Source organism: Aegilops tauschii, chromosome 2 (genome assembly GCF_002575655.3).
Source record: "Aegilops tauschii subsp. strangulata cultivar AL8/78 chromosome 2, Aet v6.0, whole genome shotgun sequence".
Taxonomy (NCBI): domain Eukaryota; kingdom Viridiplantae; phylum Streptophyta; class Magnoliopsida; order Poales; family Poaceae; genus Aegilops; species Aegilops tauschii.
This window is the reverse complement of record NC_053036.3, coordinates 243,652,981-243,797,159: the sequence shown is the minus strand read 5'-3', so window position 1 is coordinate 243,797,159 and position 144,179 is coordinate 243,652,981.

Genomic DNA, 144,179 nt, shown 5'->3' with positions numbered 1-144,179 from the left:
TGAAGTCCAGCCAACTGTTGATGCTGTAGGGCTTGAGGCTGTTGAGCCATGTGCGCGCCGTGCCTTGCAGCATGAGGGGGACGTACTTCATGGCGGCGCGCCGATTGCCGTTGGCTATGCTGACAGCCATGGAGTAGTCGATGAGCCAATCTTCCAGCTTCACTGAGCCGTTGTACTTGGGCGTGTCTCTGGGGAGCGAGAACCCTTTGGGGAAGGGCTCGTCGCGGATGCGGGGGCCAAAGCATGGCGGGCCGACATCGTCTTCTTGTTCTAACGCCAAGGATCGAGCAAGGCGGTCGATCCGGTGGCGGGCGTTGTTCTCGCCGACTCCTTCTCGGCGGCCGAGTCGGTCGCCAAGAGTCAGGTGTGTGATAGGCGGCGGGGTGAGACGTCTTTCTCTTCGAGGCGGGGGAGGAGGCAGATTTCCTTGGTGCTCCACCGCTCGCGGGCGGCCTTCCGCGTCGTGCTCGATGGTGATGCGAGTCCGGCTGCGGCTAGCAGTCGGCTCCTTGTCTTTCTTCTGGCGGGCACCGCTCGCAGTCGTCGAGCGGGACGTCGCGGCGTGCTCCCGGCGCGGGAGATGACTATCAGCACGGGCGCCGGCTTCATGCCATTCTGCAGCCGCGTCGATCAGCTGCTGGATCCGTCTTGTCATGTAGGGGAGCTCATCGGCTCCCAGCCCATGGAGCTCTTCTGCGGCCGCCTGAGCGGCTCGCAGAGTCTCGAGCGGGGTGGCGTAGACGGGGCGATATGCCCCCAGCATGCTGGCGACGGCCGCGCCGCGCTTCTGGACGAAGCCGGCTCGGCTCGGGCCGTTAGGCGGCGGCGTACCGAAGGCGGCGCAGTCGACTTCGCGCTGGTGGGCCTCGGTGAGGCGTCTCATGGAGGCTATCTTCTGGCCTTCCGCGATGAGGGCGAGGCGGCGTGCCTCCAGGGTCTCGGCATCGGCATCGGCCGGGATGGGGACGGAGAGGTTGTGCATCGCCGCTTGCAGGGCGTCGTGGCCATTCTCGCCCGAGTTGGCGACGTGGCTGATGACCAACACTTCGGTGACAGCGCCGCTGCCGCTGTCAGCTCGAGGGAGAGGATCGTCGAAGACTACCACGTCGGAGGGGTAAGCGTCGAGCGATGTCGTGTCGGAGTCGACGAGCATCGGGTCGGTGGAGCCGACCGACTCCACATCTGCAGCAGGCTCGCTGGAGACGTGAAGCTGGTCTAGGAGGCTGACAAGGCAGCTCTCGGGGTAGTCCGTGCCTGCGTCGGACGCAGGCTCGTCGGAGATGTGAGTCTCGCCGAGAAGATCGGCGAGGCAGCTTACTGCGCAGGCGTCGTCGACGCCTTGCAGCACGTCGAGGCAAACGCAATCGGGGCGCAGCAGGCTGGCTGCGCTCGCGGGGGAGGAAGAGGGTTCCCGTCCAGAACAGGTCTCCGGACGACGGTGCACCTCGCCCCACGGTGATAAGCCACCCGTTGGCATATGTCGCACCTAACACCCGACACCTACCCAGTTGGACAGAGAACCAGCTACACCCCTTCTAACCCCAACCTAGTAGATAGTAACCTAGTTACAGTTGACACAGCACCGTCTCCACCACAAACACCCAAACGTGAGCAGTTAGTAAGGCAACTGTAGTGCCCAAAGCACGAGGACCACCACTCGGAACCCCAAGTCAACACTTAAAGTAGCAGAAGAATTGTTCTCAGGTCAGGTTCCTTAGCTATGGTTCATACTCCTTTGCTCTTGCATCACTGTATTTACTGATACCAACTAATTTCAAATTTGAAGGATGCAACTGAAACTCCAATGGCGCAACAGGTATGTTTTAAACCTATCTGTTTAACGTGTTTGCTGTTGTAACTTGCTCTATGTTGATTTTAGTTTCAATAGAATAGACAATTATGTTCTCATGCCATGCACATTACCAGTGTTGTTATTGTTGTGTAGTTTCCCACACTTATATTCCGTCTATGCTGCTTTGTCTTAAACAGATATGATTTGAACTGTCTCTATCTTGATTTGGCAACATAAACTAGAATGATATAGACCATACAATGACCATACTACATAGATATATGTTTGTTTCATGTTGTTATCCTGTCCACCTTACTATTGAACTGGTTTACCTAAATGAGTTTCATATACAACATGGTAAACCTGTGATCTGCCTGCTTGTTTCTCTTTTAAAATGGGGACAAAATATTGGAGAAGAGTACCCCGTTATCCAATGGTAAAGGAAGTAATGCAGATAAGGTTCAAGATAGTGAGACACCCCTGTTGGTCTCCAAGAAAGCTGATAAAAACTATATTGAAGACACTAAGACAACCCCAAAATCCTGTCTTGATGTAGTATTCGAGTTACTGGCCACTACTGCTGGCACCAGCTCTTCGAACTCGCTGCCTGAATCAGTTCAGCTTCTTGAGTCTCAACTTCAAGTTGAAAGACATCAATCAGATGTGCTGCGACAGGAAGCCGAAGGACTGAGGAAGTTCCTGCAGAATTCAGATGCATACTTTCTAGTGCAACAGCAAGCGTTGGTGGATTTAAGCGCCAAACAAGAGAAAGCTAATAAGCTTGCTAAGCGTCTTGCCAACATAGTGGATAAACAGTATATTGTTTCTTGAGCTCTTGTAAAGTGGTTTCAGTGCTAGACTTGTTTTGCTGCAGCGTTTATTTGCACTGGTCGCCAACTTTGACAACCAGTGTATGTAATATGCTGCTTTGTTCCCCATATTTGCACTAGTAGCGAACTTTGATGCCCAGTGGATGTAATATGTGTAATAGCCGTGATAGCCTAGCGTAAGTTGCTTGCTTATTTATTTCCTTGTTGTCTTGTTTATTTGTTTGCTTGTAGTCAGTGCAGTTCTTTTCGCGGGGTTTGCTAGTGGCTGCAATAACCTATTTTGTAAAACTAGGCCACAATAACCATGTGCTACATATTTACTGTAGTGACCATGGGCCTCCTACGGGCCATAGAAACAATGGGCCTTCTATGGGCCGTTGCATCAATGGGCCTTCTACGGGCCGTATGATCAATTGGCCAAACATGGGCCACTAACGGACCGCATTAGGGCCATAAACGGGCTAGAGTTGGATCATCCGTTCATGGGCCGACCATAACGGGCCGTCGTTAATCGGTCGTATTTGATGATGCTATGAAAATGGCCCAACGGATTAATGAGCCACAAATGGGCCGACTTTAACCACGGGCTGAATTTGGCCCACAACCAGAACAGGCCAGTAACGGACCGTAAGTAACCGAATGCGGCAAATCAGCCCAAGAATAAATGGGCCCTTAGAAGGCCAAAAGATAACACGGGCTGGAAACAGCCCAATGGAATAATGGGCCGTTAATGGGTATAAAGCGATACACTGTTCATTACGGGATAGTTTCACCATGGGCTGTTAATGGGCCAAGAGTTACAAAGGGCCTCATATGGGCCGAAAGACGTCATGGGCCATACATGGGCCGAAAGTTACAATGGGCTAAAATCATATTGGACGACCCAGATGGCGCTACTGGGCCTAATTCGGATAGGCCAAAATGGGCCATGAGTTAGCGGGCTGTAAATGGGCTATATGCATACAGGCCGCTAGCAGGCTTTAAGTGGGTCGGTCGTTACCTTTTGACCAGGTCAAACCGGCCGGCCTTTTGACCTGAATGGGCTACTGTTGGGCTGACCATGTGTCGACATATCATAGGAATGTCCCGTCCATTCGCTGGATGATAACTGTCCCAACGCTGGGCCGACACGTGGATCCGCTGGCGAATGAGAATTTTACACGTGGAAAATCCCCATTGGTTCGGGCTGTTAACGGGTTATTGGATCCAAACCGGAACCCGATAGCTTAACGGCGACCCGTTGCGGTGGATACCACGTGTTGGTTACCCTAGACGAAAGCACTTCCATGACGCACCATTTATCGTCATGGAAGTGGACACTTCCATGATGATAATTTTGGTATTGTCATGGAACACTTCTACGACAACATAGGTATGACTATCTTGATTGTGTCATAAAATCATTATAGATGTACATGCATGATAGAAAACGTGACATACTGTGACAAACACGTATCATCACGGAAGTGTAGTTTTTTTTGTAGTGTTCGCAGGAGGACGCTGCTCACCAACTAACATAAGGTTCCCCCCGACATCCTTTTCACCATCAGCTTGAGGGAGGTCTGTTGGGAAATGTCTGCCAGTGTTCAGTTTCCTTCTCTTTCTGGCCAACGTTGATGGGGAGGCTGATGGTTGAGTCAGGCAGAGTACAAAAGTTCCTAGTTCCACAGGGAGTTTTTAGCGACACATTTGGACAGGTGATCCGCAACACTATTCTCCGCACAGGGTATGTGTTCTGTTTGCAGCCCATCAAAGTATTGTTCCAGCTTTCTCATTTCTTCCACATAGGCCTCCATCAACGGGTTCTGGTAATCTTTATTTAATTGTTTCACAACGAGCTGAGAATCTCCACACATGACAAGCTTCTTTATTCCCAGCTCTATTGCAATTCTGAGGCCGATAAGGAGCCTCTCGTACTCTGTCGTGTTATTGGTACCATCCTTGAGAGGATCGAGAAGAGGGGTCTAGAGGGGGGGGTGATCAGACCCTTAACAAGAAAAAGTAGCAGTTTTTAAATTCTTCAAGTTAATGTTGAGTTTTAACACAAGTTAAAGCATTCAAAATACATTTCAAGCAAGCATGACAAGAGTATATGCAGCGGAAAGAGTAAAGCATGCAAGTTGCAATAAAGTAAAGGGATGGAATTGGAGTTTGCAGACGCAATGGAGGCACGGAGATTTTTGGCATGGTTCCGATAGGTGGTGCTATCGTATGTCCACGTTGATGGAGACTTCAAACCACGAAGGGTAATAGCTGCGTGAGTCCACGGAGGGCTCCACCCATGAAGGGTCCATGAAGAAGCAACCTTGTCTATCCCACCAGGGCCATCGCCCAAGAAGGACTTGCCTCACGTGGGTAGATCTTCATGAAGTAGGCGATCTCCTTGCCCTTAAAAACTTCTTGGTTCAACTCCACATCTTGACAGAGGCTCCCAAGCGACACCTAACCAATCTAGGAGACACCACTCTCCAACAGGTAACAGATGGTATTTTGATGATGAACTTCTTGCTCTTGTGCTTCAAATGATAGTCTCCCCAACACTCAACTCTCTCTCTCTCCCTGTCTCTCTTATTTGGCTATGGTGGAAAGATGATTTGAGTGGAAAGCAACTTGGGGAAGGCTAGAAATCAAGATTCTCGTGGTAGGATTGGAATGTCTTGATCTCCACACATGAGTAGGTGGTTCTCTCTCAGAAAATGTATCGTGGAAGTGTAGGCACGTTCTGATAGCTCTCTCACAAATGGAGAAGGGGTGGAGGGGTATATATAGCCTCCACACAAAATCCAACTATTACACACATTTGACTCATCTCGGTGGGACCGAATAGTTAAACACGGTGGCACCAATATGTTCAAAAATGTGAATATTAGGAATCTCGATGGGACCAACCGGAACAACTCGGTGAGACCGATGTGCTAGGGCTTAGGGCAAACATCATCTCGGTGGCACTGATTGCATCAACTCGGTGAGACCGAAGTGAAGCAATAAGGCAACATAGAATCTAGTAAGCCAACTCGGTGAGACCGATTGCATAACTCGGTGAGACCGAAATAAATGCAATAAGTCATAGAGTGTTGGCAGGGCCATCTCGGTGAGTCCGAGACCCGTATCGGTGAGACTGAACTGTTAGGCTTTTTGGCTGTGGCTACGTCATATGAACTCGGTGGCGTCGGATAGAAAGAATCGATGGGGCCGAGCTGGAGTTTAGGATTTTGACATATTTGAATGGAGAAAGTGCTTGAGGGTTGTGGAGCAATATCACTAAGCATTTGAGCATGGACACAATCTGATCTTGGATCACTAAAATAAAGATGAAGAGTATTGAGCTTTTGCCAATCATTGTCCTTAGCACCTTGAAGGGGTTCCACATCCTCTTGTCCTTCCCACGCCATTGTTGAACTTTTCTGAAATACACTAGATAAAACAATTAGTCCAACAGGGGATATGTTGACATTAATTACCAAAATAATCAGCGAGCACTTGTGCTTTCAATCTCCCCCTTTTTGGTAATTGATGACAACATACATCAAAGCTTTATTCAATGATATGAACAGTAGCAAGTAAAGCTTTGGAGGAACATGTAACATGCATAAGCTCCCCCTACATGTATGCAATCATGTGAAGATAGATTATAAGAGCATGTGAATGCATAACATGAGAGAGTAAGCAATGAGTTACATGTATCTTGGCTATATGCATCAGAGCAAACAATGTGGTTGAGAAATGTACCTTCATGTTTATGAATCCCTCTTGCAAACAATATGTGCAACAACAATAGATCATCATGCGCATGAGTGTGATGCATGTACTTACCTTGTGGTTTATGAGCTGACTAGTGAAGGAGTAGACTTGATAAAACAGGGTTAGATAACACAGGAACACTCCAAACAAGAAGAATTCAAGATCCACAAGAATACCAAGACTAGGATGACATTTAACGGGTGAGTACTGCAAAGTGAGTACTTCATTTAGATATAGACATGTCCCCAAAGATTTAAGGATGTGCAATAAGTTCCAAAGATTTTTCTCCCCTTAGGCATAGACTCATTCTCCCCTAAATCTAATATTGGATGATGGGAGAAGGTAGGGTGAGATAAAGTCAAAGCAATAAAATCAGAACAAAGACAAATAGAGCAAAGATAGGTCAATTAAGAGAGAGCAAAACTAACCAATCATACTAACACGTCTTCCCCTCGTAAGGACATGTGACTTCTCTCCTCTTGTTAACAAGCATCTATATAAGAGCTTAGATGTGCTCTCTGATTTGATGAGCTCATTTGATAAACTTTGATGTGCTCTCTCCCCCCTTTGACATCAATTTCCAAGAAGTGTACTTCTGGAACATGAGTCAAGTAGGTGTGGTCCTTGAGAGTCACTACAAAGTAGCAGGTAGCCTGAGATCCTACTAGAGGAAAAGAATCATTGTGTGGAAGTGAAGAAAATAGGCAATATCAAATCACAAAATGTTTTCTCAACGTTGAAATCGGTGAGGCCGATCTGTTTCCATCTGTGACTCCGAGATAGCAGAGCCACGGAAGGTGCTCATCGGTTAGACCGAGTTAGTCCTTGTCGGTTGTACCGACGAACTATGTACAAGGGAACCTTGTATTTTAGTCTCACCGATGGGCTTGGATCAGTGAGATTGAGTTCAACGCAGAGCAATATTTTTGTCAACTCAGCTCACTTGGCAAATGAAATCTCACAAGGATTTGCAACGAATTGTCGTAAAGATTTGCAATGAATTAACTGTAGAAACACAGACAAATGATAGAAAATAAAATAGGTCTAGATGAAGTTTTTTTAGAATAGTGACACAATGGCAAGAAAACATGCAAATGGACATTCAATTATGCAAGAAGAACACTAGAGAACTTCATCTAGAGATGGTCGGCGACAAAGTCACCTATGTTAGAGTATATTAACTGAGGAGTCAAGTGAGATCACTTGATCGTAGGTCATACTCATTGTTTATGCTCAAAATCGGGTTGCCATTTTTCGTTTAAGCATTTTGATGTATTCACATCTTGTTGAGTTGCTTTAACTCATGACTTGGAGTAAAGCTTCTCTAAGATTGAATGACATAGGTTGTGGTGTTGATCTTGATCATGTAGTTGAACTTATGTTGGATGCTCAAGGTTGATGTAGTCCATCAAGAGTTGGGAGCACCACTAGAAGTTGAAGCTCATCTTCCTACATTGGTTAGTCTTGCAAGGAATAACACTTGTGTATCCATGTTAACAATCATGAAATTTGACATATTAAAATAGTTAAAGGATATGTTGAGTGAGTTCATGCTTCCTTGATATCAACAACCAACTCATAGGAACTTGGTGATGTAGAAATTGCTTCGGATGTGAGTGACTTGCAATTTCCTAGATTGGGGCTCATCCAAATACCTACCACGGGTTAGATAACATGCAAGGTTGCAAAGATACATCCAAGATAATTGCTCATCATCATAAGAGAAATATCAAGGATTAGTCATAGAGAGGCTCATGCCTTGCATGTATCCAGATGGAATTTCTATTCCAAGTTTGAGGCATCAATGATATTCAATTTGCATCTCAAACGACAAAATATCTTTTCATCAAGCGGTTTGGTGAATATATCCGCCAATATCTTATCGGTACGAACATGCTTAAGATTGATGTCTCCTTTAGCAACATGATCTCGAACGAAATCATGACAAACTTCAATATGCTTAGTTCGAGAATGTTGCACGGGATTCTGAGCAATCTTAATAGCACTTTCATTGTCACAAAGCAATGGAACATGTTTCACATGTATCCCATAATCTTTAAGAGTTTGGGTCGTCCAAAGTAATTGAGCACAACATGATCCGGTGGCAATGTATTCCGCTTTGGCGGTGGATAAGGATAGCGAGTTTTATTTCTGGGAGGACCAACACACAAGGGATCTACCAAGAAATTGACAACTACCCGAAGTGAACTTCCTGTCAACCTTGTCACTGGCTTAGTCTGAATCGGAGTAGCCAACAAGATAAAAAGATGACCTCTTAGGATACCAAAGGCCAAAGTTTGGAGTATGAATTAAGTATCTCACTATCCTTTTCGCGGCCTTAAGATGACATTCTGATGTAGGGTGGATACCCTAGGGCCGATCTTTCACAAAATGGAGAGGATCCTATGAAGAACACGAAGAACACGAGGGCAAAACACGAGAGAAAGACACTCAAATTAACGAGAACAATCACACATGTGCTAGATCCATGAACATAAAGAGTGATACAAGATCCAAACACAACAAAGGATGATACAAGAGGCGGTAGTTCTTCTCCGCGAGGAGGTCTTGAAGGGTCTTCCCATGAGGGGTCTTGAATCCACTTGGGGGATCTTCTCCGTATAGGTCATGAACTCCGATGGAGAAGGTATCAAGTGGATGAGTATATATAGTCTAAGGGGACGAAAGGGTACATGGGCCTCAGCCCAACACGCGGTGCATGAACAAGTGTCAGATGTGTGACAACTACCGGACGTCCTGTGGCTTGCGAGGGTTCGGTCTTCTAGTGGGCGTCGGATGTCCAGCGTTTTGGCTCTAATCAGGGGCGTCGGATTTCCGGTCTGGGTCGGACGTCCGCTGCGCCGATCGTCCGGAGGAGCTCAGACTTCTGACATTTTTGCTCTGACCCGCAGGTGTCAGATTTCCGGTGTTGGGTCGGACGTCCGGTCGCTGTAGGTCGTCGGTCGTCCTGTGAGCATCGGATGTCTGGCCGCTGTAGACTTTGCCAGCTCGGACTTGGGCTGGTTGTAGCTTCAGGCTCCGGACGTGCGACAAGTCTCAGTCGTCCGGTGGCTGGAGATTTTTTGGCAGCTCTTCTTCTTGTTCCTTGTACTTGGTGCCCTCGCCGTCTTGTCCGTTGGCTGTAGTTGTTCCATGGCTATCCTCTAAGTACCTGATCATGCATAGGGTTTCCGCTTGAGGTAGTAGCCATGTCTCTTATGAAGAAAGTGGTAGTTTGGAGAGGAGCGACTTCACCTTATCTTCGATAGTCGTTCCTCGAGCTCTTGTCATTGGTCCAAGTGGTGTCGTGGGAGACGTAGGTAGGTCCATGGGGATGACCAAAGGATGTTCCACATCACATTCTTTAGGAGCCGCTTGATATTGTGCACACAGGCTCACACTTAGCATAATATCGGGACGAGAGGTACATAGATATAACAATTAACCAATCATAGAACGGTAAACCTTTTGGTCAACTGGATTGCCATCCTTAGTAAAGTCAAGATGTCCACTAGTAGGCATGGGTGTTTTCATACCCTTGCTTTCTTGCATGTTGAACTTCTTGAAAAGATCCTTGGTATACTTTGTTTGTGAGACAAAGGTACCTTCCCTAGTTTGCTTTATTTGCAATCCAAGGAAAAATTTGAGTTCATTCATCATAGAGATCTCAAACTTCTCCGACATTAGCCTTCCAAACTTTTCACTAAAATGGGGGTTAGTAGAACCAAATATGATATCGTCCACATAAATTTAGCACACAAATAATTCACCATTGAACCTTTTAGTAAAAAGTGTAGAATCAATTTTCCCAATTTCAAAGCTTTTTCAATAAGAAACTTAGTCAAGAATTTATACCAAGCTCTAGGTGCTTTTTTAAGACCATAAAGAGCTTTATGAAGTTTGTAGACATGATTAGATTAGGTTTCTTGGGATTAACAAAGTCGGGAGGTTGTTTAACATAAACTTCCTCCTCAATTTCTCCATTTAGAAAAGCACTTTCAATGTCCATTTGATGTAAAGTGATATCATGGTGATTGGCATAAGCAAGTAAGATGCGAATGGACTCGAGTCTAGCAACGGGGCATATGTCTCACCATAGTCCATACCTTCGACTTGAGTGTATCCTTGAGCGACAAGACGGGCCTTGTTGCATACAACTTGTCCATCTTCATCTTGCTTATTCTGAAACACCCATTTGGTTCCAATGACATTATGATTGTCGTTGGGCTTTTCAACCAATGTCCACACTTGATTCCTCTCGAAGTTGTGTAGCTCTTCGTGCATAGCATTTATCCAATCCGGATCCTCAAGAGCTTCTTCTACCTTCATAGGTTTGACACTAGAAATGAATGAGTAGTGTTCTCAAAATTTAGCCAAAAAAGTTTTAGAGCGAATGATTCTCCCGGTTTGAATGTCATCAAAGATTTGTTCGACGGGATGATCTCTTGAGACTCTTGCGCTAACTCGTGAGAGCTTTTGCTTGGGTTGGGGTGGAACATCCTCATCATCTTATTCTTCTTTGTTGTTGGTGGTGTTGTCGTTCTCTTGCGGAGGTGGAGAAGGTGGTCGAGGTGGTTCATCTTGTTGTACTTCCTCATTTCCTCCGTCTGGACGTGTTCCACTTGTGGATGCCTCCAAGTCAACTTGTGGTTCACCTTGATGTGAAGTTGAGGCTTCCACTTGAATGGATGAAGTACGCTCCTTTACCTCCGTCAGACGAATCTTGCCAATGGACAAATCTTGGATTGCTCCTGATGGATCTTTATCTCCTACATCAATTGGCAATTGCTCTACTTGCGAGCTGTTAGATTTATCAAACTTCACTTCTACAATCTCTTCAAACTTTCGGGTGAAATTGTTGTAGACACGGTAAGTGTGAGAGTTTGAACCGTAACCAAGTAGGAAACCTTCATGAGATATAGGAGCAAATTTCGAGCAATGATGCTTATCAAGAATGTAGCATTTTGAGACAAATACTCAAAAGTATCCAACTTGGGGTGTGTGACCGGTGAGTAGCTCGTATGTCATTTTGCCGAGAAGATTGTGAAGATATAGTTGATTCGCAGCATGACAACATGTCTCAACCGCTTCTGCCCAAAAGTGTCTTGGCATCTCGTATTCATCAAGCATCGTTCTTGCTATCTCGATAAGTGTCCAGTTCTTCCTCTCAACAACTCCATTTTGTTGAGACCTGTACGTAGTCGAGAACTCATGTGAAATCCCTCTTCGTCCAGAAAGGTATCCATGTTAGCATTCTTGAACTCTGTTCCATTATCACTTCGAACCTTCTTGATCTTCACTTCAAATTGGTTTTGGTCCTTCTTGGCGAAGTTCTTGAAGATCTTTTGGACCTGTGATTTGTCATTGAGAAAGAACACCCATGTAAATCTTGAAAAGTCGTCAACGAGCATAACATTTTGGATAGAGCTATCATTGGAAATGATCACCTTACCAAGGCCAAGTATCTTACCCTTGGAGTTATCTCCAAAAGTTACATACCTCCATGGGCCATCGTTTTTAGCAAGCTCATGGAATATGTCCTTATCTCCGGTCATATGATCAGTACATCCACTATTGAGAATCCATTCTTTCCCTCCGGCCATATAGCCATAAAAGTTGGCCATGAGACTAAGATTTCTCATAGTCTCTTCAAAGTCAATGTCACTGTCTTCATCTTCATCATAATAGCCATGCTCAATATCATCATGTAAGTGATTATCACCTAGAGCAAGTGATTCATTAGATTTATGACCATGAAAATTGCAAGTTTATGAATTCTAATTGTTTCTGAAATTATGCTACTAATTACTCCAACATTTCCTTTAGCACGCATAAGATCACAAACCTCAAATAGACACTCATCAAACTTGGGATCACTAGACTTCATTTTATGGAAAGCAATAGACTTTTGAAGAATCTCATCTAGATTTTTCAAGGAAAAATTCGGAAAGCGTTCCTCAAGATATTTCCATATAGTGTATGCGCATTCAAAAGTAGGCAAGCACACATGCAAATTTCTAGGCAAACCTCTAATGATAAGATCAATAGTTCTAAGATTGCACACCATGTCAAGATACTCATCGGGGGTAGGATGCAAAGGATCAATAGGAGGAACATAAGGGCTAGTAATATACTTGTTAAAATCATATTCATTGAAAATCTCAAGCATCTCATTCTTCCAAGAACAATAGAGCTCCCCGTCAAGCATAGGCACTCTACGTCTAATACTCCCGATCGTACACTCATCCATCTTCCTCCAATGGTGATTAAACCAAAGCAATGGAGACCAAAGCTCTGATATCAATTGAGAGGATCGAGAAGATGGGTCTAGGCGGGGTGATTAGACCCTTAACAAGCAAAAGTAACAGTTTTTAAATTCTTCAAGTTAAGGTTGAGTTTTAGCACAAGTTAAAGCATTCACAATAGATTTCAAGCAAGCATGGCAAGAGTATATGCAGAGGAAAGAGTAAATCATGCAAGTTGCAAGAAAATAAAGGGATGGGATTGGAGTTTGCAAACGCAATGGAGACATGGAGATTTTTGGCGTGGTTCCGATAGGTCGTGCTATCGTATGTCCACGTTGATGGAGACTTCAACCCAGGAAGGGTAATAGCTGCGTGAGTCCACGGAGGGCTCCACCCAAAAAGGGTCCACGAAGAAGCAACCTTGTTTATCCCACCAGGGCCATCGCCCAAGAAGGACTTGCCTCACTCGGGTAGATCTTCATGAAGTAGGCGATCTCCTTGCCCTTAAAAACTTCTTAGTTCAACTCTACATCGTGACGGAGGCTCCCAAGCGACACCTAACCAATCTAGGAGACACCACTCTTGATAGAGGCTAAGGTGTCCCGTCTTTCGATGAGATGGTGATTATCGTTTCAGAGGAGTAGACTTTGACGATCCGACTACGAACTTGCGAGGACGTCGCGACTTAGCAATCGCTAAACCAACTCCGAGAGGTTATTGACCACGCCGGAGCACGATCAACCTGACCACGAAGGTCAATTTCCTGCAAGCAAACAAAGGACAAGCAAGATACTAAGATTGCAATCTGGATATTGCAAATATAAGATGAAAGCTTTATTGATCAAGGTGGGATTCTGTGACGCCTTGGTCTGTTCGTTGAACACAAACGAAGTACGCGAAATTGCAGCTATGGCGAACTTTTAATCTAAACAAAACCCAAAGTCTAAACGGTGCCCTAAGGGCTGTATATATGGAGGAAGAGAGGGGAATTTTGTGGCCCTTGGAGGAGGGGTCCGAAACCAACCCTAACTCTTGTTTCCCCACACATACGGACTCCAAAAGCAGCCTATACTTAAGTATTTCGAAATTACATGGGCCTGGCCCAATAATAAGGTGACGCAGCACCTAGAATAGCCTCTGGACGAAATTTATGAAGTGGCGTCTTGTATATTTCGTCCAAGGCTTCATGCATCCATTATAGTGGCTTCAAAGTCCTAAAATCATCACTTGTAACTCCGTTCTTGTTCCCCTTGCGCAAGCCATCATCTCCATGCTTGGTCTTGCTCCAGTGTTCATCCCTCTTATCCATGCCAGGCCCATCATTTGTAAGCAAAACAAATGTATCCAATTTAGGCAGCATCATATTCTCATGAACATTAGAATCATTACCAAGAAACGAAAGTACTTGATAATTTAATTGGCGTGCGCGATCTCTAGTAATTGGTCCAGTATATGTAGCAGTAGGGCCTGTGGGTGTAATAATGGTATTGATGTCCTCATCATCCTCCCCTTCTTGAAATGAAGTCGTCCTCGATGGAAGCTCATCTTCCTCGCCCAAATAAGGCTTCAAATCTACAATGTTAAAAGTGGGACTAACCCCAAAATCTCAGGCAGCTCAAGTTTATATGCATTATCATTTATTTTCTCTAACACCTTAAATGGACCATAAGCACGTGGCATTAGCTTTGATTTGCACAAATCAGGAAATCTATCCTTACGCAAATGTAACCAAACAAGATCTCCAGTTGCAAAGACAACACGTTTTCTACCCTTATCTCCAGCAAGTTCATATTTAGCATTCATACGCTCAATGTTCTCCTTAGTTAACTCATGCATTTTTAAGATCAATTCAACACATTGTTTAGCATCAAAATTAACCTTCACCGAAGATGGAAGAGGAAACAAATCAATAGGTGCACGAGGAAGGAAACCATACACAATTTCAAAAGGGCACATCTTAGTAGTAGAATGCAATGAACAATTATAAGCATATTCAATATGAGGCAAGCATTCTTCCCACATTTTCTTGTTATTCTTCAAAACAGCCCTAAGCATAGTAGCAATGTTCTATTGACTACTTCAGTTTGTCTATGAGTCTGGGGGTGACATGTAGTACTAAAAAGCAGTTTATTCCCCAACTTAGCCCATAAACATCTCCAGAAGTGGCTAAGAAATTTAGTATCACGATTTGAAACAATAGTATTTGGCACACCATGCAAGCGAATAATTTCACGAAAGAACAAACCAGCAACATTAACATCATCATCGCTTTTATGACAAGGTATAAACTGTGCCATTTTCGAGAACCTATCCATGACAACAAATATGCTATCCCTCCCCTTCTTTGTTTGAGGTAACCCTAAAACAAAGTCCATAGATATATCCTCCCAAGGAACACTAGGTACAAGCAAAGGCATATATAAACCATGAGGATTGAGTCGTGACTTAGCTTTTTGACATGTAGTGCAGCGAGCAACAAAATGTTCAACATCTCGTCTCATCATTGGCCAAAAGAAATGTGTAGCAAGTATATCCTCCGTCTTCTTCATGCCAAAGTGTCCCGTTAATCCTCCTCCATGCGCCTCCTGCAACAACAAAAGACGAACGAGGCTAGCTGGAATGCATAGCTTGTTAGCACGAAACACAAATCCATCGTGAACGACGAACTTGTTCCATGTTCTCCCTTCCTTACAGTTCTGCAATACATCTTTAAATTCAGCATCATGCACATATTGATCTTTGATGGTCTCCAAACCAAATATTTTTAAGTCAAGTTGTGAAAGCATAGTATAACGATGAGACAATGCATCATCAATAACATTTTATGTACCCTTCTTATGTTTAATGACATAAGGGAAAGTCTCAATGAATTCAACCCATTTAGCATGTCTAAGGTTCAGTTTTGCTTGACTTTTAATATGTTTCAAAGATTCATGATCAGAATGTATAACAAATTCTTTGGGCCATAAATAATGTTGCCATGTTTCTAAGGTCCGAAGAAGAGCATATAATTCTTTATCATAAGTAGAATAGTTCAGACTAGGCCCACTCAATTTTTTAGAAAAGTATGCAACAGGTTTGCCATCTTGTAGTAACAGACCTCCTAATCCAATTCCACTAGCATCACGTTCAAGCTCAAAAGTCTTAGTAAAATCAGGAAGTTGGAGTAAAGGATCATGTGTCAACTTATCTTTCAATACCGTGAAGGCTTCTTCCTGTGCGGTACCCCAAACAAAAGGCACATCCTTCTTTGTAAGCTCATTGAGAGGTGCAGCAATGGTGCTGAAATCTTTCACAAAACGCCTATGGAAACCAGCGAGTCCAAGAAAACTCCTCACTTATGTGACTGTTTTGGGTTGCGGGCAACTCTCAATAGCTTCAATCTTGGCTTTATCAACTTCAATTCCCTGTGGAGTAACAACATAGCCAAGAAAAGATACTCGGTCGGTGCAAAAGGTGCACTTCCCAAGGTTACCAAACAAACGTTCATCATGTAAAGCAATAAAACAACATGTAAATGTCCCAAATGTTCCTCCAATGATCTGCTATAAATCAGTATATCATCAAAATAGACTACCACAAATCGTCCAATGAAAGCACGTAAAACTTCGTTCGTTAATCTCATGAAAGTACTAGGTGCATTAGTTAACCCAAAAGGCATGACTAACCACTCATATAATCCAAACTTAGTTTTAAATGATGTTTTCAATTCATCCCTCAATTTCATACGAATTTGATGGTATCCACTACGCAAATCAATTTTGGAGAATATTGTAGAGCCACTCAATTCATCAAGCATATCATCTAGCCTAGGAATAGGATGACGATAACGAATAGTAATATTGTTAATGCCTCTACAATCAACACACATACGCGATGTACCATCCTTTTTCGGCACTAGAATAATGGGAACAACACAAGGACCAAGGGATTCACGCATATAACCTTTGTCGAGCAGCTCCTGGACTTGACGCATAATCTCCTTCGTCTCCTCTGGATTGGTACGGTCTGGTGCACGGTTGGGTAGCGATGCACCGGGAATTAAGTCAATCTGATGCTTAATCCCTCGAATAGGTGGTAATCCCAGTGGCACGTCTTGTGGAAAGACGTCAGCGAAATCCTGCAAAATCTTAGTAACAGCAAGAGGCAAAGAGGAAGGCACGTCCTCAAATGAAAATAATGCCTCTTTGCACACAAAAGCATAGCAAATAGATTTGCTAAAATCTAGCTCATCAATATCAAATTTGGTGTCAAGTAAACATGCACTTTTCAATTTAATTTCAGAAGCAACACTAGATGGTTTATTATCAGGCTTCATTTGTTGCTCAAATTCTTTTGCCACAATCGAATTTTCACTCTTATTTTTTTTCCTGTTTTGCTTTATTAGCTTTATTAATATTATCTTTCAAAATGGAATTAGGAGACATAGGAAGCAAAGTAATATGTTTATCGTTATGAACAAGAGTATACTGATTGTTACCATGGTGTACAGAATTTTTATCAAATTGCCATGGCCTACCAAGTAACAAGGAACATGCTTGCATGGGTACCACATCACAATCAACATAATCAACATATGTAGAGATACTAAAATGCACACGAACAGAACGTGTTATCTTAACCTTGCCGCTGTTATTGAACCATTGGATATAGTAAGGATCTGGATATGGTCTTGTGGTGAGAGATAGCTTCTCCACCATCTCCCTGCTATCCAAGTTGTTGCAGCTCCCTCCATCTATGATGACGCGAACAGAACGCTCCTTCACAACTCCCTTTGTATGGAACAAATTATGCCTCTGATTTTTCTCAGCTTGTGTGACCTGCACACTCAAACCACATTGAGCAACTAAACATTCATACCTGTCAGCATCTTCAGGAGCCATGTATTACGTCTCATGTTCAGAATCATCTCCACAGCGTTCTTCACTTGTAATAAGAGCCAGAGTCTCCTCATCATAGTCACTAGCGGACTCATACCCACCATCCTCAGTAGCAATCATCACACACTGAGATTTGCAATCTCTCACATAATGACCTCGTCCCTTACAACGACGACAAATAATATCACTTGTGTGCCCTGTTGATGCCAAGAACTCTGTGCAAGCCGGATAGGTGTGTTCTTGGTAGATAGTGGTGGTTCTGCCTGCTTCCTTGTATCACGTCTAGAGGTGGCAGCTGATTGAGGTGTAGGTGCAGTAGAATGTGTGGAAGTAGAGGATGCACGCGGTGTCCATGATGAATGTCAACCTGCAGAAAAGTTAGTCCGTGCCAATGCCTGTCGATCCTGCACTTCATGTTCAGCTTTACAAGCAAGATGGATAAATGAGTGATATTATTATACTCCTTATAATCTAGAATGGTCTAAATCTATCTATTTAATCCACCATAAAACGTGCAAGCATAGCTTCATTATCCTCAACAATATCACATCTAATCATGCCAGTTTGTAATTCCTGATAATATTCTTCTACAGAATTTTTTCCTTGTCTTAAGCGCTGCAATTTTTGAAGTAATTCATGTTGATAATAAGGTGGAACCCAACGAGTATGCATAGCAGTTTTCAAAGTAGCCCAAGTAGCTAGAATGGAATATAATCTACAATGTTCAGACCACCAAATACATGCAAAACTAGTGAAAGCACAAACAACAGCAGGAACACGTCTCTCCTCGGGATATTGTAAACATGTAAAATGTTGTTCAGTTTCTAACTCCCAAGTAAGATATATATCAGTAACATATCTACCCTCAAATGGTGGAATATTCAATTTTAGTTTAGGAAGATGGTCATGATCTCGTACCTCAGGTGGTGGTGCAGCCCTACCGTTGCGATGATATGCATGAGGACGACCTGGTTGTGGTGGTGCTAGTGGTTGCATGTAGTTCTGATTTTGATCAACCTCATCCTCGTAATGGTCCTCCACCTCTGCAGTAGCAGTAGGAGCTACAGAAGCATCAACAATAGGTACAACGGCACCCGAATTTTGACCAGGCTCAAGGGGAACACATTGTGCTCGTCCCACTTGATTTGGAAGGCGATATTGTTGTTGTTGGTGTTGTAGAGGTGCGACAGGTGCAGCGGGCGGTGGTTGTGGAAGACGCGCGAGCAATTCATTAAACTTTTTATCGAGCTTTGTTTCGAACGCCTTCTCACTGCCATCTATCTTCTCCATGGTCTCTTCAAATCTGTTTAGCACATCTTCCACCTGTCCACTCATCATTTGCTGAAACTTATCATGTAACTCTTTGTTCGTCATGTTCTCCCAGTCAGTCTCATCAGCTTGTGATCCTGCCATGGTTGGCAGCACTAGAAACACACAAGAATATAATCCTATAGACTACTAGGAAGTGGCATTGGTCTGTCACAAATCCGTCAAGCGAATCACAAATTCTTACCAGCTCTTACCAAGCAGCAGGTGGTGATTGGCAACCGTTGTAGTCAAAAACTCTCAAAGCTTGGATAGAGCGATTACTAGGGAGAGTCAAACGCACGACGTAGATGTATGTGGAGTTGGGAAGGCTTATAATATGGTAGCAAAAAGTGTGAGCAATAATCAATTCCGAGGTGCAAAATTGAATAAACGCTCAACGACGGTACTGTGCTGGTCCTAGGCTAGACCATACTAGAGACGCGAGCCTAGAACACTAACAAAATCACGGCGCGGCACAGAAACAAGGGAAAAGCCCACTCTGGAATTTTTTTTGCTCAGTTTTTTTGCGCTCTTTTTTTACGAAACCTACTCAGGCAAGGAAACATGAATCAAAAATTAGATGGATCTCGAAAACAAACCTAATATGAAAGGAACTCGGATTGGTGGTGGATATATGGTAGTAGGATATGGCAGCGGTGGTTGTAGCGGTGGTGGTATATGGATACGGATCGGTGGAGGTATATGGATACCGATTCAGGGCGGTGGCGGGTAAGTGGTGGTGGTAGATGGCAGGGGCGATGATAATGGTGCGGTGGCGGCTTGACAACTTATGACCAGAACTCGAAACTCTAAAGGACTAGACGCTAAGACCAGCAACTTGACACGACGATGCAACCACAAATTCAACAAAGCAAAATACTGAAAAGACTATGCAAAGTTATGCGGAGCATCCTATGGTCATCCCCATGGACCTACCATCGTCTCACCAAGAGCCAAGAGGACCTATTACACGAGCATGAGCTAGAGCTCTCGAGAACGAGGTGACTTCCTTCCTTACTGATATCACATATGATCCACTCGAGACATGGCTACTACCTAAGTCCGATATGCTATGCATGATTAGGTGTCAGGAGGACCCTCCCGGAGATGCTCATGAAGACGGACAAGCCGCCAAGTTCATGGATGAGGAGAACCAAAGGAAAGAGTCAAGCGCAACTAAAAGGACCCGGACATCCGGCCAGGACCCCGGACATCCGGCCCCTGGAAGCGTCACCAGCGTCATGGAGCCATCGGCCAAGCCTACAGGCCCCGGACATCCGGCCTTAGCCCGGACATCCGCCCCCCGCCCGGAAATCCGGTGCCCATCAGAGAATCGTCCAGAAGCTGAACCTCGTCAGCCCAGACATCCGGCCAAAGGCCCGGACATCTGGCCAGTCCCGAGCTCCCGGACATCCGGCCCCTCGCCCGGACATCCGGACCCCGTCTATCCAGAGAGAGTCAAGGTCAGCCACGCAAGCCCGGACATCTGGCCCCGCCAGCCCGGACATCCGGCACCTCGCGAAGGTCCGGACATCCGGCCCGACGCCCGGACATCCGCCCTCCCCTGTCTATGTACAATGTAAGGGCTGAAGCCCATGTACCCTTTCGCCCCCTAGACTATATATACTCCTCCTCCTCCCTCTTTCTAGGGTTAGCATTGGTTTAGCTCTTATGTGAGATAGAGCTTGATACGTCTCCGTCGTATCTACTTTTCCAAACACTTTTGCCCTTGTTTTGGACTCTAACTTGCATGATTTGAATGGAACTAACCCGGACTGACGCTGGTTTCAGCAGAATTGCCATGGTGTTATTTATGTGCAGAAACAAAAGTTCTCGGAATGACCTGAAACTCCACGGAACGTCTATTTGGAAATAATAAAAAACCTTGCAAAAGATGAAGACCAGGGGGCCCACACCCTAGCCACGAGGGTGGGGGGCGCGCCCCCTACCTCGTGGGCCCCGTGACGCTCCACCGACCTCAACTCCAACTCCATATATTCACTTTCCGGGAGAAAACAATCAGAGAGAAGGATTCATCGCGTTTTACGATACGGAGCCGCCGCCAAGCCCTAAAACCTCTCGGGAGGGCTGATCTGGAGTCCGTTCGGGGCTCCGGAGAGGGGAATCCATCGTCGTCGTCGTCATCAACCATCCTCCATCACCAATTTCATGATGCTCACCGCCGTGCGTGAGTAATTCCATCGTAGGCTTGGTGGACGGTGATGGGTTGGATGAGATCTATCATGTAATCGAGTTAGTTTTGTTAGGGTTTGATCCCTAGTATCCACTATGTTCTGAGATTAATGTTGCTATGACTTTGCTATGCTTAATGCTTGTCACTAGGGACCGAGTGCCATGATTTCAGATCTGAACCTATTATGTTTTCATGAATATATGTGAGTTCTTGATCCTATCTTGCAAGTCTATAGTCACCTACTATGTGTTATGATCCGGCAACCCGGAAGTGACAATAATCGGGACCACTCCCAGTGATGACCATAGTTTGAGGAGTTCATGTATTCCCTATGTGCTAACGCTTTGTTCCGGTACTCTATTAAAAGGAGGCCTTAATATCCCTTAGTTTCCATTAGGACCCCGCTGCCACGGGAGGGTAGGACAAAAGATGTCATGCAAGTTCTTTTCCATAAGCACGTATGACTATATTCGGAATACATGCCTACATTACATTGATGAATTGGAGCTAGTTCTGTGTCACCCTATGTTATGACTGTTAAATGATGAATCGCATCCGGCATAATTCTCCATCACCGATCCAATGCCTACGAGCTTTTCACATATTGTTCTTCGCTTATTTACTTTTCCGTTGCTACTGTTACAATCACTACAAAAACCCAAAAATATTACTTTTGCTACTGTTACCTTTGTTACCGTTAGCACTACTATCATATTACTTTGCTACTAAATACCTTGCCGCAGATATTAAGTTATCCAGGTGTGGTTGAATTGACAACTCAATTGCTAATACTTGAGAATACTCTTTGGCTCCCCTTGTGTCGAATCAATAAATTTGGGTTGAATACTCTATCCTCGAAAACTGTTGCGATCCCCTATACTTGTGGTTTATCAAGACTATTTTCTGGCGCCGTTGCCGGGGAGCATAGCTCTATTCTTTGAGTCACTTGGGATTTATATCTGCTGGTCACTATGAAGAACTTGAAAGATGCTAAGACAACAATTTATCCCTCAACTACGAGAGGAGGTAAGGAACTGCCATCTAGCTCTGCACTTGATTCACCTTCTGTTTTGAGTAAGCTTGCGACACCTAAACCTGCTTCTGCTATTCGTTCTGATGTGTCGCATGTTATTAATGATGCCACTTCTGCTATGCATGATACTTATGATGAAACTACTTCTATGCTTGATACTACTGTGCCACTTGGTGAATTTCTTGATGAACAAATTGCTAGGGCTAGAGAGAAAGAAAATATTGAAACTGATAATATTGATGAAAGTGATGATGAAGACTTGCCTGTTATTCCTGAGGGTTATGTTTTTGATAAAAAAGCTACTTTAGCTATTTTAGCTTGCAAAGATAGATATGAACTCAAGAGGTTATTAGCTAAATGGAATCAGCAATCTCTTAATGCTAGAATGAAACCTGACCCTGCTTTTGCTACTTCACCTATCTGTGTTGCTGATAAGGATTATGAATTCTCTGTAGATCCTGATATAATTACTTTGGTTGAATCTGATCCTTTTCATGGCTATGAATCTGAAACTGTTGTGGCACATCTTACTAAATTAAATGATATAGCCACCATGTTCACTAATGATGAGAGATCTCGCTATCTTTATATCCTTAAAATATTTCCGTTCTCATTAAAGGGTGATGCTAAGATATGGTTTAATTCTCTTGATCCTGGTTGTGTGCGTAGTCCCCAGGATATGATTTATTACTTCTCTGCTAAATATTTCCCTGCTCATAAGAAACAAGCTGCTTTGAGGGAAATATATAATTTTGGGCAAATTGAAGAAGAGAGTCTCCCACAAGCTTGGGGGAGGCTTCTCAAGTTACTTAATGCTTTGCCTGATCATCCTCTCAAGAAAAATGAAATACTTGATATCTTTTATAATGGACTAACCGATGCTTCCAGAGATTACCTGGATAGTTGTGCTGGTTCTGTTTTCAGGGAAAGAACACCGGATGAAGCTGAAATTCTCTTGAATAATATGTTGACAAATGAAAACAATTGGACACTTCCTGAGCCAATTCCTGAGCCTATTCCTAAACCAACTCCGAAAAAGAGAGGTGTTCTATTTCTCAGTCCTGAAGATATGCAAGAGGCAAAGAAATCTATGAAAGAAAAAGGTATTAAAGCTGAAGATGTTAAGAATTTACCTCCTATTGAAGAAATACACGGTCTTAATTGACCGCCAGTTAAAGAAACATATGATCTTAATCCATTACCTACTGAAGAAACTCATGGTCTTGATAACCCGACACAGGTAGTAAAGGTAAATTCTCTCTATAGATTTGATGAAGGTGATATCCCTCACTATAAGTCTGCTAGACAATGCTTAGAAGAGTTTGATAATTTTATTGTCAAACAAGAAAACTTCAATGCTTATTTTGGTAGACAATTTAAATACAATTCCGATACGCTTGAGCACTTGAGTAATTACATGGCTAATGTTAAAGGTGAACTTAAACTCATTACTAAACAGGCTTCTATGGTTACCACTCAAGTAGAACAAGTACATAAAGCTCAAAATGATTTGCTCAATGAAATGAATAGTAAGAAAAATGATTATGCTGTTAGAGTGGCTACTAGAACTGGTAAAATGACCCAGGAACCTCTGTATCCTGAAGGCCACCCCAAGAGAATTGAGCAAGATTCTCAGAGAAATAATATTGATGCACCTAGTTCTTCTAAAAAGAAGAAAAAGAGAAATGATAGGACTTTGCATGCTTCTAGTGAACCTATTGCTGAACCACCTGAGAATCCAAATGATATATCTATTTCTGATGCTGAGACACAATCTGGTAATGAACATGAACCTAATGAAAATGTTAATGATGATGTTCATGATGATGCTCAACCTAGTAATGATAATGATGTAGAAATTGAACCTGCTGTTGATCTTGATAACCCACAATCAGAGAATCAACGTTATGATAAGAGAGACTTTGTTGCTAGGAAACACGGTAAAGAAAGGGAACCATGGGTTCAGAAACCCATGCCTTTCCCTCCCAAACCATCCAAGAAAAAGGATGATGAGGATTTTGAGTGCTTTGCTGAAATGATTAGACCTATCTTTTTGTGTATGCGATTAACTGATATGCTCAAAATGAATCCTTATGCTAAGTACATGAAAGAAATTGTCACTAATAAAAGAAAGATACCGGAAGCTGAAATTTCCACCATGCTATTTAATTATACTTTTAAAGGTCGAATGCCAAAGAAACTTGGAGATCCAGGAGTACCCACTATACCATGCTCCATTAAAAAGAAACTATGTTAAAACTGCTTTATGTGATCTTGGAGCCGATGTTAGTGTTATGCCTCTCTCTTTATATCGTAGACTTGATTTGAATAAGTTGACACCTACTAAAATATCTTTGCAAATGGCTGATAAATCAACTGCTATACCTGTCGGTATTTGTGAGGATGTGCCTGTTGTGGTTGCAAACGTTACTATTTTAACAGACTTTGTTATTCTTGATATTCCCGAGGACGATAGTATGTCTATTATTGTTGGAAGACCTTTTTTGAATACTGCAGGGGCTGTTATTGATTGCAACAAAGGCAATGTCACTTTTCATGTTAATGGTAATGAGCATACGGTACACTTTCCGAGTAAACAACCGCAAATCCACAGTATCAATTCTATTGGAAAAATTCCATCGATTATTTATGGAGGTTTTGAATTTCCTCTTCCTACTGTCAAAAAGAAATATGATATTCTTATTATAGGGGATGTGCATATCCCTGTTGAGGTAGCATAGTGTTATTCGAAATTTCTCCGGTTCCATGTTATTCGGAATGAGATTGTTAACAAGACTTGATCAACCTTGTTAGTGGATTCCTTTTGATGAGCATGAGATGGATGAAATTAGAAAGTACAACCTTCTGTACCCTTTCTCTACTTTCTATTATTTAGTTGAATAATGTAAAAATAGTATTTTTCTGTCTGTTTTTGTATTTATCCGTGCAATATAAAAATACCCCAAAAATAAAAGTTCTCCAAATGCCCTGAAAATGGAATATGATTTTTTCTGGAATATTTGAGAATATCTGGCACTGAGAACACAACAGGAGGGGCAAGCACCTGGCCACGAGGGTGGAGGGCGCGCCCCCTGCCTCGTGGGCCCACGGTGGCTCCCCTCCACTTATTCCTGCACCCATACACTCCTTCTTCCTCCCACAAACACCAATATCCAGCTCAAGCACGAGTTCTAGCTCATTTTGCTGCGATTTTTGATCTCCTTGCTCAAAGCACCTCTCACAAAACTGCTTGGGGGGATTGTTCCTTGGTATGTGACTCCTCCATTGGTCCAATTAGTTTTTGTTCTAGTGCTCTATTCATTGCAAATTTGTGCTGCCTAGGTGACCATGTTCTTGAGCTTGCATGTCAAATTTATATGGTTCCAAGTAGTTCTAATGCATGATATAGTCTCTAGGCACTTGTAGGAGTAGTTGCTATCAATTTTGTTGAGCTTGGTTCACTTTTATTTGAAGTTATTAAAATTTCAGAAATTTTTCAGAGAAAGGATTATGCTTAGGAAAATGTACCAAGGTGGTTCTTCAAGGAAGCAAGGACCCAGGCTTGCAATGCATGATGCTGACGATGAGCCACCAAGGGACACTCCAGTGCGGCCTTGTGAATGGCCTTCAGAAAATTTTATGGATCGAGCGGGAATCAAGGAAGAATTTAACGCATATTTGCGTAACGATGATCTTGTGAGCTTTGAGGCAGACAAATGCCGCCAGTACCACTATCTCACTAGTACATTTGTGAGGAGGTTTGAATTTTCATCTTCCCGTAATTCTCCAACTGTCCTGTTTGATCTTTATGAAAAATCTTATACTATGGACTTAGAGGATTTTACTACTGCTTGCAAACTTCCACAATGGGGTAGTGCTAGTGAACCTCGTAAATCTGAATTTAGAAATTTTCTTGCTAGTATAACTGTGGGGGAATCTAGAGATATAGCACAAGCTACCATAGGGAGCATTCATTTTCCAGCTATACATTATTTTGCTCTCTTCATAGGTAGGTGCATAAATGGTAAAGATGAAGCATGCCATATGTGTGTCCCTGACCTTAGTATTCTTAGGAGTGCTGTGTTAGGAGACAAAACTTATAACTTGGGAGCCATTGTTGCACGTAGGTTCCATCATAATAGATTTAATGGAGATTTCTTTGGAGGAATTTATGCAACCCGCTTAGCTGATTTTCTTGGTGTGGACATTCGTGAGGATGATATTGAGTTGCCTCCTACTTATTTAGACTATAATGCTATGGTCCACCACCAGTTTGTCAAGAGGAATGAATCACCTCTATGACATCGCTTAATCTTTGACAAACGTTGTGCTGTCCGTATTACTCTCCCTGCTCCTGCCTTCATTGATTATCAGGCAAAAGGAAGATATGTTATTACCAGAGAGGAGGCAGATGAGTACGAGAGGAGGGCGGAGGCAGCTCGCCGCCACGCTGCAGCTCAGGAGGCAATAACTGCCACAGCTCAGTACGACCCCAGCTACAACTATGGATATCCGCCAGGCCATCCGTGGCAATAAACCAACTTAGGCCAAAAGCCTAAGCTTGGGGGAGTACGTATTTCCCACCGACATTACATTTATGTTCACACACTCATTGCTAGATGTCGGTGCTCATACTCTTTCACTGTAATATCCATGCTAGTTCATTATCTTTTTCTTGCCTTCTTCTTGTGTGTTTGATAAACCTTAAGAAAAACCAAAAAAATTAGTGTAGCTTTTAGTTTGTTTATTTTTCTTGCTGTAGCAATAATAATTAAAAAGAAAACCCAAAAAAGATTTCCCGTTCTTCTTTTGTTTGTTGGGAGCTTTCCCGTGTAAATAGTTTTATTTCTTTTCTTTTCTTTGGGGGTCGATAGGAGAAGACCATGATTAAATTGTTGAAGTGGCTCTTATATGCATTATTGTTGATTTAACCAAGAGCCCACATTGCCTTGTCTTCTCCTGTTTATTGAATGCTCGCAGATTCCAGCTTAGTCGAATGCACGTGCACTCTTATTATTTTTACATCATTCGGTCGTGCAAGTGAAAGGAAATTATGACGATATATGATGGACTGATTGAGATGAGAGAAGCTGGTATGAACTCGACCTCTCTTGTTTTTGTAAATATGATGAGTTCATCGTTCCTGATTCAGCCTATTATGAATAAACATGTTTGCAATGACAATTAGAGATCATAGTTGCTTGTGCCATGCTTGATTAGCTATGAGTAGTAATGGTTTACCTTGCGTGCCAACATGCTATTAAAATGGTTGTGATGTGGTATAGTGGGGTGGTATCCTCCTTTGAATGATTTAAGTGACTCGACTTGGCACATGTTCACGCATGTAGTTGAAACAAAATCAACATAGCCTTCACGATATTTATGTTCATGGTGGATTATATCCTACTCATGCTCGTACTCAATGTTTATTAATTTTAATGCATGTTCATGACTGTTGTCGCTTCCCAGTCTTTTGCTAGCCTTCACTTGTACTAAGCGGGAATACTGCTTGCGCATCCAATCCCTTAAACCCCAAAGTTATTCCATATGAGTCCACTATACCTTCCTATATACGGTATCTACCTGCCGTTCCAAGTAAATTTGTATGTGCCAAACTCTAAACCTTCAAATAAGCATTCTTTTTTGTATGCTCGAATAGCTCATGTATCAACTAGGGCTGTCCGTATCTTCCATGCTAGGCGGGTTATTCTCAAGAGGAGTGGACTCCGCTCCTCATTCACGAGAAAATGGCTGGTCACCGGGATGCCCAGTCCCATGCTTTATGCAAACTAAATAAAAATAATTGCAAACAAAACTCCCCCTGGGACTGTTGCTAGTTGGAGACACTCGTTGTTTCGAGCAAGTCATGGATTGATGCTTGTTGGTGGATGGGTAGTATAAACTTTACCATTCTGTTTGGGAACCGCCTATAATGTGTGTAGCATGGAAGATATAGCCATCTCTTGGTTGTTATGTTGACAATGAAAGTATGCCGCTCCAAATATTATTTATCTCTATTTCAAAACCGAGCTCTGGCACCTCTACAAATCCCTGCTTCCCTCGGCGAAGGGCCTATCTATTTACTTTTATGTTGAGTCATCACCCTCTCATTAAAAAGCACTAGCTGGAGAGCGCAGCTGTCATTTGCATTCACTACTATTAGTTTATATTGGGTATGACTATGATTGGATCTCTTTTACCATGAATTACAATGTCTAGTCAGTCCTTGATCTTTAAAGGTGCTCTGCATTTATGTTTTGCGGTCTCAGAAAGGGCTAGCGAGATACCATCTTGTTATATCATATCATGATTGTTTTAAGAAAGTGTTGTCATCCGAGATTTATTATTATCGCTCGCTAGTTGATTATGCCATTGATATGAGTAAATATAAGACCTAAGAGTTATTGTGAATGTGGTTAGTCATAATCTTTGCTGAAAACTTGAATGTTGGCTTTACATATTTGCAACAACAAGAGCAAACAGAGTTTGTAAAAGTTTTTCTTTATCACTTTCAGTCTATCAACTGAATTGCTTGAGGACAAGCAAAGGTTTAAGCTTGGGGGAGTTGATACGTCTCCGTCGTATCTACTTTTCCAAACACTTTTGCCCTTGTTTTGGACTCTAACTTGCATGATTTGAATTGAACTAACCCGGACTGACGCTGTTTTCAGCAGAATTGCCATGGTGTTATTTATGTGCAGAAACAAAAGTTCTCGGAATGACCTGAAACTCCACGGAACATCTATTTGGAAATAATAAAAAATCCTTGCAAAAGATGAAGACCAGGGGGCCCACACCCTAGCCACGAGGGTGGGGGGCGCGCCTACCCCCCTAGGGTGCGCCCCCTACCTCGTGGGCCCCCTGACGCTCCACTGACCTCAACTCCAACTCCATATATTCACTTTCCGGGAGAAAACAATCAGAGAGAAGGATTCATCGCGCTTTACGATACGGAGCCGCCGCCAAGCCCTAAAACCTCTTGGGAGGGCTGATCTGGAGTCCGTTCGGGGCTCCGGAGAGGGGAATCCGTCGCCGTCGTCATCATCAACCATCCTCCATCACCAATTTCATGATGCTCACCGCCGTGCGTGAGTAATTCCATCGTAGGCTTGGTGGACGGTGATGGGTTGGATGAGATCTATCATGTAATCGAGTTAGTTTTGTTAGGGTTTGATCCCTAGTATCCACTATGTTCCGAGATTGATGTTGCTATGACTTTGCTATGCTTAATGCTTGTCACTAGGGCCCGAGTGCCATGATTTCAGATGTGAACCTATTATGTTTTCGTGAATATATGTGAGTTCTTGATCCTATCTTGCAAGTCTATAGTCACCTACTATGTGTTATGATCCGGCAACCCCGAAGTGACAATAATCAGGACCACTCCCGGTGATGACCATAGTTTGAGGAGTTCATGTATTCACTATGTGCTAATGCTTTGTTCCGGTACTCTATTAAAAGGAGGCCTTAATATCCCTTAGTTTTCATTAGGACCCCGCTGCCACGGGACGGTAGGACAAAAGATGTCATGCAAGTTCTTTCCATAAGCACGTATGACTATATTCAGAATACGTGCCTACATTACATTGATGAATTGGAGCTAGTTCTGTGTCACCCTATGTTATGACTGTTAAATGAGGAACCGCATCCGGCATAATTCTCCATCACCGATCCAATGTACGAGCTTTTCACATATTGTTCTTCGCTTATTTACTTTTCCGTTACTACTGTTACAATCACTACAAAACACCAAAAATATTACTTTTGCTACTGTTACCTTTGTTACCGTTAGCACTACTATCATATTACTTTGCTACTAAATACCTTGCTGCAGATATTAAGTTATCCAGGTGTGGTTGAATTGACAACTCAACTGCTAATACTTGAGAATACTCTTTGGCTCCCCTTGTGTCGAATCAATAAATTTGGGTTGAATACTCTACCCTCGAAAACTGTTGCGATCCCCTATACTTGTGCGTTATCAGAGCTTTGCTCATCCATTACGGATCTACTCCACGAGAGAGACCGTGTCCCCTCTATGGAGAAGATCACCTTGGATTCAAGACCCCCTCTTGGGTGGCCCCATGAAGACCTCCTCTAGGAGAAGAACCGGTTACCTTTGTATCGTCCTTTGTTGGATTTGGATCTTGTACCTCCTCTCGTGTTTTGATGATCTAGCACATGTGTGACTATATCTTGTTGGTTTTAGGGATCCTCTCATTATTTCCCTCGTGTTTCCCCTTGTGTTCTTCGTGTTCTTAGTCGGGATCCGCTCCTTTCGTGAAAGAACATCCATATAGGGTTCCACCCCACACCATCTTGGTACCATGAGCCACGTTGATCACGATTTCGGAGCCCCATCTCTTTGTTTTCTAGCCTAGTTTTTTTGATTTTGTTCGTAATTCGAAAATTGCCCCAATTTTTTTTGTGATTTGTTGGTGTGATGAAGTTTTGTTGGATTTGATCCGCGGATTTCGTGTGTTGCAGGTAGAACTAGCTTTCCCCCATATTTTCCCCAATTTCCATCCACAAAATCTCCCGAATTTTGCCTCGGATTTGACCCCTCCACGCGAAGTTCATCGAGTTTGTCCACGGATCCAGAGGCCCGTCAGCCCGGGCATCCGGCCACCCCGGACATCCAGCCATCCAGCTCGGACATCCGGCCCCTGACAACATCACTTCCATCCACCACTCCATTTCCTACCTAATTCTCGTCAAATTTTGACCCGGTGCCCATTTCGACTTCCGCATAGCACCACCACTTCCGCATAGCACCACCATAGACTTCCCGCTACCACCACCGACAATTTTCTCATGTTTTGCTTTGAGAATTTGAGTTGCGGTTCCTGTGTCCTATTGTGTTTTGGCTATTTAGCTACAGTCCGACATCGACATCACCGCCGCTCATCTTCGCAATGGTTCGTCATCAACAATGGTAGCCTCATCTTGGTATCGTGATATCATTCTACATTCTTGCCATTGCATTGATAACCCCATAGCCTTACTTTTGGGTAGCTTACCCATCGAGACTAGCCTTTGAGTATTGCCGCCAACGTGACTTGTGCACATTAGTGATCATACTTCCCATAGCATACATACAATATCATCGTGTTGCATATCTTGGTATCAGCTCTTGTCTCACAAAGTTGTCATCGCATATACTCAATTGCTATCTTGGTTCCTGAAGCATTGCATGAGAAAAGAGCTCAAACAACAAAGAGCCAAACAAGCTTTTAAGCAAAAGGGAAAGATAAGCAAAGAGCTTATAAGCAAGAACCATAGCATCATACCACATTAAGATTGTCATACTCGATCATCTTGGATCATATCATCGGAATACCATACATATAGAATACTTGGGATAGAAGTCATTGCATTTTTGCTTAGTAGGTTGTGCACAAGTTCGTATCCGCCTCTTGTGCAATCGTGCTAGCGTCTCTCGAGTGTTGTGCAACAAGAGCATTTTCGTGGTTTCACATTTTGGCTCATTCCTTGGTTGCACGAGCGCACTTATCTATTTGCGTGTGTGTTTCCGTGTACCCTATCTTGCTATTGGTATACTTGTTGCATTTCCAAATTTGCGAATCTTTTCCAACATTATTGAGTCTCACTTACAATTGCATCAAATTTTGTGCCACCATCCTAACCGAGCTCCACTATAAGCTTTTACTTGTGTAGGTATGAGAAACCGACAAGAAATGGTACCAATTGTGCTATTTCCTTGTTACACATTGGAGTGATCATTGATCCATCTTCAACATCGGTCAAGGAACATTTGGTACAGGTTCTTCTCTTTCTCCCACTCACATATTTTTTGTTTGGAATGATGGATAGGCCAAGTACTTCTAACAACCCACTCTTCCTTGAGCAAGACGACGACCCAAACAACTACGTCACCAAGCTACACCTATTTGGTACACAACGAGCTTTGCAAGAAGAGCAACTAGTAATGAGCGACCGCATCGACAACCTCGCCACCGACTTGCGACTCTCCGAGCAACATACACGAGACTACTTCGACAACAAGCTCGATGAACACAAGCACGAGAATGACGCAAGAATGGACAAGATTCATGCCTTGTTGATCAACCGCTCTTCTACCACTTCGTCCGACTGAAGACGGAGCCGCTCGAGTCGACACTCCGACGACACTATCTCCGGCTCAAGTACCCCGACATCGAACACTCTTCGTCATGCCGCGCGTCAAGATCGTCAAGCAAACCGCAATCCTCTACACAACACCGACTCTCAAGAGCATCGACACCGTCAAAACCAAGCTACATTCACGCAAGCACAAGAACGGCAACGCCAACAACAACAAGAACAAGAGGAGCATGCGCGACAACATCAAGATGCACAAGATGCCGAGGCACAACGACAAGACCAACAACTACGTGAAGCTCAAGCACTTGAGGCGCAATATGCCCTTCGTGATTCAAGTCGAGCCGTAGCCAACCGAGGCCGACAAGCTCATGAGCATTAAGAAGCGCTTCGCGATGAAGTCCAAGAAATGATTTATCAATCATGTGTCCATCGTAAAGTTCCTCAAGTTCCTCGTCAAGCTCGACAAGCTCCTCCATAAGCTCGCCAAGAACATCAAGTTCAACAAGAGCAACACGACAATGGAAATCCTCCAAGACAAGAACAACATGAGGTCAACAACAATCCTCGCCAAGAGCAACATGAGATTGTCATTCCTCAACGACATGGGCGTCATCATCCACGACCCCAACACAATGAAGAGCAACGATACGGAAAGCTAAAGTTCACCATGCCCAAGTTCACCGGAAGCAATGACCCCAAAGAGTACATATCATGGGCATTGAAGGTTGAAAAAATCTTCCGCTTGCACAACTATGAAGAAGAGAAGAAGATAGCAATGTCATCCCTTGAATTTCAAGACTACGTCCTCATTTGGTGGGAACAAGTCATTGAGCGCCGAGAGGCAAGAGGTGAACCACCCATCACTACTTGGGTGCAAATGAAGGATGTCATGAGAGCATGCTTCATGCCTAACTACTACAACCGCAACCTCTTCAAGAAACTCCAACTACTCAAGCAAGGAACCAAGAGCGTTGAAGAGTACTACAAGGAAATGGAGATTGCCATGATACGAGCCAATGTCACGGAAGATGATGCGCAAACTATGGCACGTTTCTTGAATGGACTCAATAATCCTATCAAGAAGATTGCCGACTTCCAACCATACTCGAACCTCATCGAGCTAGTGCATCAAGCTACCAAAGTGGAACGGCAAGTGCAAGATGACTTCAAGTATGCCAAGTTCTCATCCAAGTCCTATGGCTTCTCCAACACCTAAGCTTCAATGACTCCAACACCTTCTACCTCAACCAAGCCATCTACAAGCAACGGCGGCAAGTCAAGTCACAAGAAAACTTCGACAACCTCAAGTCGTCCTCCTACTTCAAGCACCTTCAAGTCGAAAGCTTCATCATCATCTACCCCAACCGATGAGACCATCAAGACAAGTTCCTTCAAATGCTTCACATGCGGCGGCTGAGGCCACAAGTCCTTTGAGTGTACAAACAAGCGCACCATGATCCCCAACGACGACAGAACCTATGACTCCATGAGTGAAGAGGAGATGGAAGCCCTTGAGCAAGTGGCCATGCACCGGCGCGTGAACGAAGATGAAGATGATCAAGTCTTTTGTGACGAAGATTCAAGCCCCGCTCTCGTTGTCTCCAAGGTCTTGACTCTTCAATATCAACAAGACGAAGACCAAAGATGTCATATCTTCCACACCAAGGAAGACATCAATGGAAGGTCTGTCAAGGTCATCATCGATGGAGGGAGTTGCCATAACTTAGCAAGTGAAGAACTATGCTCCAAGCTCCAATTGGTCAAGATGAAGCACCTGCACCCCTACAAGGTTCAATGGCTAAGCGACACCGGCACTTTGCAAATCGAGCATAGGGTACAAGTTTCTTTCAAGATCGGAGCTTATGAAGATACTTTGGAGTGTGATGTCATCCCGATGACCGTTTGCCACCTCCTTCTTGGACGGCCATGGCAATTTGATCGTGGTGTCATCCACAATGGGCGTACAAACCACTATAGCTTCAAGATGAAAGGAAAAGAGTATGTGCTACGACCTATGTCTCCAAGCCAAGTGATCACCGACAAGAAAGCAACCCATCGTGGAGAGAATAGTGAGAGAGCGAACCACCAAAAAGAGAGTGAGCTCCACAAGCCAAAATTGAGTGCCTCCACGATGAGCGACAAGAAGAACTTAGTCCTATTTGCCACCAAACGTGAGATGAGAGAAGTGTGTGAGAACCCATCAAGTGTTATGCACTATATCCTTTTGTGCAGGGACGAGGCACCAAAAGCTAACACCTCTCACGATCTACCTTTAGTGTTATCTTCTCTATTGCAGGAATTCCAAGATGTTTTCCCCGACGAGCTACCTCCGGGTCTACCTCCACTACGAGGCATCGAGCACCGCATCGACCTCATCCCTGGAGCGCCACTTCCAAACAAGGCTCCCTACCGAGTCAACCCCGAAGAAACCAAAGAAATACAAAGGCAAGTAAAGCATCTCATAGATCATGGACATGTGCGTTAAAGTTTGAGCCCTTGCGCCGTACAGGTCATCCTTGTGCCAAAATGAGACGGTAGCTTTCGCATGTGTTCCGATTGTAGACCTATCAATGCTATCACCGTTCGCTATACGTACCCCATTCCACGCCTTGATGATATGTTTGATGAGCTTAGCAGTGCCACAATTTTTTCAAAATCGATCTCAAAAGTGGTTACTATCAAATCTGCATACAAGAGGGTGATGAATGGAAAATCGCTTTCAAAACTAAGTTTGGTTTGTATGAGTGGTTAGTCATGCCTATGGGTTTATCCGAAGCACCCGGTACTTTCATGCGTCTTATGCATTATGTGTTTCACCCTTACATTGGTGAGTTTGTTGTGGTCTACTTCGACGATATCCTTGTTTTTAGCAAATCTCTCAAAGAGCATGTCACCCACCTTCGCACCATGCTCCAAACTCTTCGAAAAGAGTGTCTTTATGCTACTATGGAAAATGCCTTTTTGGCGTGGATAAGCTTGTTTTCTTGGGTTTTGTAGTATCTTCTAAGGGTGTTCATGTTGATGAATCTAAGATCAATGCTATTAAAACTTGGCCCCAACCAACCAATTTGCAACAAGTGCGTAGTTTCCTTGGTTTAGCCGGTTTCTACCGTAGATTTATGAAGGATTTTAGCACTATTGCATCTCCTTTACATGCTTTGAGCAAGAAGAATGCACCCTTTGTTTGGGGACCATCGCAAGATAGCGCATTCAATGAGCTTAAGAATTTGCCTACTCATGCTCCCATGCTTGCATTACCCAACTTTGACAAACCCTTTGAAATTCACCGCGATGCTAGTGGTAATGGCATAGGAGGTGTGTTAATGCAAGAGAAGCGCCCCATAGCATATTTTAGTGAGAAACTCTCCGGAGCGCAACTCAATTACCCCATCTATGACAAAGAGCTATATGCTTTAGTGCGAGTTTTGCATGATTAGGAACATTACCTTCGCCCTCATGAATTTATCATCCATACCGATCATGAAACGCTTAAATACCTTAAGGGTCAAACTAAGTTGAACAAGCGTCATGCTAAATGGAGTGAGTTCATTGAGTCATTTCCTTATCTCATCAAGTATATCAAAGGAAAGGAAAATGTTGTGGCGGATGCACTTTCCCGTATATGCATGCGTGTTACTCAACTTGAATTGAATGTCTTTGGCTGTGAGCAAATAAAAGACTTTTATGAGCATGATCCTATGTCTGCTTTTCCTTATGCCAAGTGTTTGACGCATACATCTTGGGAACGCTATTACATCAAATGGTTATCTTATGAAAGCTAACAGGCTATGCATCCCCGAGTCTACTCTTCATTTGTTGCTTTTGCAAGAATCTCATGGCGGAGGACTCATGGGACACTTTGGACGCGGTAAGAAATTTGCTACGCTCTCCAAGAATTATTTTTGGCCCAAGATGTTTCGCGACGTCAACCGCTTCACCAACCGATGCACTACATGTCGCAAAGCTAAGTCTAAAGCTCAATCTCATGGTCTATATATGCCTCTTCCAATTCCGTACCAACCATTGGAAGATATTAGCTTGGATTTTGTGCTTGGTTTTCCTAGAACTGGAAATGGCAAGGATCCCATTTTTGTTGACGATGCTTCACATGTTGCCAATCTCTTTTATAGGAAAATCTTGCGCCTACATGGAGTGCCAAAGACGATTGTCTCGGACCGTGATGTCAAGTTCTTGAGTTACTTTTGGAAGACCTTATGCGCCAAGCTTGGAATCCAGCTCCTATTCTCCACGGCATACCATCCACAAACCGACGGCCAAACGGAGGTGACGAACCGTACGCTCTCCACTCTACTACGCGTGTTGATAAAGAAGAACATCAAGGAGTGGGAGGAGTGCCTACCTATCGCCGAGTACGCGTACAACCGTGCAAGACATTCCACTACCGGCAAGTCCCCCTTTGAGGTCGTCTATGGCTTCAACCCATTGTCACCATTGGACATTCTTCCTCTACCGCTACAAGAGTGCACAAACATGGACGCGAGTGCCGAGTCAACTACCTCAAGAAGATGCATGAAGATACAAGGCACACCATCGAGTGCCAAGTACAACGACTTGCGACCAAGCTCAACATCAACAAGCAACCCATGATATTCAACATTGGAGATCTTGTGTGGCTACACCTTCGCAAGGACCGCTTCCCCGACGAACGCAAGTCCAAACTTCTACCACGAGCCGATGGACCTTTCAAGGTGCTTTCACGCTACAACAACAACGCCTACAAGATCGACATCCCACACGACAAGTACTCCATGAGCGACATCTTCAACGTCAAAGATCTCTCCCCGTACCATGGTGATGAGGATTTCGATCCGAGGTCGGATCTTTCCCAAGGGAGGGGAGATGATGCGGAGCATCCTATGGTCATCCCCATGGACCTACCATCGTCTCACCAAGAGAGAGGACCTATGACACGAGCACAAGCATGATCAACCTGACCACGAAGGTCTATTTCCTGCAAGCAAACGAAGAACAAGCAAGAAACTAAGATTTTAATCTGGATATTGCGAATATAAGATGAAAGCTTTATTGATCAAGGTGGGGTTCTGTGACGCCTTGGTCTGGTCGTTGAACACAAACGAAGTACGCGAAGTTGCAGCTATGGCGAACTTTTAATCTAAACAAAACACAAAGTCTAAACGATGGCCTAAGGGCTGTATATATAGAGGAAGAGGGGGCGGCGATTTTGTGGCCCTTGGAGGAGGGGTGCGAGGCCTAAAGTTGCAAAGACCTTCAACATGAATGAAGGCTCAATATTCGCCTTCCGCTTCAGCGGTTTTCCAGATGAGATGCATCTGTCTATATACCGTCTATGATGCTAATTTCGAAAGGTTCTACATGTTGCATGTGAAACTTGGTGCTGGTGTAGTTGTGTAATGGGGTAGCTGAGTGCTGAAGCTATATCATGTTGTACTCTGATGTATTTCAATTATGAAATTCTGCTTCCTTAATATGGAAATGAAATATATTATGTGCTTAATATGAATGTCAATTAGATTGATAAATGGATTATTAATAATATGACAATTAGCCTGCTAATGGTGAATTAGCCTGCTAATTGGGTTTTGCTATTGCAAACGATTATTGAATAAATACCATGGGCGATGACCTCAGGCAACGCGCACAGTTTCTAGGAATAAACCGTGTTGGGTCAATGAACAATCACACATGACTTTCTCTTGAAAACTGTTTGCGTTAGGCCACCTTGCGCAAACGTTTACCACATAAAAACTGTGTGTGATGGACAGCCTTTGCCACACAGTTTCTTCTACGGACCGTGTGTGATGCATTCAATAACGCAAACGATTTAACGAGAAAAATTGTGTGTTATGTACCTGTGAACGGAAACATTTTCCTTGTAGCGACTATGTGGGATGTACATACGAATGGAAACGTTTAGCGGGGACTGACTATGTGGGATGTACTTATGACTGGAAACAATTTTGCGTGTATAATTGTATTTTTTTAGCTCTACTGTACGTATTTTCGTATTTGAGCGCTCGCCGATCGCACACGGCCTCATTTTGCCGAGCGTGTGTGCCAGGAGGGCATATCCCCGATGGTTTCTCGGTCGTGTGGGAATGACCCCCCTATCGCCCACACTCACTAGGAGACGGTTCCAAATGTCGTCGCGAAAAGGGGTTAAAAACCGTTTGTATAGCACCAACGCGTACTAGTGAAAACTTAGTTGAAATTCATGAAACTAATTGTGTTGTCATATGGACACCAATAGACAATGGTATTGTACTTTTTAGTCAAATTAGAGACAAGTTTCGATGTAATTTTCATCTTATTACAAACGGGAGATTATTAATAATTGGGAACCAATATCGGAAACAGATTATTTATTCGAACCGTGGGCGTTAGACCAACAATGGATACGTGCCATGCTTCGGTTAAGCAATAAAGCGACATCATTAATCATCAAAATAGAAAAACAATATACGTGCCGCCAGGCGTCCTGTGTGCCATGCGAGCAGGAGTGAGTTGACGGGACGCATGCGAGAAATCCGCCATGCAGGCAGACCGAGAGGCGTGCCCGCAGGTGTGTGAATTGAGGGGAGGCATGCTTGTTGTGCAGTGTCACCGAGACGCATGCGAGTAGCTCTGTGAAAGGACGGTAGGCATGGCAGCAGCCTGCTGCGTAGGCTCCTCGGGAGGCAAGCCAGTGGTTTGACCACCCCCCGCCTCTCTCCCACTACTCCATATTAATTGCGCGCGTGAGCTGCTGGTCATAATAGGCGGCCGCATCGCCCATCCTCGCCACACACACAATCCTCTATCTCCTCCTGCATCCTCAACGCCACTCTTAGTCCAGACTGCAGTTAGTGTATGAGGATGCCGCCGAAGCACCCCATCGGAGGGAGTGGCGACGCCCGGGCTGCTGAAGACAGAGGTTGTCGTTGCCACCGCCGAGGTCTTGCTGGACCTTAACGTCGTCGAAGACGTCATGCTTCCACAGCCGGAGCCGGAGGTCCACACCGACTCCGGCGATGACTCCAACGACCACTCCGGCGATGACTCCGACGATGACGGAGAACCGGTTAGTAATCTGTACCCATTTACGTGTCAAGTATATCCTAGAGTTTCTCTGGTTACTCCTGCCTCCCCCCTTTTGGAATAGAAATCCTATGGTTATGTTCTCTCAATCCATGAAATGAGTAAGTTTCATTAGATCCGTGCAGTGTATTGATTGTTTGAATGGTAAATATGATAAGTGATTAGTTTTTTCACCTATACAAATGATTTCTGCTAATAATCTGACTAGGGTTAGTGTTTGTGCTAATAATTCCTAGCCATGTCTTTACAATTGATTTTGAAGTCCTACATATATGTTTGTGGCATTTATTTCAAGATTGGTCTTTACATAGATGATTGTGCTTAAAAATTGAACCATAATCTTTGGATTTGTCTTAAAAAATAGCCATAAATTCCTAATCCTACTTTATGGCATGTAAAATTTATTTGATGCCAAATTTTCGCAATTGCCAAATGTTAGCTAGAGATTAGTTTGTATTCCAAATTTGATGCCACATTTTTTTCACTATATGTATAGGTGCTATCTAACGATGTCCACAGTGAGGATGACGATGGCCAGAGGAGGTACAAGAGACAAATCTTCAGGGACCTTTATGCGGGAATTCATAACAATTATATTAGGACCTAGAACTAGAGCTTTCGATGCCCATTTCCTACCAAAAGCTTCATCACACGTATGAAAGTGTTCTGGCGGATGCAAGAGGACAAGCCGTTGGCTCCTTCAGGCAGAAGTATTCTCTTAGGGTGGCACACGCCACGTACGCTGAGTACCTGGAGAAGCTTCACGATCATGCTGGTAGATGAGATGTGGGATTGAACTATGTATGGCTATGTAGTGTCTTAATTATAAATGTGCTTGAGTATGCTTAATGACGGTTGAAATATATATGGTTGGACCATGCTTGTGTACGCTTATTATCTATGCATGAGTATGTTTAATCTATGTTTACTTATGTCTAAATGTGGGATATGGATGCGATCAGTTTGGTTGATGGAATTTTGTGCATATTAGGGTGACTATTTAACTTGGGTAAAAATTTCAGATTCAACCGATGAAGGAAAAGTGGAACCGCCCTGAAACATAGTTATTTTCCCAAATTGGAACCATGCGCAATGACTTTGATTTTCCTAGTTATGTTAATCACAAACGGTTGGCCCTAGCAAACCGTTTCCTCCGAAACTCTTTGTGGGACAGAAATCCCTCACCACCCAATTCAAAAAGGAAATAATAAAACCCTCACCATCCACACGTCACAAAACCCTCACCCCGCCCGCCACTCCCTCTGATCCTCATTCCCACCTGCACAAGCTACTACGCAACTCTGCATGGCACCTCCTATCGCCGCGGCAACCACTTAGCTCAAGACTTGTCACCGCCAGGCTGCCGGTAAACCCCACCGCATTTCGCCACTTCCGCTTGCCACCACCTATCGCCATCGACTTTCTCGACGCTGCTCGCCATCGACCCATCTCCGCGTGATTGGGGAATCCGCGGTATTGAGGGTTTTTCTCATGGACAACAAGGTAACTAATTTACTAAGATATTCTCTCATCTCTTATCCCAGTTCATTTGCCTCCTTTAATCACCCGGCCAAAATCGCCATGAATTCATTTTTCTTTGAGCTGATTTGAGGGCTTTCTTTCATTCATAGAGTATACAGTGCGCAAACACATCAGGACTTTGCGGCCTCGGCCGGACATCCGTGGAGTTCCATCTCACTGTACCAGATGACTTCAGGATGCGCATGGTATGTTGAATCTCGCCCTACCTCAGTTGGCATGGCCTACTTTCCTGAACATATACTACATATTGCTACATTTGGATAAAAGGTGCCACATGCAGCATATACATCAAAGGGGATTTTTTCTCTTCTTTCTATATTAGGCAAATTAATGATGTATTGTTCTTTCGGTTACTCTCATATTTCCATGACATCATGGTTACACTATCTGTGTAATTATAATTTTTTGTCCTTTGATTTCAACTGCTGTAACATTCTTTCAATTTCGCCCATATTTGCATGTTACCATATTCTTTAACAATCTTACCATTTTCTGCAGCACATCCCTTGCTATGCAACAATATTTGTAGTACACAATCTTGCCCTTTACATAACTCAAGACTATAGGGATGTCATACTGAACACAAACCATGGATTTACAATCGTTGCTTCTGTAAGACTTGATGAACGTGGTCACTCCTATTTTGGCACGGGCCTTTGGACAGAAGTTTCTAAGTTTACGTACTGAAAGCTGGCACTAAAGTTACACTCCACATAAAAGAGCCTGGTCATGAAATATATGCTAACTTCCCCAACGATATCATCCGTCCGTACTTTGTTCAAAGTACGTGTTCTTTTCAAATATCTGCATGTTGAATTAGCCGGCAATATCAAAGGAATCGTGTATTATTTAAGCAACCAATTGCTATTCCGTTTTATTACTCTATTCCTACCTACTAACTTCTAGTTACCAATACACTTTTCTGTTGCCCTGTTTTAACTAAATATTCCATGTACCCCTACTTCTATCAGAAAGCGCCGCTAGCGAGGAGACTCTGGAGGTGGAGAGCGAGGCTACCAGAAAGAGCATGCGGGTCGAGCAAGAACTGCAAGTGACTCCAGCAGGCCTAGACTTCATCAGCAGCCTCCCCAATGATATGTTGATAGTCATCAGCTTCCTCCTCCCAATCAAATATGGGGCGCGGACAACTATCCTTTCCGGCAGTGGCGTCCCCTATGGCACTCCACTCATCTCGACCTAATCGACGCCCACAAGCTCTGCCATGGCTATCCCAAAAGCTTGGACGCATTGTCCCAGATCCTCGATAGTCACCACGGCCCAATCAGAGGCCTTAGCATGAGCAAGTTCCGTTCCAACAATAAGGACCAAGCCAAGATTGACGAGTGGTTCTGATCGCCCACCCTAGATCAGCTCGAGGAGCTCAGTTTTAGTGATGGACATATGCGCTCGCTGCCAACGTCTGCGCTCCACCTCACGCCCACGCTGCGCCTCACCAGGTTCATGAACTGCCATCCCCACCTGAATGACGCGCCAGCTCTTTTTCTACCATGACTGAAGCATCTTGAGCTCGTCGTCGTCTGCATCCCAAAGAATGACATGGAGCGCCTGCTCCGCGGTTGTACTACACTCGAGTACCTTTGTCTTCATGCGATCGATGGGTTGAGTAGCTTCCACATCATCTCCAAGACTCTCCGGACTATTTATGTGTGTTGCTGGTGTTGCAACAAGAGATGAGAAAAGGTGTACCACAGTATGGTCATTCAGGACACACCTTCACTTGAGAGATTACCTGTAGTTGATCAACAAGGTCCAACAAGAATCAATGTCATTTTTGCGCCGAAATTGACAGTAGTGGGCTCTCGTCTGTCAAATACTCAGAACTTGTTACTGGATCCACACCCATTCAAGTACAACAGTCGCCTTCTACCTGTCGTTCTTGAAATTAACATTATTTCTAATTTTGAAGTTCTATGTTCGTCTGTCATCCCGAAAATGATTCCGACAAGCTTGACGCCGAATCTGCACAGCGAAGGTCTTGGCACTAGAATCTATCGGCCTCAACTGGACCAACTTGTCAGTTTATTGAGATGCTTTAGGTGCCTCGAGAAGCTATATATCAAGGTTATGTTCCTTTCTGTTAAATGTTAACCATAAGGTAGTTCAATTTTTGGCACCTTTACCCAAGCTTAAAATGAAAATGTACTATGATTTCTGAAGGAATTTTGGAGGATTTCAGTACATACATGTTTTCCCCCATATTGGTTGCTTGATTCATATGGTTACAATCCATAAGCATTTCTTCTTTGGATTCATATGTACTAGTTTTCTTAAGGAATTTATCATCCACTCCTACCTCTTGTGAAGAAGGCTACATTTTTCTAGGTTGCAATCAAATGCCCATGTTAATCATGTTGGATCGGAGATGGCACGTTAGTGTATATTACAAATCCTGCAAACCAAATAGGCATGTAGTAGTGCTCAAAAACTACATGTAGGTCATACGTCTCCACCATATCTACTTTTCCTAACGCTTTTCCTCCTGTTTTGGACTCTAACTTGCATGATTTGAATGAAACTAACCCGAACTGACGTTGTTTTCAGCAGAACTACCACGGTGTTGTTTTTGTGCAGAAATAAAATTTCCCAGACTTGGACGAAACTTTTTGGAGAATTATTTTGGAATAAATAAAAAAATACTGGAACCAAGACCTAGTAGAGGGGGGCCCTGGCTGCCCACAAGACACCATGGCGCGCCACCCCCCTCTGGCGCTCCTTGGTGGTGGTGGGGCCCTCGAGTTTCCGCTGACCCTAATCCCGACGCTATAAAATCCTATTTTGCCAGAAAAACATAGGAGAGGAAGTTTCATCACGTTTTACGATACAGAGCTGCTGCCACCTCCTCTTCTTCATTGGGAGGCTAGATCTGGAGCCCGTTCGGGGCTCCGGAGAGGGGAATCTTTGGCCTTCATCATCACCAACTAGCCTCCATCACCAATTTCATGATGCTCACCGCCGGGAGTGAGTAATTCCTTCATAGGCTCGCTGCTCAGTGAGGAGTTGGATGAGATTCATCATGTAATCGAGTTAGTTTTGTTAGGGCTTGATCCCTAGTATCCATTATGTTTTGAGATTGACGTTGTTATGAGTTTGCTACGCCTAATGCTTGTCACTAGGCCCGAGTGCCATGATTTCATATCTGAACCATTTATGTTATCACCATTATATCTATGTTTGTGATCCCATCTTGCAAGTCATATTCACGTATTACGTGTTATGATCCGCAAAACCAAAGGTGATAACAATTGTTATACTTTCTGGTGATGACAGTAGTTTGAGGAGTTCATGTATTCGCTGTGTGTTAATGCGTTGCTCCAGTTCTCTATTAAAAGGAGGCCTTAATATCCCTTAGTTTCCTTATGGAGCCCGCTGCCACGGGAGGGTAGGAGAAAGGATGTCATGCAAGTTCTTTTCCATAAGCACGTATGACTATTTACGGAATACATGCCTACTTTATAATTATGAACTGGAGCTAGTTCTGTGTCGCCCTAGGTTATGACTGTTATATGATGAATATTATCCAACGTAATCACCGATCCAATGCCTATGAGTTTTTTACTATTGCTATTGCTACTGTTACAACTTCCACAAAACTGTTACTGTCGTTACTGTTACCACTGCTACCGTTACTATTACTATCAAACTATCATATTACTGTTGTACTGATCACTTTGTTGCAGATATTTAATCTCCAATTGTGGTTGAATTGACAACATAATTGCTAATACTTACAAATATTCTTTAGCTCGCCTTGTGTCAAATCTATAAATTTGGGTTGAATACTCTACCCTCGAGAACTGTTGCGATCCCCTATACTTGTGGGTTATCAAGACCTTTTTCGCCATTGCCGGGGAGCATTGCTATATTTTTTGAGTCACTTGGGATTTATATCTATTTATCACTATGAAGAAACTGAAAGATACAAGAACCAAGATTTTTCCCTCTAAGAGAAGGGGAGGTAAGGAACTGCCATCTAGCTATGTACTTGATTCACCTTCTGTTTTGAATAGACTTGCTACACCAGCACCTGCTATTAATTCTTCTATGAGTTATCGATGATGCTACTTTTTCTATGAATGATGCTTATGATGATGCTAGTACCTTGCTTGATGATAATGTGCCAATAGGTCAATTTCTCGATGAACAAATTGCTAGAGCAAAAGAAAATGAAATTATTGAAACTCATGAAATCTTTAAACTAAATTTTTTGAAACATCTATTAGACCTAGCTCTCCTAGATTTGAACTGCCCAAGATACCTGAGGGTCATGTTATGGATGAGAGATAGCTACGGACTTTCTTGCTTGCAAGAATACAGATGATCTAAAGAAACTACTAGTCAAGCTGAAAGAAAAATCTTTGAATACTAGAATGAAATGTGATCCTGAGTTTGCTACTTCACCTATATTTGTTACTGATAAGGATTAAGAATTCTTTGTCGGCTCAGACTTAATTACTTTGCTTGAATCTGATCCTTTCCATGGCTATGAAACAGAAACTATTATGGCACATCTTACTAAGTTAAATGATATAGCCACCCTTTTTGCTCATGATGAGAAAATTCGCTAATACTATATTCTCAAGTTATTTCTGTTCTCATTAAAGGGTGATGCGAAGTTATGGTACAATACTCTTGCCACTGGTTGTGTGCGTAGCCCCTAGGATATGATCTATTACTTCTCTGAAAAATATTTTCCTGCTCATAAGAAACAAGCTGCCTTACAGTAAATATTTAACTTTGTGCAAATTGAAGATGAGAGTCTCCCATAAGCTTGGGGGAGGCTTCTCCAATTACTTAATGCTTTGCCTAATCATCCTCTTAAGAAAAATGAAATACTTGATATCTTCTATAATGGACTAACTGATGCTTCTAGGGACTTCCTAGATACTTGTGTTGGTTGTGTTTTCAGGCAACGAACTATTGAACAAGCTGAGGAATTATTGAATAATATATTGAAGAATTATGATGATTGGACACTTCGTGAACCACCGCCTAAACCCACTCCAAAGAAGAGGGGTATCTTATTTCTCAGTCCTGAAGATATGCAAGAACCAAATGAATGTATGAAGGACAAAGGTATTAAAGCTGAGGATGTTAAGAATTTACCACCTATTGAAGAGATACATGGACTTGACACACCGCCACCACATGTGGTAGAGGTAAATTCTCTTTTAAAGTTTGATGAAGGTGATATCCCTCATAATAAACATCCTAGTCAATGCTTGTATGAATTTGATAACTACACTAGAAAATAAGATCACTTCAATGCAAATGTTATGAAATAGTTGAAACAAAATTCTGATATGATTGCTCACTTGAGTGACTTGTTATTTAGAATCACTAATGATGTTAGAGGTGTAGGAAAACATGCTTCTATGGTCCAAACTCAGTTTGAAAAAGTTGGTAAATCTCAAAGAGAATTGCTTAGTGAAATGAACAATAACATAACTGATTATGTTGTTAGAGTAGCAACTAGAGGAGGTAAAATGACTCAGGAACCACTTTATCCTAAGGGACACCCTAAAAGAATTGAAAAAGACTCTCAAAGAATTAATACTGATGCACCTTGTCCTTCTAAAAGGAAGAAGAAAAAGAAAAAGGATAGGACTTTGCATACCTCTAGTGAACCTGAAATAGAAAAACCCGCTGAAGATAAAAGGGTGCCTCTATCTCCGATGCTGAAACTCAATCTGGTAATGAACATTCACTTAGTGATAATGAAAATGATAATGATGGTGTTCATGAAGATACTCAACCAAACAATGATAAAGAACCAGATAATGATGTTGAGATAGAACCTGCTATTGATCTTGATAACCCACAACCTAAAAATAAACTATGATAAGAGATACTTTGTTGCTAGAAAACATGGTAAAGAAAGAGAACCGTGGGTTCAAAAACCCATGCCCTTTCCACCTAAACCATCTAAGAAAATAGATGATGAAGAATTTGAACGCTTTGCTAAAATGCTTAGGCCAGTCTTATTACGTACCTCTCTAACTGATATTTTAAAGATGACCCCTTATGCTAAATACATGAAAGAAATTGTTACTAATAAAAGAAAAATACATGAAGCTGAAATCTCCACCATGCTTGCTAATTATTCTTTTAAGGATGGAGTACCTAAAAAACTTGGAGATCCAGGAATACCAACTATACCATGCTCTATTAAAAGAAATTATGTCAAAAATGGTTTATGTGATTTAGGAGCTGGTGTTAGTGTTATGCCTTTGTCTTTATATAAAAGACTTGATTTGAATAAACTCACACCTACTGAGATATCATTGCAAATGGCTGACAAATCAACTGCCATACCAACGGTATTTGTGAGTATGTGCCCGTTGTTGTTGCAAATGTTACTATCTTAACAGACTTTGTTATACTTGAGATGCCCGAGGATGACAACATGTTGATTATCCTTGGTAGACCCTTTTTGAATACTGCAGTGGCTATTATTGATTGCAATAAAAGCAAAGTCATTTTCATATCAATGGTAATGAGCATACGGTGCACTTTTTGAAGAAACAATTTCAAGTGAACGGTATTAATGTTATTGAAAAGTCTCCTACAATTACTATTGGAAGTTTTCAACTCCCTTTACCTACTGCCAAAAAGAAATATGAAACACTTATTGTTGGGGATATGCATATCCCCGTTGAGGTAACTTAGTGCTTTATGAAGATTCTTCGGGTTCATGCTAATCGGAAGTGGTTGTTAATAAGACTTGATCAACCTTATTAATGTATTATTTTTGAAAGGCATCTCGTCGATCAATTTAGTTGGCACAACCTTCCGTCTCTACTTTTAGTTTTCTGTTTTTCTTAGTTAATAAAAATTAAATGCCATGTTTACCATGTTTTTTGATTTTCCCGTGCAATAAAAAGTGGTCAAAAATAAAGTGCTCAGAATGACCTAAATTTTAATATGATTTTTTCTGAATATCTAAGAATTTCTGGTACAAATAACCACACGAGGGGGTGCACCTGGTGTCCACATGACACCAGGGCACGCCACCCACCCCAGGCGCGCCCTGGTGGGTGGTAGGCCCCATGTGCCCCCTCACTTATCTCTTTACCCCATGTCATCTCCTACTTCGAGAGAAAAAACACTCTTGCTCTCTCTCTCTCTCTCTCTCTCTCTCTCGTGTTCTTACTCTCAAACCCGTGGATTTCGATCCCTTTGCTCGAAGCTCCGTTTCCGAAACTGTTTCAAGGGATTGCTTGTTGGTATGTGACTCCGCCATTGCTCCAATTATTTTTTGTTCTAGTGGTTTAATTTTTGAGTATTTAGCTACTCCAGGAGCTACTGTAAATGAGCTTGATTTGGCCTCTAGGCATCGATATGAGTAGTTGCTATCAATCTTGTGAAGTTCTATTAACAAAATTTGGTGACCCAAATTTCAGAAAATTGTTCGCGAATAAAATGCACCTCTTTAGGAGTTATTCGAGGAGGAGGTCCTCGGAGGCATCATCGAGTGGTAGCTCGATACGACAGTCTTAAGTTGAGCCAAGTGCAAGCTCGACGCTGGACGCCGATACGAAATCATGCCTATGGCCGAGCAACGAGTTCATGGTAGGTGCAGGTATCAAGGAAGAATTTGAGCACTATATCCACAACACCGAGCTCGCTACCTTCGTCGCAAATAAGTGCATCCAACACCTCGACCTCACAGAGACGTTCACTAAGAAATTTAAATATCATCCTCGTGAGTCTAGAGGCTCATTTAGCCTTTATAATAATGGTTTCACCATGCCTCTAGAAACATTCTGTGTTGCCTGTAAAATTCCATATTGGGGTTCGCTAGACGACCCACCAAAATCTGAGTATGAGTTATTTTTGACTAGTTTTTGTTACGGCGAGGATAGAGGAGTGACACAAGGTAGAACAAAAGTATTCGTTTTCCATCAATTCATTACTTTTCACTCTTTAATGGCAAATTCATCATGGGTAGGCAAGATTGCAACACACTATGTGCCCCTGACTTAAGCCTCATACACACTGCTCTGACCAAAATTAAATGTTATAATCTTGGAGCGATCGTTGCACGAAGGTTGCAACACAACACTGATAGTGGTCACTTTTATGGTGGGATTTATGCCTCTTGATTTGCTAAGGAGCTGGGTGTGTCACCTTGGCCTAATGATGCCATTCTACCTGCTCAGTACTTAGACTTTGAGGCCATGAAGCGCCATAAGTTCATTAAGGCCACAAGTAATAACTATAATTCCAACTTGATGTTCAATAAAAATCCCATTGTGCATGTTATTTGCCTGCACCTGCTCTCTTTGATTATCAAAGTAAAGGAAGATATTACATTTTGAGACTGAGGCCCACGAGTACAAGGCGGCGATCGAGGTTGCTCATCAGGCTGAGGAGGTCGCACCAAGAGCTTCCGTGAGTTATCACTCTGACTATTATCCAGGCCACGGATGGTGATTACCAAGCTAGGCCAAAAGCCTAACCTTGGGGGAGTACGTATTTCCGCCGACATTACATTCTTGTTCACACATTTCATTCCAGTTGTCGGTGTCCACACTTTCTCATTGTATCATCCATGCTAGATATATTTTTCTGGCATTCTTCTTGTGTGTTTGAAATAACTTTGAGAAAATCCAAAAATATTTCTTGCTTCTTTTTGGTTTTCTTTCTAGTTTAATTTAGTTGTAGTGTTAAAAGAAAACCCAAAAAGATTTCCCACTTCTTCTTTTGCTTGTTAGGAGCTTTCCCGTGTAAAGAGTTTTTCTTGTTTTTGTTTTTCCTTCTTTAATTTGTTTCCCTTTCAAGAAAAACTAAAAACTCCAAAAATATTTCAGTGTGTTTCTCTGAAATTCTTTTATTTTCTTTGAGTCATACTAAGGGGAAGACCATGATGAAAATGTCGAGTGGCTCTCATATGCATTATTGTTGATCTAATAAAAAGCCTATATCATTTTGTCTTCCCCTCTAAATAAAATGTTGCAAATTCCAGCTTAGTCCACAACACGCTTGCACTATTATTATTTTCATATCATTCGGTCGTGCAAGTGAAAGGCAATAATGACGATATTTGATGAAGTGACTGTTGCAGGGAAAAGCGAGTATGAACTCAACTTATTTTTGTTTTTGAAAATATGTTTAACTCAGTATCCATGATTTAGCCTATTATCATTAAACATGTTCACAATGACAATTAGAGATTATAGTTGCTCATGCCATGCTTAAGTAGCTATGAGTGGATAATGGTTTATCTTGAGAGTCAACATGCATCAAAATGATTATGATGTAGTATGATGATATGGTATCCTCCTCTGAATGTTTCAAGTGGCTTGACTTGCACATGTTCACGCATGTAGTTGAATCAAAACCAACATAGCCTCCACAATATTTATGTTCATGGTGTTTATATCCTACTCATGCTAGTATTCAATGTTGATTACTCATAATGCATGTTCATGACCATTTTCGCTCTCTAGCTGGCCGCTTCCCAACCTATTTGCTAGCCTTTGCCTATACTAAGTGGGAATACTACTTGTGCATCAAAATACTTAACCCAAAGTGATTCCAGATGAGTCCACTATATCTACCTATATGCGGTATTACCCTGCCGTTCCAAGTAGATTTTCATGTGCCACCTCTAAAAGTTCAAATTAACATCTGTTTTGTATGCCTAGACCGCTCATGGAGCGATAGGGGGCGGGGAGTATCTTCCATGCTAAGCGGGTTATTCTCACGATGAGTGTTTATTCACTCATCCTTGCACGAGAGGGGCTGGTAATAGGGATGCCCAGTCTTGAAATCAAAAATTGCAAATAATTAAACAGAACTCCCCCAGGACTGTTGTCGGTATGGAAGGCAACCGTGGATTCGGTTAGCCATGGCTTGTGTTTGTTGGTGGAGGGAGAGTAAACTTTACTTTTATTGTTTGGGAACCGTCACTGATTTGTTGAGCATGGAAGATATTGAAAACTCTTGGTCGTGACGTTGACAGGAAGGGTGTACCTCCCAAAATTATATTTATCTCTGATTTAAGCTTTGAGCTCTGGCACCTCTGCAAATCCCTGCTTCCCTCTACGAAGGGACTACCTATTTACTTTTATGTTGAGTCATCACCTTCTCAAACAAGCGCCAATCCTGAGAACACTATTGTCACCCTCATGCATTGTGTACAGTTAATGTTGAATGCATCATCACTAGATCTCTTCTACCATGAATTACAATGTTTAGTCGCTGCTTGAACTTTGGGGGTGCTCTACATTTATGTTTTGCGGTCTCAGAAAGGGCTAGCAAGATACCACTATTGTCATATTATATCATGATTGTGTTTGACAAAGTGTTGGCATTTGAGATATCTTATTATTGCTTGCTAGTTGTTTATGCCATTGATATGAGTTAGTATAATTTCTAAGAGTTATTGCTTGCATGGTTAGCCACGATCCTTGCTAAAAACCTTGGTGCTATTTAGACACACACACACACACACACACACACACACATATATATATATATATAAGAACAAAAGAGTTCGTAAAAGCTTTTCTTTATCACTTTCAGTTTGTCAACTGAATGCTTGAGGACAAGCAATGGGTTAAGCTTGGGGGAGTTGATACTCTCCATCGTATCTACTTTTCCTAACGCTTTTGCTTTTGTTTTGGACTCTAATTTGCATGATTTGAATGAAACTAACCCGGACTGACGCTGTTTTCAGTAGAACTACCAAGGTGTTGTTTTTGTGCAAAAATAAAAGTTCTTAGATATGGACGAAACTTTTTGGAGAATTATTTTGGAATGAATAAAAAACTGGAACCAAGACCCACTAGAGAGGGGGCCTTGGCTGCCCACAAGACACCAAGGCGTGCCACCCCCCTCTGGCGTGCCCTGGTGGGTGGTGGGGCCCTCGAGCCTCTGCTGACCCTAATCCCGACGCTATAAAATCCTAGTTTTCCAGAAAAAATAGGAGACGAAGTTTCATCGCATTTTATGATACATAGCCGCCGCCACATCCTGTTCTTCATCGGGAGACCAGATATTGAGCCCGTTCCGGGCTCCGGAGAGGGGAATCCTCGGTCTTCGTCATCATCAACCATCCTCCATCACCAATTTCATGATGCTCACCGCCGGGAGTGAGTAATTCCTTCGTAGGCTCGCTGGTCGGTGAGGAGTTGTATGAGATTCATCATGTAATCGAGGTAGTTTTGATAGGGCTTGATCCCTAGTATCCACTATGTTCTGTGATTGATGTTGTTCTGACTTTGCTATGGCTAATGCTTGTCACTAAGGCCCGAGTGCCATGATATTAGATCTAAACCGTTTATGTTATCGCCATTATATCTATGCTCGTGATCCGATCTTGCAAGTCATATTCACCTATTACGTGTTATGATCCATAAACCCCAAGGTGACAACAATTGGGACACTTTCCGATGATGACCGTAGTTTGGCGAGTTCATTTATTCACTATGTGTTAATCCTTTGTTCTGGTTCTCTATTAAAAGGAGGCCTTAATATCCCATAGTTTCCTTTGGACCCCGCTACCACAGGAGGGTAGGACAAAAGATGTCATGCAAGTTCATTTCCATAAGCACGTATTACTATTTATGGTATACATGCCTACATTATATTTATGAACTGGAGCTAGTTCTGTGCCACCCTAGGTTATGACTGTTATATGATGAATATTATCTAACGTAATCACGGATGCAATGCCTATGACTTTTCCACATATTGTTCTTGCTAAGTTACTATTGCTATTGCTACTGTTACAACTGCTATTACTGTTACCATTGCTACCATTACTATTACTATCAAACTATCATATTAGTGTGCTACTGATCACTTTGCTGCAGATATTTAATCTCCAGTTGTGGTTGAATTGACAACTCAACTGCTAATACTTAAAAATATTCTTTGGCTCCTCTTGTGTCAAATTTATACATTTGGGTTGAATACTCTACCCTCGAAAACTGTTGCGATCCCCTATACTTGTGGGTTATTCGTAGGTACTAATACGTTCTATTCTTCTGTAGATAAGATTAGGCCCGATGGTGGATAATGCGATACAGTATAACAATCACATCCAATGCCTAGATCTACATCTCTCGGAAATTACTTTGAACTCCTACAGAGGGACCTTACCGGAGATTATATCGCCAGGTTCTTTGTTGTCAGAGCAAGGCTGCTAAAGGTAATGAGGTTTGCCCTACATTTATTTCACAAAAATGAATGGTTTGTTGATCAGCGTCGGCGGCTGCGGCAGAATGGAGAAGGCTATGAAGAAGCTGAATTTCATTTTGGAACTTCAGATGACAGAGTAACCGGAAGTCATTATGTCAAGCCCATATATGACTTGTTAGTGGCTAATCTCTTTGCAGAAATGATGAGGTTTCGAAACAAGCCTTACAAGTGGTAATATCAGTTTGAACCTCTCTTATATCCATGTTTAGCTGATCAGCGCCGGCGTTGGCAGCTGCATGAGCTGAATTTCATTTCTAATATCAGTTTGAACCTTGTAATCTTCGAATTTGATCCATATAACTCTGGAATTTGAACCTTGTAATATTTCGGGCTTTTGTGCTACAATCGTTGAAATGGCATCGTATGAGACTCGTATATTGGTAGTACTATTTTGACCTGAATATGCAATGGACTTAGATATTATTAATGTAACATCCCAAATTTTCAATTTGGAATGTTATACATAGGTCATACATGCATATCATATTTTGTTGCATTTCGTTTCGCGATCCTAGAAATTCTATGCAACTCAAGGACCCTCGGAGAGAGTTGGGGATTTCACCGTTTTCATATTTGAATTTTATCAAATGTTGAAACAAGGGTCATTTGTTTTAATTATTTTTCTCTCCGAAAATATTTCATATCAAAATATATGAGAGGGGATAATATGACTTCCCCAAAATAATGAAATATTGGAGGAAAAATATTTCAAAACAAACAAACATTTTATTTGGATTTTATTGCTATTTTATTTGAATTAGGAAAAATATGTGTTTTCCAAAATTGCATTAGAGTCATAAATAAATGTTCACCCTGTCCGGTAGATTATTAAAGGACGGGGAAAATTTATTTCAGGATTTTTGGAGTCCGTTTAGTATTTCTTTTCTTTGTTTTTCTGCGCGTCGGAATATTTTTTTTAAAGTAACCGACCTAACCGGGCCGTGTCCGCCTAGGATTCCTGGCCCGTCCGGACTTTATAAGCCGGGAGGCCCGACCCCAGCAGCCCAGCGCCCCGCCCGAAACCCTAAGCCGCCGCCGACCTAGCGCCGCCCCGCCGCCAGCCGCCGCCGCCGCTGCACCGCACCCCGCCGACGCCGGACACCGTCGCCGGCCGACGGCGCCTCGCCGCCCCGCCGCCGGAGTACGCCGCCGCCGCCGTCCCATTCCACGAGGTAGTCACCGGTTTTTTAAAACCGATCGGTTTTTATTTTCGAAACCCTAGATCTATTTTTTAATAGATAGGTTTGGTTTTTTTGCGGTTTAGTTATTTTGCGGATGTTCGTCCATATGTTCGTTTTAACAAACGCCGTTCACCCGTTAGCCGCAGACAGCAAATGTTCATTCGTTAGCCTGTTTGTCAGTTTTTCTTTTTCCAGGGTTTTTCGTGATTATTTTCGATCGTGATTTCTGACCCGATTTTCGTTTTAGTTTATCTTTTCGCTTGTTTATCGGAATTAGGTGATTCAAGCGCCTAGGTGTTTGTCTTGAAGCCCTCTTTCGGTTTAAACAACTTGAACAAGATTTTGGTGCTGCAAAATTCGACTTTAGTCCAGATTAGTAGTCGGATCTTGTTTCTTTCGTAGTTTGAGTTTCGTTGCTCCGTTTGATTTGATTCTTTTTGCAAATCGAATCTCTTCAGTTGAGCCTTCAGATTCGATCTTATTATTTGAGTTTTACCTATGCATATTTACTTGATTGCTTATTTATGCTATTGTTCGTTTGCGATAAAATTCCCGGAGTGTGAAGCGTGCTACTACGAGTCTAGGTTTTCCGGATCGTCAGCAAGGCAAGTAACACATTGATCATACTCTTTTCAAACCCAGTTTTTCTGCATTAGTTCCAAACCTCAAACACTACATGATTAGGATGTGTTTAACTTGTGGTATTGGGAAGTAGTTGATGAGGTAGAACCTATTGCCTTGTTTATTATCAAACCCTTGGGAGTTACTTCTACGTTATGCTTATACTGCTATGCTATGCTCGTAGACGTGTTTTGGGTGAGTGAATCCATGACAGATGTGAGATGATTATTTAATGGTTCAACTTAAGGTGGCAACTTTAATACACATCTGGGTGGATTGCTTGTTTGGGCACCTGGAGAATCCAGTGTTGTCCTAGGATATCCCGGAGTACCCGTGTGATAATCCTACGGTCCGCCACCCAGGCTCAAAGGGATCTGAGATATTTCATGCTAGAAACTTCCGTGTGCAGCCACAAGCTATTATGGGCTCTAGCATAGTTGAGTAAGTTGCATGACCTCTTCCAGTGGTAGGCTAGCAGATGTAGAGGGATGTAGGTTGGTACTATCTACCCGGGGTTAGAGTTAATGCTTCTGAAAGACTGTGTCTCGGTCATCCATTTCTCAAACACCATGAAGTGCAAGAAATCCAATGGAGGAGATCGAGTCTTGTGGGGAAAAGTGCGCAAACCTCTGCATAGTGTACAATCTAATCATGGTTAGCCGTGTCCCCGGTTATGGACATCTTGAGTATCTAGTACTTGGATTATCACATGTATCTCATCACTCTAATTTATTTTGTTGGGTTGATAATTACTTTTAATTGGGATTGAGTTGGAGGTACCTTCTCAATGTTGTTCAACCACCATGATAGTTAAATAAAATATATTCCTTTGTTGTAGGAAAAAAATTGGCTTTTCGCAAATAAACCTTATAACCATAGAGCCTCCACCAGCCATATATGCATGTAGTGATAGCATTTATCTGTTCATTGCTCTACTATGTTATATTGCCAGCATATTCCATGTGCTGACCCGTTTTCGGGCTGCAACATATTATGTTGCAGACTTTTCAGACGACGAGTAAAGGTGCGATAGGTCATTGTTGTGCATCTCAGCTATGCCGTTGGAGTTGATGGACTCACTTATCTTCCAAGTCTCCCGCTGTTATCATCTTAGATGGCCTTAAGCCATATGTATTGTGATAAGTTCTCTTTTGAGACATTCAATGTAATAAGTGTGTGATTGCTACTCTGTGATAAATCCTTCGAGTACTGTGTGTGTCAGCATTACCGATCCATGGATGACTCTGAAGCACAGAGACTTGACCGTTTGAGGTCGGGTTGCTACAAGATAGTATCAGAGCACACATTGCTTTTACAGCGAAAGCACCTGCCAACAAATTGGGTAGGACACGACCACTAAGATAAGCCATAGGTCACTCTTCTCTACTCATTTCTGACTCCTCTCCAGTTTCTACTCCTTAGGATGGCGGATTCGAGGAACAAGTTTGCACAACCGGATGAAGACACACCCTTTGGACGACACTTGAAGGAAGTCACTAGGTACCTGAACATCGGAATTCCAAGCTTCACCGGGACCTACACCGCCACTTTACCAGAAGAGGAGCGCTGGATGATTCGAGTTCAAGTTCTAGGAAGGACATTCACGCCAGTTACGGAGCCCATAGAGTTTTCCTTTGATGCACCCACCTGGAGTCTAGGAAAGAGCATGGCAGCCCACATCGCCATGGGACGCATCGGAGAAGTTTACCACAAGGATCTCAAGGATACTATCTACCATATATGTGGGTGCCGAGATGAGCAATGGGAGATGATCAGCACCAGGAAGGATAGGTCCATTGCAGCTTTCATCCAGGAGTTAAACCAGCACATTCGACGCCAGGAGAATCAGATGTGTGCAGGCATGATGGATTTGAAGAAGGCGATGACCAGGATCACGTAGCTAGAAGAGGAACTCAAGTCTACACGCGATGGCTATGAGGAGTAAATCACAATACTATTGGAGAAGAATGACGACCTAATAAAGAAGATCGGAGTTTTCATGGGAGACCCGCGCCAGGAGGAGAAGACGATGAACCCAAGGAAATTCGTTCTGAAGACTACATCATCATCGATGACACCGACTCCGACCCTGATGGTAGTGAGGATGATTGTGAAGACGAAGCTGGAGCGGATATAATGGAGTCTTCCACCGATCAAAATTTCTAGATGACCACCATATGATTAGTAGTCTTTTCCCATGTATATAGTATAGTCCGAGCACTGTAACGATAGTTCTAGACCATTTGTATGTCCTTGCTTGATTGATTGAGTGATATGATTGTGTTTGTCTCATGTGCATATGGGTAGTGTTTTCTCACTAGACCTCATTTCTATTCTAATCTCTCCCCTCTAAACCCATCAGATGCCTCCGAGACGTGACACTGGATTTGTCTTCCCACTGGAGATCACCCAGTTGATTCAACAGCAGAATGCCTTGATGCAGATACTAGTCCAGAACCAAGGCAACAACAACAAAAACAACCCGCCACCACCACCTCCAGTTGACAACTTAGCCCATTTTCTGAGGTTGCAGCCGCCGGTGTATTCTAGTAGCACTGAGCCAATAGTTGCGGATGACTGGTTACACAAGATTGGAAGGGAGTTGACCACCGCAGGATGCATAGATGCTGAGAAGGTGCGTTTTGCCGCACATCAGTTGGATGGACCAGCAGCTTCATGGTGGGAAAATTACACAGCCACTTTCCCTATAGTCAATATCACTTGGGACCAGTTTCAGCAAGCATTTCGCACAGCCCATGTCTCAACTGGAGCTATGAGCATGTGAAGGAAATATGCCCTAGAGGCAATAATAAAGTATTATATATTTCCTTATATCATGATAAATGTTTATTATTCATGCTAGAATTGTATTAACCGGAAACATAATACATGTGTGAATACATGGACAAACAAAGTGTCACTAGTATGCCTCTACTTGACTAGTTCGTTAATCAAAGATGGTTATGTTTCCTATCCATAGACATGAGTTGTCATTTGATTAACGGGATCACCTCATTAGGAGAATGACGTGATTGACATGACCCATTACATTAGCTTAGCACCCGATCGTTTAGTATGTTGCTATTGCTTTCTTCATGACTTATACATGTTCCTATGACTATGAGATTATGCAACTCCCGTTTACCGGAGGAACACTTTGTGTGCTACCAAACATCACAACATAACTGGGTGATTATATAGGTGCTCTACAGGTGTCTCCAAAGGTACTTGTTGGGTTGGCGTATTTCGAGATTAGGATTTGTCACTCCGATTGTCGGAGAGGTATCTCAGGGCCCACTCGGTAATGCACATCACTATAAGCCTTGCAAGCATTGTGACTAATGAGTTAGTTGCGGGATGATGTATTACGGAACGAGTAAAGAGACTTGCCGGTAACGAGATTGAACTAGGTATCGAGATACCGACGATCGAATCTCGGGCAAGTAACATACCGATGACAAAGGGAACAACGTATGTTGTTATGCGGTCTGACCAATAAAGATCTTCGTAGAATATGTAGGAGCCAATATGGGCATCCAGGTCCCGCTATTGGTTATTGACCGGAGAGGTGTCTCGGTCATGTCTACATAGTTCTCGAACCCAAAGGGTTCGCACGCTTAAAGTTACGATGACAGTTTTATTATGAGTTTATATGATTTGATGTACCGAAGGTTGTTTGAAGTCCCATATGTGATCACGGACATGACGAGGAGTCTCGAAATGGTCGAGACGTAAAGATTGATATATTGGACGACTATATTCGGACACCGGAAGTGTTCCGGAGAAGTTTCGGATTAAACCGGAGTGCCGGAGGGTTACCGGAACCCCCCGGGGAAGTATTGGGCCTTAGTGGGCCTTGAGAGGAGAGAGAGGGCAGCAGCCAGGAGGTGGTGCGCCCCCTCCCAGAGGAGTCCTAGTTGGACTAGGAGAGGGGGGCGCAGCCCCTTTCCCTCTCCCTCTCCCTCTCTTTCCTTCCCCCCTTCTTTTCCTAGTAGGACTAGGAAAGGGGAGTCCTACTCCTACTAGGAGGAGGACTCCCCCCCTCTCCTTGGTGCGCCCCATAGGCAGCCGGCCTCCCCCTTGCTCCTTTATATACGGGGGCAGGGGGCACCTAAGAACACACTTGATATACGATATTTTAGCCGTGTGCGGTGCCCCCCTCCACCAGATTACACCTCGATAATACCGTCGCGAAGCTTAGGCGAAGCCCTGCGTCGGTGGAACATCATCATCGTCACCACGCCGTCGTGCTGACGAAACTCTCCCTCAACACTCGGCTGGATCGGAGTTCGAGGGACGTCATCGAGCTGAACGTGTGTAGAACTTCGGAGGTGCCGTGCGTTCGGTACTTGATCGGTCGGATCGTGAAGACGTTCGACTACATCAACCGCGTTGTGATAACGCTTCCGCTGTCGGTCTACGAGGGTACGTGGACAACACTCTCCCCTCTCGTCGCTATGCATCACCATGATCTTGCGTGTGCGTAGGAAAATTTTGAAATTACTACGTTACCCAACACATGAAGAAGCGCGAGTTTCACAACTTGCGCCAAGGAAATCGTACTGTGGCTCAGTACGTAGAGGAGTTTAGTAAGTTGTCTCGTTATGCCCCGGATGATGTGGCCACCGATGCCGCGAAGCAGGAGAAGTTTATGGAAGGGCTGAATGACGAGGTGAGCATGCAGTTAATGGTGGCAACATTCAACAACTACCAGGAGCTGGTAGACAAGGCTCTTATGATGGAAGGGAAGCAGCAGCAGATTGAGAGCCGCAAGAGGAAGTATGGGCAAGGAAGGTACAACTCAGGAGCTCAGTAGAAGCCTCGTTTAACCCTGAACTCGGGAGGATTTACCCATAACCATGGAGGTCATACCCACAATGGAGGAAGTTCGCATAACCACAATGGTTCCAATAATGGGAATGGGAACGGAGCAGGCAACAATCAGAACCGCTCCAAACCAGCCACACCCGCCAAGAGAGACCTAAGTCACATTACTTGCTTCAAGTGCGGGAAGACTAGACACTATGACATAGAGTGACCTAAAGCGAAGAATGGAAATGGTAATGGGAGCGCTGGGAAGAAGCCCAATCCATTCAACAAAGGACAAGTGAACCACGTTAACGTGGAGGAGGTTGAAGAGCAGCCAGACGCAGTTATCGGTAAGTTTGTGGTTAAGTCTTTTACCGCTCTTGTTCTTTTCGATACCGGTGCATCTCATTCATACATATCAAAGGGAATTCGTGGATAAGTTAAAGTTGCCAACCCAAGCCCTTAGGACACCCATGTTAGTAAGTTCACCTGGAGCAGAGTATATGGCCAGCCGATGGTGCGACCGGATACCCATAACCATTGGTAGCCATTTTTTCCCATCAGACCTAACAATTTTGGAGTCACAAGGATTGGATGTGATAATAGGCATGGACTGGATGTCGAAGTATGGAGGAAGCATTGATTGTGCTAGTAAGTCAATTCTACTCACCACCCCGGAGGGAAAAAGGATCAAGTATGTATCCAGGCATTCGTCAAGGAGAACCCAAGTAAATTCCCTCTCAGGAGTTGTTCAGGAGGAAGTGCTTGTTGTGAAGGATTACCCGAATGTATTTCCAGAGGAATTAATAGGCATGCCGCCAGATCGAGACATCGAGTTCTTGATAGAACTGTTGCCAGGCACCGGACCGATATCAAAGAGACCATACCGAATGCCCGCAAATGATCTGGAGGAGATTAAGAAGCAGATTAAGAAGTTGTTGGAGAAAGGTTACATCCGACGAAGTTCATCACCGTGGGGAGCCCCAGTGCTCTTGGTTGAGAAGAAGGATGGATCGTTAAGAATGGTTGTTGATTATCGTGCGTTGAATGAAGTGACGATCAAGAACAAGTACCCACTGCCGATGATCAATGATTTGTTTGACCAGCTACAAGGAGCTAAAGTGTTTTCGAAGATCGATCTGCGATCAGGATATCACCAGCTGAAGATTCGAGAAAAGAATATACCAAAAACAGCATTCACCACAAGGTACGGGTTATATGAGTATACAGTTATGTCTTTTGGACTGACTAATGCCCCTGCCTATTTCATGAGTATGATGAATAAGGTGTTCATGGAATTGTTGGATAAGTTTGTGGTGGTGTTCATTGATGATATAATGGTATACTCAAAGAATGAAGAGGAGCACAAGGAGCATTTGCGTTTAGTTCTCGAGAAACTCAGGGAACATCAGTTGTATGCCAAGTTCAGCAAATGTGAGTTTTGGTTGAAGGAAGTTGGATTCCTTGGACATTTTATATCAGGAGAAGGTATAGCAGTAGACCCCACCAAGGTTCAGTCAGTCACTGAGTGGTTGGCACCCACCTCAGTTAGCGAGATCCGCAGTTTTCTTGGACTCGCGGGATACTATCGGAGATTTATTGAGAATTTTTCCAAGATTGCGAAACCTATGACGGAGTTATTAAAGAAGGATACCAAATTCCATTGGACTGAAGAATGTGAAGCAAGTTTCCAGGAGTTGAAGAAGCGTTTGACTACAGCCCCAGTGCTGATTCTGCCGGATATACGCAAGGATTTCCAAGTGTATTGTGACGCCTCTCGCTTAGGACTTGGAGGAGTACTTATGCAAGACGGAAGAGCTGTTTCGTATGCATCTCGACAGCTTCGACCGCATGAGTTGAATTATGCTACTCATGATTTGGAGTTAACAGCCGTAGTGCATGCACTCAAGACCTGGAGACATTACCTTATTGGAAACCATTGCGATGTGTACATGGATCACAAGAGTTTGAAGTACATTTTCACCCAAAAGGAGCTAAACCTCAGGCAGAGGAGATGGTTGGAGCTCATAAAGGATTATGATATGAAGTTGCACTATCATCCAGGAAAGGCCAATGTCGTAGTAGACGCTTTGAGCCGGAAAAGTTATGCCAATACCCTCGTAAGCGGAGGGATGCCAAAGGAGTTAGCCGAGGATCTCACGGAACTTCGTTTGGAGATTGTTCCTAGAGGTTTGGTTGCAGCAATGGAAGTTCAGTGTACATTGTTGGGAAAGATTCGAGAAGCTCAGAAGGATGACAAAGAAATTGTAGAGATAAAGGAGAGAATGAGCAAAGGAAAGGCCAAAGGTTTTCGTGAGGATGAGCACGACACCTTATGGTTTGAGGACCGCGTTTATGTGCCCAACAACGCACAGATCAGGAAGTTGATACTTCAGGAGGCCCATGACTCGCCATACTCGATACACCCGGAAACACCATGATGTATTTGGATTTGAAGGAGCATTTCTGGTGGACTGGTATGAAGAAGGATATTGCCGAGTATGTAGCTATATGTGATGTATGTCAGAGAGTAAAGGCAGAACATCAGAAGCCAGCAGGATTACTACAGCCTATGCCGATACCCGAATGGAAGTGGGACAAGCTTGGCATGGATTTCATCACCGGATTGCCCAGGACCCGATCAGGATATGATTCTATTTGGGTAGTACCGGATCGTTTAACCAAAGTGGCCCACTTTATCCCAGTGAAAACTACCTATACAAGTGCGAAGTTGGCCAAGATATATATGACCAGGATCGTATGTCTGCACGGAGTTCCGAGGACCATCGTATCAGATAGAGGAACACAGTTTACTTCAAAGTTTTGGCATCAGCTGCACCAGACTTTGGGGACCAGGCTAGAGTTTAGCACAGCCTTTCATCCGCAGACAGACGGACAGACCGAGAGAGTCAATCAGATTCTTGAGGACATGTTGAGAGCTTGTGCACTAGATTATGGATCTAGTTGGGATGAAAATTTGCCGTACGCGGAGTTTTCATAGAACAACAGCTACCAGGCCAGTTTGAAGATGGCACCTTTCGAAGCCCTGTATGGGAGAAGATGCCGAATGCCATTGATGTGGGATGAAGTAGGAGACCGTCAGTTGTTTCGACCAGATTTGATCAAAGAGTCTGAAGAGAAGGTTAAGCTAATTCGAGACCGACTGAAGGTAGCTCAGTCCAGACAGAAGAGTTATGCAGACTCGAAATGCAAGGAGGTAGTCTATGAGATCGGAGACAGAGCATATCTTCGAGTGTCACCTCTGCGAGGATTTAAGCGTTTTGGAGTTAAGGGAAAGTTAGCCCCAAGATTTGTAGGACCGTACCGTGTCTTGGAACGCATGGGAGAGGTAGCATACAAGTTGGAGTTACCTGAAGGATTGTCAAGAGTTCATGATGTGTTTCATGTATCCCAGTTGAAGAAGTGCCATGCAGAGATGGCCGATATACCGCTCAGAGATACAGTACCCCTAGAAGCAATTCAGTTGGACAGTGATTTGACATATGAGGAGAAACCTATCAAGATCCTCGAGTTTGCCAGCCAAGTTACTCGCAGCAAGGTTATCAAGTTTTGCAAAGTTCAGTGGAGCCACCATACCAAGGATGAAGCCACCTGCGAACAAGAGGATGATCTACGCAAAGACCACCCACACCTATTTTCTAGCCAACCCGAATCTCGAGGGCGAGATTCATCTTAAGGGGGGTAGGTTTGTAACATCCCAAATTTTCAATTTGGAATGTTATACATAGGTCACACACGCATATCATATTTTATTGCATTTCGTTTCATGATCCTCGAAATTCTAAGCAACTCGAGGACCCTCGGAGAGAGTTGGGGATTTCACCGTTTCCATATTTGAATTTTATCAAATGTTGAAACAAGGGTCATTTGTTTTAATTATTTTTCTCTCCGAAAATATTTCATATCAAAATATATGAGAGGGGATAATATGACTTCCCTAAAATAATGAAATAAGGAGGAAAAATATTTAAAAACAAATAAACATTTTTATTTGGATTTTATTGCTATTTTATTTGAATTAGGAAAAATATGCGTTTTTCAAAATTGCACTAGAGTCCTAAATAAATGTTCACCCTGTCTAGTAGATTTTTAGAGGACAGGGAAAATTTATTTCAGGATTTTTGGAGTCCATTTAGTATTTCTTTTCTTCATTTTTCTATGCGCCGGAATATTCTTTTTTTTAAAGTAACCGACCTAACCGGGCCGTGTCCGCCTAGGACTCCTGGCCCGGCCGGCCTTTATAAGCCGGGAGGCCCGACCCCAGAAGCCTAGCACCCTGCCCGAAACCCTAAGCCGCCGCCACCCTAGCGCCGCCCCGCCGCCGCGCCCCGCCGATGCCGGACGCCAACGCCTTGCCGCCGCCGCCGCCGGATGCCGCCGCCTCGCCGGACGCTGCCACCCCAACGCCAGAGTTGCCCCGCCACCGGAGTACGCCGCCGCCGCCGTCCCGTTCCACGAGGTAGCCGCCGTTTTTTTAAAACCGATCGGTTTTTATTTTCGAAACCCCAGATCTATTTTTTTAATAGATCGGTTTGGTTTTTTTCCGGTTTAGTTATTTTGCGGACGTTCGTCCGTATGTTCGTATTAACAAACGCCGTTCACCCGTTAGCCGCAGACAGCGAACGTTCGTTCGTTAGCTTGTTCGTCAGTTTTTCTTTCCAGGATTTTTTGCGATTATTTTCGATCGCGATTTCTGACCCGATTTTCATTTTAGTTTATCTTTTTGCTCGTTTATTGGAATCGGGCGATTCAAGCGCCTAGGTCTTCGTCTCGAAGCCCTCTTTCTATTTAACCAACTTGAACAAGATTTTGGTGCTATAAAATTTGACTTTAATTGGATCTTTTTTCTTCGTAGTATGAGTTTCGTTGCTCCGTTTGATTTGATTCTTTTTGCAAATCGAATCTCTTCAGTTGAGTTTTTAGATTCGATCTTCTTATTTGAGTTTTACCCTTGCATATTTACTTGATTGCTTATGTATGCTATTTTTTGTTTGCGATAGAATTCCCGGAGTGCGAAGCGTGCTACTACGAGTCTCTAGGTTTTGTGGATCGTCGGCAAGGCAAGTAACACATTGATCATACTCTTTTCATACCCAGTTTTTATGCATTAGTTCCAAACCTCAAACACTGCATGATTAGGATGTGTTTAACTTGTGGGTATTGGGAAGTAGTTGATGAGGTAGAACCTATTGCCCTGTTTATTATCAAACCCTTGGGAGTTACTTCTACGTTATGCTTATACTGCTATGCTATGCTCGTAGACGGGGTTTGGGTGAGTGAATCCATGACAGATGTGAGATGATTATTTAATGGTTGAACTTAAGGTGGCAACTTTAATACACATCTGGGTGGATTGCTTGTTTGGGCACCTGGAGAATCCAGTGTTGTCCTAGGATATCCCGGAGTACCCGTGTGATAATCCTACGGTCCGCCACCCAGGCTCAAAGGGATCTGAGATATTTCATGCTAGAAACTTCCGTGTGCAGCCACACGCTATTATGGGCTCTAGCATAGTTGAGTAAGTTGCATGACCTCTTCCAATGGTAGGCTAGCAGATGTAGAGGGATGTAGGTTGGTACTGTCTACCCGGGGTTAGAGTTAATGCTTCTGAAAGACGGTGTCTCGGTCATCCGTTTCTCAAACACCATGAAGTGCGAGAAATCCAACGGAGGAGATCGAGTCTTGTGGGGAAAAGTGCGCAAACCTCTGCAGAGTGTACAATCTAATCATGGTTAGCCGTGTCCCCGGTTATGGACATCTTGAGTATCTAGTACTTGGATTATCATATGTATCTCATCACTCTAATTTAATTTGTTGGGTTGATAATTACTTTTAATCGGGATTGAGTTGGAGGTACCTTCTCAATGTTGTTCAACCACCATGATAGTTAAATAAAATATATTCCTTTGTTGTAGGAAAAAATTGGCTTTTCGCAAAAAAACCTTATAACCATAGAGCCTCCACCAGCCATATATGCATGTAGTGATAGCATTTATCTGTTCATTGCTCTACTGTGTTATATTGCCAGCATATTCCATGTGCTGGCCCGTTTTCGGGCTGCAACATATTATGTTGCAGACTTTTCAGATGACGAGTAAAGGTGCGATAGGTCGTTGTTGTGCATCTCAGCTATGACGTTGGAGTTGATGGACTCACTTATCTTCCAAGTCTTCCGCTGTTATCTTCTTAGATGGCCTTAAGCCATATGTATTGTGATAAGTTCTCTTTTGAGACATTTGATGTAATAAGTGTGTGATTGCTACTTTGTTATAAATCCTTTGAGTACTGTGTGTCAGCATTACCGATCCAGGGATGACACTGAAGCACAGAGACTTGACCGTTTGAGGTCGGGTCGCTACAATTAACCATTCTCGAATGTGTTTCCCCTGTTGATCTCATCGCAAACGATCTGTATAGCTTACTCGACTGCGATCTTCAACATTATTGCACACAATTAATTTATTCAACCGTGTGCCCTGTAGAGCGCAGAATTAATTATCGCACTCGAGTGTCCATCATGAACCTTCTCTATAACTTTGACCTCATCACCCACGAGTATACTTATGGTGAAGTCATTCCACACACTTTATTTTTGCAAAGCTTTTGGCCAATAAACGCCCATCATTTGCCCCTCTTCTAGCCGACACGTGGCGAAATTAGCTGGGTGGGAAGCTTGCGCGGTTGCGCATGGTAAACCACGTGGTTGCACGGGAACAGGCTCACCAACGATACATTTGGCGCCTCTTCGAGCCCACATGTGGTCAAACGAAACACGTGTGGGGTGCTCAAGCATGCATTGGAATCCTCCGCTATGAATGCGGTGACAAGACGTGGCTATTACTGGCCAGTCGGCTCCCATTTATTATAGCGGCCATTTAACCCTTTTGTCTCTTCAACCATTAGATCGTGCCCCAGTATTGCAAGAAGCAAACCCACCACGACAAATTCTTAGAGGGTATACTGCGCGGCTCAAATGGCGCTCCGAGCAGCTGCTGACGACGAGCAGTAGTTCACCTTGCATGCCGTGTGGACACCCACAGAAGGTTCAAGGAGCTCTCAGTGGTGTACAACAATAACCCGGTCTAGGTGCAGCACTCCATCCATACATGGAGATGTTGCTTGTTGAAGACAAGTACAGGGTGGTCGGGTTCGACCTCAAGTACACCCACGCTCGTGTCGGGTCTCGTCCCAAGGTCATCGTCACCCAGATGTGCGTGCACAATCAAGTCCTAGTCTACCACTACTGCCTAGCCACAAGGCCTTGCGAGCATTTCACCAGGTTTGCCCACAGCCCCCACTACATGTTCGCTACGGTGGACATCACCAACGATGTACAGGTGTGTTACTTGTGCTCTGCATTGGTATTTCCTCAAAGAGGAGAGGATGCTGCAGCACAGCGGAGGTAAGTATTTCCCTCAGTTATGAAACCAAGGTTATCAATCCAGTAGGAGAACCAAGCAACACTATGTAAACAACACCTGTACACAAACAACAAATACTTGCAACCCAACGCGTAAAGGGGTTGTCAATCCCTCAACGGTATTGAGATAGATTAAATTGTATATGCTTTGATAAATAGATCTAACAAAAATACAAAATAAAAAGAATAAAAGAAAATTACAGCAAGGTATTTTTGGTTTTAATATATGATAGGAAATAGACCCGGGGCCCATAATTTTCACTAGACGCTTCTCTCGAGAAAATAGCATACGGTCGGTAAACAAATTACTGTTGGGCAATTGGTAGAAAAGCAATGATCATGTATATAGGCATCATGTCCAAGATTAGTAGACCGACTCCTGCCTGCATCTACTACTAATAAGAAGAATTTCTAGAAAAGGCCTAGGATTAACATTACCTCTATAAGCATTATTATTAAAATTGTTTCACAAGACAAAATTCACATCTACGGGACCATTGTTTTGCTCAGTCAAAGTAGACAAAGGCACATCATTAAGATTAATAGGAGCATTTTTACTAGCAACCAATTTCGTGAGTGCATCAACCTTTTCACTCAAAGTACTAATTTCTTCAATAGAATTAACCTTTTTACTATTAGGTGCTCTTTCAGTTTGCCATTGTGAATAATTTGTCATGATATTATCAAGTAATTTAGTGGATTCACCCAAAGTAATCTCCATAAAAGTACCACCCGCAGCGAAATCTAAAAGATTTTTAGAAACAAGATTCAATCCCGCATAAATTTTTTGTATAATCATCCATAGATTTAAACCATGAGTAGGACAATTTCTTAACATTAATTTAATTTTTTCCCAAGATTGCGCAACATGTTCATACTCACGTTGCTTGGAATTCATAATTTGGTTTCTAAGGGAAATAATTTTCGTGGGATGGAAATACTGTAATAAAAGCATCTTTGCACTTATGCCAAGTGTCGGTGTCAAAATCGGCGGATCTCGGGTAGGGGGTCCCGAGCTGTGGATCTTGGACCGATGGGGAACAAGGGATGAAGGACACGATGTTTACCCAAGTTCGGGGCCTCTCGAAGAGGTAAAACCCTACGTCCTTCTTGATTATATTGAAGTGTATACGATGATTACAGAGTCGATCTACCACGAGATCAGATGAACTAAACCCTAGGTGAGTAGGATGATGGTTGTTGTTCTAGCCTCTACGGACTAAACCCTCTGGTTTATATAGACACCAGGGGTACTAGGGTTACACATGGTCAGTTACAAGGAAGGAATAATTATGCCGATTATTCTTATCTTGACTTGGAGGACACACCAAGGCACCAAAGATCTCGGTAACCCACAAGTATAGGGGATCGCAATAGTTTTTGAGGGTAGAGTATTCAACCCAAATTTATAGATTCGACACAAGCGGAGCCAAAGAATATTTGTAAGTATTAGTAGCTGAGTTGTCAATTCAACCACACCTAGAGATTAAATATCTGCAGCAAAGGGATGAGTAGTACAGTAATATGATAGTTTGATAGTAATAGTAACGATAGCAGTGGTAGGAGTAACAGTTGTAAAAAATTTGTAGCAGTTGTAACAGTAGCAATAATAAATAGTAACTTAGCAAGAACAATATGTGGAAAACTCATAGGCATTGGGTCAGTGATTACATTGGATAATATTCATCATATAACAGTCAAAACCTAGGGCAACACAGAACTAGCTCCAGTTCATAAATATAATGTAGGCATGTATTCCGTAAATAGTCATACGTGCTTATGGAAAAGAACTTGCATGACATCTTTTGTCCTACCCTTCCGTGGAAACGAGGTCCATAAGGAAACTAAGGGATATAAAGGCCTCCTTTTAATAGAGAACTGGAACAAAGCATTAACACATAGTGAATACATGAACTCCTCAAACTACGGTCATCACCGGAAAGTATCCCAATTGTTGTCACCTTGGGGTTTATGGATCATAGCACGTAATTGGCGAATATGACTTGCAAGAACAGATCACGGACATAGATATAATGGTGATAACATAAATGGTTCAGATCTAATATCATGGCACTCGGGCCCTAGTGACAAGCATTGCGCATAGCAAAGTCATGACAACCTCAATCTCAGAACATAGTGGATACAAGGGATCAAGCCCTAAGAAAACTAACTCAATTACATGATGAATATCATCCAACTCCTCACCGACCAGTGAGCCTACAAAGGAATTACTCACTCCCGGCGGTAAGCATCATGAAATTTGTAATGGAGGATGGTTGATGATGACGAAGACCGAAGATTCCCCTCTCTGGAGCCCTAAATAGGCTCCAGATATGGCCTCCGATGAACAAAGGAGGTGGCGGCGGCTCCATATCGTAAAATGCGATGAAACTTCCTCTCCTATTTTTTCTACACAAATGGGACTTTATAGCATCAGGATTAGGGTCAGCGGAGGCTCGAAGGCCCCACCACCCTCCAGGGCACCCTAGAGGGGTGGCGCGCCCTGGTGTGTTGTGGGCAGTTAGCCCCCCCCCTCCAGTGGGTCTTGGTTCTAGTATTTTTTATTTATTCCAAAATAGTTCTCCAAAAAGTTTCGTCCAAATCCGACAACTTTTATTTCTGCACAAAAACAACACCATGGTAGTTCTGCTGAAAATAGTGTTACTCCGGGTTACTTTCATTCAAATCATGCAAATTAGAGTCCAAAACAAGGGCAATAGCATTAGGAAAAGTATATACGATGGAGACGTATCGATCTCCTGCCCGGATACGGAGTTGCCTCGTAGTTTGGCCTTCTAGCAGCTGCAGAGCCGCCCACCTGTCAGGCCCATAAGAGATAGGCCGGCAGCTCCAGGACCCCCTAGTCCAGGACTCCCTCACCAAGAATAAATACTTTTTCGTGGCAAAGATGAAAACACAATTTTTGCACGATCCCACAAAGGGAAGGGATATAATTTTAATTTCACAATATCATTGTCCACATCTTTTTTCTTTTGCATATCACACAATTCTATGAAAGTGTTTAGATGGGATGCGGCATCCTCATTAGAATAACCGGGAAATTGCTCTTTCATAACATGATTCAACAAAGCGACCTTAATGTCATAAGACTCTGCACTAGCGGCGGGGGAGCAATACGAGTACAAATAAAATCATTATTATTAGTATTGGAAAAGTCACACAATTTGGTATTTTCTTGAGACATGGTGACTACGCAAATAAGATCACAAGCAAACAAAACATCAAACAAGAAAAAGGCAAACAAAAAATATTTTTGTATTTTTGCAAAAAACTTTTTAGAAGTGGAGGAGATGAAAAGGGAGAGGCAAATGGAAAATAAAGTAATTGCAAGGAGATGAGAGTTTACGCGTAGGTGCTTGATAGATGTTGATGATGTCTCCCCAGCAACGGCGCCAGAAATTCTTCCTCCTACTTGTGATATTGTTGGTATTTCCCCGAAGAGGAGAGGATGATGCAGCACAGCAGAGGTAAGTATTTCCCTCAGTTATGAAACCAAGGTTATCAATCCAGTAGGAGAACCAAGAAACACTATGTAAACGGCACGCGCACACAAAAAACAAATACTTGCAACCCAACACGTAAAGGGGTTGTCAATCCCTCAACGGTATTGAGATAGATTAAATTGTACAGTTTTTGATAAATAGATCTAACAAAAATATATAAGAAAATAAATAAAACAAAATTTCAGCAATATAGTTTTGGTTTTAATATATGATAGGAACTAGACCCGGGGGCCATAGTTTTCACTAGATGCCTCTCTCGAGAAAATAGCATACGGTGTTTAAATATATTACTGTTGGGAAATTGATAGAAAAGCAAATAGTTATGATGATATCCAAGGCAATGATCATGTATATAGGAATCATGTCCAAGATTAGTAGACCGACTCCTGCCTACATCTACTACTATTACTCCCCACATCGATCACTATCCAGCATGCATCTAGTGTATTAAGTTCATGGAAAAACAGTGTAATGCAATAAGAACGATGACATGATGTAGACAAGAAAAACTCACGTATGAGTAAACCCCATCTTGTTACCCTTAATACCAACGATACGTGCGTGTGATGTCTCTTTCTGTTGCTGAGTTTGAGCACCACAAGATCGAATCCATCACGAAGCACCTCTTCTCATGGCAAGATAAATCAATCTAGTTGGCCAAACCAAACCAATAAATCGGAGAAGAAACCCGCTCCCTCCCGCTAGGGTTCCGCCGGCGGCGCCCTAGCCTCCTCCCGCGACCGCCAGGCCGCCGGCTCGCGCGCCCCGGCCCTCCCTGCCCCCTCTTCCCCCTCCCCCTCCCGTTCCCGCCCCTGCGCCGCCTCCCCGGGAGGTGGCCGGGGCGGCGCGCCCCTCCTTTCCCTCGGCCCCCACCCCCGTGAGCTCTCCCCCCCGCCGCCGGCGGGTGCCCCAGCGCTGGCCCGGGTGCTGTCGGCGGCGGCGGGCCCGTCTGTACCCTCGCGTTCGGCTCCCTCCCGGGGCTGGTGACGGCGGCGGTGATGCTCGGCTAGGTGGCGGCCCGGCGACCCGGCGGCGGTCGCCAGTGGTAGGCGTGGTGGCGGTGTTGCCCTTGGCAGCAGGGCGGCGTGGTGGCGTGCGGTGGCCGGCGACGCGTCCCCGGCCCAAATCTGGGCTCTCCCGGCCCCATCTGGGTCCTAGCGGGCTGGTCCCCGGCGTGGCTTCGTCGTCGTCTGTGTGGTGAGGAGGAGGATCGGCTCGGACGGGGAGTGGCGATGCCGAAAGTGTGCCTGATGCAGCGCGATGGCCGGAGCTTTACGGGCATGGAGTTCCCAGCCGGGCCTGTGGGCCCACGGGCCTGGTATGCTCCTGCTATTGTGTCCGGTCGGCTACCATCGTTGACGGTAGAGGTTGTGCCCTCCCGCATGCCGACGGTGCTGCGGCCCCTAGTCCCGGCTCCTATCCCTTGTTGTGCAGACCTCACCTCGTGGTGCCGTGGTGAGACGGTGTGGAGGCTTCTTGACCATGGTGGCGCAAGATGGTGGTCGATTTGGTGGCAGGCTCTGGAGAACCCGAGGTGAAGGTTGGGATCGGGGGAAACCCCTGTCGGCCTGTCCGACACCGACGCGGCGACGCCGGTGGGTGCCGCCGGACCTTCTTGGAGGGCGTCGGGGGCGACCCTTCCTCTCGCCTCGTCTTGTACCGGGGGACACCCTTGGCAGCAGCGTCGTCATCGTCGCGGTCCTTCTTGGAGGTGCTGATTGGTACTGGTGCTTCGGAGCCTTGGAGCTTGGTTGGAGATCTTCGGTGGGCGCAGTGGTCGTGAAGCTTCTTCGTTTCCGTCGATCCGCCGTTGTCGGCATTCTTTTCTCTTGTTGTTTCTCTTCTATTTCTTTTGGGTGTGATTGTGCTGCTTCCGCCCCAGCACCTATCCTTGGATGTATCGGTTGGTTGCTTTGGAATACAAAGCGGGGGGAAACCCTTTTTCTTCAAATCGGAGAAGAAATACGAGGCTATAAAAATCATGCATAAAAGAGTTAGAAGACTCAAATAATATTCATGGAAAGCTCTGATCATAAACTCACAATTCAACGGATCCCAACAAGCACACCACAAAAAAGAGTTACATCAAATAGATCTCCAAGAACATCAAGGAGATCATTGTATTGAAGATCAAAAGGAGAGAAGAAGCCATCTAGCTACTAACTATGGACCCATAGGTCTGTTGTAAACTACACATGCATCATCAGAGGGGTAACAAAGATGATGAAAAACCCCTCCGTGATTGTTGCCCCCTCCGGCAGAGTGCCGGAAAAGGCCTCTAGATTGGATCCCGTGGTTCTGGAACTTGCGGCAGCGGAAAAAGTATTTCGTCAACTCCCCTTGGGTTTTGGGGATTTTAGAGTATTTATACAGGCGACGGTAGGTCAAGGCGGTGCCCGTGGGCTCCACTACTCACCAGGGTGCGCCGGAGGCCCCTGGTACACCCTGGTGCCTAGTGGGCCCCATGGGCCTCCTCTCGTGTACTCCAAAAGCTTCCAGGGTCTCTTACTGCCAGAAAAATCTCCAAAAAGTTTTATGGCATTTGGACTTCGTTTGGTATTGATATTCTGTGAAGTAAAAAACAAGCAAAAAAACAGCAACTGGCACTGGGCACTAAGTTAATAGGTTAGTTCCCAAAAAATGATACAAAGTCCCAAGATTGATAATATAACACCATCGAGCAATAAAAAATTACAGATACGCTGGAGACGTATCACCATCCCCAAGCATAATTCCTAATCGTCCTCGAGTAGGTAAATGATAAAAACATAATTTTTGATGTGGAATGCTGCCTATCATGTTGATCACATATTCTATTATTTTGTAGCATGGACATTTGGAATCTAAATGATTCAAAGCATTAGTATATAATTTGACATGAATACATCAATACTCAAGCATATCAACAAGCAACCATGTCTTTCATAATATCAACGCTAAAGAAAGCTATCCCTAACCCATAATGCTCAATCATTGATCCATTCATAAAACACAATCAAATATTAGCTACATCCAATGCACAAGTATGATAATAGTGTTCCCTAGTTAGTGCCTTATAAGAGAAGATGGAGACTCAATAAAAATAAAAATTGCATAAAAGTAAATAGATAGGCCCTTCTTAGAGGGAAGCGGAGATTTGTAGAGGTGCCAGAGCTCATAGCTTAAATTGAGAGATAAAATTGTTTTGAGAGGCATGCTGTTCCTGTCAACGAAAACGACCGAGAATTCCCAATATGTTCCATGCTAGATAAATCAGAGGCAGTTCCCAAACATAAAATAAAGTTTATTTCCTTTTCACCATTATTTCACAATCCATGGCTAGTCATATCCACGGGTGCCGTCCATACCAACACTTTCCAAGGAATTTATTATTGACAACATATGAATATTTTTTTTCATTTCGGGATTGGGCATCGCTATTACCTGCCACACTCTTGTGCAATGACAAATGAATAAACACTCATCTTGAGAAAAACATACCTAGCATGGAAAATATTGGCCACCCCCTACCACTTCATGAGCGGTACAGGCACACAAAAAGGAAATTTATTTTGAAAATTAGAGTTGGCACATACAAATTTACTTGGAACGACATGGAAATTTTGCATATAGGTAGGTATGGTGGACTCATTTGGCACAACTTTGGCTTTAAGGAGTTGGATGCACAAGCAGTATTCCCGCTTAGTACAAATGAAGGCTAGCAAATAAATTGAGAAGTGACCAACCAAGAAACAAAAACGATCATAAACGAGCATTACACATAACTAACAATGAATAATGCACCACAAGTAGGATGTATCTTCATTGCATAACTATTGACTTTCATGCTTGCATAGGGAATCACAAACCTTAACACCAATATCCTTACTAAAGCATAGTTACTCACCAACATGACTCAGATATTACTATCTCCATATCGTAAAACTATCACAAGGAATCAAGTTTATAATATCCAATGATCTTTATGAAAGTTTTTATTATATCCCTCTTGAATATTTATCACTTTGGGACCAAATTCATATATTACCATTGCTACTAACAAGCTCTCAAATAAATTTAAGTGAAGTACGAGAGCATAAAATTTTTCAAAATAATTTCCTTTTTCTCAACACTCAAAATAATATAAGTGAAGCATGAGAGCATATTTCTTCAAAATGTACCAACTCTCATAATGATATAAGTGAAGCATGAGAACATATTTCTTCAAAATTTACTAACTCTCAAATTAATCTAATTGAAGCATGAGAGCATTTCTTAAAAAAAATCTAACTCTCAAAATAATGTAAGTGAAGCATGACATCATTTGTTAAAAAATTAAACCACCACCATGCTCAAAAGGATATAAGTGAAGTACTAGAGTAATTCCCTAGCTCAAAAAGTTGAAGTGAAGCAAATAAAGCAATTCTAACAAATTATAGCATCATTATGGTTCTCTCAAATAGGTGTGTCCAACAAGGATGATTGTGGAAAACTAAAAAGCAAAACAAGCAAAGACTGATATAATACAAGACGCTCCAAGAAAACTCATGATATGTGACGAATAAAAATATAGCTCCAAGTAAAGTTACCGATGGTCGTTAGAAGAAAGAGGGGATGCCTTTCGGGGAATCCCTAAGCTTAGTTGCTTGGGAGTCCTTGATATTTCCTTGGAGTTCCATGGGCATCCCCAAGCTTAGGCTCTTGCCACTACTTGTTCCTTCATCGATCGTGATCTCACCCAAAACATAAAAAGTTCAATCACACAAAACTTAAGAAAACCTTTGTGAGATCCATAGTATAATAAAGCAAATCACCACTTTAAGTACTGTTGTAAACCCATTCATATTTTATTATTGCATTATACCTACTGTATCATAACTTTACAATGGCTTATACCCCCCCCCCCGATACAATCCATAGATTCATCAAAATAAGCACACAATGCAATGAAAACAAAATGTGTCAAAAGCAAAACAGTCTGTAGTAATCTGAACTTTAACCATACTTCTGTAACTCCAAATATTCTGAAAAATTGGCAAAACATAGGCAATTTGTATATCAATCATGTGTAAAAAATTCAGAATTTTTCGTCGCTCTAGTGATTTTTTTTAAATACTGCTGCTAGACGTAAAAGTTTATGTTAATGCATAGAATCAAATCAACTATCACCCAAACTATCCTAAAGGCTTTACTTGGCACCAACACTAATTAAAACATAAAAAGCACAGTCATAACAGAAGCATATTATGTATTTATTGGAAAACAGAAAAGAAACAAAAATTTAAAGTATAACTACTGGGTTGCCTCCCAACAAGCGCTATTGTTTTATGCCCCTAGCTAGGCATAATGCATAGATTCAAGTCTTGTCTTCTTTAGTTTTTGCTCCATATGTTGCCCTCATGATTGAATCATACGGTGGCTTAATTATACTTCTAGGGAAGTGTTCCATACCCTTTGTTAACGGAAAAAATGAAATTTAATATTCCCTTCTTTCGTATCAATCATGGCACCTATAGTTCGTAAAAACGGTCTACCAAGTATTATGGGACAAGACAGATTGCAATCAAGATCAAGAACAATAATCTATAGGCACATAATTCCTATTTGCAAGAATAAGAACATCATTCATTCTTCCGAAAGGCTTTTTAATAGTACAATCCGCCAAGTGCAAATTAAGAGAACATTCTTCCAACTTGGTAAAACCTAGCACATCACATGGAGATTTCGGAATTGTGGAAACACTAGCACCCAAATCACATAAAGCATTGCACTCATAATTTTTTATCTTCACTTTAATGGTGGGTTCCCATTCATCATATAATTTTCTAGGAATTGAGATATCTAATTCTAGTTTTTTTCTAACAACACAACAAGCACACCCACGACGACACATCCAGAGAGGATACCTAGCGGCGCTCCAATGGAGTTCGGTGAGCATAAAATGGGGACCCACGCGAGGGAGTCGGATCTCTCGATGGTGTAGACCATCGACCCAGCCGCTTTGGAGGATTCCAGTAGTGACTACATCAACACCGTGGAGCAGTTTGTTGCATGAGACAAGTACAAGGTGGTCGACATCGACCTCCAGTACGCCGTCGGTCATCCCAGCAAAGATCTGAAGGTTGTCGTCGCCCATTTGTGCGTGCGCCATCATGTCCTCATCTACCACCACTGCATGGCCATAGATCCTTGCGACCATTTTGCCAGGTTCGTCAACAGCACCAACTACAAGTTCACTACGGTGGAAACCACCGACGATGTAAAAGCGCTCAAGGGTACGGGCTTGGCCTGCAAGAACCTTGTCGAAATTCGTTACCACTATAGGGTATGGTGCAACACAAAGAAGGACTCCCTGGTTGCACTCGCCTCGGCCATCCTGGACCCCTACTATGAAAAGATGAAGCAGGATGCCAACAGAACACATCCCATATCCTGGCACGGGGCCTGGATGCGGCAACTGGATGAACCTCACCTCAGTTTCGTGGCCAAGAGCGTGTACACATGCTACGAGATGCACATGCGGATCGTTGACATGAGGAAGTGCCTCCTTCCCGAAATCGACGAGGTCAGATCGAGCCACCAGCAGCGTAGTGGCGGCATGTGTCCCAAGAAGTAGATGATGATTAGATGATCGTTTATCCTAGTTAATTATGCATGTAATATATAGTTTACTTTGGTGTAATTGGAGATCATTGTTATCATGGCTTATGTGAGTGTTATTCCGTTTACCTTATATTAAGAAATTATGAATGATATTGCTGAAGGAAATATGCCCTAGAGGCAATAATAAAGTTATTATTTATTTCCTTATATCATGATAAATGTTTATTATTCATGCTAGAATTGTATTAACCGGAAACTTAGTACATGTGTGAATACATAGACAAAAACAGAGTGTCCCTAGTATGCCTCTACTTGACTAGCTTGTTTGTCAAAGATGGTTATGTTTCCTGACCATAGACATGTGTTGTCATTTGATGAACAGGATCACATCATTAGAGAATGATGTGATGGACAAGACCCATCCGTTAGCTTGCCATAATGATCGTTCAGTTTTATTGCTATTGCTTTCTTCATGACTTATACATGTTCCTCTAACTATGAGATTATGCAACTCCCGAATACCGGAGGAACACCTTGTGTGCTATCAAACATCACAACATAATTGGGTGATTATAAAGATGCTCTACAGGTGTCTCCAAAGGTGTTTGTTGGGTTGGCATAGATCGAGATTAGGATTTGTCACTCCGTGTATCAGAGAGGTATCTCTGGGGCCTCTCGGTAATGCACATCATTATGAGCCTTGCAAGCAATGTGACTAATGAGTTAGTTGCGGGATGATGCATTACGGAATGAGTAAAGAGACTTGCTGATAACGAGATTGAACTAGGTATGATGATACCGATGATCGAATCTCGGGCAAGTAACAAACCGATGACAAAGGGAACAACGTATGTTGTTATGCGGTTTGACCGATAAAGATCTTTGTAGAATCTGTAGGAGCCAATATGAGCATCCAGGTTCCGCTAATGGTTATTGACCAGAGATGTGTCTCGGTCATGTCTACACAGTTCTCGAACCCGTAGGGTCCGCACGCTTAACGTTCGATGACAATTTGTATTATGAGTTATGTGACTTGATGATCGAAGTTTGTTCGGAATCCCGGATGAGATCACAGACATGATGAGGAGTCTTGAAATGTTCGAGAGGTAAAGATCAATATATTGGAAGGCTATATTCGGACATCAGAAAGGTTCTGAGTGATTCGGGTATTTTTCTGAGTACCGGAGAGTTACAGGAATTCGCCGGGGGAAGTAGTGGGCCTTAATGGGCCATACGGGAAAGGAGAGAAGGGCCTCAAGGGGTGGCTGCCCCCCTCCCCCATGTGCTGCTCCGAATTGGACTAGGAGGGGGTGGCGCCCCCTCCTTCATTCTCCCCTATTCCTCCTTCCCTTCCTTCTCCAAGTTGGAATAGGAAAGGTGGGGCCGAATCCTACTTGGACCGGGAGTCCAAGTAGGACTCCCCCCCTTGGCGCTCCCCCTCAAGGGCCGGCCTCCTCTTCCTCCCTCCTTTATATACGTGGGCAGGGGCACCCCAAAGGCACTCCGATATTTGTCTTAGCCGTGTGCGGTGCTCCCCTCCACAGTTACACACCTCGGTCAAATCGTCGTAGTGCTTAGGCGAAGCCCTGCACTGGTAACTTCATCATCACCGCCGCCACGCTGTCGTGTTGAAGGAACTCTCCCTCGGCCTCAACTAGATCAAGAGTATGAGGTACGTCATCGAGTTGAACGTGTGCTGAACATGGAGGTGCCGTACGTTCGCTGCTAGGATCGGTCAGATCGTGAAGACGTACGACTACATCAACCGCGTTGATAAAACGCTTCTGCTTTCGGTCTACGAAGGTATGTGGACACACTCTCCCCGCTCGTTGATATGTTTCTCCTAGATAGATCTCGTGTGATCGTAGGATTTTTCTTGAAATTACTGCGTTCCCCAACAGTGGCATCCGAGCCAGGTCTATGCAAAGATGTTATATGCACGAGTAGAACACAAAGAGTTGTGGGCGATAATAGTCATACTGCTTACCGGCATGTCATACTTTGATTCGGCAGTATTGTTGGATGAAGCGGCCCAGACCGACATTACATGACCGCGTTCATGAGACTGGTTCTACCGACGTGCTTCGCACACAGGTGGCTAGTGGGTGTATGTTTCTCCAACTTTAGTTGAATCGAGTTTGACTATTCCCGGTCCTTGTTGAAGGTTAAAATAGCACACTTGGCGAAAAATCGTTGTGGTTATGATGCGTAGGTAAGAATGGTTCTTGCTAGAAGCCCGTAGCAGCCATGTTAAACTTGCAACAACAAAGTAGAGGATGTCTAACTTGTTTTTGTAGGGCTTGCTGTGATGTGATATGGTCAAGACGTGATGATATATAAATTGTTGTATGAGATGATCATGTTTTGTTAAAGTTATTGGCAACTGGCAGGAGCCTTATGGGTGTCTCTTTATTGCATAAGATGCAAGCGCCATATAATTGCTTCACTTTATCGCTATGCGATAGCAATAGTTGCAGAAGCAATAGTTGGCGAGACAACCATGTAACGACGCGTTGATAGAGATCAAGATGATGGAGATCATGGTGTCATGCCGGTGACGATGGAGATCATGACGGTACTTTGGAGATGGAGATCAAAGGCACAAGATGATGATGGCCATATCATGTCACATATTTTAATTGCATGTGATATTTATCTATTATACATCTTATTTTGCTTAGTTCGGGGTAGCTTTATAAGATGATCCCTTACTAAAATTTCAAGCTATAGGTGTTCTCCCTGAGTATGCACCGTTGCAACAGTTTTTCATGCTGAGACACCACGTTACGATCGGGTGTGATAAGCTCTACATTCACATACAACGGGTGCAAGCCAGTTTTGCACACGCAGAATACTCGGGTTAAACTTGATGAGCCTAATATATGCAGATATGGCCTCAGAACACTGAGACTGAAAGGTCGAGCGTGAATCATATAGTAGATATGATCAACATAGTGATGTTCACCATTGAAAACTACTCCATCTCACGTGACGACCGGACATGGTTTAGTTGATTTGGATCACGTGATCACTTAGATGATTAGAGGGATCTCTATCTAAGTGGGAGTTCTTAAGTAATATGATTAATTGAACTTTAATTTATCTTGAACTTAGTCCTGGTAGTATTACCATATCTATGTTGTAGATCAATAGCTCGCGATGTAGCTCCCCATTTATTTTTTATATGTTCCTAGAGAAATATAAGTTGAAAGATGATTGTAGCAATGATGCGGACTTGGTCCGTGATCTGGGGATTTTCCTCATTGCTGCACAGAAAAATTATGTCCTTGATGCACCGCTAGGTGACAGAACTATTCCAGGAGCAGATGCAGACGTTATGAACGTTTTGACAAGCTCGGTATGATGACTACTTGATATTTTAGTGCACCATGCTTTACGGCTTAGAACCGGGACTTCAAAATGTTTTGAAATGTCACAGAGAATATGAGATGTTCCAAGAGTTGAAATTGGTATTTCATACTCATGCCCGTGTCAAGAGGTATGAGACCTCTGACAGTACTTTGCCCACAAGATGGAGGAGAATAGCTCAACCAGTGAGCATGTGCTCAGATTGTCTGGGTACTACAATTGCTTGAATCAAGTGGGAGTTAATCTTCCAGATAAGATAGTAATTGACAAAGTACTCTAGTCACTATCACCAAGTTAGTAGAACTTCATGATGAACTATAATATGCAAGGGATAACGAAAACAATTCCCAAGCTCTTCGCAATGCTAAAATAGACGAAGGTAGAAATCAAGAAAAGCATCAAGTGTTGATGGTTAACAGGACCACTAGTTTCAAGAAAAGGGCAAAGGGATAGAAAGGGAACTTCAAGTAGAATGACAAACAAGTTGTCATCCCCGTGAAGAAGCCCAAGCTAGACCCAAGCCTGAAACTGAGTGCTTCTACTGCAAAGGAAATGGTCACTCGAAGTGGAACTACCCTAGATACTTGGCGGATAAGAAGGATGGCAAAGTGAACAAAGGAATATTTGATATACATGTTATTGATGTGTACTTTACTAGTGTTTATAGAAACCCCTCGGTATTTGATACTGGTTCGGTTGCTAAGAGTAGTAACTCGAAACGGGAGTTGCAAAATAAACAGAGACTAGTTAAGGGCGAGGTGATGATGTGTGTTGGAAGTGATTCCAAGGTTGATAAGATCACCATCGCACACTCCTTTTACCTTCGGGATTAGTGTTGAACCTAAAATAAATGTTATTTGGTGTTTGCATTGAGCATGAATATGATTGGATCATGTTTATTGCAATATGATTATTCATTTAAGTCAAGGAATAATTGTTGTTCTATTTAAATGAATAAAACCTTCTATGGTCATACACTCAATATAAATGGTTTATTGAATCTCGGTCATAGTGATACACATATTCATAATATTGAAGCCAAAAGATTCAAAGTTAATAATGATAGTGCAACTTATTTGTGGCACTGACGTTTAGGTCATATTGGTGTAAAGCACATGAAGAAACTCCATGCTGATGGGCTTTTGGAATCACTTGACGCTTGCGAACCATGCCTCATGGGCAAGATGACTAAGACTCTGTTCTCCGGAACAATGGAGTGAGCAACTGACTTATTGGAAATAATACATACTGATGTATGCGGTCCGATGAGTGTTGAGGCTCGCGGCAGGTATCGTTATTTTCTGACCTTCATAGATGATTTATCTACTTGATGAAACATAAGTCTGAAACATTTGAAAAGTTCAAAGAATTTCAGAGTGAAGTGGAAAATCATCATAACAACAAAAAGTTTCTATGATCTGATCGCGAAGACGAATATTTGAGTTACGAGTTTGGTCTTCATTTGAAACAATGTGGAATAGTTTCGCAGCTCACGCCACCTAGAACACCACAGCGTAATGGTGTGTCCGAACGTCATAACCGTACTTTATTAGAGATGGTGCGATCTATGATGTCTCTTACCGATTCACCACTATCGTTTTGGGGTTATGCATTAGAGACAACTGCATTCACGTTAAAAAGGGCACCATCTAAATCTGTTGAGACGACACCGAATGAACTGTCGTTTAACAAGAAACCTAAGCTGTCGTTTCTTAAAGTTTGGAGTTGCGATGCTTATGTGAAAAAGTTTCATCCTGATAAGCTCAAACCCAAATAAGAGAAGTGCATCTTCATAGGATATCCAAAAGTAACTATTGGGTACACCTTCTATCACAGATCCGAAAGCAAGATATTCGTTGCTAAGAATGGATCCTTTGTAGAGAAGGAGTTTCTCTCGAAAGAAGTGAGTGGGAGGAAAGTAGAACTTGATAAGGTAATTGTACCTTCTCCTGAATTGGAAAGTAGTTCATCACAGAAATCAGTTCCAGTGATGCCTACACCGATTAGTGAGGAAGTTAATGATGATGATCGTGAAACTTCAGATCAAGTCACTACCGAACCTCGTAGGTCAACCAGAATACGTTCTGCACCAAAGTGGTATGGTAATCCTGTTATGGAAATCATGTTACTAGACCATGACAAACCTACGAACTATGAGGAAGCGATGATGAGCCCAAATTCCGCAAAATGGCTTGAGGCCATGAAATCTGAGATGGGATCCATGTATGAGAACAAAGTATGGACTTTGGTTGACTTGTCCGATGATCGGCAAGCAATAGAAAATAAATGGATCTTCAAGAGGAAGACGGACGCTGATTGTAGTGTTACTATCTACAAAGCTAGACTTGTCGAAAAAGGTTTTTGACAAGTTCAAGGTGTTGACTACGATGAGATATTCTCACTCGTAGCGATGCTTAAGTCTGTCCGAATCATGTTAGCAATTGCCACATTTTATGAAATCTGGCAAATGGATGTCAAAACTACATTCCTTAATGGATTTCTTAAAGAAGAGTTGTATATGATGCAACCAAAAAGATTTTGTCAATCCTAAAGGTGCTAACATAATGTGCAAGCTCCAGCGATCCATCTATGGACTTGTGCAAGCATCTTGGAGTTGGAATATATGCTTTGATGAGTTGATCAAAGCATATAGTTTTGTACAGACTTGCGGTGAAGCCTGTATTTACAAGAAAGTGAGTGGGAGCGCTACATCTTTTCTGATAAGTATATGTGTATGACATATTGTTGATCGGAAATGATGTAGAATTTTTCTGGAAAGCATAAAGGAGTGTTTGAAAGGAGTTTTTCAAAGAAAGACCTCGGTGAAGCTGCTTACATATTGAGCATCAAGATCTATAGAGATAGATCAAGACGCTTGATAAGTTTTTTCAATGAGTACATACCTTGACAAGTTTTTGAAGTAGTTCAAAATGGAACAGTCAAAGAAGGAGTTCTTGCCTGTGTTGCAAGGTGTGAAGTTGAGTAAGACTCAAAGCCCGACCACGGCAGAAGATAGAGAGAGAATGAAAGTCATTCCCTATGCCTCAGCCATAGGTTCTACAAAGTATGCCATGCTATGTACCAGACCTATTGTATACCCTGCCCTGAGTTTGGCAAGGGAGTACAATAGTGATCTAGGAGTAGATCACTGGACATTGGTCAAAAATTATCCTTAGAGGACTAAGGAAATATTTCTCGGTTATGGAGGTGATAAAGAGTTCGTCGTAAAGAGTTATGTCAATGCAAGCTTTGACACCGATCTGGATGACTCTGAGTCTCGATCAGGATACATATTGAAAGTGGGAGCATTTAGCTAGAGTAGCTCCGTGCAGAGCATTGTAGACATAGAAATTTGCAAAATACATACGGATCTGAATGTGGCAGACCCGTTGACTAAACTTCTCTCACAAGAAAAACATGATCACACCTTACTACTCTTTGGGTGTTAATCACATGGCGATGTGAACTAGATTATTGATTCTAGTAAACCCTTTGGGTATTGGTCACATGGCGATGTGAACTATAGAGTGTTAAATCACATGACGATGTGAACTATTGGTGTTAAATCACATGGCGATGTGAACTAGATTATTGACTCTAGTGCAAGTGGGAGACTGAAGGAATTATGCCCTAGAGGCAATAATAAAGTTATTATTTATTTCCTTATATCATGATAAATGTTTATTATTCATGCTAGAATTGTATTAACCAGAAACTTAGTACATGTGTGAATACATAGACAAAAATTGAGTGTCCCTAGTATGCCTCTACTTGACTAGCTTGTTTGTCAAAGATGGTTATGTTTCCTGACCATAGACATGTGTTGTCATTTGATGAACAGGATCACATCATTAGAGAATGATGTGATGGACAAGACCCATCCGTTAGCCTGGCATAATGATCGTTTAGTTTTATTGCTATTGCTTTCTTCATGACTTATACATGTTCCTCTAACTATGAGATTATGCAACTCCCGAATACCGGAGGAACACCTTGTGTGCTATCAAATGTCACAACGTAACTGGGTGATTATAAAGGTGCTCTACAGGTGTCTCCTAAGGTGTTTGTTGGGTTGGCATAGATCGAGATTAGGATTTGTCACTCCGTGTATTAGAGAGGTATCTCTGGGCCCTCTCGGTAATGTACATCATTATGAGCCTTGCGAGCAACCTATTGAGTTAGTTGCAGGATGATGCATTACGGAACGAGTAAAGAGACTTGCTGGTAACGAGATTGAACTAGGTATGATGATACCGACGATCGAATCTCGGGCAAGTAACATACCGATCACAAAGGGAACAACGTATGTTGTTATGCGGTTTGACCGATAAAGATCTTCATAGAATATGTAGGAGCCAATATGAGCATCTAGGTTCCTCTATTGGTTATTGATCGGAGATGTGTCTCGTTCATGTCTACACAGTTCTCGAACCCGTAGGGTCCGCACTCTTAACGTTCGATGACGATTTGTATTGTGAGTTATGTGATTTGATGACCGAAGTTTGTTCGGAATCTCGGATGAGATCGCGTACATGACGAGGAGTCTCAAAATGGTCGAGAGGTAAAGATCGATATATTGGAAGGCTATATTCGGACATCGGAAAGGTTCCGAGTGATTCGGGTATTTTTCGGAGTACCGGAGAGTTACTGGAATTCGCTGGGGGAAGTAGTGGGCCTTAATGGGCCATACGGGAAAGGAGAGAAGGGCCTCAAGGGGTGGCTACACGCCCACCCATGGGCTGGTCCGAATTGGACTAGGAGGGGGCGGCGTCCCCCTCCTTCCTTCTCCCCTATTCCTCCTTCCCTTCCTTCTCCTACTTGGAATAGGAAAGGGGGCCGAATCCTACTTGGACCGGGATCCAAGTAGGACTCCCCCCTTGGCGCGCCCCCTCAAGGGCCGCCCTCCTCTTCCTCCCTCCTTTATATATGTGGGCAGGGGCACCCCAAAGGCTCTCCAATATTTGTCTTAGGCGTGTGCGGTGCCCCCCTCCACAGTTACACACCTCGGTCATATCACCGTAGTGCTTGGGCGAAGCCCTGCGCCGGTAACTTCATCATCACCGTCGCCACGCCGTCGTGCTGACGGAACTCTCCCTCGGCCTCAACTGGATCAAGAGTACGAGGGACGTCATCAAGCTGAACGTGTGCTGAACACGGAGGTGCCGTATGTTCGGTGCTAGGATCGGTCGGATCGTGAAGACGTACGACTACATCAACCGCGTTGATAAAACGCTTCCGCTTTCGGTCTATGAGGGTACGTGGACACACTCTCCCCGCTCATTGCTATGCTTCTCCTAGATAGATCTTGCGTGATCGTAGGATTTTTTTTGAAATTACTGTGTTCCCCAACAGTTGCTCCTGCTAGGATAGAAGATATTAATGTTACAATTAAGCTTTCTAATAGAGATACTATTACACCACTTGGGATTGTTAGAGATGTTGAAGTCTTGTGTGGGAAAATTAAATATCCTAGTGATTTTCTAGTTCTTGGTTCCCCACAAGATGATTTTTTCCCATTATATTTGGTAGACCTTTCCTGAATACGATTAATGCTAAGATTGATTGCATTAAGGAAAATTGTCAGTGTTAACTTTGGTGATGTGTCTCATGAGTTTAATTTCTCCAAATTCTGTAGACAACCTCGTGCTAGTAAGGATGACATTATTGGTCTTGCTTCTATTATCGTTCCTCCTACTGACCTATTAGAACAATATTTGCTAGACCATGAAAATGATATGCATATGAATGAAAGAAACGAAATAGATGAGATATTCTTCAAACAACAACCTATTCTTAAACACAATTTGCCTATTGAAACTCTTGGAGGTCCTCCTCTACCTAAGGGTGACCCTGTGTTTGAATTAAAACAATTGCCTAACACACTAAAATATGCTTATCTTGATGAACAGAAGATATATCCTATTGTTATTAGTGCTAATCTTTCAGAGCATGAAGAAAGGATACTATTAAAAACTCTGAGAAAGCACTATGCAGCTATTGGATATACTCTCGATGATCTTAAGGGCATTAGTCCAACTCTATGCCAGCGTAAAATTAATATGGAGCCTGATGCTAAACCAGTTGTTGATCACCAGCGACGATTAAATCCTATGATAAAGGAAGTGGTAAGAAATGAAATATTAAAGATCCTGGAAGTGGTATAATATATCCTATAGCTGTGAGTAGATGGGTAAGTCTTGTTCATTGTGTTCCTAACAAGGGAGGTATTACTATTGTCCCTAGTGATAAGAATGAACTTATTCCACAAAGAATTATAACATGTTATAGGATGGTAATTGATTTGAGAAAATTAAACAAAGCCAGTAGGAAGGATGGTAATTGATTTGAGAAAATTAAACAAAGCCAGTAGGAAGGATCATTACCCCGTACCATTTATTGATCAAATGCTAGAAAGGTTATCAAAGCATACACATTTCTGTTTTCTAGATGGATACTCTGATTTTTTCCCAAATACATGTGTCACGAGAGGATCAAGGAAAAACTACTTTTACATGCCCTTTTGGTACTTTTTCTTGTAGACGTATGCCTTTTCATTTATGCAATGCACCTGCTACCTTTCAAAGATGTATGACTGCTATATTCTCTGACTTTTGTGAAATGATTGTTGAGGTTTTCATGGACGATTATTCCGTTTACGGAACTTCTTTTGATGATTGCTTAGGCAACCTTGATCGAGTTTTGCAGACATGTGAAGAAACCAATCTTGTCTTGGATTGGGAGGAGTGCAACTTTATTGTGAACGAATGTACTGTCTTGGGACATAAAATTTTTGAAAGAGGTATTGAAGTTGATAAAGCTAAAGTTGATGCAGTTGAGAAAATGCCATGTCCTAAAGATATCAAAAGTATAAGAAGTTTCCTTGGTCATGCGGGTTTCTATAGGAGATTTATTAAAGACTTCTCTAATATTTCTAGGCCTCTTACTAATCTCTTGCAAAAAGATGTTCCATTTGTTTTTGATGATGATTGTATAGAACTATTTGAAACACTTAAGAAGGCCTTAATCTCTGCACCCATTGTTCAACCACCTGATTGGAACTTACCTTTTGAAATCATGTGTGATGCTAGTGATTATGTTGTTGGTGCTGTTATAGGACAAAGAGTTCATAAGAAAATAAATGTTATCCATTATGCTAGCAACACTCTAGACAGTGCTCAAAGAAATTATGCTACTATCGAGAAAGAATTTTTAGTAGTCATGTTTGCTTGTCATAAATTCGGATCTTATATAGTTGACTCTAAAGTAATTGTTCACACAACTCATGCTGCTATTAAATACCTTATAGAAAAGAAAGATGCTAAACCTAGACTCATTAGGTGGGTTCTTTTGTTACAAAATTTGACTTGCATATTACTGATAGGAACGGAGTTATGAATCCCGTAGCTGACAACTTGTCTAGGTTAGAAAATGTTCTTGATAACGCACTGCCTATTAATGATAGTTTTCCTGATGAACAACTAGCTTTCATAATACTTCTCATCATAATACTTGGTATACAGAGTATGCTAATTACATTGTTGCTAAATTTATACCACCTAGTTTCACATACGAACAAAAGTAAAAGTTCTTCTTTGATTTAAGACATTACTTCTAGGATGACCCACATCTTTATAAAGAAGGAGTAGATGGTATTATTAGACATTGAATATCTGAGCATGAATAGGAAAAAATCCTACGGAAGTGTCACTCTGAGGCTTACGGAGGACACGATGCGCGAGACGGAACTGCACACAAGGTATTACAATCTGGTTTTTATTGGCCTACTCTTTTCAAATATGCATGTAAGTTTGTTCTATCTTGCAATGAATGTCAAAGAATTGGAAATACTGGTAGATGTCAGGAAATGCCTATGAATTATTCACTTGTTATGGAGCCATTCGATGTTTGGGGATTTGACTATATGGGACCTTTTCCTTCTTCTAACGATATACACATATTTTCATTGCTGTTGATTATGTTACTAAGTAGTAGAAGCTATTCTAACTTGTAGTGCTGATCATAACACTTCCATTAAAATGCTTAAAGAAGTTATTTTCCCGAGGTTTGGAGTCCCTAGATATTTAATGACAGATGGTGGTTCACATTTTATTCATGGTGCTTTCCGTAAATTGCTTGTTAAATATGATGTCAACCATATAATTGCATCCCCCTATCACCCTCTATCTAGTTGTCAAGTTGACTTGAGTAATAGGGAAATAGAGTTAATTTTGCAACAGACCGTCAATAGATCTAGGAAGAATTGGTCCAAGAAACTAGATGGTGCACTTTGGGCTTATAGAACTGCTTATAAAAATCCTATGGGTATGTCTCCGTATAAAATGGTTTATGGAAAAGCATGTCATTTACCTCTTGAATTAGAAAATAAAGCTTATTGGGCAATCAAAGAGCTTTACTATGATTTTAAACTTGCCGGTGAAAAGAGGTTGTTTGATATTAGCTCACTTGATGAATGGAGAACCCAAGCCTATGAAAATGCTAAAGTGTTTAAAGAAAATGTTAAAAGATGGCATGATAAAAGAATACCAAAACGGGAATTTAATGTAGGTGACCAAGTCTTGTTATACAATTCTTGTTTAAGATTTTTTGCAGGAAAACTTCTCTCCAAATGGGAAGGACCCTACAGTATCGAACATGTTTGTCGGTACGGTGCTATCAAGATCAACAACGCCGAAGACACCAACCCGAGGGTGGTGAATGGGCCAAGAATTAAGCATTACATCTCAGGAATGCCCATAAATATTGAGATTAATATTATTCATTCCATAACACCGGAGCAGTACATAAAGGAAACTTTTCATAATGTTCCAGAACCTTGAAAAGGAATAGGTATGTGATACGGTAAGTAAACCTACTCCAAAAGTGCCACAAAAGCAATTTTACTCCGTTTTGGAGTATTTAAAAAATTAGGAAAATAATAAGTAGTCTGGAAAGTGCATGAGCAGGCGACAAGCCTTGGGGGCGCGCCCTACCCCCCTGGGCACGCCTCTCGAGCTTGTGGAGCCCTCATGTACCCCCCTCGGACTCTTTTTTCTTCCAGACTACTTGTTTTGCAGGGTAAAAATTCATAATATAAACTCCCGAAGGTTTTGACCACCGTATCACGACAATATCCCCTGTTCTTGTTTTGAACTATTTACTGACAAGTCTAGATCACCATGACGACTAGAAGTTTATCTAAGGACAAGTTCTACGAGAAGGTCATCAACCCCTACCTTTCGGAGGTGATGAAACACCCTCAAACCATTGAGATACGCTAGGGGTTGCTTCACATCCGGGATGTCCAAGGGCCAAACAAGACCGAAAGCGCGGAGACTAGGCTTGAAGCACTGGAGCAGGAGATCTTAAGGTGCCAAGGGATGGTGGGACGCGGACTCAACGCCAACCCCTCTATGATTACGGAATTCACCCGTGATCACAAGCTGGACAATAATAATATTGGAGAGGCCATATTGAAGCTTCACGAGCGAATTGAGCACCTCCAAGCACAGATCTATAACCTACAAAACCAAATCTGTGCGTATGAGTCCAGATTTAAGAGGATGAGTTTAGCTGCGGATTTCAATATTCCAGAGATACTCTCATCCTTCTATGATGGGGAGCCTATGCCTTGGAAGACAGAAGACAAGCATCCCACATCATCAACTTCATCACCACTACCTCCTAAGGATGAGACTTGAGTACACGGGTATGGGCACCCCCCTTGGCTTGTGCCAAGCTTGGGGGAGGTTCCCCGGTAACGTATCACCACCTTTATCTTTATCATCTATTTTTAGTTTGATCCTTTTGGTTAAATCATGATCTAGTAGAAAGTTTTACTATGATCTAGCCTTTTAAGGTTTTGCTTCATGATCTATCTATGTAATCGAGTATGAGATATATATATGATAAAGATTAGTTTTGGGTTGAGTGCTTTGCTTCCTAGCTTTGATCTTAGAGATGAAAAATAATAAAGAAAATAAAATATTATATAATAATCTTATGGACAGTGATGACTTCACATATAAGAAGTATAATGCATGAAATTTGTTGAAGGTTGACAAACATAGTTTTGGTCATTGTCGCAATTAATAAGAAGTAATAAAGAAAGAGATGTTTCACATATAAATACACTATCTTGGACATATTTTATGGTTGTGAGCACTCATTAAAATATTATATTCTAATAAGTTGATGTTAGACAATAAAGACAACGTAATGAGTTATGTTTACTTACATTTGAATAGAAGCTATATTGTCATGGATCCTCCAACATGTGGAGCTTGCTTACTATCTGATGCTAGCCAAAAATTTCGCACCAAGTAGAGATATTACTTGTGCATCAAGAATCTTTAAAACCCAGCTTTGTCATAAGAGTCTACTATACCTACCTATGGATTGAGTATGATCCTTCAAGTAAGTTGTCATCGGTGCAAAGCAATAAAAATTACCCTATAAATATGTATGATCTTTTAGTGTGAGGAAAATAAGCTTTGTGCGAACTTGTGATGGGGAAAAAAATAAAAGCGATGGATTGCATAATAAAGGTCGCTATCACAAGTGGCAATATAAATCGACGTTCCTTTGCATTAAGAGTTTGTGCATCCAAATAAAAAGAGAATGACAACCTCTGCTTCCCTCCGCGAAGGGCCTATCTTTTATTTTAAATAACTACCTTTAAGCAAGGTCCATGGTGATCTTCACCGTTCCTTTTATTTTTTTCCCTTTTGGCAAGCATCATCTCTTGGCGAAAGATCTAGACACACATATCATGTCGGATGTAGGTGATCATGAGTTATTATTGCTAACACTACCCTTGAGGTAAATGGTTGGGAGGCAAAATTATAATCCCCCATCTTTCTATGTGTCTGACTGAAGCTTTGATCCCATAAGTATCGCGTGAATGTTAGCAATTGTGAAAGACTAAATGATGGTTGAATATGTGAACTTGCTAGATAAAAGGTTCTTACATGGACTCTTTCTGACATTATGACATATTGCAATTGCATCAATGACTGAGATCATAGTTGTTAGTTTTCAGTGAAGTTTATGGTTCATACTTTACCTTCTGAATGAATTATCACTTTAGCATAAGAATTTATATGACAGTATATTGTTGTTCTAATGATGACCATGATGCCCTCATGTCCGTATTTTGTTTTATCGACACCTCTATCTCTCTTCTCAAAATCTCAAAACAAAAGGTGCTGAGTTGGAATCCCATTCTAAGGATTCTTGTGGTTCCGGGGAATCCAGTTACAGGAGAACCAGGAACGGGGAGCTCTCCCCTTTTTCCGCCCGACTCTTTGATCGATCGTTTGATCGATTTCCTTGATTTGACCGCTACTTAATGGGCGTGCGGTCATGATTATCGATTCCGGCTTTCGCTTGAGGACAGGTGAGGTTTAAGCTTGGGGGAGTTGATACGTCCATTTTGCATCATTTTTATGTGGATATTTATTACATTATGGGCTATTATTACACTTTATGATGCAATTCTTATGCCTTTCTCTCTTATTTTGCAGGATTTACATGAAAAGGAGAATGCCGGCAGTTGGAATTCTAGACCAGAAAGGAGCAAATCTGAGATCCCTATTCTGCACAACTCCAAATGTCCTGAAACTTTACGGAGAATTATTTTGGAATATATAAAAAATATTGGGCGAAGAAATACCAGGAGGGGATCCCACCAGGTGGCCACAAGCCTGGGGGCGCGCCCTGCCCCCAGGGCATACTCCCTGAGCTTGTGGGCCCCCTGACCAGCCTCCGATGCCCATATTCTATTATATGAAGGGTTTTGACCTAGAAAAAAAAATAAGAGGAAGGCTTTCGGGATGAAGTGTCGCTGTCTCAAGGCGGAACCTGGGTAGAAGCAATCTAGGTCTCCGGTGGAGCGATTCTACTGGGGAAACTTCCATCTGAGAGGGGGAAATTGAAGACGTCGTCGTCAGCATCTTCACCAGCACCATCTCCTCTCAAAGCCTACTCCATCTCTTGTATTCAATCTTTGTCTCAATACCTCAGATTGGTACCTGTGGGTTGCTAGTAGTGTAGATTACCCCTTGTAGTTGATGCTAGTTGGTTTATTTGGTGGAAGATCATATGTTCAGATCCTTAATGCCATTCGATACCCTATGATCTTGAACATGAATATGTCTTGTGAGTAGTTACTTTTGTTCCTGAGGACATGGGAGAAGTCTTGTTATAAGTAATCATGTGAATTTGGTATTCGTTCGATATTTTGATGAGATGTATGTTTTTCTTTCCTCTAGTGGTGTTATGTGAATGTCGACTACATGCCACTTCACCATGATTTGGGCCTAGGGGAAGGCGTTGGGAAGTAGCAAGTAGATGATGGGTTCCTAGAGTGACAGAAGCTTGAACCCTAGTTTATGTGTTGCTTCGTAAGGGGCTGATTTGAACCCACATATTTAATGGTATGGTTAAATTTATCTTAATTCTTTCTTTGATAGTTGCAAATGCTATTAACAGGGGTTAATCGTAAGCGGGAGGCTTGTCCAAGTAAGGACATCACCGCTGGTCCACCGACATATCAAATTATCAAAGTAACGAACACGAATCGTATGAGCATGATGACTAACTTGATGACAATTCTCATGTGTCCTCGGGAGCGCTTTGCTTTATATAAGAGTTCAATTAGGCTTGTCCTTTACTATAAAAAGGACTGGGCCACCTTGCTGCACTTTAGTTACACTTGTTACATATTACCCGTTACGAATTATCTTGCTCTCAAAGTATCTGGTACCAATAATTTCAGTCCTTGTAGATAATACCTTACTGAAAACCGCTTGTCATTTCCTTCAGCTCCTCGTTGGGTTCGACACTCTTACTTATCGAAAGGACTATGATTGATCCCCTATACTTGTGGGTCGTCAGTCGGTGACGTTTGGTAGTGAGCTGAACTACATGACAAAGAAGATTATCTTCGATGTCGTCAAAATACCTCTGTCGTACAATAGAATTCTTGGCCACCCAGCTCTGGCCAAATTCATGGTGGCGTCCCACCACTACTGCAGGATGCTGCTTACGCGACACTATGATCAGAGACCCTTCGACGAAACTGTGTGTGATGCAATAATCGCAAACGGTGGTGTAAATAACTGTCAAAAATGTGCAAAACATTTGCAATGGAGGATGCATCAAACACGGTTCAGATTTTAGTTGCATGTGCGATGCAGGGCATACGGTTCAGTTCAATTAACTGTTTGCAATGTGGAGGAACAAAATAAACGGGCAACCAGATGAAGGTGTGTGTGATATACAACATACGGTTCACTTAGATGAACTGTTTTTGATTAGGCAACACAAAAGAAACGGTCAGCCAGATCAAGGTGTGTGCGATATACGGCATGCAGTTCACTTGGATGAACTGTTTGCGTTGAGACATGAGAATACAAATGAGATGTGTGTGATATGCGGCAAATAGGTCTGTAATCGGAAACGTGTGCGAAGACTGATAACAACACAGATGATTACTGCTAACAAGCCGTGTGTGTTGTGAGCAAACGATTGCTGGTATACAATTGTGAGTGATTGATGAAAACATCACTGATGGGTTCCATTGTTTAGTCCATGTGCGATGTGATTTTCTTTGTCCGCACAACATCTATGCTCTGTCTACAGAGCATCAACATATATACTTAAAAAGATAGCATTGCATAACCAAATTAAGCATACAATTACACGAGTGACTACACACATAACATTTCCACATACCAAAGTAAGTAATTACATGCATACTAAAGTAGGAGAAACGAGGATCTAATCATCTACTTATTGTTGCGACGATGCTTGCCATTGCTCTGCTTCCGGCTGGATCCCTGGCCGTTTTTGGGAAGGAGGCACTTCCTCATGTCAACGATCCGGTTGTACATGGCGTAGCTCGTGTACGCCTCCTTGGCCGTGTACACGACGTGAGCTTTGTCGAGTTTCTCCATCCAGGGCGAGTGCCAGGCACACTTGTCCTTGTTGCACGAATCCTTCATGTCTCTGTAGTAGGGGTCGATGATGGCCTCGGCGAGGTGAACCAGTGAGTCCTTCTCATGCTCTTTGCTGCCCAGATCTTGTATTGGCCCTGGATGTCAACAAGATTCTGGCAGGCGATGCCTGAATTCTCGAGCGCCTTTACATCATTGGTGATGTCCACCATAGCGAACATGTAGTGGGGGCTGTTAATAAACCTGGTGAAACACTCATAAGGCCTTGTGGCCAGGCAGTAGTGGTAGACAAGGAAGTGGTGGCGCATGCACATCTGGGCGACGGCGACCTTGGGATGAGACCCGACACGACCGCGGGTGTACTCGAGGTCGAACTAGACCACCTTGTACTTCGCCTTGGCAAGCAAAAGCTCCATGATGTGGATGGAGTGCTCCAACCAGACCGGGTCGTTGGTGTACACCACCGAGGGGTCCATGAATCTTCTGTGGGTGTCCACCACGGCACGCATGGTGAACTACTGCTCGTCGTCGGCAGCCGCTCGGAGCGCCTTTAGAGCCGCGCAGGATACCCTCTAAGAATTTCTTGTGGTGGGTGTGCTTCTTGCAATGGTAAGGCGCGATCGAAAGGTTGAAGAGACACAAGGGTTAAATGGCCGCTGTAATAAATTGGGGCCGGCCGGCCTATAATCGTCACGTCTTGTCACGACGTTCACAGCGGAGGATTCCAGTGCATGCTTGACAACACCGCACCGCATGCGAGGGCTCGAAGAGGCGCCAAATGTATTATCGGTGAGCCTGTCCCGCACTATCACACTGTTTACTGCACAAGCTTCCCGCTCGGCTAGTTTGACCACGCGTCGGCTAGAAGAGGGACAAATCGTGGGCGTTTATTGGCAAAAAGCTTTGAAAAATGAAGTGTGTGGAATGACTTCGGTCATAAGTTTACCCGTGGGTGATGAGGTCAAAATTACATAGAAGGGTGATGATGGACACTCGAGTGCGATAATTAATTTTGCGCTCTACAGTGCACACGATGGAAGAAACCAACTGTGTGCAATAATGTCGAAGATCACAGTCGAGTTAGCTATATAGATCGTGTGCTGTGAGATCGACAAGGTACACAGATTCGAGAATGGTTAATAAAAATCTAAGACCATTGCATATTAAGGTCAAAACAGTGCTAGCAATATACGAGTCTCATACGATGCCATTTCAACGATTGTACCACAAAAGCTTGAAATATTACAAGGTTCAAATTCCAGAGTTATATGACTCAAGTTCGAAGATTACAAGGTTCAAACTGATATTAGAAATGAAATTCAGCTCATCAGCTGCAAACGCTCGCACTGATCCGCTGAACATGGATATCAGAGAGGTTCAAACTAATATTACCACTTCTAAGTCTGGTTTCGAAACCTCACAATTTTTGCAAAGGGGTCAGCCACCGAGAAGTCATGTATGGGGTTGACACGATGACTTCCGATTACTCTATCATCTGAAGTTCCAAAATGAAATTCATCATTTTTGGAGCCTATTCCATTCTGCCGCAGGCGCCGGCACTGATCAACAAACCATTCATTTTTGCGAAATAAATGTTGGGCAAACCTCATTTCCTTTAGCACCCTTGCTTTGAGAACAAAGAACCTGGCGAATATAATCTTCGGTAAGGTTCCTCAGTAGGAGTTCAAAGTAATTTCTGAGAGATGCAGATCTAGGCATTCGACGTGATTGTTATATTGTATCACATTATCCACCACTGGGCCTAATCTTATCTGCAAAAGAAGAAAACATGTTAGTGCCTACATGCAGTTTTGAACATTACTACAGGCCTATTTGGTTTGCAGGATTTGTAAAATGCACTAACATGCCATCTTCGATTTGACATGAATAACATGGGCATTTGATTACATTCTAGAAAAATGTAGCCTTCTTCACAAGAGGTTGGAGTAGATGAAAAGTTCCCTAAGAAAACTAGTATAGATGAATCCAAAGGAGAAATGCTTATTGATTGTAACCATATGGATCAAGCAACCAATATGGGGGGTGAACATGTATGTACTGAAATCCTCCAAAAGAACCTTCAAAAATCGTAGTACATTGTCATTGTAAACTTGGAAAAAGGTGTCACAAATTGAACTCCCTTATGGTTAACATTTAATAGGAAAGGAACATCACCTCGATATATAGCTTCTCCAGGCACGAAAAGCATCTCAGGCAAGTGACAACTTGCTCCATGTTGGGGTCGATAGATTCTAGTGCCAAGACCTTCACGGTGCGCAGTTTTGGGGTCAAGCTTGTCGGAATCATTTTCTGAATGATAGACGAACAAATATCTTCAAAATTAGAAATAATGTTAATTTGTAGAAGGAGAGGTAGAAGGCGGTTGTTGTACCTGAACAGGTGTGGATCCAATAACAAGTTCGGAGTATTTGTGAGACGAGTTGCCCACCACTGTCAATTTCGGCGCAGAAATGACATTGATTCTTCTTGGACCTTCTTGATCAACTACAAGTAATCTCTCAAGTGTAGGTGTGTCCTCAGTGACCATACCGTGGTACACATCTTGTGATGTCTTCCTGCTGCACCAGCAACACACATAATTAGTCCGGAGAGTCATGGAGGTGATGTGGAAGGTACTCAACCCATTGATCGCCTGAAGACAAAGGTACTCGAGTGCAGTACAGCCACGGAGCAGGCGCTCCATGTCACCGTTTTAGAGGCAGACGGCGACGAGCTCAAGGTGCTTCAGTCGTGGTAGAATAAGAGTGGGCGCGTCATTAAGGGGGGGAAATGGCAGTTCCTGAACTTGGCGACGTGTAGCGTGGGTGTGAGGCAGAGTGCGGACGTTGGCAGCGACCGCATATGCCCATCATCAAAAGTGAGCTCCTTGAGCTGATGTAGGGTGGGGGATCGGAACCAGTCGTCAAGCTTGGCTCGGTCCTTGCCGTTGGAATGGAACTTGCCCATTCTAAGGCCTCTGGTTGGGCCAAGGTGACTGCCGAGGATCTTGGAGAACGCATCCACGCTTTTGCGATAGCCATAGCAGAGCTCGTGGGTGTCGATGAGGTCGAGAGGGCTGGAGTTCCGTAGGGGGCGTGTCCGTTCCCCATATTTGATTGGGAGGAGGGACATGATGACTGTCAACATATCATCAGGGAGGCTGCTGATGAAGTCTAGGCCTGCTGGAGTCGCTTGCGGTTCTAGCTCGCCCCGCCTCCGCTTGTTGGCAGCCCCGTTCTCCACCTCCGGAGTCTCCTTGTCAGCGGCGCTTTCTGATAGAAATGGGAGTACAGGGAATATTCATTTAAAACAGGGCAATAGAAAAGTGTATTGGTAACTAGAAGTTATTAGGTAGGAATATAGTAAGAAAAGGGAATAACAATTGGTTGCTTAAATACTACACAGTTCATTTGACATTGCTGGGTAAGTCAACATGCAGATAGTAGAAAAGAAAACTTACTTCGAACAAAGTCTGGACGGATGATTTTGTCGGGGAAGTTAGCATATATCTCATGACCGGGCCCTTTTATGTGCAGTGCAATTTTAGTGCAAGCTTTCAGTACATAAAACTTAGAAATTTCTTTCCAAAAGCTAGTACCAAAAAAGGAGTCACTACGTTCATCAAGTCTTACAGTAGCAAGGATTGTAAATCCATGGTTTGTGTGCAGTATGACATCCGTGCAGTCGTGATCTATGTAAAGGGAAAGATTGTGCACTACATAATCTGTTGCATAGCAAGGGATGAGCTGCAGAAAATGGTAGGATTGTTAAAGAAAATATGGTAACATGCAAATATGGGCCCAAATTGAAACAAATGTACAACAGTTGAAATCGAAGGACAAAAATCTATAATTAAACAGATAGGGTAAACATGATGTCATGGAAATATGAGAGTAATCAAAAGAATAATACATCATTAATTTACCTAATATAGAAAGAAGAGGGGAAAATCCCCTTTGACGTATATGGTGCATGTGGCACCTTTTATCCAAATGTAGCAATATTTAGAATATGTTCAGGAACGTAGACCATGCCAACCGATTTAGCGTGATGTTGAACATATCGCGCACGTCCTCAAGTGATCTGCTACGGTGAGATGGAATCTCTGGCGGAGGTCGCAAAGTCTTGATGTGTCGGTGCACTGTACATTCTATGAATGAAAGAAAACCCTCATATCAGCTTGAATAAAAATGAATTCACAGTGATTTCCGCTGGGTGATTAAAGGAGGCAGATGAACTGGGAAAAGAGATGAGATAATATCTCATTAAATTAGTTCCTTGTCGTCCATGAGAAAGAACCCTTAGTACGGCAGATTCCCCAACCGAGCAGAGCTGGGTCGACCGCGAGCAGCGTCGAGAAAGTCGATGGCAATAGGTGGCGGCAAGCGAAAGTGGCGAAATGCGGTGGGCTTTGCCAGCAGCCTGGCGGGGGCGGCAGGCGTCGAGCTAAGTGTTTACCGCCGCGATAGGCGGTGCCATGGCATAGACACGGAGGAGCTTGTGCAGGTGTGAATGGGGACTGGAGGGGGTGGCAGGCAGGGTGAGGGTTTTTGTGACGTGTGGATGGTGAGGGTTTTCTTTTTTCTTTTTTGAATTTGGTGGTGAGGGTTTTCTGTCCCACAAAGAATTTTGGAGGCGACGGTTTGCTAGAGCGAACCGTGTGTGATTGACGCAACAGGCAAAATGAAAGTCATTGCACACGGTTCCAATTTTGGGAACCGTGTGTCATTGACGTACTACCTACGCCCTGGTTTATTGGTCCCCCTTTGTAATTTTTACCAAATTTTGACCAAATATTTAACATACTCGGACATAGATAATAAGCGTACATGTACATAAGCATAGTTCAACCATAAGTACATAGTTCAACCGTCATTAAGCATACTCAGGCGTACATAGTTCGATCCATCCCACATCTCATCTCACATGCCGGCACGATCCTGAAGCTTCTCCAGGTACTCGGCGTACGCACCGTGCGCCACCCTGCGAGAATACTTTTGCTTGAAGGGTCCAACGGCCCATCCTCTTGCATGTGCCAAAACACTTAGACACACGTCATGAAGCTTCTAGTTGCAAAATGGGCATCGATAGCCACTGTTCCAGGTCCTAATACGCCTGTTATGCATTCCCGCATAAAGCTCCCTCATGATTTGCCTCTTGTACCTCCTCTGGCCATCTTCATGCTCGCTGTCCACATCGTCAGACAGCACCTATACAAATAGTAAAACAAATTTGGCAGCAAATCAATGATTACATGCCGTGAAGTAGGATTAGGAATTTATGGCTATTTATTTATACATATCCAGAGATTATGGTTTGAATTTTAAGCACAGTCGTCTATGTACAGACCAATCTTGAAGAAAATAATGGCACAAACATATGTAGGTCATTCAAAATCAATTGTCAAGTCCTGGCTAGGAATTATTAGCACGAACACTAACCCTAGTCGGATTACTAGCAGAAATCATTTGCACAGATGAAAAAACTAATCACTTATCACTTGTGCCATTCAAACAATCAATACACTACACGGATCTAACTACACTTACTCATATTTCATGGATTGCGAGAACATAACCATAGGATTTCTATTCCAAAAAGGGGGAGGCAGGAGTAACAAGAGAAACCCTATGATCTATTTGACACATAAATGTGTATAGATGACTAACCAACTGTCCGTCGTCATCGGAGTCGTCGCCAGAGTGGTCATCGGAGTCGTCGCTGGGGTCATCACCAGAGTCGGTGTGGAACTCCGCCCCGGCTGTGGAAACTCGACGCCGTCGACGATGTCAGGGTGCAATGATAACTTGCCGGCGGTGATGGCAACCTCTGTCTCCATCTCCACGCCGTGCTCCGGTGCTTTAGCAGCCCCGGCGTCGCCACTCCCTCCGATGGGGCTCTTCGGTGGCATCCTCACACACTGATGGCTTTGAGGACTAAGAGCGGCGTCGAGGATGCAAGCGGAGATAGGGGATTGTGTGTGTGTGGCGAGGATGGGGAGTGCGGCCGCTCGAGCACACCATTAATATGGAGTAGTGGGAGTTGTGGGAGAGAGGCGGGCGGCGGTCAAACCGATGGCTCGCCTCCCGATGAGCCTGCGCACCGGACTGCTGGCATGCCTACTAAAGTTCACATAGCTACTCGCACAGCTCCCGATGAAACTGCGCAGCGAGCACGCCTCCGTCTATTTACACACCTGCACGCACGCCTCCCCGTCTGCCTGCGCGGCGGACTACTTGCATGCGTCCCATCAACTCACGCCTGCTCGCATGGCACACGGGTCGCATGGCGGCACGTATACTGTTTTTCTATTTGGATGATTAATGCTGGCGCTTTATTGCTTAACCGAAGCATGGCACGTATCCATTGTTGGTCTAATGCTCAGGGTTCGAATAAATAATCCGTTTGGGATATTGGTTCCCAATTATTAATAATCTCCCGTTTGTAATTAGATAAAGATTACATCAAAACTGGTCTCAAATTTGACAAAAAAGTACAATGCCACTTTATTGGTGTCCATATGACAACACGATAAGTTTCATGAACTTCAAATAAGTTTTGGATGTATTAGAATTTAAAAATCAAGATTCTCAATGTTTGAAATTTGTTGCACGGGGAGTAAACATGCACCCAGTGAGACACATGTGTTTTTGCAATCCATTTAGGTGCACTGCCACGTGTGCATGTAGCTCAAATTTGATTTTTGCACATTATACCCGTAGAAAATCAATCAATTAATGTACTAAACGTCTTAATTATCTCTTTGATTTTTTTGAAATTAAAACGTCCCTCCTTTGGTAACATATGTTCACCGCGGGATAATTAATTTAACATGCATTGTAGTTGCGGTGGATTCGCGGTGTGTGTGGGTGTGTGTGTCTGGGGGTGGCGGGTGGCTCGCAGTACACTACGAGTTGTGAGCCACCATGTGGGTTGGCCATTTTGTTAGGCAGGTCGGTGCCACATCCGAGTTGTGAAATCGTTATTTAAAACATTACATAACCCTTTCATACATACATGTTTTGGCCACATGCAGTCGATGGTTGTCCTACACGACAGTCGATACTCGCGTGTGACGCTTTCTGTGGGCCCGCGAGGTCGTCGTCCATCACTTTGACGAACAGCCGGCAGGGAGGTTAATTTGACCAGCAAGGTAGAATCTTTTTTGTTTGTGTTATGGTGGTATATAGTACGCGTCGAAGAGGTGGGAGGGGACTAGCATATATACTATACGTACGCGTCCGTGAACAGTACACCTCACTGAGTGTCGGGACTTTTTGGTTTCCGTGGCACATGCCACATCAAAATTGTGAAATTGGCTATTCAAACATCACACAACACCATTTTGGGCCACATGCATGCACGCGATGGTTATCCTAGCTAGGACACTCACGTGTGACGCTTCCATCTGTGGGCCCACGAGGCCATCATCGATGCATGCATGCATCACTTTGACCTACATCGGGAGAGGTTAATTAATTTCACCATCAATGAGGATTCTTTTGGGTTGTACATATTACGGCAGGAGCATATAGTATGCGTTGAAGAGGGGGGAAGGGGACCATCATATGTAGTACGCTTCATGAACCTTGCTCTGTGTGGGTGCATGGTTTACAGTTTTTGAGGCATGTAGCACATCAAAGTTGTGCATTTTGGGTATTCAACATATATGTTTGGCCCACATGCAAAGCGGTGGTGGTTGTCCTCTCGCACCCACTTAAGCGGTTATCAGCGATACCGATGCTTTCCATCTATGGGCCCGCTTGGTCCATCACTACTTTTTGCCTCACAACAAGAGAGGTTAACTTGACTTAAGAGGGAATTATTATTTTTGCTTGTAATACGGTTTGAGCACACACACATGCATGTGTACGCATGAATCCCTCCCATCCAGTCGAAGTGGCTAGTACAACGACATGCCATGAACCAATCTCGCTCTGTGTGGGGAGCTAGCGATTTTTTATGCATGTGCCACATCAATATTGTGAAATGGTATTCAAACATGCATGCACGCACCACCTCCATACATATGCATGTAGTGGTTGCCTTCGAACTTTGCTAGGGTGAACCTCGGTTGGGGGGCATGCATTCATAGCTTAGGATTCCCTTCGTGGCGACACGAGGGGGGCTGCTAGCTACTTCGCACTTTGCTAGATGAGCCTCAGTTGGGGGGCATGCATTCATAGCTTAGGATTCCCTTCATGCTGACACGAGGGAGGGGGGCTGCTAGCTACTTTGCACTTTTCTAGGTGAACCTCGGTTGGGGGGGGCATGCATTCATAGCTTAGGATTCCCTTCGTGCCGACACGAGGGAGGGGGGCTGCTAGCTACTTCACACTTTGCTAGGTGAACCTCGGTTGGGGGGCATGCATTCATAGCTTAGGATTCCCTTCGTGCCGTCACAAGGGAGGGGGCTGCTAGCTACTTCGCCCTTTGCTAGGGTGAACCTCGGTTGGGGGCATGCAGTCATATCTTAGGATTCCCTTCGTGCCGACACGAGGGAGGGGGGTTGCAAGCTACTTCGCACTTTGCTAGGTGAACCTCGGTTGGGGGGCATGCATTCATAGCTTAGGGTTCCCTTTGTGCCGACACGAGGGAGGAGGGGGGCTGCTAGCTACTTTGAACTTTGCTAGGTGAACCTCGGTTGGGGGGAGGAGGCATGCATTCATAGCTTAGGATTCCCTTCGTGCCGACACGAGGGGGGTGGGGGCAAGCAATACCGTGCGCTTTGCGAGATAGGTGCCATATCGAAGTTGCATTTGGTATTTGAAAATCAAACCACCCTTTTCATACATAAATTTGGTCCACATGCAAGTGTGTTCGTGTTCTGACCCTCTCACGCGTCATTTTTCGCCAAATTTATGAACATTAGACAAGTCGGATGATGCAACAGACACGGCTCACTCAAACTAACCATGTGCCACGCCGGTGCCCCTGTCACGCACACATCCGCATAGTACATTGGGCTCCACGAGGCTCCCCCTCTCAAAAATATCTGCCCGCCTCGAGGGTTTTTCTGTTTCATAACACACTATTGTTATCTCCAGACCGTGTGCAATGTTTCTTGCTCCCAATCCTGCCTGCATCCCTAGAAAATATCTACCCGCCTCGAGGGTTTTTCTGTTTCATAACACACGGTTGTTATCTCCGGACCGTGTGCGATGTTTCTTGTTCCCAATCTCGCCTGCATCCCTAGAAAATATCTGCCTGCCTCGAGGGTTTTTCTGTTTCATAACACACGGTTGTTATCTCCGGACCGTGTGCGATGCACTGTCATCAAAATTTTCAATAGCCACGGCATTTCACTCCCGCGTATGACTCCCGCGTAGTAAAATTTTCAGTACCCGCGTCATTTCCTCAAACACCCCCTGCCCCCTCCACACACACACACACACACACACACACACACACACCCCAAAACCTCCTCGGGCGTGCGCACACACACACACCCTCCCTCACTCGAAACCCTAGCAAGGTGCCCGCCGCCGCTGCCGCCACCGCCGCCGCAAGGCCTCCATTGCCAACATCTGCCGGTTTGCCCGTGCAGCTTACCCACCGATCTCCATACCCAGGCCGCCCTGAGTTTCTTAGATGATGCCTGCCAAATGCCCCCTTTCCCACAGATCCCCATCCCCATTCCCCACTCCAGAGCGTCGCAGCCTAAGCCCGGCTACGCTTCTCGTGGAGCTCGAGGAGCGACTGGCCCAAAAGAGGTGTATCGTGGTTTCTTCGCCCGACGTCACCGAGGAAGCTGGCGACCATTACTGGCGGCACACACTCAAGCAGCGGACTAGAGTATGCGAGCATGTCTCGGCCGCCGGCTACAGCATCGAGGTCATCGACAGCGATGGCCTGATGTGGGCTATGTCACAGGTTAAGGGGCCCACCCCAACCCCTCGGGTTCAACCGCCGTCGATCTCATCCATGGCCCCTCTGCTGATCTCCTCTGGCTCGCTGTCAACAATTTGCCATCCTACATCGCCATCGAGCCCCTTTTGTCATTTCCGAAGGACACGTTCTACGATGCTGGCTTGGGATCCACAGCTTCCAAGTCAGACCTCATCGACAGCGACCACAAGGAGGGCACCCTCTCCGGCTCTTCCAAGGGAAAGAGCTCATCTGCTCTTGCAAGGGGAAAGCGCACGTCTGCGACATCAGGGAGGGCACCCTACAGCCGTGCTCTTCCAAGGGGAAGGAGCACATCTGTGACAACATGGAGCGCATCCAGGGTCCGTGCTCTTCCCACTAGAACGAGCCCATCTGTGACAAGTGAGGAAACCCATGATTTGTTTTGCCGTGCCTCTTCACAGGGGGAAACCCATGATTTGTTTTGTCGAGTCCCTTTTTTAGTGTAGTGAGAATATGTCCAGTTTTAATTGCTATATCTGGTTGTTTGCAGTATGCCTTGTTTATTTTAGTTGTTCACAATGTGATGCTCTATATGTGCAATTATTTACTGTGCAGTACATTTCATCAATCCAGTTTTAAACATACCGATAGGAATGCATATATTTGCTTGCTGTTAAGCCTGTTATAGCTAGCATATGCCTCTTTTAAAGGTTTTTGATTGTTCGGTTGTTTGTAGTTAGCATATGTCCAGTTTCAAATGCTATCTTTGGTTGTTCGTAGTATGCCTTGTTCCAGTTATTCACAACGTGATGTTCTATATGTGCAAGTATGAACTGTGCAGTACAATTTCATCAATACCAGTTTCAACAATACCACTATGAATGACTACATTTTGTTGCTGCATCTTGTAGTTAACACGCCTTTCCATTTTTTTAACAATAACCAGTGTACTTAGACCGTCACAATACCAGTTTGAATGACTATGTTTGCTTGTTGTTAAATGTTAGGCCTATTGCAGTTAACACACCTTTCCACTTGTTTTGCTTTACTAGCGTGCTTATTTTGGAGATTATTTTTGTCTGCCATGGATAATTTTGGTTGATGTTTAGCCTGTTGTGCTTAACATGCTTCTCGATGCATCTACACAGGACAATTTTGGGAACGACTGTTGTTTTCCATCGAGGTTAGTTTCATCCCATGGCTTATATCTGCTCACTGTTCAGGATATCGGTAGCTGGTACCATATAGGCCGGGGGCTGATAAGGGACTAATCGGTGAATCAGACTTTTAACTGAATATATCTGCAACCCATTTATTGTTAGGTTAACTAGGGCCATATGTAATATATCTGAGGCTACATAGCAACATGCACTGTACTTAATGTATAAATATGCAATCCTAGGCTACATAGCAACAAGGAACAGTGTTACATTAATGTTCTAATGATGTCTAGGTATACGTAGAAGAGCAGCAGCAGCAGCAGCAGCAACAACAACAACAACAACAACAACAACAACAACAACAACAACAACAACAACAACAACAACAACAACAACAACAAAAACAACACAACCATGTTTGGATACTCAACTTAGCTAGAGGTCAGAGTTAGTTTGTAGCTCATGACTAACCCTGAACTAACTCCATCCAAAGAGTTGTTTGGATGGCAGGGTTAGATTGACAATAAATGCACTAGGAGAACTAGCTCCAATTAGCACCTCTTGGGTTGGATAGTTTTTTTTGGGTGGGTTATAGATGCAACTAGCTTGTCGGGTGGTTGGTGCGACATATGCCAAGGGATGGCTTATCATTGTGGGAGCCAATAAAACGTCGCCGGTGCCCGGAAACGGGATGAGGCGAAGACATGCACGCCGGCGAATCTTACCCAGGTTCGGGGCTCTCAGAGGAGATAACACCCCTAGTCCTGCTCTGCGGGGTCTCCGCATGATCACTAGATCGATAAAGGGTAGCTACAATCGCTCCGAGCTGTTGAGATCAAGGGAGAAGAAGAATAAGGCTAGGTCTTGCTTCTCTCTATCTATGGTGTGTGTGCTATGCTTGGGTGCCAACCCTTTGCATGGGTGCTCCGGGGGGTTTATATAGGCCTACTCCCCGGGGGTACAACGGTAATCCGGCTGGGAACTGGTCCCAGCCGTCAGTGTCTACGCTTGCCGGCTTCTCCGCCGGCTGGTGTGTCCCGCCGGCTGCCGGCTACTTGGTCGACAGGCCGGTCCCACCGCGTAGGGTCTTGTCGGCGGCTGCTTACTGTAGCCGCGCCTCTGATGATGAGGGCTTTGTCGAGGTGAGCGTGGCTACAGTGGGCCGCCTCGGGGGCTATCACTGTAGCCTCACCTCGTCTTGTCTCCTTAATGGGGCTCCTGCTTCGAGGAAGGGAGTAGCCGGCTTCTGGAGGCCGGCTATACTCTTGGCCGACTAGGAAAGGCCGGGCCGCCTTCATGCCTCTCTCTGGCTGAAGGGGCCCGCAGTCCTTGGGCCGTACAGGAGCGGGTCGTGGATGACGTTGAGGCTAGCGTGGCTACAGTGCCGAGCCGCACGGGAGACGTCCGTCCGTACGGCCTCCTGTAGCCACGCCTTCCTCGGGCTTCAGGGGTAGTGGGCCGCACTGTGGCCACACCCCGTCACGTCGCCGTTATGTGGGAGTGGTTGCGGTCTTGGCCGGCTCCTAGGAGTCGGCGTCCTTCTTGGCCGGCTTCTTGGAGTCGGCCACCCCGTAGTCGTCCTGGGGAGGAGTCGGTGAGGCTGGGCCGTCTTCCGGGAGTCGGCTTTAGTGGTAGCCGACCAAGGAAGGCGGCCCAAATGCTTGGAGTGCTTGAAGGCCCAAAGGCCTGATAATTTTTCTGAAGAGCCAGGGGTAGTCGGTTTGGCTACCCGTGGCCATTTACTCCGACAGTAGTCCCTGAAGCTGATTGGGCTTCGAGGTGGAGTGGGGTTCGAGAAGCTCGAACAGCTTCCTATCGTGACAAGCCGGCAGCGGGGAGCCGGCCTTGGTCAGGCGCGCCGCCGTAGTCGAAATCTTCTGGAGTCGGAGGGCGGGAACCCGCCGGTACGTGCACCGGGCCGCGGGCCGGCCGCGGGCTGTCGGCGAGCCACATGGCCGGAAAGCCTGCCAGCCCACGCGACGGGACGTCGCCGCAGGGAGGGGGCCCGCCACGTCCGCGCCCCGGCCCAGGCGCGGATCCTTTGTATCCCGAAACTGCCCGCACGTTCCGTGCGGCAGTTTCGGCTCGTACTTATGCGTAATAAACGCGAGACGTGGGGGGAGTGGGCGCAGTTAATCCCACGTCTCCCCCCCACGTCCGGCCTCTTCGGCCGCGTAAGGCTATAAGTAGGGGGAGGTGGAGGGCGGCAGGCCCTCGCACGCTCCTCCTACTTCCACCGTCTTCTTTCCTTGCTCGTTCTTGCGACAGCGCCTCGCCGCCGCGCTCTTCCTCCGCACGCTCCTCCGCCGCCGTGCTAGCTTTCGCCATGCCTCCCCACGTAGAGCAGCTTGGCGGGGATTGGGACGGCTCCAACGTCCATGACGACCACATCGATTTCCTCCGCGACACGCGGCGTCTGCCCAGCGCGGACAAGGTGGAGGCCCGCCTTGCGCCGGAGAAGGAAATCAGGCCGGCGCCACGGGAGGGCGAGCGGGTGGTCTTCCTCTCGCACTTCCTGCACGGCTTCGGCCTGCCAGTGAGCGCTTTCTTCCGCTCCTGGCTGGAATTCTATCAGCTCCAGCCGCACCATCTCACCCCCAATGCGGTGGTCCTGCTGTCCGCCTTCATCACCCTGTGCGAGGGCTATCTCGGCGTCCTCCCCACCCTTGAGCTCTGGGGGGAGCTCTTCCAGTCGAAGATGGGTACACGCGTGCGGGGCGTGCCGGCTCAGACTAGCGCCTTCATCGCGTCGCGGAGATCAGGCGCCGACAACCCCTTCCCCATCATCACGCTGATCCAATCGGTGAAGAAGTGGCAGAAGTCATACTTCTACGTGCGGAGCATCGCTCCCCGGGGCGACTACCTCAACTTGCCGGCTTACGTAGCCGGCCCACCGGCGGGCAGGCTGCCCCAGTGGTCTTTCCGGGCCGTGACGCTGTCGCAGGCAGGAAACGCCGCCATCGCCCGACTGCGGGTGATGGTCCAGTCGGAGGGCCTGACGGGGCCCGACCTCCTGGCCGCGTTCGTCACGCGCCGGGTTCTTCCGCTCCAGAGCCGGCCTCATCTGATCTGTCAGATGAGCGGCCAGCTCGATCCGAGCCGACTGTGCACCCGGGAGATGCCGCAGCACGACGCCGCCTCCATGGTGAATTACCTCGCCAACTGCCAACTTTCTGAAGACTGGCAATTCGGCAAGGAGCCATATAGCGTGCCAATCCTCCGCCAGCGGTACGCTCCCCTCGTTTCTTTTTCTCTCTCTCTCAGCCTTGTCGCCGAGTTCTTCTGGGCCAACTCTAACTCAGTCGGCTCGTTCTTTTGACAGGGTCCTCTGCTTCGGCCGGCCGGCGGGACAGACGTGGAGCGCCGCTTCGTCCCCGATCGGACCGAACACGACCAGGAAGACCCCGACCTGGGGGCGGTCCATATGGAGGACGCCGTCGAGCCGGCCGGTGGCCAAGCCGGCGGCGAAACAGGCGGCTCCGGGTTCACCGCTACCTTCGACGACTGGCCGGACGAGGACGAAGTCGAAGCCGTCCCGCACCGCCAGCCGGCATCCGGACGCGGCGCGGGCTCCTCCGGCGCGCAGCCTGCTCGGGGTAGAGGCCAGAAACGTCGTGCCGCCCAGGGCTTGTTCGGCAGCCGGACGAAGAAGAGCAGGGGCGGGGCGGCAGCCACCAGGCGGGAAGAGGCGGCCGCGAAGGCGGCCCGCTTCCGCAAAGTGGTGAAGTAGCCGCAGACTGTGTCGGCGTAAGCTCTCTCTTTCTATGTACTCTCCTTCTTTCTTTCCTTTGGTGGTTCTTGAACCTTCGTCTTCTTTTTCAACGGTCAGAGCTCCGCTGTCACTTGAGCGGGCGGCTGCCGGCTCCGTCGTCGAGTCGCCAGGGGGCTCTGGGAGCACCACCCGCCGCGTAGATCCCCGCGCCGCCCTCCTGGAGGCGACGGAAAGGAACGCGCGGGAGGTGCGGGAGGAGCAGGAAGCGCGGGAGGCGGAGGCACGGAAGGCAGCCACCGCCCAGGCAGCTCGGAAGGAGGAGGCGGCGAAGGCGCTCGCCGAGGCCGCAGCCAGGGCCCAGGCAGAGGCCGAGGCCGAGGCGGCGGCAGGGGAGGCTTTGATGGTCACCCCCCTGCGCACCATGGCGCTAGGGGACGTGGATCCCTCGCCAGGGGAAGCCAGCGTTTCCCAGCCCGGGCTGGGAGGAAGCGGCGACGACGTCATCATCCTGGAGAAGGCGCCGGAGCCGACTCCTCCGATTAGGGCGGCCCAAGGCCGGCAGCCAGAGCCTGCGCCCGCACCGTCGGTGGAGGGCGAGCCGGCCGCGGGAGCTGAGGTGGCGGTCCGGGTTCCGCCAAGCCGACGTGCAGGGAAGGCCGCGTCGGAGCCACAGCCGGCCGTGGGCTCCAGCTCGTCGACCCGAGACGCGGAGGCGGCCAGCACTACCTCGGGGTGGACGCCAGGCGGAGGGACAGCCGTGGTGAACGTCGCTGCACAAGACGTCCGGACCCGGCTCCGAAGCCAAGCCGCGGCGCTGAGGCAGTTCACCGACGAATTCCTCGCAATGCGGGCAGCCATCCGGGTTAGCATTCTCATCTTGTTCTTTCTTGATCTTGATTTCTCTTCTTGATCTTGATTTCTCTCATGGGGGCGCGTCAGCGCACCCACTGGGTGTAGTCCCCGAGTTCCGAGTCGGCTGCTGAGCAGGCGGCTTGGAACTTCTTGGAGATTTTGTCTTTGCTGCTTTTGTTCTCACTTCGGTCTTCTGTCCGTCTTGCAGGACTACCACAACCTCCCAGCGGCCGCCTTCAACTCCCAGGCTCGGGAGCTGACTCAGAAGACCGCCGATCTTACTGAGAGCCGAGGTATGTGACTTGATCTTTATCTCATGTGGGGGCGCGTCAGCGCACCCACTGGGTGTAGTCCCCGAGATTCGGGCCGACTGCTGAGCAGTCGGCTCGGATCTTCCTTGATGATTTCTCATTGTTCTTCTTCTTCTTCTATCTCTGCAGCGGCCAACGCCAGTCTGAGGGCACAACTGGGGGAGTCCCAGACTGCTCTTCGTGCCAAGGACGCGGAGCTCGCCGCCTTGGTGTAGGAGCGCGACCGCCTGGTCAAGAAGCTGGCCGACCAGGAGGAAGGCCACAAGACGGCGCTGAAGGCTGTGCAGGATCGCGAAGCCACCCTCCAGGCCGAGTTCGAGACGGAGGCGGCCGGCTGGGCAGAGGCCAGGCAGACTCTGGTCTCCGGCTATGGCCAGATTGAGGATCTGGTTGACGGTAAGTCGTCTACCCCTTCATCCTTTCTTGCCATCTGCCACTTTGGCTTGTTTTTCTGATTTTGGTGTTTTTCTTTTCTTTTCTTCTTCGCGCAGAGTACTTCCCTGGCTATTCAACTGCCGCCAACCAGGCCATCGAAGCCCATCACCAGGCGAAGAGGCAAGCCGGCTTCGAGATCTCGCCAACCGTCGGCCGCTCGCTGGAGGAACAGCTCCTGGCGATCCAGGCTCGCATCCAGCCGGCTCACAGGCTGCTCCGCCGGCTTCAGCGTGCCAGGTCGCAGGTCTTGGCCGCCCTCTGGCCCGGCCAAGCGGTCCCTCGCACCCCCAGTCGGACCGCCGACTGGCTGGAGGTGGCAGTCGGCCGCTTCGAGGCTTGGAAGGCGCTAGCGGCTCGCTCCGGCGCCAGGCGGGCGTTGGAGTTCGTCAAGGCCTGGTATCCCGGCCTGAACCTGGACCAGCTGGCTACCTGGCGGCAGCAAGCCGACACGGAGCTGGAGCCGGCGCGGCTGGCCATCATTCGGCGGGCTTCAGCGATCGCCGACTACACCGACACCAACGTCTTCGCCCCCGAGGTGGACGACAATGGAGTCGCCCAGCCGGAAGATTGGTTCGGGCTGGACCCGGCGTACGACGAGGACTCGGCGGAGGAGATCGACTCCAGCGACGAGGGCGAAGAGGAGGAGGAGGAGGGTGAAGACGCCGAGCCGGCTGGTGGAGTAGCCGGCCAGCCTGACCGCGCCTCCAGCACTACGTCGCGTGCGAGTGCGTCTCCTGCCGCAGGAGGTGGTCCAGCCGGGACCAGCTAGGCGGCCACTCCTTCAGCCGGCGAGGCCGCCTTCCCCGACCAGCTCGGCCTTCATGTCGCGCCTTAGTCTTCTTTCTTTTGTTTTCCTGTCTTGTTACTTTTGAACAATGTTTGGTTAAGTCTGCACAATCCCACCCACTGGGTGTATTCAAACTCAAGTCTGTTGCCGGCCTGTGGGCGGCTTTATGTATATAAGTTATGCAATCGGTCTTTCCTTGTACTTTTGCTTTTTGTCCTTCTGCTTTTTTCCTTTGCCGCCCTCCCTTGGTTGCCGCCTCCCCAGCCAAACAGTTGCTCTGCAGTCTGTAGCTGGGGAGTGCCTGGCCGATTGGGGAGGGGGAAGTACTTTTAGCTCTGCCGGACTTAAGCTAAGTTTTTTAGGAAGCCGGCCAGCCGGCTGCTTTGACAGCCGGCAGGCATATTTGGAGGCCGTCTCTTTGCTATATAGGTTAGTTGTTCCTTAGCCGTTTTTCGTGTGGGTGTCCTTTCTGTCTTTCCTCTTGCTAGTCGGACAGTCAGTTCTTTGAGCTGCGACTTTCGACAAGGGAGGACTCGGGAGCCGGCGCACTACTTTGCTGACTTTAGGAAGAACTTTCGATACAGCTCAAGGCGGCCAGTCCCCGGGCCGATTAGTCGAACCCGGTGCCGGACAAAAATTCAAAATGTAATAATACATTCATGGATATGACACTCGTCATTCATAGATAAATAAAAGGCAGTCCCCGAGTACTGTTCGGGGGGCCTGTTGGTTTGTACTTAATACAAAAGGGGAGCGTGATACATACTGCTTTTCAGCTGTAAAATCGTCTTAGGAGGTTTGCGTTCCATGGTCGCTCCGACTCCTTGCCGGAGTCGTCTCTCTTGCGTGCTCTTGGTTTTTGCGCGTCGATCAAGTAGTAGGAGTCGTTGCCGAGTGCCTTGCTGACGACGAAGGGGCCTTCCCAAGGGGCCGAGAGCTTGTGCTGGCCGGTTGTTCGCTGGATCAGCCGGAGCACAAGGTCGCCCTCTTGGAAGGATCTTGGCTTGACCTTGCGATTGTAGTAGCGGCGCACGCCTTGTTGGTAGATGGCGGACCGGCTGAGGGCTAACAGTCGGCCTTCTTCCAGTAGGTCGACGCCGTCTTCTCTTGCTTCTTTGGCTTCCTCTTCCGTGTACATGGTGATCCGAGGCGAGTCGAACTCGATGTCTGTTGGGATGACAGCCTCGGCACCGTACACAAGGAAGAATGGAGTGAAGCCGGTTGACTTGTTGGGTGTAGTGCGCAGACTCCAGAGGACAGCCGGCAGCTCTTCGAGCCAGCAGCCGGCCGATCGCTCCAGTGATACAACCAGTCGGGGCTTGATGCCGGAGAGGATAAGTCCATTTGCTCGCTCGACCTGGCCATTTGACTGCGGGTGGGCAACGGACGCTAAGTCCAGTCGGATGCCCTGCGTCGCGCAGAAACGTGCCAGTGCGCCTTTGGCGAAGTTCGTGCCGTTGTCGGTGATGATGCTGTGCGGCACGCCGTACCGAGTAGTGATGTCGGTGATGAATGTCACGGCAGTCGGCCCGTTCAGCTTCTTAATTGGCTTGGCTTCGATCCACTTTGTGAACTTGTCCACCGCAACGAGTAGATGTGTCATGCCACCGCGGGCTGTCTTGAAAGGGCCCACCATGTCCAGTCCCCAGACGGCAAAAGGCCAGGTGAGGGGAATGGTCTTGAGGGCAGAAGCCGGCAGGTGTTGTTTGGAACTGAAGACTTGACATCCTCTACAGCTCTTGACTATTTCTTTAGCATCCTCCAAGGCAGTCGGCCAGAAGAACCCATGGCGGAAAGCCTTGGCCACGAGGGATCTTGAGGCGGCGTGATGGCCGCATTCGCCTTGGTGGATGTCTTTGAGGATTGCCACTCCTTTTTCTGGCTCGACACAACGCTGGAAGACTCCAGTGACGCTGCGCTTCACAAGCTCCCTGTTGATTATTGTGTATGCTGCGGCTCGTCGTTGCACTAGTCTTGCTGAGATCTCATCAGCCGGCAGCTCTCTGCTGACTAGGAACTTGAGGATGGGCTGGGCCCATGAGGGAGCTGTGACTTCTTCTGCTGTTAATGTGGCCACCATGACTCGGGTGGGTGGGTTGGGTGTTGCATTGGAGTCGACCACCACTTCTTGTGTCGTTGCAGTCCCTGGGCCGACTGCTGCAGTCCCCAGGCCGGGTTCTGAAGTCCCTGTGCCGGGTGCGACTATGTCAGTCCCCGGGGCAGTCGTCAAAGTCCCCGTGCTGCCTGCGGGATTTCTTGAGCCGGATCCGGCTGTTTTTGGCGCAGGCGGTACGAAGATGGAGTCCGACTCTGGAGACGGCTTGATGGATGGCTTGAGGAGGCGCTGGAGGGAGACGCCAGTCGGTATGGCTTGTCGGGTGGAGCCGATCCGTGCTAGGGCATCTGCTTGGTCGTTGTCGGCCCTTGGCACGTGAAGGAACTCGCACCCTTCGAAGTATCCGCTCATCTGCTGGACGAGGAAGCGGTAGCTCGCCATGTTCGCGTCCTTGGCGTCCCAGTCGCCAGATGATTGCTGGACCACCAGGTCTGAGTCGCCGTAGCACAGGATCCAGCGTATGCCGAGCTCTTTGGCTAGCCGGAGCCCATGTACGAGCGCCTCGTACTCGGCCACGTTGTTGGAGGCGGGGAAGTGGATCTGCAGCGTGTACTTGAGCTTGTCGCCTTTGGGAGAGGTGAGGACAATGTCGGCTCCCAAGCCAGTGCGCATCTTGGACCCGTCAAAGTGCATCCGCCAATGGGTAGAGTCGGGAGCCGGCGGTAAGTACTGGGTCTCGGCCCAGTCGACGAGGAAGTCGGCCAATGCTTGCGACTTGATGGCGGTGCGGGGTTGATAGAAAATCGTGTAGGGCGCCAAGGCAATGGCCCATTTTGCCACCCGGCCGGATGCATCCCGGCTGCCTATGATCTCGGCGAGCGGGGCAGTGCACACGACCGTGATGGGGTGCTCTTGGAAGTAGGGCTTCAATTTCTTGGCAGCGAAGTACACCCCATAGCACATCTCTAGTAGTGCGGGTAGTTTTGCTTTGAGCTGGACAGTACTTCGCTGAGATAGTAGACCGACCTCTGGACCAGCTGGGCTCGGCCTTCCTCCGGGCGCTGGACCACAACAACAGTGCTGACGACTCGGCTTGTCGCGGCGATGTAGAGGAGCATGGGCTCCTTCTCAGTCGGCGCAGCCAGGACAGGCGGAGTGGTCAACATTTTCTTCAACTCATGGAAGGCTTGGTCGGCTTGATCATTCCACTCAAAGTGAGTGGACTTCTTCATGAGTCGGTACAGGGGGAGAGCCTTCTCTCCTAGTCGGCTGATAAAACGGTTCAGGGAGGCTAAGCAGCCAGTGAACTTCTGCACATCTCGCAGCTTGGTGGGAATCTCCATCCTCTCGATGGCCTTGATCTTGACAGGGTTGCACTCAATGCCACATTCGGAGACCAGGAAGCCTAGCAGTTGGCCGGCTGGCACTCCAAACACGCACTTCTCGGGGTTGAGCTTGATCTGGAATCGGCGCAAGTTGGCAAATGTTTCCTTCAGGTCTTCCAGCAAGGTACCATGCTTCTCTGTCTTCACCACAATGTCGTCTACGTAGACGTGGGCATTTCTGCCGAGTTGTTTCAAGAGACATTTCTGCATGCAACGCTGAAAAGTGGCACCGGCGTTTCTCAAGCCGAATGTCATTGTCAGGTAGCAGAAAGCTCCAAAGGGTGTGATGAAGGCAGTCTTCAGGCGGTCAGCCGGGTCCAACTTGATCTGGTGATACCCCGAGTATGCATCCAAAAAACTTAACAGCTCGCATCCGGCTGTGGAGTCTATCACTTGGTCAATCCGTGGCAAAGCAAACGGATCCTTTGGGCAGGCCTTGTTCAAACTCGTGTAGTCTATACACATGCGCCACTTGTTATTCTTCTTCAAAACCAGAACTGGATTGGCAAGCCATTCTGGAAAGAACACTTCCATGATGAAGCCGGCTGCAAGGAGCCGGGCTATCTCTTCTCCCACGATTCTTCGCTTCTCTTCTGATAGTCGGCGGAGGGGTTGCTTGACCGGCTTCGCATCAGCTCGGACATGTAATTTGTGCTCGGCGAAATCCTTCGGGACACCCGGCATGTCCTTTGGGGACCATGCAAAGATGTCTCGATTCTCACGGAGGAAGTCGACGAGCTCGCCTTCCTATTTACTGTCCAAGTTCGCCCCAATCACGGCGAACCTCTTCGGGTGCTCCGGGTCTAGAGGTATCTTCTTCGTCTCTTTGGCTGGCTGGAAGGAGCCCTGCGCATCACAGTCCTTGGGGTTGGGGGACAAGGCCGGCTGCTTGCCGGCCATGGCCACAACCCGTTCCAACATCTTCTTTTCTTCTGCCACCACGAGGGACTCGGCCAGCCGGCTGCTGGCCATGGCACACTCGATGGACTTCTTGTAGTTGCCGGCTACCGTGATGATCCCCTTCGAGCTCGGCATCTTCATCTTCAGGTAGGCGTAGTGGGGCACAGCCATGAACTTGGCCAAAGCAGGTCGGCCAAGCAGTGCATGATAGGGGCTCTCCAAATCCACCACCTCGAACCATATTGCTTCCCGGCGAAAGTGATCTTTGTCTCTGAAGAGAACATCCATCTTGATCTTGCCGATTGGAGAGCAAGATAGGCCGGGTACGATACCATGGAAGACGGTGCGGCTCGGCATGAGCTGCTTCGCTTTGATGTTCAGCTTGTCCATGGTATCGCGGTACAGTATGTTGATACTGCTTCCGCCGTCTATCAGGGCATGGGAAAATCTGGCAGCTCGCCTCTCCGTCGCAAGGGTGACGTCCAAGACCATAGCATAGGAGCCAGGCGAAGGCATCACCTCTGGGTGGTCGGCCTGGCTCCAGCTGATGGGCTTTTCCGACCAGTGCATGAACTCGGCGGTGCTAGAGGCGACTGCGTTTACTTCTTGGTGCTGCCGGCGTCGGCCGCGCTTGTCGTCGACTTGACTTGTGGAGACGACGCAGGCGTCGTGCGCTTCGGGGAACTCGTCTTGGATGGCGCCGACTGCCGGCCGGGCCGCCGGCTGCTGGGGAGCTGGAGGCGGCGGGCCGGGAGGCGGAGGCGGCACCATCCCTTCGCCCTTGGTGATGCGGGTCAGCTAGTGGCATTTTTGTGTTGTATGGTTGGACGGCTTCGCGCCGCTATGGAACTTGCAGGGAGCATCGAGTGCTTGTTCGTAGGAGAAAGATGGCTGCCAGGGCGGCCGGCCACCCTTCTTCTTGGGGGCGGGCCGCTCTTTGGGCTACTCGTCTTCAATCGTGGCCACTTGCCGGCTTGAGGAAGTCGGCATGGGGCCCTTGCGCTTGTGGTTGTTCTGGTAGGGGCGCCTGTTAGGGTCGCCAGCCGGCGTCTTGGGAGCCGGAGCAACTACTTTCCCCGAGGCGTCCACTCGGAGCTCGGTCTTCATGGAGGAGTCGGCAGTGGCGTACTTGTCGGCGATGACCAGCAACTCGTCGAGGGTAGCCGGCTCGTCACAGAGGAGGCGGTGCTTGAGGAGGGTGCCCTCTCGGCACCCGGCAGTGAAGTACTCGATGGCCTGGACCTCGTGCACTCCTTCGCAGGAGTTGCGGAGCTCGGCCCATCGCGTGAGGTAGTCGCGGGTCGACTCGTTGGGCCCCTGGACGCAGAGGGAGAGCTGGCGAGGCTTGGGAGGCCGCTTGTAGGTGCTGGTGAAGTTGCGGACGAAAACTTCGGTGAAGTCCAGCCAACTGTTGATGCTGTAGGGCTTGAGGCTGTTGAGCCATGTGCGCGCCGTGCCTTGCAGCATCAAGGGGACGTACTTCACGGCGACGCGCCGGTTGCCGTTGGCGATGCTGACGGCTGTGGAGTAGTCGATGAGCCAATCTTCTGGCTTCACCGAGCCGTTGTACTTGGGCATGTCTCTGGGGAGCGAGAACCCTTTGGGAAAGGGCTCATCGCGGATGCGGGGGCCAAAGCATGGCGGGCCGACATCGTCTTCTTCTTCTAACGCCAAGGATCGAGCAAGGCGGTCGATCCTGTGGCGGGCATCATTCTCGCCGACTCCTTCTCGGCGGCCGAGTCGGTCGCCAAGAGTCGGATGGGTGACAGGCGGTGGAGTGAGGCGTCTTTCTCTTCGAGGCGGGGGAGGAGGCAGGTTTCCCTGGTGCTCTACAGCTCGAGGGCGGCCATCCGCGTCGCGCTCGATGGTAATGCGAGTCCGGCTGCGGCTGGCAGCCGGCTCCTTGTCTTTCTTCTGGCGCGCGCCGCTCGCAGTCGGCGAGCGGGACGTCGCGGCGTGCTCCCAGCATGGGGGATGGCTATCAGCTCGGGCGCCGTCTTCGTGCCATTCTGCAGCCTCGTCGATCAGCTGCTGGATCCGTCTTGTCATGTAGGGGAGCTCATCAGCTCCCAGCCCATTGAGCTCCTCTGCAGCCGCCTGAGCGGCTCGCAGATTCTCGAGCGGGGTGGCGTAGATGGGGCGATCTGCGCCCAGCATGCTGGCAACGGCTGCGCCGCGCTTCTGGACGAAGCCGGCTCGGCTCGGGCCGCTAGGCGGCGGCGTCCCGAAGGCGGCGCGGTCGACTTCGCGCTGGTGGGCCTCGGTGAGGCGTCTCATCGAGGCTATCTTCTTGCCCTTCGCGATGAGGGCAAGGCGGCGTGCCTCCAGGGTCTCGGCGTCGGCGTCGGCCGGGATGGGGACGGAGAGCTCGTGCATCGCCGCTTGCTGAGCGTCGCGGGCGTTCTCGCCCGAGTTGGAGACGTGGCTGATGACCAGCACTTCGGTGACAGCGCTGCTGCCGCTGTCAGCTCGAGGGAGGGGGTCATCGAAGACCACCACGTCGGAGGGGTAGGCGTCGAGCGACGCGGTGTCGGAGTCGATGAGCATCGGGTCGGTGGAGCCGACCGACTCCATGTCCGCAGCGGGCTCGCTGGAGACGTGAAGTTGGTCGAGGAGGCTGACAAGGCGGCTCTCGGGGCAGTCAGTGCCTGCGTCGGACGCAGGCTCGTCGGAGATGCGAGTCTCGCCGAGTAGATCGGCGAGGCGGCTCGCTGCGCAGGCGTCGTCGACGCCTTGCAGCGTGTCGAGGCAAACGCCATCGGGCGCAGCAGGCTGGCTGCGCTCACGGGGGAGGAAGAGGGTTCCCGTCCAGAACAGGTCTCCGGACGACGGTGCACCTGGCCCCACGGTGGGCGCCAAACATCAGGTGGTTGGTGCGACATATGCCAAGGGATGGCTTATCATTGTGGGAGCCAATAAAACGTCGCCGGTGCCCGGAAACGAGATGAGGCGAAGACATGCACGCCGGCGAATCTTACCCAGGTTCGGGGCTCTCCGAGGAGATAACACCCCTAGTCCTGCTCTGCGGGGTCTCCGCATGATCACTAGATCGATAAAGGGTAGCTACAATCGCTCCTAGAGCTGTTGAGATCAAGGGAGAAGAAGAATAAGGCTAGGTCTTGCTTCTCTCTATCTATGGTGTGTGTGCTATGCTTGGGTGCCAACCCTTTGCATGGGTGCTCCGGGGGGTTTATATAGGCCTACCCCCCGGGGGTACAACGGTAATCCGGCTGGGAACTGGTCCCAGCCGTCAGTGTCTACGCTTGCCGGCTTCTCCGCCGGCTGGTGGGTACCGCCGGCTGCCGGCTACTTGGTCGACAAGCCGGTCCCACCGCCTAGGGTCTTGTCGGCGGCTGCTTACTGTAGCCGCGCCTCTGATGATGAGGGCTTTGTCGAGGTGAGCGTGGCTACAGTGGGCCGCCTCGGGGGCTATCACTGTAGCCTCACCTCGTCTTGTCTCCTTAATGGGGCTCCTGCTTCGAGGAAGGGAGTAGCCGGCTTCTGGAGGCCGGCTATACTCTTGGCCGACTAGGAAAGGCCGGGCCGCCTTCACGCCTCTCTCTAGCTGAAGGGGCCCGCGGTCCTTGGGCCGTACAGGAGCGGGTCGTGGATGACGTTGAGGCTAGCGTGGCTACAGTGCCGAGCCGCATGGGAGACGTCCGTCCCGTACGGCCTCCTGTAGCCACGCCCTCCTCGGGCTTCGGGGGTAGTGGGCCGCACTGTGGCCACACCCCGTCACGTCGCCGTTATGTGGGAGTGGTTGCGGTCTTGGCCGGCTCCTAGGAGTCGGCGTCCTTCTTGGCCGGCTTCTTGGAGTCGGCCACCCCGTAGTCGTCCTGGGGAGGAGTCGGTGAGGCTGGGCCGTCTTCCGGGAGTCGGCTTTAGTGGTAGCCGGCCAGGGAAGGCGGCCCAAATGCTTGGAGTGCTTGAAGGCCCAAAGGCCTGATAATTTTTCTGAAGAGCCAGGGGTAGTCGGTTTGGCTACCCGTGGCCATTTACTCCGACATAGCTCAAACTAGCCCTCATGTTTAGATATACTTTAGGGCTATTTGAGCCCGAACTAGCTGAAACTAACTGTAACCCATGGATACAACAACAGTTAATCAGCCGATAATTTGTAAGAATGCACTAAACTCCTTTCGGCCCATAATATAAGATGTTAATTCATCTAATATGTGAGTATATTGGATGTTATAAGATACTCCATCCATTCCTAAATATTTTTCTTTTTAGAGATTTCAATTGGACTACCACATACGGATGTATATAGACATATTTTAGAGTGTAGATTCACTCATTTTGCTCCGTATGTAGTTACTTGTTGAAATCGCTAGAAAGACAAATATTTAGGAACGGAGGGAGTATTATAAAAGAGTGTTGTACTACATCATTGTGCAATTGATGTTTAGCTTCTAATATTAACTTGGTGCTTTTAGGTACATATGCCATTGGCAAAGATCCGCGCTTCGACCCTTTCTGCGTATGGGATAATGAGATATCGATGAACCAACATCAATTGAGGAAGCTGATAAAGATTGTCGGTAAAATAAGTCCAAAGACGGCAATTAAACTATTTGTTTACACTTTATCCAAGACAACAGCGAACTGCAAGATGGTAAGTAAGAACTCTGCAGCCTTCTTTTTACTGCCCATAATGAGTTGTGTTAGATGACAATGTGTGAATCTTTTTCCTTTGCAGTGGTTGCCAAAGCAGTTTACTCAAGATTACCTCTCAAACTACATGATTGGTGGGCATGCAAAGGTTAAAGTATTTCTACCAGAACACGATCATTATCTAGATGTTTTCATGAACACCATGAAGGATGGGCGGTCGGCTATCACAAGGGGTTGGACTAGAGTCGTGCATGCCTTCTGCATGGAGGAGCGCACAATATGGGCATTCCGCTTCACCTTGTTCAACAACCAGAATGTATTTCGCCTCTGTCTTTACTATCTTTAATAGTACAAGTATACAATTGTGGTTCATCATTCTTTATTTGGTTCTTATGTAATTCTTGAACATATGTACCTATGAATCGAATAATGCATTGGTTGTTTGAACCTGATGGATATGAATATGGTTGTAGCGTACATTCAAATTCAAATTCAAATCCAGTACAATTTGAAATAGCAGCAATTAAATTACGGTGAAATTACGCTCTCCAGGTTGTTACGGCACACACGGTTGGTAAAACACAAACGTTTGTGATATACACCATAATCCGAGACGGTTCACAGAGAGGAAACGTGTGCAAGCATGCACACAGTTGCCGTTTGCAAAGCGTGTGTGATGTTAGACAATATCAAAAACGGTGTGGGCAAACTAAACGTTTGTGTTAGTTGCCTTATCATACACGATTCACAACCATGAACTGTTTCTGATGAAGTATGCATCGTAAACGTTGCACCACAGAATAGTGTGTGTGATAGTTGTCGTGTACGACGATGTTACGACGGTCTGATTAGCTAGTCTTCTTAATAGTGAACCATTTGTGATGGGCCGCGCATCATACACGTTCTATAATAGTGAACCATTTGTGATGCGCCGCGCATCGTAAACGTAGCACCACAGAATACCGACTGCGATGGCAATGCGAGCAGAAATGAGTAGGAGTATAGTAGGGTCCCTATCCCCGACGGTTTTTGGGTCGTGTGGGAAGGACCCCCCTATCGCCATCACTCACTACGCGACGGTTCCAAATGCCGTCGCAGAAAGGGGTTAAAAGATGTTTGTATAGCATCGACGCGTACTAGTGCACTATGCCTACAACACTCTAAAAATGCCAGGGATGATGAGCGTCATTACCATCAACTCCGACAAGAAAGACACAATCATCGGTGCCGACAAGCTTTATCGGGAAGTAGTTGCAGCATCTGCCGGCAAGGCACTTGCTCCCGCCGACAAAGCTCCTGGGGGAAGAATAAGAACAAGAAGACCGGCAAGACCTTGATGAGGACTCTGGAAAGCACACCTCCTCGGAGTACCGTGCACCCGTTGAGGACATACCAGAGAGCTCTGCCGGCAAGAGCAAGAAGGTAAGGCATCTACACCTGCGACCAAGAAAGTGGATGCAAAGGAGGACAAAACGGGAGGCACTTTCACCATAAGTGCCACCCTTGCCAAGAAATAGGAAAGCGCAGTCGTTGCCTTCCTACGATGTGTTTGCATGGCATTCATACAGGCGAATGTCGATGTGTTTACATGACAATCATCTGACATCCCCAGTGTTCCCAGGGAGGTAATTGAGCACCACCTTGTCGTCTGTCCTCATGCAAGACCTGTCAAATAGAAGGTCGGGAAGCAAGCCTTGGAACGGCAAGAGTTCATTGCCGAAGAAATCAAGAAGCTAGAAGTGGTAAGCTTGGTCAGAGGAGTGCTACATCCAGCATGGTTGGCCAATCCAGCTGTAGTGCGCAAAGCAAATGGAAAATGGGGTCTTTGTATTGACTATACTGATATCAATAAAGCTTGTCCAAAAGACCTTTTCCTTTGCCATGCATTGATCATATTGTGGACTCCACTACCGGCTGTGATTTACTCTCTTTTCTTGATGCCTACTCTGGCTATCATCAAATCTTTATGGCCAAGGAAGATGAGGAGAAAACTGCATTTATCACACCATGTGGCACATACTGTTTCGTACATTTGCCTTTCAGATTAAAGAATGCTGGTTCAACATTCGCAAATGCGGTCCAAATTGGTTTGAGCCTTAGCTGCACAGAAATGTGGAAGCTTATATGGATGATATAGTGGTCAAAACCAAGGACAAATCAACACTCATTCAAGACATAGAAGATACATTTTACAAATCTGCACAAGATCAACTTGAAGCTCAACCCTGAGAAGTGTGTGTTTGGCGGTCCATCCAGAAAGCTTCTTGGGTTCTTTGTATCACAGCATGGAATTGAAGATAGTCCTGACAAGATCAAAGCTATTAACCAGATAGAAGCACCCAAGTGCGACAGAGATGTACAATGTCTTGCCGGGTATGTTGCTGCATTAAGTAGGTTCATCTCCAAATCTGCTGAGCGCGCCCTGCCGTTTTTCAAAATTTTGGAAAAGATAGGTCCAATGAAATGGACTCCGAAAGTGTAGGCCATCCTCCCAGATTTGAAGGAGTACCTCTCCTCTCCACCAACACTAGTTGCGGCTAGGCCATAAAATCGTTGTTGCTATATTTGGCGGCAAGGAGTAAAGTGCTTAGTGCTGCATTAGTGGCAGAGACAGAAGCTGATATCGAAGAAGCAGCTGCTGCAGATCCATCAAGCGACAAGCCGGAATCTTCTCCGGCAAGGTCCGGTGCCGACAAGTCAGATTCAATGCAAGCAAATAGAACAAAACCACAAGTTGTGCTGCAGAAGAAGATGGTGTAGCGCCCAGTTTACTTTGTCAGTTCCCTTCTGCAGGGGGATAGATCGAGGTTTTCTGGCATGCAAAAGTTCCCGTTTGTCCTTCTCATGGATCAAGGAAGCTGCACCACTACTTTCAAGCACATCAGATCACCATCGTCACTCACTTTCCTTCTCAACGCATTTTGAGTTATCCAGATGCCACCGACAAGATAGTGGAGTGGGTGTTGGAACTGTCAAGCTTTGATCTAAAGTTTGAAAGCACATCAACAATAAAAAGTAGAGCCTTAGAGGATTTCATTGCAGAATGGACACCAACGCAAGATGAATAAATTGAAGAGACCTCTCTCCTTGGCAAGGAAACAACTCGAGACTGGATCATGTATTTTGACAGTGCCTACTCGCTGCATGGTGCTAGTGCCGGCGTGCTGCTTGTCGCACCCACCGGAGAACACCTCAAGGATGTGTTACAGATGCACTTTCCCAGGGAGAAGGCTACGAACAATACTGCTAAGTACGAAGGGCTGCTTGCCGGTCCCAGGATCGCGGTGGACCTTGGGATCAGAAAGTGGATCATCAGAGGCGACTGCAGCTTGTTGTGAAGTAGGTCAACAAAGATTACTAGAGCCCATTGATGAAAGCGTATGTGGATGAAGTGAGGAAGTTGGAATAGCACTTTGATGGTCTGCAAACTAAGCATGTCCCTTGTGCCAAAAATAGTGTTGCTGGTGACCTGTCAAAGCCTGCTACTCAAAACCTACCTATGGAACCAGGAACTTTTTTTTGCTCCATCTGAATCACCCATCTATCACACCATCGACGAGGCCAAATAAAACAAGAAAGTTGAACTCTGGCGAGTACTTTCTGGCAGATCTCATAGTAGCCGTCGGCAAGGAAGTTGCCGGGAACAACACAAAGCCTGCGGGTAAGCAGTAGGCTCCAGAAGGAGCAAAGGTCCTTGCCGTTGAGAAAAGTGCTCCCCGCAGCTAAAGAGATGCATTTAGTCTTTGCTGTCGAGCCACAGGCTCCAACATGGTCACAACAGATAGTTCATTTCCTTCAAACCTGAGAACTTCCCGAAGAGCAAGAAGAAGCTTAGAAAGCAGCCTGACAGGCAAGTATGTACCAGTTTGTTGACAATGTTCTACACAGAAAGATACCAAATAGGGTGAAACTGAAGTGCATTTGCAGGGAAGATGGACAAAAGCTATTGGTGGAGGTACATAGAGGCATATGTGGCTCTCACACAGGGTCAAGAGCCCTTGTCGGGAAAGATTTCTGGCAAGGCTTCTATTGGTCCACTGCACTCCAGGATGCAACCGCATTAGTAACAACATGTGAAGCGTGTCAGTTCCATTCCAAAAAACACACATCAACCAGCTCAAGCCCTTCAAACCATTCCTCTCTCCCGGTCCTTCTCGGTCTGGGGGCTCGACATCTTGGGCCCCTTCCCCCGTGCTACCGGGGGCTTTGAATTCTTGTATGTTGCAATCGACAAGTTCACAACGCCGCCTAAGGTAGAGCTAGTGAGGAAGGTGACAACAAAGATAGCCATCAAGTTCTTCAAGGGAATGGTTTCCCGTTTTAGTGCCCTTAACAGGATCATCACCGACAACGGTACAAAGTTCACAAGTCGCACCTTCATGTAGTACGTTCAAGACCTTGGCAGCAAAATCTGTTTTGCATCAGTTGCTCACCCGAAAAGCAACGACCAAGCGGAGAGGGAAAATGCTGAAGTGGTACACGATCTCAAGACCAGGACATTTGACAAGCTACACAAGTGTCGAAGGTGCTAGGTTGATGAGAGGCCGGTAGTTCTTTGGTCACTTAGGATGACACCAAATCGAGCTACCACGGATATACCCTTATCCCCAGTCTATGGTGCTGAGGCAATGCTCCCCATGGAACTCATATACGGGTCACCTCAACTGCTTGTTTATGATGAAGCTGAGCAAGAGCAGTTGCGGCAAGATGATACCACACTCCTTAAGGAAGATCATCTTAGGGCTGCTATGCATGTTGCACGCTACCAGCAAGCTTTGCGTCGCTATCATAGCCGCAAAGTACACGCCTGAAGCCTTGAGGAAGGCGACCTTATTCTTCATATTGTTGAAACCGGGATTGATGAAATTGAACTTCACAGTTCATACTTGCACAGTGAAAACTGAAACAAGGCATACTATGAACAACCAAAGATAGCAATTGAAACTGGACACATGCTAACTACAAACAACCGAACAACCTAAAAATGTTAAAATAGGCATATGCTCGCTACAACTGGATTAACAACAACCAAATATAGTCATTCCAATTTGTATTGTTGAAACCGGTATTGATGAAATTGTGCTGCATAGTAAATAGCTACACATATAGAGCATCACTTTGTGAATAACTGAACTAAACAAGGCATACTATGAACAACCAAATATACCAATTGAAACTGGAGATATGCTAACTACAAACAATCGAACAACCAAAAAACGTTAAAAGAGGACTATGCTAGCTATAACAGGCTTAACAGCAAGCAAATATAGTCATTCCTATTAGTATTGTTGAAATTGGTTTTGATGAAATTGTAATGCAATGTAAATAGTTGCACATATAGAGCATCACATTGTGAATAACTAGAATAAACAAGGCATACTACAAACAACCAAATATAGAAATTAGAACTGGACATATGCTAACTACACTACAAAAGGGGCTCGACAAAACAAATCATGGGTCCCCCCTGTGAAGTGCCATGGCAAAACAAATCACGGGTTTCTCCACTTGTCACAGATGGGCTCGTTCCCATGGGAAGAGCACGAACACTGGGTGTCGGATTACGGGTTCTAGCAAAACCCTTGAGGTTTGAACTCTGGGGTGCGCACGAAGATCTCTCTCCCCCTAGCTCACGCTCTCACCACAATCTCAAAGCCTAGTTCGCCGAACCCGAAGAATAAGGGACACAAGAGTTTATACTAGTTCGGGCCACCGATGTGGTGTAATACCCTACTCCAGTGTGGTGCGGTGGATTGCCTTGTAGGCTGGGGATGAACAAGTACAATGAAAGAACTACCTCCTAAGGAGAGGTGTTCTTGAGCTCGGCGAGCTTGTGTGTGTGTGGATGGAATGGATCTGATCCAAGGTCAGTTTTCTTCTACGGTGGTGGCTAGTCCTATTTATAGAGGCCCGGGTCCTCTTCCCAAATATTAGGCGGGAAGGGATCCCACAACGGCCAATTTGAAGGGGGACAACTAGTACAAGCTATCCTGACAAAAGGTGGTCTTCACCTGCCAAAGGCTCTGGTGGTGACGCCGTCGTGGGCTCCGCGATGACCTCCATCCTGCCCTCGTGCTGGTCTTGGTCTCGTTGCACTGATATGGAAACCTTTGCCTGATGCCTCGGGACTCCTCGCCAGCGCCTCCTCCTTTAGCACCAAAGAGGAAACCAGTACTCTGCACCCGCTGGCACCCGCCTGGCCTTGGTCATCATGGCTCACGTCACGGGAACCTCACGAGGTGCCCCTCGCCTTGATCTCTCTGCTCCTCGCGAGCCAGCCTAGTGAGGCTGCCCCTGAGGAGGTCTTGTGTCGCCCGCCTCGCGAGGCTTGGCCCCTCGCGAGGGTCTTGAGTGTTTGCTGGTGAAGATGGGCCGTACCAGGCCGTTAGTGGAGCCACGCCGTGGGCCGCAGGCAGGCAAGTCTGGGGACCCCCGTTCCCAGAATGCCGACAATAGCCCCCGGGCCCAAGGTGTGCTCAGACTTGGCCTCGGGGCGAAGCCAAGGGGCAAGTGTGGAGCGCCGCAGGCCATAACCTCCTGCGGCCTTGATTGACGCGTGGTGACTGACGGGACGTGGGCGTCTCCGCTTCCCCACGCTGCCTCGGCAACTGCCCGACTTGACGAGTCCTTGGTGCATGCAGAAAAGCCATCATTACCTGCGATCGTGGAGGCCGGCGGTTGGCCTTCTCCTGCTATAAATGGGGAGGTTGGCGGAGCCCCCGTCACCCATCTCTTCCCTCCTTCCGCTTGCTTCTTCTTCCTTGCTCCTCGTTTCACTGCTAGCAGCGACACCCATGGTGCCGATACGGAGATTCTCGGCCGCCGAGAAGGGAAAAGCCCCCCGCGAAGAGCCGGGGCCACTCCCGCTGAAGAAGAGGCCGGCCCGCTGCCACGACGTCGTCGTGAGGCCGGAGCTGACGAGGCCTTGGCATGAGTGGCCTCCTCCCGGATATCCACTGCCTTTGTTCGCCCAAGCAGAGGGATCCGGAGGAGCAGGCGTCAATCAACACCGACCGCGTCGCGGACGTGGTGGCCGCGCCGCGGTGGCGCGCGCCGCCGCCCCAGGAACCCACGTCGAGGGCTCCTCGCGTGAACTGGTGGTGTGGGCGGCGATGCCACCGCGCTCTTGGATTCGCTTCCCGCAGTTCTTCTCCGCCGGGATGCCGCCAAGGGGCCCCTCGAGTTGTGGCTGTAGCACGCTGAGTGTGATGCCCCGACGATGGGGGCGGAGGTTGAGGTCGTCTCCCTGGGCAAGATCTTCATGACCCGCGGATGGGGTGAGGTCGCTCGGGTTTGCCGTGCGGAGGGCGCCCTCGCCATCCACTTCGAATACGATGGCGCCTCCACGATGTTCTTCAAGATCTTTGATTAGGAAGGCCGCCACCTCGAGTGCTGCCCGGGAGGGGGTGGTCGGGACGGCACAGCGGCAGGAGCCGGCCCTGCCGCTAGCCTCGCCAGTAGTTCCTCCGGCAGCAGCGATGGCGCTTGGGAGTCCAGCGACTCGCCCGAGACATGCAAGACTCCGGAGACAAGCGATGACAGCTACGTGCCCTCGAGCTCTCGCCGTGCCCGGAGTGCAGCAGCAGCATCCGCCCGCTGCTGACGCTGATCTGGATGGGGCGGGCGTCGGCCTCCCGTGGCCCACTGTTGATGATGGTGTCAGTGGCGATGCCCGTAGTTATAGCTTCCGATAGTCTTCTCCTTCTGTTCCCTGCGAGGAATTAAGATGGACACAACGGGGGTGTGTAAAGAATCTGTGACGCCTTTTGTGTTAATATCATCCCCATTATAAAAGCTTATGTTCGCACGTCTTGCTCCGGCTCGGTCCCCCCTTTCCATCCCTGCGGCAGCCCGGCGCTCTATGCTGATAGGCCCCAGTCCCTAGGCAGGCTTCAGCCGTCGCAGGTATGCCAGGTCGCGATGCCGTGGTCAAGGCCAGGAGGTGAGCGGCCCGAGGTCCGGTAAGAGCCCCTGAGGCGCGATGCTCATGTTAAATCCCTCCTCATCTCGTGCCCTCCTGAGTGCTCTGCGTTCTCGGGTCCCGACCCTCGAGCAAGGCTCAGCCGCCGCTGGTATGCCAGGTCGCGATGCCGTGGTCAAGGCCAGGGGTGAGGGATGGAGAGTCAGTAAGAGCTTCTGAGGCGCGATGCTCAGGAGCCCCCGCTTTCACGCGCAAGCGGATGGCACGAGAGAGGGAACGAGCTGATGGGGCCACCAGTAGCTAGCGCTCGGACTTTCCTGCGAGTTAGTTGGAGAGGGAATATAGCCCGTGATCGTGTTGGTTACCTAGCTGTCGATTGTTCCACAAGAAGGCGAAGGCACTGAGGATCTCATGAGGTGACGTGACCGGAGCGTGCCGCGAGCCAGAGCTCGATCTCTCAGGTTTACCAGCGTTGCAGGGACGGACCCGAGCACAAGCGTCGTGCCGATATGTGGAGCTCTCGCCGCGGGGTAAACAGGTGATCGATCAGCAACGCGGGATGCCGCGAGATGTAATCAAACAAGTGATAGTCGTAGGGAAACCATGCAGGGAGATAAGCTAGTTCGGATAGATGCAAGAATGATACATGCCACCGGGACGGACCCGAGCGGCCTGGGGATGATGCAGCCTGAGGGGCGCCCCCGACTGAATAAGCTAAAGATGCAAAAGGATACATGTCGTGGGGGCAGACCCGTGCGACTTGGGGATAACGCTGCCCGAGGGGCGCCCCCAACTGAATGAACTGGAAAGAGTCACCTGATACCATTGTCGAAGGAGTGTTGAGGTAGCTGAAGGTGCGTGCTGAAGAGGTCGCTCCTCACGAGCCACCAGGGCCCTGTGCCTCAGAAGACTCTGGGGGCTCGGGTGGTTCCTTGAGGACCGTCGCCATCTCCGCCCGGACTGTGTGGTGCCTGGCCTCCTGAGCCGCCAGGACACTCCACAGATGAAGCTGGTAGGTGACAGCCGCGTTCGGCAGGCCAAACGGCATGCGAACATAGCTATGAGGCGGACCCTCGCACCAGCGAACGCACGAAGACCAGAAGCGCTCCTGAGATGCGGCCCTGTTGAGCCCTGGAATGTCGACATGGACGCGCAGCCCGCCATCCTCGCTAGGATGGGGAGCTGCACTGGGTGGTGGGCGGCGGTCGCCGCGTATGTTCCTTGCCTCTTGAAGCTCCTGGGTCGCCTTGACGAGGAACTCCTGAGCACCGGGCACTCCTCGCCCAACGCCCTCCTAAGGGAGACGTGCTGCGAAGCACGCCTCCACATGGTGCCCGAGCGCCTCCCTCGTGATGTTGGCTAGGTCTGAGGCCCTCCATAAGAGAGCCCTCGAGCATTGCCCGAGGAGGGCGCCGGGCGCGCCTTCCTATGCGAGGGAGGGAGGCGCCCCAGCTGTGGGCGCGGTCCCTGAGGTGGTGCCACTGGAGACGCCATTCCCCTGAGACCCTGGATGGAGTAGTTGCTTCTTCTTCATGGGGATAGCCATAGAAGGGTACAGGGTGCCTTCGTTGTCGGGGTCTTCAATTGTTGCGGCTTGGAAGGCGCGCTCTAGGGAGCACACCACAGCTCTTTCTTCGCAGGGGACCGTGATGACTCAGCCGCTTCCTGACATTTTGAGGACGTTGTAGCCGTGGTGGGTCACCGCCATGAACTTGGCAAATGATGGATACCCAAGGATGGCGTTGTACGACAGACGGATGTGGGCGACGTCGAAGTCAATGAGCTCAGTGCAGTAGTTGTTGCGCTGGCCGAAGGTGACAGGAAGGCGGACCTGCCCAATCGGGGTGGTGGAGCCGTCGGACACTCCTGAAAAAGGCTTGGTAGGCTGTAGCTGATCGTATGGCACATGGAGGCTGTCGAATGTCTCGACGGACAGGACATTGAGCCCTGCGCCGCTGTCGACGAGGGTCTTGGTGACTTGGACGTTGCTGATGACGGGTAAGCGAAGCATCGGGAGGGCGCCGGCAGTAGCCGTGCACTTGAGCTGGTCCGACGAGCTGAAGGTGATGGCGCACTTGGACCACCTGAGCGGGCGCGTGGCCTCGAGCCTGGGAAGGGCCACGTTCACCTTGCGAGCAAACTGCTTGAAGATGTGCTGGGAAGCTGGGGCCTGAGCACCGCCCAAGATGCAAGCGATAGCGCGCGGCTCCTGGAAGCCCCCAGCCCCCTCGTCCTGATGGTGGTCGCCGTTCCTTCTTGGTGGTGGCAGCAGCGGAGGGAGGCCAGGATTGCCCTAAGGACGGTCCTCATGAGGCTGGTCCCTCCAGGCGCCCTCACGAGGCTGGTCCTGCCAGTGGTCCTCGCGGGGCCGGTCGCGCCACTCCTGATGGGGGCCACGGTCGTCCCAGCGTCCTACACTTCCTCCTCCTCCTCGGTCGTAGCCCCGGTCGTTGCGCTCGTGGCATCGACCAAAGCGTCCATCTCGAATGGCCCTGAGCTCTTGGGAGTCATTGGTGTTGTGGTTGTGTACGTTGTGGAAGGCGTAGAACGAACGGCTGCTCTTGGACGACTCGGGGTGGTCCCGGCCACGCTTTATTTCCAGCTCCGCCGCGAGCACGGATACTCCCTTGCGCTTCACGTCCTTGGCCTTGGCTTTCTTCTCTTCTAGGTCGACAGCAGCGAGTTCGAGGAGGGAGAGGCGCCCCTCCTCAGCTCTCGCACACTTGGTCGCCATGTTGAACATCTCCAGCGCCGTGCATAGCTCCTCGTGGATAGCGAGCTCCTCCCTCATCTTGACGTCGCGGACGCCATCAGAGAACGCTGAAATGATGGCCTCGTCCGTCACCTTGGGGATCTTGAGGCGAATGCTGTTGAAGCATTGGATGTACTTCTGTAGGGTCTCTCCTGGCTGCTGCTTGATGCGGCGTAGGTCACCCGCGGCCGGCGGGCGGTCGTGAGTGCCCTAGAAGTTGGCGACGAAGCGGTCGCGCATCGCACCCCAGGAGGAGATCGACCCTGGGGGCAGATTCAGGAGCCACGAGCGAGCACCATCTTTGAGAGCCATGGGAAACAAGTTCGCCATGACTTTCTCGTCGCTGTTGGCCGCCTCGATGCTCAGCTCATAGTGCTGCAAGAACTCCGCAGGGTCGGGGGTGCCGTCGTGGCGCGGAGGCAGGTCTGTCTTGAACTTTCCTGGCCAAACGACGCTACGTAGCTCCGGAGTGAAGGCACGGCAGCCTGTTGTGGCCACCGGGGACCGCCGAGGGGGCAGAGATTGGTCTTGATGCCCGCGCACCGCTGCCGGCGGCGGCATGCGGTTCTGACGTGGTGGCACCGGGAGTGCGGGAGCGTCTTCTCGCGGCCGGGGAACTTCTTGGCAGCTTCCTTTTTCATCCACGGGCGCCCAGCGTGGCGGGTCGCGCCGAGGGGCCGCGAGTCTTGGTGCCAGGGCGCCGACTTGGTGCGGAGGCGGCAGAGGCGCTCCGTGAGCTACATCACCCGTAGCTGGAGGAGGGTGAGGCAGCAAGAGGGACGGTGCGGGGGAGCCCCCAGCGGCGCTGACGAGCTCGGCGATGCGGTCCAGCCAGTCCTCCTAGAGGTCGTCGACCGAGCGGTAGCGCAGGAGCTCGCGTGCCATGAGCAGCGCGGCCTGCGCATCCGTGGGTGCGCGACAAGCGTGGGACGATGAGTCGACCGGAGTCAGCGACGGGGTAGCGGTGTGGCCGTCCCGCCGCACAGAGGGGTGCAGCAAAGATGCTTGCTGCTCGTTTCCTGCCGGGCCGGTGGCGGCGTTGGCGGTGGGTGATGGAGAACGACGGGGAGGCCCGCTGACAGGGGCTGTCTGAGCGACACGGGCGGCCAGGGCGGCCCGGCGCTCGGTGCGAGCTCGACGCGTGTCTGCCATGGATGTGGTGGAGCGGTGGATCGTGGATCGTCGGAAGGGAAGCTTCAGCGCACCCCTACCTGGCGCGCCAAATGTTGGATTACGGGTTCCGGCAAAACCCTTGAGGTTCGAACTCTGGGGTGCGCACGAAGATCTCTCTCCCCCTAGCTCACTCTCTCACCACAATCTCAAAGCCTAGCTCGCCGAACCCGAAGAACAAGGGGCACAAGAGTTTATACTGGTTCGGGCCACCGATGTGGTGTAATACCCTACTCCAATGTGGTGCGGTGGATTGCCTTGTAGGCTGGGGATGAACAATTACAAGGGAAGAACTACCTCCTGAGGAGAGGTGTTCTTGAGATATGGTCCAAGGTCAGTTTTCTTCTACGGTGGTGGCTAGTCCTATTTATAGAGGCCTGGGTCCTCTTCCCAAATATTAGGCGGGAAGGGATCCCACAACGGCCAATTTGAAGGGGGACAACTAGTACAAGCTATCCTGACAAAAGGTGGTCTTCGCCTGCCAAAGGCTCTAGTGGTGATGCCGTCGTGGGCTCCGCGATGACCTCCATCCTGCCGTCCTGCTGGTCTTGGTCTCATTGCACTGATATGGAAACCTTTGCCTGATGCCTCGGGACTCCTTGCCTGTGCTTGCTCTTTTAGCACCAAAGAGGAAACCAGTACTGTGCGCCCGCTGGCACCCGCCTGGCCTTGGTCGTCATGGCTCACGTCACGGGAACCTCACGAGGTGCCCCTCGCCTTGATCTCTCTGCTCCTCATGGGCCAGCCTAGTGAGGCTGCCCCTGAGGAGGTCTTGTGTCACCCGCCTCACGAGGCTTGGCCCCTCGCGAGGGTCTTGAGTTTTTGCTGGTGAAGATGGGCCATACCGGCCGTTAGTGGAGCCATGCTGTGGGCCGCAGGCAGGCAAGTCTAGGGACCCCCGTTCCCAGAACACCGACACTGGGTGCGCTCCATGTTGTCGCAGATCGTCTCCTTCCCTTTGGAAGGGCATGACAGTAGGGTGCTCTCCCTGATGTCGCGGATGGGCTCTTTCCCGTTGGTAGAGCCGGAAAGGGTGCCTTCCTCATGGTCATCGTCGATGAGATCTGACTGGGCGCTGAGGGTCCCAAGCCAGCGTTGTAGGACGTGTCCTTTAGAAATGACAAAAGGGGCTCGATGGCGATGTAGGATGGCAAATTCTTGACAGTGAGCCAGAGAAGATCAGCAATGGAGCCATGGATGAGATCGACGGCGGTTGAACCCGAGCGGTTGGGGTGGGCCAGTTAATCTATGACATAGCCCGTGTTAGGCCGTCTCTGTCGACGACCTCGATGTCGTAGCCGGGGTCTGCGACATACCAACATACTCTAGCTCGCTGATTGAGAGCCTGCAACCAGTAATCGTTGTCAGTTTCCTCGAAGGCCACCTTGGCAACGTCGGGAGAAGAGGCTCTGATAAACCTCTTTTGGGCCATTCTCTCCTCGAGCTCCATTGGAAGCATAGGTGGTCTTAGGCTGCGACTCTATAGTGGGGTATACTGGGGATGGGGATATGTGGGAAAGGGAGCGTTTTGGAGGCGTCATCTAAGAAAGTCAGGGCAGCTAGGGTATGGAGATCGGTGGGTAAGCTGCACGGGCAAACCGGTAGATGTTGATAATGGTGGCCTTGCAGCGGCGGCGATGACCTTGTTAGGGTTTCGAGCGAGTGATGACCCACAAGTATACGGGATCAATTGTAGCTCTTTTCAATAAGTAAGAGTGTTGAACCCAACGAGGAGCAGAAGGAAATGACAAGTGGTTTTCGGCAAGGTAATGTCTACAACTGCTGAAATTGTAAGTAGCGGAGTAGTTTGATAGCAAGATAATTTGTAATGAGCAAGTAACGATAATAGTAACAAAAGTGTAGGAAGGTAGCCCAATCCTTTTGAGGCTAAGGACATACCAAAATGGTCTCTTATGAGAGCCAAAGAGTTCTTGAGGGTACACGGGAATTTCATCTAGTCACTTTCATCATGTTGGTTCGATTTGTGTTCGCTACTTTGATAATTTGATATGTGGGTGGACCGGTTCTTAGGTGTTGTTCTTACTTGAACAAACCTCCTACTTATGATTAACCCTCCCACAAGCATCCGCAACTACGAGGAAAGTATAAAGAATAAATTCTAACCATAGCATTAAACTTTTGGATCCAATCGGTCCCTTACGGAATACCGCATAAACTGGGGTTTAAGCTTCTGTCACTCTCGCAACCCATCATCTAATGGCTACTCCACAATGCATTCCCTTAGGCCCAAATACAGTGAAGTGTCATGTAGTCAACATTCACATGACACCACTAAGGGAATCACAATATACATACTATCAAAATATCGAACGCATATCAAGTTCACATGATTACTTGCAACATGATTTCTCCCTTCACATGATATCAAGCACAACCCACCAGGGCGCGCCTGGGCTCCCTGGCGCGCCCAGGTGGGTTGTGCCCACCTAGTGGGCCCAGTCTGGTAGTTATTTGCTCCAATATTCTTCAAGTATTCCATAAAAATTCTCCGTGAAGTTTCAGCTTGTTTGGAGTTGTGCAGAATAGGTAGCCTGACATAGCTTTTTTTGGTCCAGATTTCCAGCTGCCGGAATTCTCCCTCTTTGTGTGTACCTTGCAAATTATGAGAGAAAAGGCATTAAAATTACTCCAAAAAGCATTATTATGGATAAAAACATCATAAATAATAGTAGGAAAACATGATGCAAAATGGACATATCAACTCCCACAAGCTTATATTTCGCTTGCCCTCAAGCGAAAACCGAAATCAAAAAACATCTCCACATGCTTAGAAAGAGAGGTGTCGATAAAAACAAAATACGGACATAGAAGAATCATGTAGATTATTATAACAGCAACAAATTTAAACATAAGGCTTTTATCATAGAGCTTTTATCATAAACTTCTCATGAATAAGTTTCATCACACAATCGAAGTATAAAGCATAAACTCTATTAGAAACCAACAAACTATGTTCTCAGTCAACTTTCCAACTACAATCCATCATCTTTTCAGGAAGGGTCACGTATCGGAGCCTTTAGGCAAGTCCACATACTCAACCATCACATAGTCTTCTATGATTGCTAACACTCACCGCATACACATGGGCAAAACATTTCAACCGGACACATAGAAAGATAGGGGCTTACAGTTTCGCCTCCCAACGTATTCACCTCAAGGGTGATGTCAACAATAATAACTCATGTCACCCATATTCAACTAGACATATGTGCCTAGATCTTTCCTCACCACATGATGCATGCCAAAAGAGAAAATAAAAAGGAATAGAGAGAAAACTTTGACTCTTTGCATAAAAGTAAATACATAAAAGTAAAAGATAGGCCCTTCGCAGAGGGAAGCGGAGGTTGCCATGCGCTTATTTGTTTGTATGCTCAACCCCTTAATGCAAAAGAATGTCACGTTGCATTGCCCCTTGTGATAGCAACCTTTATTATGTAGTCTGTCGCTTTTGTTCTTCACCATCACAAGTTCGTGCAACGCTCAATTTTCTCTTACACTAAATGATCTCACACATTTAGAAGAAATTTTTATTGCCTTTTTGCACTGATGACAACTTAATTGAGGGATCTTGCTCAATCCCTAGGTAGGTATGGTGGACTCTTGAAAATAAGATTTGGGTTTAAGGGTTTTTGGATGCACAAGTAGTATCTCTACTTAGTGCGGAATTTTTGGCTAGCAAAGATAGGGGGCAAGCACCACATCTTGAAGGATCTATGACAATATAACTTCTATGTGAATATGAACAAACATAATCATTACGTTGTCTTCCTTGTCCAACGTCAACAATTTTGGCATATAATATTTTGATGGGGGCTCACAATCACAAAAGATTTCTAGGATAGTGTATTTATATGTGAATATCTCTTCCTTTATTAATTCTTTCATGAGTTGCATCATTGACCAATTCTATGTTTGTCAATCTCTAATAAAATTTTCCACTTATATTTTTCCTTATGTGGTGCCATCACCTACCATAAGATTAGCATATGATATTTTTCTTTTATTTCCTTTCTTTTTATTTATATCCTTTCTTTTTATTGCAACATGAAAGTAAAGAAATGTAACATCCCAAAATTCTAAATTTTGGAATGTTATATTAAATAAATATTTATGATTGTTTGTTTGATTGTTGTGTGACTGATTGTGTGAAATTGAGTGGTGTTTGGAAATTTCAGAGGCATTTGAGTTTTGCTTGAATTTGGATTCAGATTGGCATTTGACTTTCAGTTCAAAAATCCCTGACAAATACTTGTTCAAAAGTAAGAGAGGAGTTAAAATGACACTCCAAAAATGTCAGAAGAAAATAATGCCAAAAGCTTGAATTCAAATTTGGTTTTATTTGGAAATTTCTAAAAAAAAATGCTTTTATAAAGTTTTATTTTCGCCTCTGAAAAATAGTTCATCTTTTAGACTTTATTTTTCTGGGAATTTTGATATATGTATGTCCGATACAAAAGTATTTTTAATTTTCTCCCTATATATATATATATTCTCTTTCTGACTTTATTTTCAAAAAAACGCCTTAGCCGGGCGCCAGGCCAGCAAGCCCAGCCACCCGGGCCGCAGCCCACTAGCCAGGCGCCAGCCAGCCGCCCACGCAGGACGCCACCAGCGCCGCTCCCCACGCTCGTTCGATCTCTCTCAAGTACCTCCCTCTCCCTCACGTAACTCTCTCTCTCTCTCTCTCTCTCTCTTTTCTTTCTTCTTTTTCTTTTTTTCCTCTGACCGCTGGACCCCACCGCGTTATCTCCTTCATCCCGAACAACCTGCGCCGCGTATCTCGCTTCGCTGCCCCGCGCACGGCTGCATCCGTGCCCTCGCAAAACCCTAGCTAAATTCTTCCCCTCGCCAAAGTAACACGTCCTGTAAGTACCCCTACCCGTCCTCTCGTGATCCCCTTCAAAACCCCTCTCTAAAACCCTCCACAGCCGCTGCCATCTCCATCCCGATCTCGTTCTGCTCGCCGCCGTTCATCGCCGCACCCAATGCCGGTGAGCTCCCATTCGACCCGTCCTTCCATCCACGCACTGCCGTCACCCAGGCGCACTACCTTGACTTGTTTTTGCCCTCTCTTGTCAACTACAGGGGGCAAACTGAGCTCGTAGGCCGACCACCGGAGCTGCAGAGCGCCCAATCGCTGTCACCATCGCCCTGCTCGTTTCCGTCATGTCCAAGCGCGAACTCCACCACCCCCGCGACGCCCTCGCTTTACCGCATCCCTTCAGCCACTCCACCGATGCCCGTGACCACCGGAATCGCCGCCCCGTTCGACGCCGACCACCGCTCTGTCGCCTCTGTACATCGTCAACGTCGCTGTAAGCCAGCTTCCCCTTCACCCGTTAGATCGATATCCAACGCTCTAGATTAGATCTTGCCAAGAGTTAGGTTTTTTTAGTAGATCGGTTTAGTTACGGTTTATTCTCGGTTTAGTTAGATTAGATCGAACCAGTCGTTTTATTTGTTAGCCCGTATGCGTTTTATTTGTTTTCCGCCCAAGCATTAGATAGCTACAGATTGCACCTCCAAGCCCGGTAGCGCATGTTTTCTTTTAAGTTTTATTTTTCGTCCTTGTTTTTTTAAACAGAAAGTTTCAATCTTGTAAAATCTGTTTCTCTTAGGTTATTTAATATTTTTAGTTGATTCTTTTTGCTCTAGTCTGCAAATTTCCAGTAGTTTCTGTATAAAATAGTTTTGGACTTGTTTTAGTTTTTAAAAAATTGTTTTATATTAGTTTTAGTCAGATTAGTATTTCTGCTATAAATTGAGCTAGAATTAATTTTTTTAGTGATTCTTTTTGCCACGGCTTTGTTTTGACCTTACCTAGCAGTCGAATTAATTTGGGTATTTATAGATTTTACTAAAATTAGTTTTTCACGATAGTTATTTTTAAATTGCTGTTGTTTTCTGTTGTTTTAATTATTTTAAAATTTATTTCACCTCTGTTATATTTTATTTCAGATTTCTTTTTGTAGTTATAGAGGACGAACTTTTATTTACTGAAAAATAAAATGTTTTATTTCTTTTTCTTACTAGTTTTGTTTTAAGCATAATTAGAGTTTTAATTTAGCTTTTTATGTGTTTCCTTTTGCTAGTAAAACTCTATGAAAAATACTTTCTATTAACTTAGTTGATTTAAATTTTATTTTCTGTTAAAAATTATTAGTTTAGTATTTTCTTTGTTAAGTTTTACTTACGACAAAACTATTTTTGTAGTTAAGGCAAAAGGTTTTCCTAGTAGGTTCTTTATAGTTTTTCCCTATTAGTTCTTTCGATGTGTTATTTGTTTTGTATTGGGTTTTTTTATTGAGTTTTTTTTATTGTTAGATTTGCTTGCTTATGTGAATGTCATGTTTGTTATTATAGATTTCATCGGAGAGTTGCGTATAGTCCTACCAAGTTATTTTCGAGAGCGTTGTTATCTTCATCAACTTACCAGGCAAGTTCACTTTGACCATATTTTTCATACCTATGTTTTATTTGCATGTAGTGGCGCCCTTTTAACAATCCCTCCAGTAGTGTTATTGAATCTTGTAGTTGAGTAGAATGCATGAGGTAGGAACCCATTTCCCTGTTACCAAGTCCGGGACGTTGTTTAGTTTCAATGCTACGCTATAGTAGACGGGGTTGGTATGAGTGTTCGGAAGTGGTGTGAGAATGGAGGACTCTACGTCAATGACGACAAATTCATGATGGCATCTGCAAGGACTGCATCTTCAGGACTTTCAAGACTTCAAAATTTCGAGACTCGAGACAAGAATTCAATACACACTACTGGGTGAAGGACGGTTGACGGGCACCCTAGAGCAACCAGTGGATGGCCGGGATGCATGGAGAAGCGCCATGACATCTTGCGGAAAGCTTCACCCAGACTCAAAGAGACGGAAGAATACTTCATGCCCGGAAGCTTACCTGTGCAACCGCAAGTCATTATGGGCTCTGGCTTGGTTGACCTTAGTGCTGACTCTGGCTGGGACGGTGCTAGCAGATGTAGAATTATGGTAGGATTGGATGAGCACCGGACAGTGGTCAGAGGAACTCTTTGGAAGACCATGTTTAGATCATCCTATTCTCAAACATCATGAAGTGCGAGAACATAAAAAGAGGGATCGAATCTTGCGGGTAAAGTGTACAAACCTCTGCAGAGGGTTAAAACCTAATCGATTAGCTGTGTCCCCGGTTACGGACAATTTGAGCATCTGGACTTGGATCTATCTTGGAACTCTCAACACCGGACTGATAACATAATTGTGGGCAACTTATGATGATTTGGGTATGAGACATCGGTTGGCGGAACCATGTCATAATAGAAAACTCTATAGTACAGACTCCTGATATTCCTTTGTTGTAGGGAAAATAAAACCAGCTTTTACGCAAAAACATCAGACACAGAGCCACAAAGCCATATTGCATATAGAATAGTATTATCATCTGCTTTCTCATGTTGTGATCTTGCCGGTACATTCAATGTACTGACCTACACGGCTACAACGTCTCATGTTGCAGATATTTTACTTCCGACGAGTAAGAGTACGGTACAGGGTTACGGTCTACACTCAACTTGCCGATGGCGTTGATGGGATTCCACACCCGATTGTTTGTTTCCGCTGAGACTTACGAGGTATATATCAGTTTTACGTTATTTATACATGTGATTGCACTTTGATATATACATTGATGTACTGTGTGTGCCAGCATACTGATCCAGGGATGGCACAGATACACAGAGACTTGACCGTCTGAGGTCGGGTCGCTACAGATATGGTATCGGAGCACATGTTGACTGTAGGACGTGACCCTAGGAAATGACTTAGTAATATGAGGACCCCAATAGGAACGACCTTTGTTTTTGTTACTACTCTCGTAACACCTGATTCCTTTTACTGAACCTTCCTCATTTCAAACTATAGATGGAGAGCTACATTCTGAACAAAGAGAACACTACGAGAAGGTTCTTGGAGGCCCCTTCCTTGTGGAGATAGTCAGGCTGCTGAAGCTACCGATACCTGAGATCAAGGCAACTAAGAGGACGTCTAGATCGTGGGGAGTCAAGACCCAAGTTTTTGGCCGTAAAGAAGACCCCAAGACTGTAGACATCAGCTTCGGAACCATAAATGGTGACTGTGATATGGGCATCAACACTGTCGTCCATGATGCTATTGCACGCTTATGCTATCGTCATCGTGCTGCACTAAACCCACACTTCTTTGGAACAATTGGATGGCAGAAGTTTGATGGAGCAACTATTGCCTTGACGGAAGCGCAAAAGATGAAGTTCTCCCCACTATTAGTGTACAATCAGGATCTAGAACAATACGTCAAGAATCTTCACATGGATCTCCTGGAAGCCCTGTTTGACAATGAAGCACTACGAGAAGAGGTCGAGACTCAGAGACTGAAGGTAGACAAGCTGGAGGAGGAGAACCTCGAGATCCCAAGAATGCGTCAGGAAATGAAAAGCAGCAGGACCATGTCTCATGCCAAGGACGTTGAGATTCAGAAGCTCAAGGAACAACTTCAGGACATACAGGGTCGTCACAAGAAACTCCGCGTCGACAGGGAAAATCTAGCAGAAGAATTGGAGGAGATCAAGTCCACACAGAAGAAGCCCCAATGGGGACAATGACCAAGTTCCCTATAAATTAGCTTAGTAGTAGCCCACCATGAGAGAAATAAAGATGAACGCTTTCTCGATTTAAGTATCTGACCATACCAACTTATGTGGGTGGCGATACTGTAGAATTCATTGAATAAATGAATGCTTGGTTGCTATTTTTGTGTTTATTGAATGGTTGGATAGATGCGATATTCGTAGGCTTGTAGTTATTTCAACCTTGAGATACATAAGTTACGGAAGAATGGTAGAAGGCCTTCATATGGGAAAAGCATCAGGAATTGGAAACTCCCGAGCATTGAAGACCTGAAGAAATCAAGACTTAGAAACGAAACCATAGTAGAACGGCCCATTACAAATGATACTTTTTTCTTTTGAGCTAGGATTTGTTTGTTGATGAGTGGGTATTTTCTTTCTCTTTCTATCTCAACCAGACCCCGAAACCTTGAAGCCATGGACAAGCTGAACACCAAACTTCTCCGGAGACAATTAACTTTTCCCCATGGAGATACATTCTTTGTTCTGAGTACCCCTCTTATCCTACACATGCAGATGACAACCTTTTATGAGTCTTTCCTCAAGGGCCCGGAAACGATCATGACCCTGACAAGTGATCATGATTACCCGAAGATCCTGAAGGACATGATGAAGCATATTCGCCTTGAAGGAGATGCAGTCTACAAAGGCTACCCCTTCATGCAAAAGGGAGTGGAACTTTGGTATGTGGAGGTACACCTCCACCGTATGAAAGGAGTTTGCCCAAAGACGATGGGGCAGTACTTTTTCATCTCACGTGTACCACAAGCAACTTTCTTTGACGTTGTTCGTGAAGCAGCCATGGAAGCCATACGCCAGATCAGAGAAATACTTGAAGCAAGACTCCGTTATACTCAGGAATACCTAAGAGAAGTGCATGCAGAGATGATGGAGATGAAGCTCAAGGCCACTACGATGAAACAGAAGATTGAAGATTTCAAGGCGCATGTCACACAATTCCAGTGGGACTGAAGAATCCTCAAGGAGGAAAAATGAATAAAGTTGGAAGTAATGCCTGACCATACCAAACCATGTGGGTGGCAGCATTTGTAATAAAGTACTTTTTGGAATTTGGATTTACGAAAAATGGTTAAGGATGTAATAAACGATTTGATATGAAAATAATATGATTTATGGATAAACTAGTGCATTTCTTTTTTGGTGTGGTAGTACTCCGTAAAGCCACAGGATCAATGAAGAAAGATATGTGTTATTCATGACGGTCCATAGAAGGGAGCTGGACCAAGTAAGTTGGAGTATTGTGTGATCGTCACCACAAGGGTATGAAGGAATGAAATACTATTGGATTTAAAAGAGGTATAATGTGGGAATATGGAACAATAATCCTTGAAAGGATGAGTTAAAATTGTACAAGAGTTGAAGTGGGCCATAACCCATAGGCCCAAGAGTTAATAAGTAGCAAGCACACTCTTGCTGAAGGAAGATATTTTGGAAGAAAACTCTAAGTTAATCAGCCGACGTTTTCAGGAGGATACGAAAACCTGAGAGTTGTGAAGAAACGTTAGATGTCTTGTTCAGCTTGCAGAAACAATGGATTTACCCGAACCTAGTTCGAGGACAAGAGAATTTATGCAATGCTTGTGAGGATGCCCAAGTGTTAGACTACGTGATTCACTGTCTGCATATGTAGTAATGGTTCAAGTACGGGATGGATTGGCCCCCATACCGGAGAGTTCTATCATGAACTATCATATGTTGATGGAAAATCAGAGATATTAGAAGAGTGTCGACGCGATAAGCCATAAAACCATAGAATGGGAGGACGATTGATCCATGTACAGGCAGTCGTTGCCACCCGTAGGTTATACAGTGAGATTCAACCTACAGGAGAAGCCATAAATTGTTGACCGCCAGGAGGTTCCGATAGTTTCTTAGTATTGATGACACACATGTCAGATATGAAGACCCACTCTTCGGAATAACCTCACCAAGATTTAGAGGACACAAGATTTTGAGAAAAAGGTCATGCCCCAACCAGAAGAGCACCAGTGAAAGAGTTATTCTGGAGAATATGAGAAGACCGACACCGTCAACCCAAAGGATGGAGTACATGAATTTTGTGAGAACCATAGCCTTGCTTTTAAGTGTGGTAGCACCCCAGACCTCTCTAGTCGATGGATTTGCTGGAAGACCTCCAAACCCTAACCTTTTCTTTCTAGCCTCTTCGAATCTCGAGGACGAGATTCATTTTAAGTGTGGTAGGTTTGTAACATCCCAAAATTCTAAATTTTGGAATGTTATATTAAATAAATATTTATGATTGTTTGTTTGATTGTTGTGTGACTGATTGTTTGACACTGAGTGGCGTTTGGAAATTTCAGAGGCATTTGAGTTTTGCCTGAATTTGGATTCAAATTGGCATTTGACTTTCAGTTCAAAAATCCCTGACAAATACTTGTTCAAAAGTAAGATAGGAGTTAAAATGACACTCCAAAAATGTCAGAAGAAAATAATGCCAAAAGTGTGAATTCAAATTTGGTTTTATTTGGAATTTTCTAAAAAATGCTTTTATAAAGTTCTATTTTCGCCTCTGAAAAATAGTTCATCTTTTAGACTTTATTTTTCTGGGAATTTTGATATATATATGTCCTATACAAAAGTATTTTTATTTTCTCCCTATATATATATATATATATATTCTCTTTCTGACTTTATTTTCAAAAAAAATGCCTTAGCCGGGCGCCAGGCCAGCAAGCCCAGCCACCGGGGCCGCAGCCCACTAGCCAGGCGCCAGCCAGCCGCCCACGCAGGACGCCACCAGCGCCGCTCCCCACTCTCGTTCGATCTCTCTCACGTACCTCCCTCTCCCTCACGTAACTCTCTCTCTCTCTTTTCTTTCTTCTTTTTCTTTTTTTCCTCTGACCGCTGGACCCCACCGCGTTATCTCCTTCATCACGAACAACCTGCGCCGCGTATCTCGCTTCGCCGCCCCGCGCACGGCTGCGTCCGCGCCCTCGCAAAACCCTAGCTAAATTCTTCCCATCGCCCAAGTAACACGTCCTATAAGTACCCCTACCCCTCCTCTCGCGACCCCCTTCAAAAACCCTCTCTAAAACCCTCCACAGCCGCCGCCATCTCCATCCCGATCTCGTTCTGCTCGCCGCCGTTCATCGCCACACCCAACGCCGGT